Genomic DNA, 138,861 nt, shown 5'->3' on the forward strand with positions numbered 1-138,861 from the left:
CACAAACAGTCCAAATATTTCAAACAAAGCATCTGGTTTGTTTATCTAACTACATGTTTAACATAGATTTAAAACACAATATCCTTTTGACTACACCTACAGTTTGATTAACTGTATCTAAAGGGTCTAAAATGTAGATTAGAAGACTTTTTCCGAAGGTAATTACAAACAAATTACCACCAAATAAGTCGTAGAAATGCTGTGATGGGACTTGCATGATATTGTTCTGACTGATGTGCATCCACTGTATGTTTTTCACCTTAATGATGTGATGATACTACCCTCGATATCTATTGTTTTTAATGTGTGTATAGCTTCAAACATTATGCTGACATTTTCTACCAAACTATAGAAGACATACGCAACAAACAAAACCCAGTTTCCACTAGAGCTTCTCCTACATGTAGCCTATTGCTGATTAATGCTGCATGCACTGCTGAATGTATGTAATGCTGCACAGTTCACTGAGCCATGCATGCTGTGTGTTCAACAGGGTCCTAATAGGACTGGAATAGCAGGACCTGATTATTGTGACATACATTTCATCCTCTGGTATGCAGAATTTTCAAGTCAATTGACTGAATTGATCATCTCCAATAATGTGCTGCAGCAGAACAAGCCTTTCTGGGCTCTCCAGGGCACCAATCAGCAACTATCTGAAGGTCCTCTGAGAAATATTCCCTAAGTTTCTCCTGTGCCCAACCCCAGGGGATCCATGTTGAATTTTACACAACATACGGGGGAAGCATGCTCACACAAAGGGAAGCCTATGAGGCATTCGTCTTCTGCCTGGAGGCTGTATATACTGTAAATTTGTACATATAGTTTGTCTTCGTGTCACGCCGGGTTGGGACTTTTGAGTAAAGTTTTTCTCTGCTTGGAATCCCTAAACCCCTGACAAAAAAGAAGATATCAACAAAACAAGGGTTTTAATCACAGTGCATTCACGGAGCCAGCAACCGCATTGTTCCCTCGCTCTCTGTTGGCTTGGTCTGCCGCAGCGCTGATATTGAAGCAACAATGGGCAGGCAATGTCAAGATGGAACAACAGTTTTTCACTCCTGACCACTTCCAACAATCACTGACCTGTCAAAGTTAGCTCAGAATAAAATGGACATTTGATGACTTGATTATCAGGTTGCGTGTGGTGTGGTCTTTCACAACATTAAGTGTGTAGCACCAGCAATGGCTCTTCAAGCACGATTAAATCCCTGATGAAGAGGAAACGCAGGATTGTGCATGAAGATAAGTGTTATTTTGATGGGTATCTAAAGAACAAAATAAGTTATTCTATTGCATAGGTAGGCCCTACTTTTATAGATTTTTAATCAATTTGCCAAATAGATAGATCTCATCAAAACTGAATGGACTGTATTGTTCATTTTGAAAGTGATCTCAATGTGTTTCTATAAATAAATTATGGTTTTAGTGAAGATTTTGTATGTTTGTCTTATTGCCTTCTTATGAGTCTTTATGTATTGAAGCTATTGTCCTAAATGGTGCCCTTAATTAAGATTCAGAACAAGTGGACCAATAAATCATAGGTTCAATAGAGGCCAGTTAATCATACTGTTTCTACATTAGTGGCTTTCATCTTTTAAATCAGATTTTTTCCTTTTAATTATAACAGATTCTATGTTTTTAAGCAGCGTTAACGTGAGAATACAAAAGGACAACAACAAAGGATGACATACTTAAAGGAGCAATTCGCCCCTGGGAAAAAGCCCCCGTCAGTCAAAGCTGGTGTTCTCTGTAATCAATAGAAGCAATAATATTAGAACTTGCTGTGGAGAAAGTTGTACAAACAGCTTGTGGTTTCACCCATTCTACATTCCTACAACACCCAGCATGCATTGCGCCGCTCCCTCGGAAAGGAACGGCCCAGTGAAATACTACCGTTTCACTGCAGGCAATGGCTCAGAGCGCTACAGAATCCGAAATACGACGTGGCTATACCGGTGGATCGTCTAAAAAATCTTCAGGTCTGCAGTCTACATTTCAAACTTGACAATTCTGAACGAGGCATGACATCGGAGGCGGGCGTCCTAGATTGAGGAAGTGTAGTTTAGCGAGCTCCCTGGCCTCCACCAGATGTTTTACGTAGTCTGGCGGAGGTTTTCCAGGGCCAATTGGAGAAGTGGATAGCGTCCTCCTACGGCACAGAGCCAAATTGCTTTTTTTTCCTACCATAATGGTATTAGCTCCCCATAATAAGCATGATGGGACTGAGGTTGAAAATCAGCGAAGTGGCCCTTTAAAGCATCAGCAACATTAAAACTCCAATCAATTATGAAAAAAGGGCAGTAACTCAGTTGAAGTGTATAAACGTGACACGTCAACATAAATCCCTAAGCAATTGACAGTGATGCTAACAAGCTTTGGGATTGTTTCTTCTTACTTTGGCTGGTTTGACTCAACTTCATTCCATAGTCGAACAATCCAAAGAAAATGTAAGCATCGTTTTACCCAAAGCAACTTTTGTGTAATATGCTGCCAACAGTAAACAAGCTGTCTCTTGTCTGTTTCTTCCTAAACATTGCAAAAGATTCAGGAAGTTTTGTTAAGATTGGATTTCCTGCTCAAAAACATTCAGTGATTTAAAGTTGCACTGTGTATCTTACAGTAGTTATAGAAACAGTTTGCGTACATTTTGGATAAAATAGTGACACACATCTAGTATACATAAGTATGTATCTTCTTGAAAGATCTTTATATTGCATCACAAACTTGCCCTGTTGTGAACGACCACTGAGGAAAATGTAAAATATATTTGTAAAGGAGAGTTTGTGAAATTATTAAAATGTTATCGGATTCAAACTAGAATAGAAACAAGTCATGTCTACACTGGTAGAGTCATCTACCCCATCTGCCCCAAGGACAATGTCCGCTCAAAAGCAATTCTTATATCTGCCACTTACTGATCATTGTGACAGGCTGCTTTGCCAACCCTTTTTGGGCACTTCGGAGGTGCAAGAGCAGCTAACGGACGGTGGCTTACAGACTGAAGAACAGCACGCACAACAGGAATCTGAATCTGCACGTTTATTCTGTAAGAGTAGCGCTGGACACAGTCTATACACAGATCAATGAAAAAATATTAATTTATTCTCTCAGAAACGTCGATTGACGTTGACTTTATAGAGGGGTATATTAAACACAGGTGTATGGAAAGTCCACAGTTATAAAGATATGTACATTACCTTATGTACATCTCCATGTGAAAAATAAGTGTCAACAGTCTAAAAGGGACATAAAGAAATCGCCTAAAGTTCCAATATCGAGGTGCTGAGTAAAGTGCCTGTCACAATGTCACACTGATGATCTATCACCTTTATATTGAGCCTACTCAAAAAATTGCACATCCACAGTGAACTTTGAACTCTTCTAATGACATGATAACCTACATAATTGGAGGTTTGGCAACTCCACTGACCAAATTGCTTCCTTGAGTGTTTCTCTGTGTCATGTTTCCGGATCAATCTGTTAACCGGCTTTACCATCTTGTACTAATGTGACCCACTGAGCTACTTGGTGAAGTCCGTGAGGTTTGGGGGCCACCCTGTTGGTTCTCCTTCGGCTGCTCAACTTTCTGGAAGACTCACTTGGTTCAAGCCATCCTCCACTGTGCTTACACCCCGCTCCACTGCCTTGTCTGGTTCAGTCTGAAGATCTGGCTCATCTCTGGGACTCGTTCCGACACGAACACCTGGTTCAATATAAACACTTATATCGTATCCTAATACTGTCACTTTGCTGTCTGTGGCTTCTGAAAGGCTGATTCAGAATAATCAAAGGGTACTTCAGGGTTCTAAGCTTGATCCAAAAGGCAACTGGACATGGTTGAAGTTCTTGAAGACGTTTCACCTCTCATCCGAAAGGTTTCTTCAGAACTGAAGAACTGAACCGTATCTGCTACTCAGCAGGCAGTGCGTTATGACCAGTCAAACTCAGATTTAGTCAACATGTGTTCATGACTTCGTTCAGAAAAGGATGACTCGACATCATAATCCACCCTCCTGCAAGAAGTTAGCTTGTTGTTGTGTTGTCCGAGGCTCCTGTGTAGGGTAACAACCCAAGGTCAGCTAGTTTTTGGTGGCCACTTCCACCCCTCTTTGCCAAGAGAACTCTCTTGGATGTCCGTGCCCTTAGTCCCTTTGTCGTACAGGTCTGCCTTGTAATTCCTGGCTGTAATCAGCACTGATCTTGGCCATCGGGGGAGCTTCCTTGAGGTTGTCCCTCATTCTCTTGACAAAACTCTGACAAACTCTGTTATATCTTTTTCTCTCTCCACATTGTGTAACATAATATCCACTAGTAGTCTGGGAATCCACCCATTCAGCAGGTAAAACACAGCATACCCAGTCGACTCATAAATCACACAGTTAAACGCAAAATTCAGCTCCTGCGTGATCTGGGGCCAGCTCTGCTTATCTAAGGGGGTAAAGTTCTGATCGTGCTGCCTAAGGGTCTGTTGAAGCTCTTGGTGTGGCCAGTCCCTCTGAGATTATATAGTGCTGTTCTTCAATTATGTGCGATAGTGATCTGCAATAGCTCCTGAATCAACTGACCTGGTCTGAAGTAATCCTTTGCTGGACAGTACATGAAAAAGTATCTGCCTCACAAATGACATGCCACTTGTTTTGCCGACTGGTCAGAGCATGAAAAGAAGTTCAGGCAGCTGTAAGGGGCTTCTGGCCTTGATACTTTCAAGCTAGGCCCTTCCATCAGGTTCCAGCACAAAGTCCAAAGATGGACAGCATCATCTGGATCACCATGAGCAACATGACTGACCAAGGAGGTGAGTGCCAGGTACTGATGGTACTGAAGTGAGTCCTTAACTCTGTACAGGATTGCCATCAAGTATATTCAGGTTCTGCCACTATTCTAGGGTTTAAACTCTTTTAAGGAAAACCCTGGGTTCTCTCTTCTTGAAGGTTGTCTTCCATGCTGGCCGATAGGATTGACGGGTGACAGTGTCGCATGCCTTTTCTGTTCATCGTCTGGCTCTTGGAGTGAGAAGACAGGCAGTGCATCTTGATATGATGGGACTAGCTTTCTCCAGGCTTCAAGTGAGCCAAGAGACCACCCATTTTCTGATAAATATTTTAGCTATTTCATCAGCCGTATTGTCTGTCTTGCTTCCTTGGAGCTTTAAGGGCTGTTTCAGTGGATGTATTAGGCCAAACCCACGAGTCTACAGGAGTTCCTTTAGCTGCTGGGTGGCATAGAAATCGGCTAGTGGTAAACAGGATTCAGGGGTTATGATAAAATAGCGTCTTAGTATATTTTGCATTGTGTCAGCATTAACAACTGTGCCAGATGTTGAGCTGCTTTCAATCCTACTATGGCTATATTTATGCTCTGCCAAGAAGATGGCTCATAATGTCATCTTTCTGTTCATCAGTTTAGACTACTTTTATGCGGACAAGGGCTAGCGTTGGAGCTGAGTGGATCGGACGGACACATATCTTTGCTCAAGTAACAGTCGCTGCTAAGTGTCGCTGCCAATTGCTGGAACCTCAGTTAACCGTGCAGCTACTGGTACTTACTGACTCTTCTCATTATGTAAGCTGTGAGCGTCGGGGGATTGTCTGTGTTAACACCTCTAACTAGTACAGGAGCTTCGAACCATCGGGAGGTTGAAGTTCACAGGGCTGAGTGCAAGGAAGGAAGGACTCAGCCAGGAATGAAGGCAGCAACAAGGATTAACTTTAACATTAAACTAGCCGACACCGGAGATGACGAAGGCACGGTGGGTGATGGGAGAGGAGTGAAAGAGATGTCAGGTATCAGGTAGTTTGTGCCTAAACCCCGTGGTGCCAGGAACCAAGACTGGTAAGGAAACTACCTCACGACTGTAATTCCCCATCATCAAACTGACCTCTGTTTGTCTCTGGTCTCTGGTCTGTGCTCAGTTACAGCTGTGCTGCGTCTCTTCCCGAAGGCCTGAAAATGTCTTCCTCCTGGCGGCTCAAATTTTCTTTGTAAATTATTTTCTCCATAAAATCAGTGAGTCAAAATTCTGTTTCAATTAGCGCCCCCTATATCGCAACATATACTTCTGCATGTGATGTTCTTTAGCATTAGATTTTTGTGCGTTCTTGTTTCACACTCCTGATATTTAAGCAGATGGTATAAAAGTATTTCCCTATTATTAGCTGTTATGTATAGTTTTCAGTTTCTTAGCTTATCAATGAGTTTAGGCCACCAATGTGTGACATTATACAGTAAATATATATTGTCTGCATATATAGGTCTCAATATAGATCTCATAATGAAAACAACTCAGTCCATATTAAAAAGTTAATCACTGTCTCACCGTGTTCTCTCAAAATGCTGGTTGGGAAATTATGATCCTATTTTTTGTGCAAACTATCCAGGTCTAGTCTTATGTACTATTATGTAGTATATTTTATTTATTATCATAACTTTAATTGAATTTAGACTACACTGGACGTTATGATCACGTTAGGATCAACAGGCGCCCAAATAGTTGTTGAAATGTCTTTACACTGACTTTAAATTGAACTGAAGATGAATTAATTAACTGTACATTGACAAAATGATATTATAATATAAAGATTGTTTCACATGTTCATTTAACTTTAATATTAGATTTCTAAATCTCATACAGTTTCTGGAATTATCTTATCATTATATGTTCACTGTGTGGCGATTTTTTCCTGTAAAATATGCACATATGCATTTAATCGTTTCTTGATATTTAACAGCACTGCAACAGATGCATCAGACCTGACCTCAAACAGCATGCACTGCAGTTGTTCTCTCCCTGTCTTTGTACAGTCCCCCAAAATAATTAATTCCCGACATAAACTGTCTGATCGTTCACATGATCATAAACTAAGTGTTCCCTGCTGAACACCGTGTTCTTCTGTGCACCTCATCAGTCCTGAAGCCTCCCCTGACATTTGACTGGCACCGGCTTGGAGGTGCCAGTCTAGCAGAGGCTGCGTCAAGTCAGCCAGGGAGAGCCGGGGGGAGACCGGAAACTGAGCAGGTTGGCTTTCACATTTAAAGCTTTTTGCGTGTAGTTACAACTACATACATTTGAATGTACAGGGGGGCTTTTGTAGAATTATGACCATGTGAAACTCATACGTAGACAAAAAAGGTTATTAGAATCGGTTTGTAAGTTCAGTCCACTGCACTAACAGGAATTAGAAGACACAAGAGGTAATGAACCTATGAGGGTGTTTTTTTGAGAACACAGTTGGAGTTGGTTACTTTTAATGACACCTGTTTATAGTTTTCCACTGTGCACTGGCCAGAGAGGATTAAAAATGATATATATTTACGCTACTCACTGTGACAGAATTAGAAAGTCCTTCAAGAGGGCACCCGCCATGTTGACTTTCTAGAGCCATGAGTTGGACGAGGGGTGGCGCTAGAGTGGAGGGGTAAGCAAAGGCAAAGTTATCAAGCTGTATGTGCCCATGGCTAATTTTTTAGTATGGTTATTATACGCTAGTCAACCAGTGTACGCACCAAAACAGCTGGAGCATCTGGACTTGGGAAGGCCAGGTAATGCACTGCCGCACAGGAAGCCATAATATTTGTCTGACACTTGCACCAACACCAGAAAAACAGTTAAGAGGTTAAGTTCAGTGACTGAAATAGCTGAGGCGACACTTAGCAGACAGCTAGCAGCACCCACCTGTCACTCAATCAACCAGGCCCTTAACTTTAAACCTCAACGTAACTTAAACGGCTGAGTGGGAAGAGGCCACTCTATGAACTGCATTTGTTTTTGCTCTCGCATAGGCTTCATTCCTCAGCTCCGGGGGCTGTCGCCCGATCAGCAGATTAATAGTAGGCTTATTCAATTCGACATGGGTTTTATTTTGAAGATCATTACCGGAAGTTCAGTTTCTAGTTCGCCTAGCTTGACAGTGGTGGTTATTGACTGACTGTGGGCAACCTCAGACAGGTGGAGGAGACGTCCTGAAGCAGCTGAACTGCACCGTGGTTGGACCTGATCGGGCAGGACTGGGCTGGGCTGCGGGGCGAGCAGCGGTGGACGCTGTGCACGCTCGGTGCGCGGATCCTCCTGCAGCTGCTGGATTCACAGAATGAGACCAGATCCAAAACATGGTTTGGCTGATTTTCCCATCCTGAGCCTTCGCGCATATGCTGGACACTTAAATGTGGACACGGGGAGGACGAGGGATGTAGTTGCAATGGATTAATGAGGAGTATTCTTGAACATTTTTTTCCTTATATTATTGGCTTATAATATTTAACACCCTGCCTTGGCCATGGAGAACCAAGCAGCCGAGCCGCAGAACTATGAAGACGTACAGAAAAGCGGCTATCTCCGCAAGCATAAATCAATGCACCGGCGGTTCTTCGTGCTGAGGGCGGCCTCGGAGCATGGTCCTGCTCGACTGGAGTATTATGAGAACGAGAAGAAATTCCGCAGTAAATCACCTGTGCCCAAAAAAGTCCTGAGCCTGGAGACTTGCTTCAACATCAACAAGCGGGCAGATTCCAAGAACAAGCACATGATAGTCCTTTATACCCGCAGCGAGAGCTTTGCCATCGCTGCAGACAGCGAGGAGATCCAAAATGAGTGGTACCAAGCGATGCTGGACCTTCAGTGCAACTGTAAGACATGAGAAGTGTGATGAGATTCCTACTGTCTGTTTCTGCATCAGGCCTATCCTGCCGTAGGCTGTTTGTTCTCTATACACTATTTGGCTCGGCCATTCCTGCTTGTTTATTGCACATCACCTGCTCGAATTGTTAGAATATTTTTGCTGCAGGTTTATTCTACACATCTATTTGAATTAACAAGTCCCAGTAATGCATTTTGGACGGAGTGTTTTTAACCAAGAGGCAGGTGGATCTTAGTGAGCGGGGTAGACCAACACGCTATGGGCGGCATGTGCTGTGTTTGTGCTGCACAATCTCAATATAATACAGTCATAACCTGCGGATAATTTTCAGTCATCAAAATGTAATCTGATGCATTAAATAGCATATATATGTAATATTAATATTAAGACGATCGCCTTTTCTGTCTAAAATGCAGCCCATGTCATACGACGGTGTATTTTTGCATGGCGCAGTGGGCATATAGCAACCATCCAACGGATGCATCATATAGTAGTAGCCTATCGTGGTGCACTCCGCTGAAGCCTGTGTTTTTGTTTTTCTGCACAGCGCTGACTGCCGCTCGCCTAACCTACATTTGTGTTGCACGGTGCTGCTGCTGGTAGGGAGGAGAGGGCATCGTCAGTGCGCTCTCACTGAAAAATGTGTTTCTGTTGGTTATCCTCGTGTTTACGTTGTTATCCTTATGCTGGAGCCGAACACCGCCACCCTCCCTCCCCGTTATCCTCAGCATTCAGTTAGTAGAGACTGATGGGCTTGCCCAGCTTTAATATTGACAGAAGCGGAACCCTAAATAGATTCACATTAGAGAACAGACCCCCATTTTGTTCATATTATGTTTCAAGGACAGCCACAATCAAATACTATTCCTAATTAAATTCAATTTCAGTGTAGACCTGTTCATAATGTGCTTAGGGACGTACAAGTGGAGATTGAAACATATGAATATTTACAGTAGGTTATTGTGATTCCTGAGGGGATAACCGCTAATAAATTAAATATTTTTATTGAGGGGGAAAAACACATTCTGTGTGCGAAGAAAAACTAATAACATTTTTATTTAATCTGTCATGTGATTGACATTGAACTGAACTGCAATACATTATTTCACAATTGAGCATCATGCTTTTAATTAGATGTATTCTATACCTCCTAAGACTAATTAATTATAGAGCTGTAGCTTCATTAATGCTGATGAATAAGCTGCAGCATAGTTGCTTGGCAGACACAGTATATCTGTGCATGTAGCAGTTTATTAATGAAATATTAGCGTCTCCTACAATCTTTAGTCATCTTGGATTTGATCAACATTTCAACAGGTTTTGGTTTTATGTAAATCTGAGTCTTTATATTTTTTCCTAATGTCAATGATGTGATTCAGTTTCTTAATAGTCTGTATTTATTCATTATTTTTATTGTTTTCTCAGGTAAAACTCCTGAAGACTACGGCAGTAGTGGAGAGTGTAGCTCGCCATCTCCTATTCCAACATTCAAGGAAGTATGGCAGGTCAAGGTTTGGCCTAAAGGTCTTGGACATGCCAGGAACTTAGTGGGCATCTACCGGCTGTGCCTAACTGACAAGACAGTCAACTTTGTCAAACTCAACTCTGATGTGGCATCAGTGGTATTGCAGCTGATGAATGTTCGCAGGTGTGGCCATTCAGAAAACTTTTTCTTCATCGAGGTGGGTCGCTCAGCAATTACCGGCCCGGGAGAGTTCTGGATGCAGGTTGACGACTCGGTGGTGGCTCAGAACATGCATGAAACCCTGCTGGAGGCCATGAAGGCCCTGAGTGAGGAGTTCCGTCAGCGCAGTAAATCTCAGTCTGTGGGGACGTCGTGTGGAGGTGGTACTGCTTCAAACCCGATCAGTGTTCCGAGCCGTCGTCATCATCCAAACCTGCCGCCAAGCCAGGTGGGCTTCTCCAGACGCGCCCGCACAGAGACACCGGGAGGGGGCAGCAGCACTAGCACGTCACCCACATCACGCCATGGGTTCCCGCGGGCGCGAACTGCCAGCATTGGCGCCAGGTCGGAGGAGAGCGGAGCGAGTGCTAAAGGGACATGGGCAAGCTCTAGCCCAAGTCTTAACGGTTCCTGCTCCACTACACCAACGCTTAGGCCCAAGCCCACCAGGGCCCCGACTCCAGCTAAGATTACCCTTAGCCTTGCACGTTACACGCCTAACCCTGCCCCCTCTCCTGCACCGAGCCTATCCTCCAGCTCCGGTCATGGCTCAGAGTGTGGCCTAGTGGGGGCAGCAGTGGGAGGCATGACCATCTGCTCCTACCCTCGCGTTTCTCAGAGAGTTTCTGTTTCAGGTTCACCGAGTGACTACGGCTCCTCAGATGAATACGGCTCCAGTCCCGGGGAACACTCCCTTCTCGTTCCCAGCCTCTCTGGGCATCATGTGCACGGAGAAGGCTCCTCCAGCTACATAGTGATGGGACAACGAGAGGGCCTCCTTGGTTCCCACCATCGATCTAAAGGTCGTCGGATTCTGAGGCGCGCATCTAGTAGGGAATCTGAGGCAGAACGCAGACTACTAAGTAAGAGGGCTTCCCTTCCTTTGGCAGCTCATGAACGACTGATCCCGCATAGAAAAGATGAAGATGATGAGGACGATGAAGAATACGCCATCATGTCGCAGAGTGCTAACCGAGGCAGAGCTGATTTGCACCACGGCTCAGGGGCTCTGGCAGGTGGGGGTGGGCAGCTTGAAGTAGGAGAGATTAGGAAGAGGGCTGATAAAAGCAGGGGAGACGTGGACCCAGGAGCTGCTGTGGACACCGGCTACATGTCGATGTTGCCTGGAGTGACATCTCCTCCTGTTTCACTCTCTCTCTCAATAGGTATGCCTGAAGCTAGTGCTAAACCTGGGGCAGACGATGAGTATATGGCCATGACCCCCAACAACAGTGTGTCCCCCCCTCAGCACATCCGCCAGCCTAGCTCAGAGGGCTACATGGTCATGTCTCCTAACAGCAGCAGCTCCACAGACCTGCACGGATTGGGAATGTGGGACGGCAGGGGCAGCATGGAGAGCCGAGCTGCCAGTGACTACATGAACATCTCACCCGTCTGCAGCCGCTCTGCCTGCAGCACTCCTCCGTCCCACCCTGAGCAGCACCAACTGCAACCAAAAATGTTCAATTCCTACTTCTCCCTGCCACGAGCGTATCAGCACACTCTGTATACTCGCTTTGAGGACGACTTAAACAAAGGGGAAGGAAAAAAGGACAGCAGCGGACATGAAACTGCTGGAAGGGGAGGGGGAGTGGGATACAGCAAGAGAAACAAAATTGCAGTGGGCTCTGCAGGAGGCTGTCAACTCTCCATGTCTTCCTCTTCTTTCTCCTCCAGCTCAGCCAGCAGTGAGAGCCTGGAAGACAAGTCCATATCGGCAGGGAGGGGGTTAAGTTTATTAAGAACTGGAGCAGAGTTCAAGAGTGCGGGAACCAGCACAAAAGATGGGCGTCACCATCAAAAACGGGGATCAAGTAGTAAGAGCCCGAAGCAACAAAGGAGGGGTCGCCCCCTCAGTGTCTCTTCAGACATTGCTAAAGCAAACACCCTGCCCAGGGTGAAGGAGAATCTGATGCCATCAGTGTCTCAAAACGTTGGTGAGTATGTCAGTATTGTGTTCAAGGAAGACAACAAGTATGACGGGGGACGACGTTCGGGGTCCAAACATGGACAGCCTGTGATCCACGGGACACTCCGGCCCATAAATCAACCACTACTTTGCCATGATAATCCTTCAAACCTTCCCCGCAGCTTCTCCGCACCGCTGTCCACCTCTGCAGAATACGTCAGCATGGATTTAGGGAAGTCCTCGATGCCCCTGACTCCTGTTAGATCCACCTTCAGCACCCCACAGAGCCCACCAGCTGTTGCCCCAAAGGCCCGACATGAACACGGCACGTCCTCTCCTCTGGCAGCAGAGGCCAACCCCGGTTACAGAACAAAAGTAAAGATGGCAGCAATGCCGACAGACACCCCTGCTCCATTTGTGGACAACAAAGGTTCAGATCCCAGCATTTCTGCAAGACCTTCTATCCACTCTGGTCAGCCCTTATCAATGGAGCAGGAGACAAAGTTGGGCTTTTCTCCAGTCAAGTCCTTCAAGTCTCCTGAGCGGAGCAACAGATTGGTCCGAGGTGACCAGCAGGGACGGCAGGGCCACCGCTCAGAGACATTCAACTCACCGCCCTCCCTTCCACGCCACCCACCCTCCTCTACCTCCCTCTTCCCGGAGGGCATCCAGGCATCGAGCCATCGGCACGGTTTGGATTGCCCACCGTGGGAGAGCAGGCAGGCAGCTAGTTTATCTGCCACACCTCCACCACAAGCCTCCACCTCATCCGCTGAACAAGGCCTTAACTATATTGACCTTGACTTGGCCATTAAGGAGAGCCCTCAAGCTGGAGTGGAGCGAACCTCTGCCGCCTACAACATCGGAGGGAGCGCGATGGGCAGCAGTGCTGGCTCAAGCCTCAACACTTATGCCAGTATTGATTTCTATAAGTCAGAAGAACTGAGAGCACACCAGAGCAGCAGAAAGGATGGTCAAGGTAAGCAGGCACATCTCATCTTAAAACATCTACGTAGAATGGATGTGTAAAGAACATTTTGTACCATGTAAGGTCTTAACCGAGGCACAATTTATTAGCTACAACAAAATGGATTCTGATTTGATTTCTAAAATTAAAAACGTAAAGGTCACATTAAGAGAAAACACCCACTTGTTGACGAGCAAATAAACTCAAGTGTTTTATATTCCTCCCTTTATTTAGTTGAACAAACTTGATTTCACTCTGATTGTTTGACTTTCAGAGCGAGGTAGGTTTGCAAACATTGTTTGGGACTTTATCTGCAAATGGTACATTTTCAGTCGAGCAGTAAACAGGCAGAAAATGATTTGGTAACAACTTTATAATCCATGTATCATGCTATTAATTTAAAACATCTCCCCAGTGTATTGTCTTAAATGTGGTTAAATGTCAGATATGATCGTAGCATGAATATCTCCTGTTTTTTGTCTGACGAATGAATGTAGTTGTTAGTCGTAGCCCTTTTGTCTTTATGTTTTATTTATTCTTTGCCAATCACTTTGATGATGACGAGGTTTTTTTGCCAAGATGCACAGTCATCAGAGCTAAAACGATTGCTAGACTAATCGATTAGTTAATTGTCAGATAACTCATCTGCAACATGATTCATGTTTAATTAATATTTATAACAAAAATTCACCGGTTACAGATTTTTAGAATTCAAAATATTCACTACGTCTCTCAGTCCTCTATGATGTTAAACTGAACTATCGCTCTGCATCATTTTACTGTTATAGACTGTCAAAACATGAAATTTAATTCTCGCACATTTTGCTTTATTTTTCCATTTCTTCTGGCATTTTATAGCCCAAACAATACAAATCGTAATCTGAGAGAATAATCAACTGATTAACCGATAATTGTAAGTTGCAGCACTAATTGTCATCCATTTTCAAAAACAAGTCAAAGTACGACACATTTGAAAATAGGTGAGAGGAAAAGCGATATACTCCCCGGCTGTTAGCTGGATGTAAGCTTTTAACATGATGTGCATAATCCACAGACAAAACTCCTGTCTGGGTCTTAGTCACTCCTTTTCACTCTCCTTTTCATCCTTTTACTGATGTGTACCTTCGCTTCAAGCTGGAGGGCAGCACAGTGTTTCGGCTGTGGGTTGTCTGTAGAGTCTCTTATTATCACAAGTGGGTGTTCAGAGAGCAAAGCCAATTGATTTGTCTGCTGGTAATGAGCCATTTCACATAAATGGAGGTAGAGGGGACAGAACACGGGCCAGGTGTTTATGTCCGTGTGTGGGTGTGCTGTCGGCTGCTGGATTTCACACAGCGGCTCTGAGGGTTCCCTTAATGCACAATTATTTAATGCTCGATATTGAAAGCGTTAGTATATATTTGATTGCTGTACATGGGAAAACCAAAGAGATCCGCCACTTATGCCAAGTAATAAAAGCTGCGAAAAATTAGTGTTCAAATTGAAATATATAAAAGCCAATACCAATATTAACCAGAGGACTAAATGGAGCACACAACTTGTGCACCTTATTTATTCATTCGGAGCAGCTACAACATTTACATGATTGGTATGCTAATGCTATTCCATCTGTACGTGTACATGTATAATCATAATAATTCCCTTATTATTTCAATTGTGGATGTTTTATTTATGCATTAAACATGCATAGCAAGGAAAAGACGCGCTGTAAAAGTCTGTAAATTACCCTTTCATTTAATTTCTCACTCTGCGATTAACGGTTGAATGTGCCTCTCCTCCTATACGCTACAGTATTTATCACGCTGCCATTACGTGGAACTCACGAGGGTTGGTAGTAGGGAGGATGTTGGCTGCATTGCAGTGTTTAAAATTAAAAGGTTCTCAAATGTCCAATCAGACGCTCAAGTTGAATACTTATTAAAATATTTAAATTAAAGGTGCCAGTTTAGCTGAGCGGTTAAATCAGCGACCATATACAGAGGCTATAGTCCTCGATGTAGCAGCCCAGGGTTCAACGCCCCCCCTCGGCCCTTTGCCGCGTGTCATCCCCACTCTCTCTTCCCCAATTCCTCCGCTATCCACTGTCCTCGCTCTAAAATAAAGGCATAAAAAGCCAAAAAATCATCTTAAAAAAAAATCTGAATTAAATTTGCATGCTTATTTTTGTGTTCAAATTGTCACATCTGCATTTTAAGCTAAATGTAAGTGTTAGTTTGAACGTAGCTGAAGACTTAGCGGCTCCACTGACTCGATGAAAAGTCTGAATCAGTGATGTAACTGTAAATCTTTAGGCTGTTGGCTGTTTGTTAATAGTTAATTATTTATATTTGAGCTTCTTATAGCAACACGAATACGTAAATAGCAACAGGGAATTTGCCCACGTAGTCAGCAGTTTATGCTTTAAGACAGTTAATAATTGTCATCCGGGATTTTTGCACTTTAAACCAAAGGATGCAAAAAGAGAACTCATTGTGATCAGCTGGTCGCAGCGTTGCAGACAATCAGTTGACCCCTTAAAGCGGACGGGGCAGGTGGTTAGACCAACTCAGAGCTGCTGAAACCACAGGTTGATTCGTATCAGCTCTCTTGTCTGACAATCCCTTCATGTACAAACAGCGGTTATTCTGTCAAGGAAAAAGTTATAATATAAGACAACTCTTCTCTCTTCTCTGTGACCCTCAAGAGGAGAAGAAGCCTTTGTTGCAGCGATCTCTTTGTGTTGTTTAGGTGGCTCGCTGAAAGGAAGAAACCTTCAAACTGATAAGCTTGACGCAAAGACAACACTTGTAATGTCGACATCTACAACCGTGTGCATCAGAGAATCCTTTTAGATAGATAACGTGCATCATGTGATATTTACGCAAGCAGCCAGCAGGAGCTTTAGATTCAATAAATGTGATCTGCTTTAGAGAGTTCATAATCTAGTCTGCACTGCCTTACCTCCTGAAACGTTTTATCGGGGCAGACTTAAATGTGATTATGTAAACTATAATAATAGATAATACAGTTTAACACTTAAAAACACAAATTACTGGAGAGGAGTAAAAAATGGTGGAATTTAAATTCCTGCTTTTGTTTCTTCCCTTCCAGATTGTTGATCTCTCCACACTCGCTCTGAGGGGACGGCCCGCTCTGTTGCCACAACAGAACTGTTCACTGAAGTCTGACACTGAAAACCCTGGAAAACTCATCCCCATCCCGTCTGCTGTTTTCTGTCAACCAAATGTGTGCCAAACACACACACACACACACACACACACACACACACACACACACACACACACACACGCACAGGGTAAGGAAATGTTTTGTTTTTGCCTTGTTTTGAATATGATCGATTGGACATTTGATCATCATTTAGCGCAGTTTAGACAAAGGATGACATTCTCATATGTGACTGTGAGCCATTATGTTGATCATGGAGTCTACATTTTACGTGATCCACCTGAACACAGCACATTAAGAGGAAAAAGTTTCCTTTTGTGTTTAAATTTAAATCAAAGCTCAGCTGTTTACTTAATAGTTCCCCAGAAAATGTGAATCCTTAAAGTTTAATATTTGAATATAATGTCACATCATCCTTTGTCCACATTGCCTGGGCTAAATGATCCTCTGGTGTCATTCTGACTCATAATAGGACGTAAATGCAGCTCGGCAGAGGTTTCATACACTCATACACGCTGTCACTGTAAACATAATTGATTTAATTTAAACAGTTGCCCAAAAAGCCTTGATGCTCTTTGACTACTTTTCTTGTGCTACATAAAGACTCCAAAATGGAATTAATGTCTGAGAAATTATAAAGTATAATCAAAGTTTATGAAATGACGTCATACAATTTAAAATCTATAAATGATTTAGTTTTCTGTCAGCTTTTCACACAGGGACAAAATGGCCGTGAGAAAATCCCACGCGTTACGTAATCTCTGTGACATCCACAGGAGTATAAACCGTATTAAATTGGATATCTGACGATATGATTACAATTTCATTTTCAGATGCTTTTCTGCTCAGAGTTTATCTTTAGGTTGCATTTGAGCCGTGAGAACAATAGCTTTCCTTTCATCCTCTCAAAATTGTCATATTGTAATTGTTTTTCCTCCCAGAATTACGTTTTATCCCTAAAGCTCCAGATGTGCACTCACACAGGAAATATGTTTGCTCAGCCCCGGCTCTGATTATCTATAAACTAAACATGTCCTGTCATGTCCCGCGGCTGATTCTGAAATGGGGCCTGAATGAAAGTGTAGTCAGTGCATCTCAGGGTTCTTTAAGGATACCTGCTGTATCCACTCACACAGTAGCTTGGTATTGTAGAAGGTTTGAGATGATAGTGAAGTTTTCTCCTCTCACAGTGGATATCCTGTCATTCTTTAGATTATTGCTCCACTGTGTTGCATTATAAAATACACCACAATTCAGATATTTTAATCCCAAAGTCAAAATGACCACATTTCCCATACGATAACACTTCATTACACGCAGCTAAAAAAAGTAATGAATTGGACTACATGTGTATAGTGTCTGTGCTGCAGCTGAAATGCCGCAGGATGAGTCCCATGAAAACCGCAGCTTTCATATGACACGATACCATTTAAGCAAACGATTGATGTCACGTAAGCAGGCGCATACATAAATAACAATGCATTTATTCAGTCATCACAGTATGCAACACTGCATAAAAATGGCCAGATTAACATAACATTCTTGTGCTATGCATGTAAACAGCTTAATCACATTGGCTTCAAACAGGCAGTTAGGACAATAATTAGATTGTATGTATGTTAATGCCCTCAGTGAGATGTGCTGAAGGGACCTGATAACACACTTGTTAGCTTGTTAGCATGGGTGTAGCTGAATATTACTGTTTCAAAAAGAAATGTAGACGGTTTAGGGGCCGTACAAAAATGACTGGGCTGTGGAGTTATTTTCGATTATTTTATTTATATTAGTTTTAAAACTAAATTTAACCTTTCATTCTCAAAATTCAAAAAAAAAAAAAAAAAAAAAAAAGCTAGACCCCTCTCCCCACATTTCTCAAAAAAAAAAGATTTTTTGGCAAATCGCTGAAAGGTCCAGCATTTTTTCTTTTTACATTTTTGAACGAGGAGCTGCTAAATAATTTGTTGTCACCCATGTAAATTTGCACATTCAGCACGTCTCTGGCTCCTGCTGGACCTGAGCAACTTAATTGTTCCTCACAGATGACAAATGATGTCAAATCAGTTACACGATGCCTGAGTCACATGACCATATGTGTTGGAGCGCGCTGTTTCCAACTGTGTTAAATATTAAAATGGAGGCCGTCTTCGTGATGAAACTTTTAAAGAAATACACTGGATAATACATTAATCTTGGGAAATGAATACGGGATGATTTGATGTTAAAAGAATCTCCTCTGTCCTCCCAAAAAATTCCCTAGTGTTGGTAAAATAAAAATACCCATAATGCACAGCTCCTCCCCCAAGACAATTTTTCTACAGTCCCTAACTTTAACCCACATATGAAGTCCATTTAGCGTTTTTACTCGTGAAGACGATATAATTCAAAGGAGAATTGGTTGTAGACATTATAATTGTTTCTCTTGTTAAATTTTAACACTTTACATGTCTTTTATTTTGAATTATTTTACACTTTGAGTTAATAACAAACATAAAATCTCACATTGTTGCATTTTGAATCAACATGTAGCACAAAAGTGAAGTCAAAGCGTCAATGCTTTATGGGTAACTGAGCTTTTCTATTATAACTGTATATTATACTATAGTATATACTACAGTATACAAGTAGAGCAACAGAAACTATAGTGCATACTGTAGTTTGTGTTCAGTTAACACAACTCTAATATAAAGTGACACATTACAATGCTATATAAAATATACAGTATACATATAATGATTAATACTATATAGCCTAGATATCTATATACTCTTTTATAAAGTGCCTCATTTTTGATTGTAGCTGTTTTTACACAGATAATCTGAAAATGGGTTGTGAAAATGGAAAAAAAAAAGGTTGTTTCTCTCCTGAGTCTAAATTGTGAATACTTTACAGACAACAGACCGGAAACTTTTATTGCTATCAGTCAGCCATAATCAAATTGCCTTACTGTGTTTATCAGACAAAAAAAACTCATTTTTTTTATTTTGTTGCAGTGCCTAACACTTCAGCCACAATGTAAGCACTCTGTCGCTCTTTTGTTTGGCTTCGACGAGCTGAGGTTTGGCCAAAAAAATCACACGAAGCAAAAAAAAAAGAAAAGACAAAAAAGACTCTTTATCTGTCAGTAGTTTCACACCCTGGGACGTTTCCACTTCAGGCCCTCCTGTCCATTTTCTAAAGCCTCGTCCACCACCGAGCGGTCACTCGTTGGGGGCGCATCCTCCATCTGAAGCTGAGTATTAGTGGACACTGTGCAGCAGCGAGAAAAAAAAAACTACATTGTATAGATTCTAATGTCAAATCATATTTTTAATACCTTTCTGTGTGATAAAAACCCCTGTTCTTACACCCAGAACAAATGAATACAGTTGCCAATGTCTTGTATATAAAATAAGTCGTCCACTGATAAAATAGGAGCTTACTCCTGTTAGAAAAAAGATTAAAAGACGTGCTTTTATTCAATTGCAGTATCTGTAAACCCAAAAAACAAACATGAAAAAGATGATTTTACCTCATCAGAGCAGTCAGCACTGGTGGCCTGACTACTTTACAGTATTATAACACCTTTGTGTATTATTTGGATTATCTAAATGTGGATTCAGTTCCCAGAAGGTGTGAAAAGTTCTTCTCTCTCGCGCTCTTTTTTTTATTCTACTAAACTATGAGACAGTGCCATTCCTGCTCACACTCATTACTCTCAACGTGAAAACGTTCTGCTGCTGTCAAACTAATCACCAAAAAAAAGACAAAGTCTGACAACAATTCATGGTCTGCTGTAGAGGTACTCTGCAGGGGGTTGACACACAAAGTCAGTCACAGCGCAAAAAATAAGTTGCTCAATTTTAAATTGAACTTTTTCTAAGGTGTTTTTTTTTTCTTAAGGTAGTGTGACTCATAGTTTAAGAAGGTTGCGTACTGTTTCCGGAGCCGCTGACGGAGGGTTTGGCCATGCTGTGACATTAGTGATACTGTACATTGAATCAGGACGTGTTCATGTAAAATAATTGTCCGTGAGATATGGTGTTGCAATGACCAAACTCTCTCAGTGCACGGCTCTGGCTGTGTGTATACAGGGTACAAATGAAGAAGGCTTTCTTGATGTATTTTTGACACTGGTAGCTTTTCCCACATTTAGATTGAGTTTATATTTTGGGGCTCTTGCTCCTTAACCAAATAGTTTGATGCTGTTGCAGATTTTAAACCGCACTTGCACGCTGTTACACATAAAACAAATGTGAGTGTTTTAAACTTGGAGGTACGAAGATGCTCAGTCCAGAGGTTCCTCATGAAAGGACGCTTAAGTGCCTTTCTGAGGTCACTGGTGTCTGGAAGTTATCTCATAGATGGAAATTCAAACCAGCTCCTGGAAGTCTTCCTCACCTTTCTTTAGTGATTCTTTAGTGAAATGTGCGCTAACACCTGACTCATGTTTCCTTTGCTAAGGCCTTGTTTCTGGTGCCAAAGTTTAATGTGTGAGTTGTGACCTCTGAGCTTCACACTTGAGACCTCTGACATCAAACTGAAATCTGATTTTTACAAACGTCGTCAGTCACTGTTTTTAATCCTGTGAAGAAAAAAAAAAAGTACATTGATTGAGCGCAGCAAACTACTGCCAACAGTTTGTGCTCAGTACTGAGAACCTAATTGCCAAACTCTTGTATAACGAATCCATACACCAACATGGACGATCTCCACTTTTATAACTTGTCTTTTGTTGAGGTGATCTTTTATAATCTCTTTGTTGTTCGATCAGTGCAACTCTTCTAATTGGGGATTACCGAGGTTCTCTGACTGCACCCCATAATCTGGATCGGGAGCAGACGTAACAGTTGGTGAAAAAGCCCCTTGGAGAGTCTGAGAAGGGTTCAGGATATTACTGACGTCAAATACGAGGAACGGCTAAATATGTGGATTCGAGTAAATATCATTTGATTTATTGTGTATTCAGTAGTAGTAGTTTAACAGCGTGAGGCTCTCTGCGGTGTTTCCATCCTCATGACACACAGCGGCCACACGGAAATGCTTCTCATCTGCGAATCATCAGAAGTATTTGGGTTCAGCGACATGCAGAGGCTCGTGCTGCCTCTTCAGAATATTTTGTAACAATGAGGCAGATTAATTCTAACTGTGGGAAATGATACTGTATGTACAATCAGGATTGCGACTATAATTACAATGGAAAGAGCATTGTATGTATTTTAAAGCTATCTATACTACTTTGATAATGATGTAAAATGCAAAACGACTGAACAGGAACTATAGGGATGTAAAGTATACTGTGTATAGAGGAGTTTGCTCCGGGGGAGGGACGGGCATGGGGTTCATTCTGTTCATGGCGAAATTGTTTAAAACAGAATATTGATGATTCTTGTCTGTGATGTAGACAACGTCAATGTTTGTTTTTCTTTTTGATAAAAGGCAAAGTGATATGAAAACATGCTCATCGTGTGTCTTTCATTGACTGCGTGCGTGTTGAGTGGAGGTGTGAGTCTAGACTGTCGTAAGCCAGCGCTGGTCTGAGGTTTAAGGATAAGCCTGTGGACAGAGGGCACATGTATTTAATCCCAGGCTACTCTGCTAAACAGATGGTATTTTGGGGGCATTTAAGTTCAGGGATGAATAACAACAGTGTGACTTTTTGTAGAGAGTATAATCCATATAATGCATCTAAATTTAAGGGGATGAAAGCTGTATTTTTTTTGTTTAAAAGCTTAACAGTTCTCCCTGATGCGGGTAGCTCTTCCTGCAAATACAACATAGAGAGGAAAAAATAATCAGATTTAATTTCCTATTAAATACTGGAAATAAGTCAGATAAAGGAAATAACAATTAGTATCCTGTGGGAATGGCTAGACTGAAATAAAGTGTGAATTTAAACCAGACAAAGACAACTTTAATCTTATTTAACGCTCTCATGCTGACTCATATTACATACAACGAATACAATATTTGTTTCTCTCATTTAAATTTCAGGACTTTATGGGCAGTTAAAATGTACAATGATAGTGTTAAACAGCTACAGCAGAGGTGTTAATAAATACATGAAGGAGCAGGACTAATTGATTCGCCGTCTTGACCTTTGTCAGCCACATCATTCACCTTACACAAGTTAGGCTGTTGTTTCTGAAATCCTCCCTTCAACAGGTCGACCTTTTTAGGAGTTTATTGAACTGATGACGTGTTAAAATACAGAGGGATTCAGATCTGCTGGCTGGGTTCAAACATCTTAATCAACACAGCCAAATAAAAATGCTTTTAGCTTTCAATTTAGCCGCTTAGTTTCGATTCCTGTAATTATGCCTGCTGGCTCGCTGGGACACTCGAATAAACAGGCCGACATCAGTTATGTTATTGGTTAAGCCTGTGCTTTTCCTGCAATAAGTCAATGTGTCAACACTGTGAGAAGGCCTATTTTTTTATAAATGTCTTGTTCATTAGTCTGGAGCTTTAATGTAACTGTAAAAACTGCAGGTGATAATGTGTCTAAGTGTAGATTTTTCAATGCATGTTTATAATAAATATAGTCAGTACAATTCACATGACATTTATGACATGTATAAAGACATTTATTTTTTAGCTCAATAATTTAACTATAAAGATTAAGAGGAAAAAGGTGAGTGAAATAGTTGAACTTAAAAATAGTTTAGTCTATCTATATGCTTTCTTTGTTTAGTAAACATAAAACAGGTCAAATACATTAACACCCTCCTGTCACTGTGGTCTTTGCAGCCCTGTTACAGAGCAGGTTTACACACTGTCACTGACTTCCCACATGCAGACTTCACTCTAAAGGAGCTTCTGTGCTGTGAGGAGACTCTGTCCTTTCAGACAGTCCTAATGAAATGTGGGTGATTACGCACAAAGCTGTGTATGAAGTTGAGAGTGCAGAACTCTGCAGAGCGGCTCACATCGAGAACAGCCCATCCCGAGGAGTTCTTCTATTTATACAAATGAGATGTTTGGATTATGTCTCATGTACTTGTTGGCTAAATATTTCATAAGTGTTCTGCTGCCAGGTTTTTGTAAATATCAAACAGGGATTGGTGTAATCTTTTAGCCTAGTGGGAAAATAAAAACTGCATCACATCTGCAGAGTGACCTTTAGTAAGCGCTTATGAGTTGGGACAAAATGATCTGAAAGAAAAAGGACCACAAAGGGAAAGCTTTATATTACATAGGCCCAGTAAAATGGTTTATATAAGGCATTTTCTCTCCTGCTTTGCCCTCATCTAGAAGTTCATTTGAGGCATATGGACACCTAATTATAAAATGCTTTTGGGAGATTAGTTATTAACACATATACGCGCTTGCTGTTCCAGAAGAGAGGATTAACCAAATTTTGGGTTTTGGTTTTAGATCTGGTTGATGATAAACAAATAAAAACAGGAAAACACATGCTCTTAATTTGTGATTTATTATTATAACTTTATATTTTCGCGAACAAAAACTAACCAACAGAGGGTGCTGTATGTCGCTATGTCCTGACGTAAGTTTATTTTGAAAAACAAAAGCACTAAAGGACGTGAACCGGAAGTTTAAACGTGATTGCCGCTGCATGTCATAGATCTTAAATTGCGAAGACCACTCAGTGGAAATATGGAAATTATTGTTCCGTGTCTTTTTAATCAAACGGACACATTGTAGTTGGATTAAATAGGGGCGGTAAGGATCATGAATGCAACGATTGCCCAACTCTTTGTAAAAGTGTTCAAATTTTAGTAAATGTGTAGCTTTGCGTGAAAACGTATTATTAAAGATTCGTCTTTGTGTTAACTTACAATACGGTTATAAGTTATGTTCAGTACACGATTATAGAAATGGAAATTCAGAGCAATTTGGTGTAGAGCCGTAACGCGAAGGTGGTTTTGATACCTGGAATTTCTAGCAGAGTGAGAGCTCTCACTTTCCTCTCATCTTGGGTCATGATACAACCTTTAGATTCTCCTCCTCCTCCCTTCCATTATCACTGATGGCCGATCCATTCATTGAACATACCAGGGGTTCATGTTGCAAATGAGATAACATTCAGATAAAGTTTGATTGTTGGAGCTGGTGGTGTAATGCAGCCACCCGTGGACGATGTTAGCTTTGGTCAGCAGCTCACTTTGTTAACGTTACTGTTTGACATATGTGTGACAAACAGACTCTAACGTTACCTGTCCAGTAGCTCGTTGAAGCTCCCGTGTAAGGTTTGTACTTCTTTTTTTTTTTTTATCGCTAGCTTTTATGTTAAAAAAGTTACAATTTCCTTCTTGAAATAACTGTATTCTCCTCTTTTTCATGCTAACGTTAATTTACTTGTACAGCTAACGGCTGTTGCTAGGGAACATCGTTGCCACGTACGTCACCTGTTAAAGGGACAAGTTTGCTCTTATTTATACTCTAAGCGACGATAAAAAACGTACGTGTCCTTCAGCAAATGTGTTGTTTTAAAGATGTTTCATTTCTGTACAAAGACTACCATTTTTCCACCCTCTAGTGGTAACCTTGCGTTACCTTTATGGAGAGAGGCCTGTTTCGAGACACTGACATTAACGTTATATCAGCAGTGGAAATAGAGCCATTCAAGTCGTCATATTAACATATTCAAATGGGACACAGTTTAGACTAGATGCAGGTTTAAAATGTTCATTCAGACACATTCTGTCAATGCAAAGAATTTGCAAAAAACTATGTAATGCTGTGAGAAAAGTTAATTTTACCCTTACTTGTTATATGTCAGCTATTCTGTTGTCTAGAGCCCCAGTCTCCCTGCAAATATTGACTCTTTCCTTAAATGAGGGTAGGTTTTATTGTAGTGAACTTTATAACTCAGCTGCTGCTGCCTGTACCACGCTCAGATTGATTAAGACAAACACACACTATACTTTAGTCTCACTCAGGGGAATATACAAATTACAGATTATATTCTCTGTATGTCAGTAATTACAGTTCCCATATAAGAGTCAGCAGTGTACATGTTGTGAGTGGAGTTAGGAGGTAAAATGTAGTTTCTTTGTTTTATACAAGGTGGCTGTGAAAGAGAGCAAAAACCTCTTTTGGCAACTTCTTGGACACCATGGCCCCACACCCGGTGGTCCAGGCCATCATTGACCTCTCTGCAGGAGCCGTAGGTAACTAAAGTGCTTGGAAACAGAAACAGAAAGAAACACAAGATTACAGCATTCACCATGTCTTCATGTTATCTTTACCAGGCCGCTCAAAGGCTATGTCTGACGTTGCAGGACATTTTGATGACTCCTGTGTTTTTCCGGCTCATTTCTCTCTGTTATCATTGACTGTTTATACTGCTCAGTGCAGTGAACCCTCTCTGATTCTTATCTCTGTTCACAGCACATGTGTTGCTGCAATCTTTGATTGTTCTGTATTTTGTTTAACAGCCACACTTTCTTTTTGTTGAATCACTTCTTTTGTTGACATTTTGTTTCCCACTGTCCTCCTAGGGGGGGCTGCATGTGTCTTTAGCGGGCAGCCTCTTGACACAGCAAAGGTCAAAATGCAAACCTTTCCCACGATGTACAGAGGTTTCATCCACTGCATCACGTCCACCTACCAACAGGTGGGTCTGCGCGGCCTCTACCAGGGCACCACGCCGGCACTGATGGCCAACATCGCGGAGAATTCTGTCCTCTTCATGAGCTATGGCTTCTGCCAGCAGGTCATCCGCTTCACAGCCGGACTGCACAGTGAAGCTGTGCTGAGGTAGGAGGATGTTCACCACACTGTCCTTAGTTTACCCTGAGAAAACATGGACGATCTCAAACTGTCATCTGTTTATCCCTCCCCTGCTTCAGTGACGTGCAGAAAGCCTGCGCTGGCTCAGTAGCATCCATCTTCTCCTCGCTCGTACTCTGCCCCACCGAGCTCGTCAAGTGTCGGCTGCAAGCCATGTATGAAATGGAGGCATCAGGCAAGATAGCCAAGAGCCAGAAGTAAGTGGTGTTTACATAGTTCTACATTTTAATTTAATCTGACATTGCTCAAATTTTCAAATTGTATATTGGCTTATATCATGCAGATTAAGCGTTGATGAAAAAATAACATGGTTACTTTATAGAATAACACTTAATTGTTGGAGCTAAACTTGAATATATGGTGTACAGGGTTTAAATATAAGGTATACATTCTGTAGCTTGATATTCATTCAATTCAAATCCAATAATTGATTTTCAAAATACTAAAAGTATTTTTTTTAGACAATGTATGCATGTTTTAGGCATTCATTTTCTATTATAGTGTGTATTGACAAGCCAAACGTCCCTCTGCTCTGTCTGCAGCACCGTGTGGTCGGTGGTGAAATCCATCATGAAGAACGAGGGGCCTCAGGGCTTCTTCCAGGGCCTGACCACCACCATAGCCAGAGAGGTCCCAGGTTACTTCTGCTTCTTCGGTGCCTACGAGCTCTGCCGCACAACCTTCGCCGACTACATGAAATGTGACAAAGATGACATAGGTACTGACAGAAAGTCTGCTCCTCAGAATTAAAGGGGGGGAAAAAAGTATTTTACTCTTACATTCTGTTTATTGCTGAAATGCTTTCTGGGAAAACTTACTAATAGTTTGAGGAAAGACAATTATAAAAATTTAGCGTCTTCACAGTTTGATACAATGTTTTTGAATTTTCTTTTAAAATCTATGTTACTAATGTGACAGTTGTTTGAATGTAACTTTGAAATCTGGCTAAGCAGTTATGAATGAGGATTTATTAGCCATCCATATTATTTTTCCTTGTTATTCATATGCATTCATCTTCCCCCATCTAAGTGGTTAATATCCAACGCGTGTTACTTGGTATGTTGAAGGTGTGGCTCCCATCGTGTTCAGCGGTGGTTTCGGGGGGGCCTGCCTGTGGCTGGTGGTCTATCCCATGGACTGCGTTAAGTCTCGGATCCAGGTCATGTCTATGACGGGCAAACAGGCGGGGTTTTTCAAAACCTTCATGACCATCGCTCGTGCTGAAGGTAGGTAGAAGCTGGGGTTTGATGTTTGCTTTGTTTTGTCATCTTAGCGGGAACGTTGTTTGTTCATATTTGCTGTTGAAGTTGAATTCTGATTCCTGCTGTTGACGAGTCAGAACTTGATCTTTGCTGTTGGTTTTGTTTAGGTGTGAGGGCCCTCTACTCCGGTCTTACCCCCACCATGATCCGCACCTTCCCTGCTAACGGGGCTCTTTTCCTGGGTTATGAAGTCAGCCGGAAGCTCATGATGAAGCAGTTTGACAGCTAAACTTTTTACAACACTAACAAAGACGCTGTGAACTGGAAGTATTACAGCCACACAACCTCATCGAAACTCCAGCTGGAGCTATGAACGTATTATGTGCGGGATCTGGTTTCTGACATTTCCTGCTTTTGATAAACTGAAACTGCCACACTCCATTTTAAACCTACAAAAAACATCTCTAGTTTTTACATCATTTAAATCCTAATATTTATTTACTTTCTAGATTTAAATAGTTTGTTTTTAACACTCCAAAAATGCTTAATCCAACATAAAACGTATATATACATAACACTCCAGTTTAACATTTTATGTCTACCTCAACAAAATCATAAGTAGAAATATTTTTCGCTTTCATTCGTTTCAAATCATTCTTTACTTTCTCTGTTTCATTTACAAGAAAGAAACTCCGTTAGGCTGAAGAGCTAAGCTAGCTCATTGCATGAAGTTTTATTTTGAAATGTGAAGTGGTGTTTACTAATTTGATTAAGCTGCCTGAAATGTGTTGCGATGACTTGTGTTTTCAATGATGGGATCATTCTTATGAAACCGCACCTCTGCTTAGCCAGCAGCAAATATGATCATTTTTTTGTCATCCTGTCTTTTTCTTGTGTTGTGATGTTATATTCCACTCCTCTTCTTATTAAGTGTTCACTCCTTTGGGACCCAGCGTTTGCCTTTAAATAACTACAATTTGCCTTTTTTTGGTCTGTGACCTTTTTTGTTATGTACAAAAAAAACCCAGCTGCCTCAGTCAATGTGCCATTTGCACACTGCATTGCAATTGCAGTTTTCCCCCTGTGATTAAGAGTTGGGAGTTCATCCTTTAAAACTGAAGATTGACAGTGTTTTAGACCTCTAACTATTTGAGATGACACTGAAATGTTTGTAGAGATATCAATCCTTATATTCAATGTAGAGATAAATCCTGCATTAAAGGTGTCATAGATGAATACGTTTGTCCTGTATTTTATTCCACTGTTTTATTATTATTTTAACTGCAAAGTCAAATAAACCAGAAGGTTATATATATATATATATATATATACATATATATATATATATATATCAATCAATTTGATTCAAAAATTTACCAAATAATTAACATGGATTATTTCTAATACTGTGACATTTAAACATCCAATTTGCGTGTTATTATAAAGACAATTTAAGCATCATGATATACATATAAAAAGTATAAAAATTTGTACTGAACTACATTCAACAACAATTTCCAAGTGAATATTTTCTCCAGATGTTAAAGGACCACTTTTCCCAGCAGGGGGCGCCAGTCAACTGTCAGGAGCTCACAGCGGCTGTAAGTAAAAAAAAAAATCGGAAAAATAAATGAAGGAAAAATAAGTCAAGATTCACTGAAATAGCTCATTTTTTCTCAGGAGTGTGTGACTCACACTCAGCTCACCCCCTTGTTGCAGGTTCCACACAGGCAGCCAAAGAGGCCGTTGATCATCTGGATGGCACAGAGGACCAGCTCCAGACAGCTGACGGCCAGCAGAGTCGCAAACAGGCCAATGTGGAACTCCACTATGTTCTCAGGCGCGGTGCACAATGGCCACAAGGTTTTGTCAGTCAGGTAATTAAAGTCGCTATAAAACAGAGAAGGTTAATGAATGAAAGAGACTTAATTTTTGTTTAAGATGGAGTCATCAGAAAGTTACTCACCTGTCTTTAAAAGGTGTGCTCCACACCAGTATAACTTTGCAGAGAGGTCCATTCTGCAGGCCGACCACTGCCACAATTAAGCTGTACAAGGCACCGGCCACTCCCACCGCAGCGAATACGATCGATAAGAACATCTGCAGGAGGGAAATGATAAGCAAAGGTCAAAAATATATCTGATGAAGATTTAGATACAGTTTATTCAGACTGAATTCTCCCCGTGCTTACACTCCTCACATGTTTTGTTGATCTTGAGTTATGAATTGAAAAGAAACAGTGGCCTGCTGACATTCTGTCCTTGTTTGGTTTTGCTAACAAAAGAGACTCCTGAACCCAACATGCTGCAACAAGTTTCTAATTCTGAAGAACTGTTATTACTGATTACAACCTGAGGAACCCATTACTAAACTTTGTGTTGATTTAAGAGTTACAGGATCATTTGTATCAGCAGCATTTAAAAAAGCCTTCCCCACTTTGTTTTCAACCAAAACAGATGTACTGTTGTGGTTTTATGAGTGTGTTATCTTATCTATCCAGGAAAGCTGTAAGGACCTAGTTTAGTTATAATACAACATCAAGTACACTTGATTCATAAACTTGCTGTGACTGGCTTCCCTGGCAAGTTTTTATATTACTAATTACGGTATTAGTTACTAATTACCGTCATCTTATTTGTGTTTCTAACAGACTCACCCCACAGCGGTTCCCACAGCAGCCCTGTTTCCCAGTCAGATGGATGTAAAGTGCTGGCAGCAGCACCTGCAGGAGGACAGAGGAAGTAGACAGAAAAGGTTCTGTTTAGTTTAATCAAAACATGTCTTTTTTATTTAATCTTGGATCTTAAAGCGTGTAGAATGTGTTTAAAGGTGTTAGGAACAATGCAGAAGTTATGGGAGTAAAATCTCATTGAATTGGATTAAACTCATAAGAAGTTTGAATTTTTGCTTCAGTAAGAATTTAAGGAGTTTCATAAGAGTATGTGGATTATTTAAATATACAACTGCTGCTCTATTTTCAGACAGGAATTTTTCTTTGATTGTAGAGTCACACCCTTCAGTCACATGCAAGATATTTTAACTCACCATAAGACCCCCTCCGACGAGGCCCCCCATGTATTTCACCTCCTCCGTAATGCGTCCATCTTTGGCATACTGGACGTCGCCGCCCGGAAAGAACAACACTATGTTACAGATGATGGATATGACGGCTAATGGATACAAAGCAACGGCAACGAAACGGGAGCATTTTCCGGTACACATCTTGTCAGAGTGAAAAGTAAATGCTGTAAGAGTCGCTCTGAAAGTTTGAGCTCAAAAAAGAGAAGTCGCACCCAATACCAACCAAGAGAGACAAATGTGCTTTCACTGGGACCTCAAACTAAATAGTGGGAGGGATGTTAGGGTGTGGGAGGCGTATTGGCAGGCCGATAAGGTAGACAAACAGAGGCAGGGATAGGCTGCAGGATTGTATGTGACTCACTTTTGAGTCTTTGACACACAACGTAGTTGAGTTAGATGTGTAGATGCACATTTTCTGGTGAAATATGTGAATGCATTCACGTCCTCTGAGTCAGACGTCTTATTGACGGGCACATCACTGTCACATATTTGTCTGTAAAGTTTTTAGCATTGTAAAATGTCAGTTTCCCTTCATTTTCTGTCACATAATCACACAAGAGCTGCTCAAATGTCTTGTGAGGACCTTTGAGAAAGCAGAGATTGACTGTGTTATCTCCACCTTTTGCATACAGTATTCTTGTGATGTATTGACATGGTTACTCCACAGTCGAACTTCAGACCTGTGGCAGCACGCCTGACAGAGAGGAACAACGTGTCATTGACACCGACTGCAAAACACTGATAATCGTGCACATTGTGAAGGCTGAAAAACCGACAGGAAAGGCTACATATTTTGGTTACTCAAGAGAGCTATTGGCTGCAGTGGTTTCCATTTTTTGGCAGTAAATGACTGGAAAAAAAGGGTCATTTGTAGGGGAAAAGAAAAAGGAGGGAAGGGCAGCCCTCCCAAAACATGTGGTGTCTCCTAGCAACGTATGGGCACGGCCTTGTTCCTCATCATGTTGTAAATGTGACACAGAGGTTAATAAATGGAGTTTCCTTCCGCTCATGAAGAACAGTATTGATCTATTATTTTATTTTCAAGACACAACCATGACTGAAAATGATGCCCTTTTCAAGTCCATTTGTGTCCCAGGTTGTTTCATACTGACAGCAGGCTGTTATAAGGATCGTAAAGTGATATGTAAAGAGAGAAATGATAACTCACTTTTATCCTGACACAGTTAATAATCCTTCTTTATACTGATATATGACCACGCGTGTTTTACAACCTGGCTATCACTTCCACACAAAACACTGTTATGTTGTTATATCTCCGAGTGCTGCATCATAAGTGACAGGCTCATGTTTGCGTGCTGATTTCTATCTGGAGCTATGGGGGAACTAAATGATCAGCTGGTGAATAAATTAAACTGACTAACAGTAAGTTTATGTGTGTAACAAGCTGAGAAAACACTGAAACACTTTTTGAATATGTTTTATTTATTGTAGTTGTATAGTCAACTTTAAAGGTGTCATTGAAGGCAGAAGCGAATAAAGATTTATATGAGCTGTAGCCTGGGCAGTACATCAACAGCTTACTGTGTGAAATAAGTATTTATAATTACCATCTGATTAACCATGGTTATTTCTAACGCTGTGGTCTTTTCACAGCATATTCTGTTACACTGCAGCAGAGTGAAGCATCATAAAGAACGCATAAGAATATTAAAACCTGTTATCAGAGACGCACTGAATGTTTTATGCAGATCAATCTTCCGGCAGGAGTGGCCAGTCAGCTCTTCAGATGTGGACTGCAAACGCCTCCTGACCAGGAGTTTACGGTTTCTGTCAGTAAAAAACAAGCAAACAAACAAAATATATTACAATAAAAATAAAAGAGAGGGGGAAGTAAGGTTAAGATTCTCGCAAATTACAACATTTTAGTGAAAAATATTTGGGTATAAATATCAATACGGCTCTGAAAACTAAAGTGTGCCTTCTGTGTCTTTACTTCTTGGTTGATGCAGGTTCCACACAGGCAGCCGAAGAGGCCGTTGAGGATCTGAATGGCACAGAGCAACACCTGCAGGCAGCTGGTGGCCATCAGAGTGCCGAACAGTCCGATGTTGAACTGCACCACGTTGACAGGCTCTGTGCAGTCTGACCACGACTTGGAGTCAGTCAGGTAGCTCCAATTGCTGCGTTAAAGATGAGACTTATTAAACACCAGAACATCATAATGTTCAAATAATCAGAAAGATACTTGTGTTTGTCACCTGTGTTTGAAAGGTGTTGTCCATGTCTCACCATATTTGCAGAGAGGCCCGTTACTCAGACCGTACAACGCCGCAATTAAACTGTACAGAGCGCCGGCTGCTCCGACTGCAGCGAATACGATTGATACCAACATCTGCAGAGGTAAAACCACAAGTAACTGACAGATGGTTTCAGGTGGTCATATACAAATATGCATACAGAAACATTTCCCTTTTTGAAAAAGAGAAAAGCAGAAATGTGCTGAGCTGTGGTTGTGATGGTCATGCATGATCTTATCTACATCGAAAGGAGTTGTGCAAAGATGAAGCAGCACTTCAGAGAACATTTCTTCCGAATTCTTAAGTATTTCTCAGAGACTCTTGACACAATAATCCTTCTTCAAAGTATTTCTGTCCTTTATTTTTACTGAGCATCCGAAATGTTTGCCTCTGACTCACCCCAAAGCGGCTTCCACAGCATCCCTGTTCTCCAGTCAGGTTGATGTAAATAGCTGAGAATAACACCTGTAGTGGTTACAAATGAGTTGACAAGGAATAAGATGTAGCATCGATGAAGATAATAATTCAGAATTTCAGTTAAAGCAATTCCAGACTTATGAAACATTGCAGAAGTCATGTTTTGAGTAATCCCCTTTATAAGCAGCTTTGAGACTTTGCTTTAGTCAGGATAAAAGGTGCCACATTTGAGTATTATACATGTACATTAAAAGGTTTGGGACCTGATGATGATAGTAATGAATTGTGCAAGTAATTATTAGTGTTGCTGAATACCTCCAGTTTCAGGTTAAAGAAAAGACTACTCACCAATATACCCCCTCCAAAGATTCCTCCCATGTATTTAACCTCATCAGTTATGTGTCCATCCTTGGCATACTTGACGTCCCAGCCTGGAAAGAACAGCACAATGTTACAGATGATGGATATGAATACTAGCGGGTACAGAGTCCCACCAATGCAGCGAGAGCATTTTCCAGTACACATGTTGTCAGAGAGAAAACCAACTAACTGCTGTAAACCTCTTGTTCATCGGGTTATTTGCTCAGATACTTCCTGTTTTCAGAGATGAGACGTCTCCTTCAACCTGGCCAACAAACAGACATGTATTGGACCTGGCAGGTCACTACTGTTACAGAGCTGAGGACCTGCAGACTTGCATGGACTTTGTTAAGTAACTTTTTATGTGATTAGTAATTGTTTGTACTTGAGTGGCAACTCTAGATTGCAGGTGTCCAAATCTATATTTAAACACACTGTTGTGTATTCATGCGTTAAACTAGAAAATAATCAAGGTCTTTAGGCACTTTTTAACTTTTTGTTTAAGTTGTCGCCGCAGTAGTGATATTAAAGCCTGTAACATAAAGTACCAACTGTTTTCCTTTAGTTACACAATGATCAGGGTGCTGCTTGTATTACAAAGTATGCACTGTTCTCCCATTGTTACTCATTTAATACATATTATGGAGAACATAGTGCTGTGATGTTCGCAATGCATCCGATTCTTTTTATAGTTTTGCCCAGATTTCACTGCCTGCCCTAGATCCACTCCCCTTAAAAGTATAATAAGTAGGATTTTCCTATAAAAATAAGATATAGACTATAAGAGCGACGCAGAGTTGACCTTCTTTCTGTTGGACAGGTAGGTGCCTCAAACTGGGTAGGACAAGCTAACCGGTAGTTAGCATGCTAGCGCAAGGGTAACCGTGATGCTGTCGGTGTTAGCTCGGCGGTGGGGAGTGTTCTCGCACGAGAGAGTAAGAGTGAGCTTCTGAGGACGAAGAGTCCAGGAAGAGGGGCCCAGTTTGAATGTGTTGTTGACAAAATGCAGGAAAACTCCTACTTATTATACCTTTAATGCCGAAATACCACAGGCAGCTTTTTTCAACTGCAACTCCGCTATACTAGGTCACGTGCAGTGGAATCATGTCACCATGTCATGGAGTCAAGGCTGACTGCTATAATCCTCTCAAACATTTTCTATCGAATCCACCAGGTGGTAATTTTCCGTGTTCTAACTGTGCCCAATACGGTGCCGTGATTAGAGGTGACGTCTGTCTCCATCCTCATACCAGTAAGAAATTTAATATCAAGAACAGAATCTCATGTAAAACTAAATATGTGGTTTACCTCTTAAAATGCCCCTGTGGGCTAGCCTATGTAGGTAAAACTAAACGTGAGCTAAAAACAAGGATTTCTGAACATAAAAGCAACATAGGAAACAAAGATGAAAAATCTCTGGTGGCCAGACATTTCAATGCAGCAGGCCATGATGTCTGTTCTCTCAAATTTCAGGGCATCGAAAAAGGTTGATTCTCTGAAAAGGGGTGGAGATTTGGACAGGTTTTTATTGCAGAGGGAAGCTTTTTGGATTCATTCTGTACAAACTGAGAGCCCTAAAGGCCTAAATGAAGAACTGCTACTCGGTTGCTTCCTGTAACTAGTATTTATGAGTCAGGGTATGTACCTTTTATATTTCATATTATATATGCCTATTTAGATTGTGCAGCGTTTTTGTATGTGTGCATTGTACACGTGTGTATGCATGAGTATGGGTATATATTTAGGTATGTATGTGTGTATATATCTATATTTCATGAATTTAAAATAGGATTAGCTACTTGTTGAAGAATTTTGCTGCAGGGTAGTTTCCCTATGTAACCATATTTATTCTATGTATTCTATGTCTGCACATGGGGGATGCTTCTGTACCTTGTGCAGGATTTTACATTTTTCGGCAGGGACATGCAGCTCTTAATCTAATCATGTATATCAATTACTTTTTGCTACTTATCCTTGTTAATATCGATTATTATACGCACTGTTTTATATGTATAATGTGTCTAAATTATTCTATGTAAATGGGCTGTTGAAACCCCCTATCTTCTAACTGACTATCTGTAGTGGCAAAGACATTTTTATTTATATTTTCTGCTTTGTATTTGGCTTAGATTTGTCCATGTTATTTGTAGTAAGTGGCATGCTGTCTTGGTATGGACCTCTCACTCATTTAATCTCACCTGGGCATATATCAATTCCTTTGTTTTCCTTTGTATGCTGAAGACCTCATAAGAACCGAAACGCGTTCATCTGTGACCCACATTAAAGTCAGTTCTACTTGATCCTGTGAGTGCCGGAACTTTCTGTTTTTTCTGTTGTGCGCGCTGCCACTGCTGTATCCAATCATGTCACCACAACATAGTGCCGCAACATTATAACCCAATACATTTTAAAAGCGCAAAATTTTAAATATGCGTGTTGAGATGGGAGAAATTCTCGTGCCTGCACTTTTTCTCCCAGAGAGTTTGCGAGTCTGGAAAAAAAAGGACTGCTCTTGAAAAGGAACAGAGCCATAAGATCCGACTCCCTTCAACGAGCTGAAATTCCCAACACTACCGGCTGTATTATTATTTAATTAGCCTAGCAACAATACTTAAATATTCATATATTCTAGATTTTTTTAGTTATAGTAGGCCTAAATGCGTTTTGACAGAGTTTTAACATGATAACAGAACATTTTCTGGGAGGGTAACTGACAGTTACCTTTGAAACCATAAGTAGTTTATGTTATTAAAAGTTGTATGGGATCAAATCACATACTTAACACCAGCTCTGAACTTTTCCCCAGATTTATGAACCTACAGCTGCTCTTATATATCCATAGGCGAAAACCTTTTTCAAACAAAAAATTTAGAGGCTGGGTATGTTTTTCGTTTTAATTTGTGGACTTCCGGTCCACATTTTGGCCGTCACAGGTAGCACGGTACTCAGTCCTCTTTGGCCTCAGTCGCTGTAAATATATCGGGGAACCTTTGAACCACTCCCCTGTTTCTGAGAAGCACTCCTGCCTGCAGCTGACCCACGATGGCCACGTCTTTTCTCAAAGAGTTCCTGGTTACATATTTTATGCCAGAAAAATGTTACGAGAGGATTTTCGTCAACTATTCCTTGGACGGTGAGGCTCGTTGTTGTCAAATTTCGGGCATTTAAGTTCAGCGGGAGTTAAACATTTTTTCCCAGATGTGTGAAAGGAGGAGTCTGGGCTTTTTCGCCTCCCCCACTTTAAGGTCAACGTTGTAAACTTTGTTTTTGTAACCTACGCTGTAATATTTAGTTTAACACTTGGGCTATTTTTTCTGTTGGTCTGTTACAATATGATTTAAGGAACCCTGTTATCTCTCATCGTGTTGTCTCTCCCTCTGTTATCCTGCATTAGTCGTTGACCGCGTTAAACATCTGCTGGTGCTTGACTGTGTTTTCTTGTTATGTCCTAGGGGCATGTCTAAAGTTTGTGCTGAACAGAATAGTGGGATTATGGATCATACTGGACACTTTTTTAGGTAAGACATCTCTCCTCGGCCTCAACACATCTGATTTAATCACGTTACAGCAGCAGCAGGCATCACATAAACACAAACAGAGGTGATCAGATAACAGATTTTCCCCTGACAAACTCACAGATGAGATTATACTGCCAGCTCATACTGTCTCACTAATGTCGCTTTACAACACAGTAATTAATCATCACTGATCGGATTTCTTCACAGCTCAATAATCACATCGGGGTTCAAATTCACGTCCTCTAAGTCAGGCCTATTTAACTGATTTTTAAGAAGGGCTAAATTTGAATAAAGAGCAGGGTCAAGGGCAAGACAATTGTATTTCTTGTGTTTGACTACTAAAGCTATGAAATTAAATGTATTAAAAAAATGCAAATTTTACATGAAAATACTATTTTAAGCTATTAAATGCAATAAGTATTTCTGTGCTAAAGATCAAGATTGAGATTGCAGATTTGCAGATAACCATGACAACAGCAGGCCAAGTGATGATGTCACAAAACTATAATTTACGCAGAAGTAAATACATTTTCAAACATTCATTTTGCTACAGTAAAAAAACAATGCAATTTTATATGGCTATTAAGGATTTTGTATCTCATAACCTCAACGAGTTTACCTCCGGTAGGCGTTACAGAGCACTGTACACCAAGACAACCAGACACAGGAGCAGAATGTTTCCCCAGGCTGTCACTCTGATGAACACTTAACTTTGTCAAAGTGTCAGTTGACATTCTCTGTATACTGAAAAGTCTGCAACCATCTACCTCTTGTTCATTGCACTATTGTCTCCTGTCCATAAATGTTGTTGTGTTTTTTAAATAATATATATTATTGTATCCATAGGCCTGTATGTAGTAGTTTTTAGTGTCAAAATGTCTGTGTTACCTTGTCCTATCTGTCTTTGTTTTAAGTGTAGTATGTCAGTTTGCGTGTCTGTACATTGAGAGTAAAGGTGAAGTGTGTGCCCACATACTTGGACAATAATGATTCTGATTTATCATCATTGTAGCTGTGTTGTATTTAACCCTCCCTGTGTCTCGTCTCCCTACAGCACAGCTGCCTCAGCTGTTGAAGATACTGTGGAGAGGAAGTGCAGACGGCCTGAGTCTGACCTCCAGCCTGCTGCAACTTTATGCCTTCTCATGTCCTGTTGTGTACGCCATGGCCAACAACTTCCCAGTCTTGTACGTACGTCAACATTTATAAATAAATTGCGGTTCTGTGTAATGGCTGATGACGAGCCATTCAGTGACGTCAAGTTTTGTTTCATAATAACGTCACAATAGATTTATTCTTTCCTAATACCAATTCCCATAGTCAGGCTTGAGTATTGGCTGTCACCGAGAACCTGACTGATATCAGTGTAATAAGAAATGTAAACATATATACACATATACTATTTTATACACATGAAACTGCTTTATTAAGTTATTTTACTGGTTTTAATTGTAACTTTAAATCTGTTTAAACACTAATGTTGATATTTTGCTGGCTGTCACTAAGGTTACACTCTCTCCAAGCAGCGCACTGTTGTTGTTTGTTATTGGCATGTGATAATTTAGGCCTATCTGAAACCAGTTGTTCTTCGACACTCAAAAACAGCAGTTGCTTGAAGCTTCCATGATATTTATTATTGATGTGAATGCTGCTGTTTTGGAGAAGAAAAAATATGTGGATTTTTTTTCTGGGCTAATAAGTTATTAAGTAACTAGTTGGGCAATGACTGGAGTACACACCGATACCCAATACAATGATAGATATATAGAAACTGTAGACAGTTAAAGTAAAAGAAGTATTCTCACTTCAAAACGTTGAACTTGGGTTGCTTAAGCTCTCTTTTTGTTGCTCTTCCATCATTTAGTTTGTCCATCTGCTATCTTGAATTTATCTTGCAATCTTTCTCCAACAGCGAGTTGTTGTTGTTGTTGTTGTTGTTGTTGTTGTTGTTGTTGTTGTTTTTGGCAGCAGACGACTGACTTCTGTCTGTATTTATATACTAAACTCTTCTGTTTCTGTGAAGCTGGAAAAAGCATAAAGCACATGTTTTACGAGTGTTCGCCTCAGATTGCTCATTCTTTCTGAATGTGTGACTCACTGGCGGAAGTGAGTCATTTGCTGAAGTCGCTTTGTTTACACTTGTGACAGCCAGTCAATAAATGTATAAAAGATGTAGCCTACAACACTGCGATGTAAGTTCTGTTAAGTTTAAAGAGTTTGCCATGTAATTATTCTGCAGAGGGTTATGTAAGAAGAGAGTATTATCTTATATGTATGCATGTTTACCTGACATGTGTTTTGCTCCACAGTGCCTGGGCTGAGAGGTTCATCACGTTGGTGCAGACAGCAGCCATCATCTTCCTCATCCTGCATTATCGTGGGGAAACCCTGAAAGGTTAGCACACACATTGTCCAAATTCACATTGAATAGATTGGATAATCTTTCAGGACATGTCTGTCATTATTACTCATTTTGTTATCATAAACAATTCCCACAAAAAGACCAAAACAATCCATGCATCCATGTAAGTCATTTTTAAATCCTCTGAATGCACCTCCCCCTGTGTGTGGCTCTGAAGCTCCTTCATTCCCACTGAGACACACAAATATAGATTTTTCTTATTTTAAAAAGACTATAAATCAGACAGTTGACATTTTTTGTTCTCAATTTCCCTCTAAGGAGCTGTACAAATAAACTCTCTTTTGCATAATTGTTATAAAAAATGCAAAAAATCCACTTACAGGCAGAAACTTGATACCATGTTTTCATCAGGCTGCTTAATTTTTTGGGTGCATAACAGAGCATTACATAATAATAATTACATTACATAATTACATTTAGAAAGCTTTACGTTTTTAAATAGCTCGGCATTAAATGTATCTAGACAAAGTTTTACAGCTCTGAATCTGTTTTGTTAAAGTTAAAAGGCGTTACAAAGCACTAATGTGGAAACTCTGTAGTGTAAAAGTAAATCACACTCAGAAGACTTAAACCAGCCATATTAGATAATCACTTACTGTGGTGTATTTCCAACATTTAAATGAGTCCAACATATTAAAAAAAGTATAAAAGATGACATGCCTCTGAAAATAAAGCGGTCTGGAAACATGCCGTTATATAAGCTGACCACAGCTCAGAGTCACACTCGCGCTCTTCCTGCAGTCAGTGCTTCTGCAGCGCCACCGTGTGGTGTTAACATGCAACTCACAAACTCTTTACAAGGACCTTTTGTTTAACGATCAGAAGAAACACCTACCAGTGTCTTTAAACATTGATAGAGAGCTGATTTAGATGATAATATAAAAAGCTCATTTAAGGTCCAATCAAATCACATATGGATTTGGTAAGAGACAATAATGAGCAGTGTGAAGATTCTGGTAACAGTTTTTCCCCCCGTTCTTTGTGTGGCATTTTTTCTTGAGTGTGAAAATTCTTCTTTCTCACATAATTTTATCTTTATTTTATTTTTTTTAATGACAGGAATGCTGTTGCTCTTGGCGTACAGTGGTGTAATGTTCCTCCTGGGCTCCTATACAGCCAGAGCAGTAGCCTCAGTGATGCACGCCTCCAGTATTGCAGCTTTAATTGCAAGCAAGGTAAAAACTCTGTGGTTTATATGGTCTGTGCAGCTCAATATCTGAGCTACTCTATGATTTATTACACCTGTGAACTGTGACGTGATCATGCAAAGTGCTTGTCAATCGGAGGAGCGTGAATTTATTTGCTGTATTTGTTGTTTCCAGGGTTTCCAGGTTGGAACAAACTACAGTAATGGCCGCACAGGCCAACTGTCCACTCTGAGTGTGTTACTATCATGTGCAGGGTCTCTGGGCGTTCTCTATGTGGCTCTTCAGGTATGTAGTCAGGAAATACACGTAAAAACATCAACAAAGTTTACAACTGCGTATTTTCCACATATTTTCCACTCTGTCAGTGTTTTCCTAACTAACTGAGATTGCTTTAAATTGTGTCTTGTAGGACACAGGAAGCTTATTGCACACTCTGTCACATGTGCTGTCAGCCTGTCTCAGCTGTGTCCTCCTGGCCCAGGTCCTCTGCTGCAGGAGCAGCACTGACACCACCAAGAAGAGTGAGTAGAGGTGGAGGATGGTGACAAATGGACTCTAGCATCATATGCAAATCCTTCTGGCATTCAGGAAATATTTGGTGCCGGATATTTAAATGTGTATAACTAATAATGCTGCTCGAAGTAGCAGTTAATGTTTACAGGAGCTTTTTGTAGCTGTGTGTTACACTCTCTTGTTGTCATGCTATTTAATACAACACTGTCCTTGTATTGTAAGGGTGAGGAAATAATACTATTTTCCGTTGCCATCTGGTGACTTTATACGTATATAAAAGGTGCATGTGGCCTCTTGCTTTCCAAAGTCATGTCAATGCTGAACTGCATTTAGCCTGCATTCCTTCACATGACCAGCAGAGGGCGACTCAACTTGTTGCAAAAGAAGTCCAACAGTATTGAAACAGGGAAAAGACTTCTTTCTTGACGTTTTCACCTTAGGAAACATATTCCTAATAAGTTCCTGTTCTCAATCGCTACTTTCAAGTCTTCTTCAGTACAGCATGATGTTTATTTTGTAAATGATGCTCCTATTTACAGTAGAAATAGACAGTAATGCAGGGTGTGCATTAGGGCGTGGCTACCAGTGATTGCATATTCTGCCTCGTCCAAATATAAGGTCACGTCTGTCTTAAAAGATGCCAAACTCAAGGAAGTTTTCAATCCAAGGACAAACTGGTTGATTATGTACATCAAAGAGTAGAAACAGTAGGTCTTCAAACATTTTAGCAAAAACTTCATAAGTGATATTGAAGGTAATATTTTAATCAGACACATGGTGTTAAAGTGGGGAGAAGTGCAGTCACGAGCACACACACACACACACATCAGGCCACATGATGATGCATTCATGTCACGTCAGTTTTACTGTTCAATGTGCTGACTTAGTAAAATGTTCATGTCAACCCCCATAAAGGAAATTCCAGTTGGACTCATTTATGTTGCAGAATAGCCTCAGGTTTTTCTCTTTAGCATCACATTATATAAACCTTTTTAAGTGTTTGTCTGCAAAAAAAAAAGTCATCGTTAACAACTTTATGTGTTTTCCACTGCATTAACTGCATCACCAGGTTGCTGTCTGACATTCACAAGCAAACATTACACTAGTAGAGCTACTGAACAGCTCAGTGGAGCAGCTGGAGGGGTTTAAGTGTTAGACAATCATTTGTCAGATTTCGGCTGCAGGTCTTGAAGCTTGAAGTCACAAAGGAGCAGCTTCATGAAAAAGTGCACATATGATTAGTAAAATACTGGTTAAACTGGATGATTATAGTGTGTGAGCCATTGCTTTTTTTTGTTTGACGCTTTTTTCTGAATGTTGCAAAATGAACAAACCGTCCCGTGTTGCTCAGTAACACTCAGGAGCTCTGCTAAGACACACTGAAGTGACTGTGGCAGTTCATGTGCTCCAATGACACATTAACCTGGTTTGTTTTGGCAGATGGCTGTTTTTTTCCATCCAACTGAGCACATAAATACTTGGAATAGCTCACCAGCTAAAATGAACTGTTTGTTTATGGGTTTTTACAGTGTTTTATATGTATATGTTATTGGTGTTTTTACTTTCATGCATGTTGAACTGTACTGTGAACTGGTTTAAAAGATGCTGTGAAGTTTCTGAACACAAGGTCAGTAATAAAATATAGTGTTGCCAAAGAACACAGGTGTGTGTCAGTGAAAGCAAACAGAGTTGTCACCTTAAGTCACCTTTATGTCAGGACTGTAAATGGCATCAAGTACGGTCCAACATGATCTTTGTGTACATAAAAATGTCGGCCTATTATGTCGTGTTTGCATTTTCACAGAGCTGACTGAATGACTCTTTCAGTTAAACAAATCACAGCACACAGTGTTATAACTGTTACTTCAATAATGTGTTGCACACGCCTCATGCCACGGCACGCCTGACACAAGACGTGTGCTTAACACAAGAAAAAACCTGTAGGTGAAGCAAAGAAGGTAACTAGTCTCAGCAGTTAGAACAAAGTGTTCGGTTAATTTACGTGAGTGGCTTTATGGGGGGCTGAAAGTTTTGTGTGGCACAGATTTGACTGAAAATAGCCCATGTGTTAGAATAAAAGTTAAATATGGATTGTACTTTGAATAATTTCATTTTTAGCCATACTAGTAGCACGGTTAAAAACTGTGTTTAGAGCTAATTAGCAAATGTGAGCACACTGTCACGCTAGCTTAAGCGAAGATGTTAGTATTTGGCTTAAAGCTACACTGGGCTAAAGCTCAATCTACTAGTACTAGCTTTAGCATGGCTATCGTATTGTTCAATGTCCATATGTCAAAATCATGAATTAACTATTTAATTATCTGTAGAAAAAGCTTGGTTTTAGGGGGGAGATAAAAGGTCAATTTATCCCAAGAAAATAACAATTTTCTTTAAAACACCGAAAAACGTTTTTTATTCACAACTGTTTTGATAGTTAAAGCTAAAGTTTGAACTCACAGGTAAAAGTAAAATGATGGTTAAATCAGATGCATTTCAATGTGCTACTTTTATATTTTGAATTCTTCATATTTCAGAACAATATTTTACCGTCTTTCTGCCAACTAAACACAATCTGTAATCGCTGTAATCCACAACTGAAACTGAAAGTTAAATATGGATTATACTTAAATAATTTAATTTTTAGCCATGCTAGTAGCACGGTTAAAAAGTGTGTTTCAAGCTAATTAGCAAATGTGAGCACACTATCACGCTAGCTTAAGCGAAGATGTTAGTATCTGGCTTAACGCTACACTGCGCTAAAGCACAATCTACTGGTACTAGCATCAGCATGGCTATCGTATTGTTCAATGTCCATCTGTCAAAATCATGAATTAACTATTTAATTATCTGTAGAAAACAAAGCTTGGTTTTAGGGGGGAGATAAAAGGTCAATTTATCCCAAGAAAACAACATAATTTTCTTTAAAACACCAACAACTGTTTTGATAGTTAAAGCTAAAGTTTGAACTGGCAGGTAAAAGTAGAATGATGGTTAAATCAGATGCATTTCAATGTGCTACTTTTATATTTTGAATTCTTCATATTTCTGAACAATATTTTACCGTCTGTTTCCAAAAATAATTTGTTCCTTCCAGATCATTCTGCCAACACAATCTGTAATCTCTGTAATCTGCAACTGAAACTGTAAGTTAAAGAGTGAATAAACACAGAGCTGAACTTTCTGTTTAGTCTAGTAACTAAATCCGCTTGTGGGAAAATTCATGAAATGGTCAATGTGTAAATACATGTAGTGGTGAGAAGATTACTAATGAAACTTCTCGTCTGTGCACACTCAACGTTATATTAAAATCTAAATAATGCCGTCCTAAGGTTGTGTATAATGTGGCAGAAAATGAAAAATCTCATACTTAATTCAGCCGATATGAAACAAAGTGATGAACAACACAAGGTCCTTCGGTAAAAAAAATCATGTGGTTTATTTCTCCTTGAAGTCCATTGCAGAAATGTTGGCTTCCCAAACAGGAATTCATTTTGTAACACATTCATGCAACATAACAAATCTGCTGCATTTAACATTCATGGATAACGTTCAACTCTTACAACAACCGTTATAAGGTTTCATAAAGAGCATTTGATCAGACTCAAATGTGTTGAGCAATTTCCAAACCAAAGTATGAAAACCACATTCAGCACTTTTAGCATGTGTTTCACATTATCTTCAGTCCTTGGTTAACCTCTCTTTTTACGAGCACATGTTTTAACTCCTCAAGCTCACAGTTTATATAAAGTCTCCAGTAACATGTCGGCTTGATCACACTGGCATGGCAAAGGTAGTGGACCGCACGCATTGATAATATTGTTTTCCTGAATAAAATCCGAAGGGGAAAATGTTCACGTAGTCGGGTTTCTAATCTGGTAGCTGTTTTAAGAAGTCATCAGCCAATTTGATTTGTTGTTTTTTTTTTACCACAGCAAACAGTTCAGCTGGCTTTAACTACACACATGGCCCATTTGTACTGTTTATAGTACAAATGGGCATCATGACACAAAGGAGTTTAATATTGCTTTGTTAATAAAACAATGATAATGTAAGAAGACCAAAACTATATAACAAAAAAATAAACTCAAGTAACATTAGTCTCCTGTTTATAGTGTGGAAAATGTGTTCTTAATGCTACAGAACGTTACTACTTGTGTCATGATGAATAGACTGTGCTTAAAGGTGGAAAGATTTGAAATCATTAATAACTACATGTGTGTCATGAAGCTCTTGACACTTTGTATCGTGCACTTAAACACATGAAGACAGCACCAAATGTGGCTCACACCTTACAGAGCTGCTCTGTGTAAACTGTACAGGCTGCATGAAGTCAGAAGTGTACACTAGTGTTGCAACTACTACGACACTGAGCTGTTGAAGCATTTCATCTTCATTCATTGATGTGTCCTCATGCTGAGCTGGAGAGTTTAAAATCCGTTCTTTATTTGGCATCATCATGGATGTTATGTTTTTACACGGAGCACATTTAAGTAATTAAAGAATTCTTTGGTTCATGGCAGAGACGTTTTAAATGGCTGCCAGTGAAATGTGATCATAGTGGGTTATACTGTGGGGGTCAACTTTCAACAAAATCTACTCAGTAATTCTCTTCATTACATTTTCTTGAATCGGGTTGTGGTATCCCAGTTCTTTGTAAGGCGCACTGGAACAATGTTCTGGATCTGGATGATACGAAAGGTCACACCTGAGGGATGCTAATAAGCTCACACTGTGCGAATAACATTAGTAACAACTGTACGTTTGTGCATTTGTCTGTATAAAAATAAGAATGCATAAAGAAATACATTCTAAAAATGAAGATGTACTAAACTGCTCATATCAGTACGGTGGTGTCTGGTCTAAAAGTTACACACTGTTGATGTGAAGACGATCGTAAAGAATTTTTACGCAGCATTATATCATCAGTGTATAATGAAATGTAAAAACAGTTACATTCTGTAATTCTATTTCTCTCACTTTTAGTCTTTTTGGAAATTAAAAAAGGAGGATATGAAATGAAGGGAGCGGCTTGTTTGGTCAAATATTACAAAGGGCTGGAATCTTGATTTGCTTTCACATCCTGTTTTAGCAGTTTCGCTGGACTTCCTGCATGCTGAGTCCAGATTTATGTTTCTGCTGTGGACACTGAAGAGGAGCCTTTAGCCCTTTTACAAACACGCTATTTAGTGTTCTGCCATTTAAGGTTGGAAAGGTTTGTGGTGACCCTTGGTTCACCGTGTGAATCAGCAGGTTCTCTTTGACTTTTTTATAAAGTTTATAAAATGTCCCTCAACCACAGATTTCTTTTTCTTTTTGGTATCTTTTTCTCAGCACATCCCCGTGCCAACAAAGACTACTGCAGCTCATTTGCATGACTAGCACAATTTCACCAGAGCTCCCCCTGTATACATTTCTAATGAGCTCTAACAGCAGCATAGATGTATATCAAGCTATCATGTCGTATGTTTAATGTCACTAGTGTACGCTGTGTTACTTTTGTATTGAGGTAAACAGCTTCTACTGCAAAGCACAGAGCAGCTGCCATCTGGCCAATCTGCACACTCTTTATGTGCCACTAATGTGGCTGTTGGCACGATCCATTCATGTTCTCACACAGTGGGCCACATCTGATGCTTTCTCCAGAGGGTACAGAGATGTGTCCAGAGCAGATACTTTATGTCTTTTGGAATGGAGTAACTAAAGAGTTTGAAGTCGATGAAAGAGCCATCACTATTTGAGGACATACAATATGCTGTGTATGAGGTCTATCTTCTAAGTTCCTGTTTAGGTTATCATCATATCTGTGCACATTTGGCACCACGACAAATCCAAGTACATTTATGATATCTGTCAGTTAGAATTGGTCAGCTCTCCTGACTGCAGTAACATTTTCACCTTCTTCCTCACATTTGTGTACTCAAGTGTTTTCCTAATGGAGTGTAAAACCTCAACTTTGCTCTTCCTCTTTCTCATCACGACAGGAGAGCCTCTCCTGGTTTGTCTTTCACCTCATAATGAGGGATCATTTAACCTGTGCACTCAGAGCTTAATGAGTTACCCATTTTCCAACTGTCTCATCCCTGGTGTTATCTGAACTGCTTGTACAGTTTGCGCAGTTCGTCCCAGAAGAACAAAGACAGAATGGTGTGCGGGCCGAGCCGGAAATAAGAAGCTCCCAGGCCTTTGTAGAGTCCCAACAAGCCCTCCTTCCTCAGCGTCTTAGAGAAGCAGTCGGCGAATCCTTTATAAAGTTGCCCCTAGGAGAGGAGAAAATATGGGTCAGTCAACTGGGCCGTCCTGATCTGATGAGTTTTTGAGAGTAAGCTTTATCTCACACTGAATTGTTACAAAGAATTAAAATCAATGCAGCAGAACAAGAGCCTGGAAACCTACATTACCCACAATGCACTCAGACAGTTTGGACAGAATCACGATACACTTTATTGTAGTCATAGGCCTTTTTCACAGCGGACATTTTAACATCCAACAGGAGGAAAGGCACAGGTGTTTATAGTAGCATTAATGACGGCTGTATTCCATTTAGCTGCTTCAATTTCATGGTCCTGGTTGTGTGCACGCTGACTGCAAGCAGTCCTCAGTAACATCACTGGGGATAATTTTATCAGACTTTATACAGCTTTTAAAATGTTTTTAAATTACAAAGTAATATTCCTCAAGATCTGTAAACTTGATGTGTAAAATTGGTGCAATTCCCCTTTAAGATTTGAGTCAATCTGGCCACCTGTGGTTAGGGCTGGGCGACATGGAAAAAATCCTATATCACGATATGGGAGTTTTCACATCTCGATAACAATATATATCACAATATAGATTGTTTTCTGTAATTTAACAAATAATGAATCTATATTAAATAACCACATGGTAAAGTCTATTTTTGGATAATCCTGTGTAAATTAAATACTTTACGAATATAAAGTAATGAGTATTTTCTGATTATTATTGAGAACTTTAGTGCAAACTTTACAATTTCAAGTCAATTTAAGGACAAAAAAATAAATAAAATATAGCCCTAGCCTTCAATATGAAAAAGTAATGTGAGCTCTGACAGCAATATTAACATCTCTTTCTGTAGAGAATGTCGAAGGCATGGAAAGTAACACTTCCGGCATGATTTTTCAAAGTAAAAGCCTGATCTAGCATTCTGACTCCCCTTGTTGTTCACAGTGCTTTTATTTTGAAGTGTTTCCGGGGCAGCTGCTTAGATGTTTTTTTAACTTTATTATTTACATTTCTAGGAAGTTGTTTGGCAGATAAAGTCACTCACAAGGCTCCTTATTGCGGTTCCTGCTTAGTTTTCTTTTAAATAAAACGTAGTCATAAGTCTCACGTTGGCCTCAACCTACATTATGTTAGTAAAAGATGAATTAATAACAACAGGTTACGGACGTAACTCCGGAGTGATCTCTGTCTCTCCCACCCTAGCTCTCCCTCTCTCTCCGTCTCGGCTCATACGGTTGTTTTCACTGTGTGTTAATTAAGGTCCCATTTCTAATGTAAATAAGATCCTTTTCTGTCCAGCCCCCGAAACCTTTAAAACAAAGACCCGAAGCTACCCCTGGATATGGCAAACAGCCAGGTAAAGTGAAGAGTGATGAATATTAAGGTAAAAATGTAGAAAGACAGGGCTGGCAGGATCAGCCCAGCTGAATTCGAAGCAGACACGCAGTTGACATGCACACAGCCGTCACGCTCAATTGCCCTAAAGCAGTTCCGCCACTGGTTTTGTGACATCACGATAAAGACGAAATAGAAAAACACATACAATAGACATATCGCCCAGACCGACCTGCGGTTACAGGTGGCAACAGCAAGCACAATAAAAAGTTTGTACCAACCATAGTGCATCAAATTCATTGTGCATGTGTATCTTTATGTGGACCATTTGTGGTCATTTATCTTGTGCAGGAACAGATGATCCTGTCAATTGTGATGAAAACTACCACTGAGTAGCTGAGAAAATGTCAGCCATACATGGTATCAAAAACGTGGTTTGTTATGATAAAAACCTACAGCTCTCTCTCCTCACCTTGCCCAAATGATCCACAGGCTGGTTGTAGAGCCGAGTGCTCACCACATCGAAAGGAGTCATCGCCAGCACCACCACCACGCTGCTGATCATGCCGGCACTCAGGGCCACCAACCAGCTGCCTTTTGGAAACAGCTAAGCAAGAAGAAAATAACAATGTGGTGAGGCGACTACCTGAAACATATAAAAACTCACTCACAGTATGATACAAGTGAGAAACTAAAGGATGTAGCACACTCCAGTGCAATGATACTAGAGCAGCATATCATCCTCATCATCGGGGTACCGCTATGTCAGCAGCTACTTCTAATTTTAACTGTTAATGATCTCCTGCATGCAGTGAAACAGAAGAATGGTCTATTATTAGTGCCACACACACACACACGCTCTCCAGGAGCTACAGTCAAACATGTTCCCTTGCAAACCTGCTGCTTTACAACATAAATATAAACGTGATCATGTCCAGTAGAAGACATTTGTGTCAAGCTTTATAAGGATGGTGATACAACAAAAAAAAACAACTAAAAAGACAACACAGCTCCTCACACACCTCTTTTAAGGTTTTAACTTGTGAGCGATGTAGACCACCTGTGTTTTACTGTTTAACTGGGACAACACGGCTTTGTATTTTGCCAATTTGAGCATAAAGCTAATTTATACCATGTGTCCACTCTGCGCTTCAACAGAGTTATTGCAGATTATATAAGAAGCAGTGAAAGTGTTGCCTTACACATAAGGAGGAGGGGATATACCCTCCTCCAACCTCACCCATCAATTGCAACAGTTCATAGGAAGTTTGGGAAATTAAGGGAGTGGTAAAAGAAAACTCCACTCAAGAATGCCTTTCCTGAATATAACCTTTATTCAACCAGAGCTGGGTCAGCAGCTAGTACTGGTTCACTAGTTGAGTAAGTTTCATGTTTTCCAGCCAGAGGGGCCACTGAGAGGTGTCGAATTTCTATTCCAGAAGAGTCCAATGCTCCGAGCTTTGTCAGTGCTACAATGACTGCTTTTGTAATCTGTACGCAGCTACTGACTACAAATGATCTCTTCCCAAGCCTGCGTTGCGTCTCTGGGTTTAGGGCCGCAGCTAATGATTATTTTCCTGCTGACTCTGTTTTCTCAATAATCACTTGGTGTAGACTAAAGACAAATCTGGGCTGTAGACAATGTCTGCAAATGGTACAAAAAAGGCCAATCTATTGTTGAAAAAGCCCCAATAAGTCAAAGATATTCAGTTGACTTTAACACAAGACAAAGCAAAGCAACCACTAATCATAGCAGCTCTGTGTGAGTTATTCCAGGCCCTCGAAAGCAGTCATGTTTATTCTTGAACAGCACGTTCATGTGGTAGACGTGCACACATGGTGGACGGCTGATGAAACAGAATTCCTTCAGTCAGCCTGATCCGTCTCATCACCCCTGAATTAAGAGGATCAAGCCTACGTATGGAGCAGTAAAAATATTCTAACCTGCAGGTCAATCACAAGCTCCTTGGAGGAGGAGAAGGTGGAGAGTTGCGCAGCCGACCCCACGCTGACCCTGGGTACTGCAGCACTGGAGCCCCTCCACAGTCCCATAATGCCATGCTCCCTGTAGATGGCTGCCAGAGCATGGATCATCCCCTGAGAGGAAGAGGAGGAACATGTGAGGGAGCATTTGATGCCTGTCACTCAAATGTAACAGCTTGTGTAACTATGTTACCTGGTGTTTATACTGATGTCCAACCGCAATAGAGGAGGTAGCTTGACTCTGCAGATGAGTCTTTACCTGTCAGTGGAGACAATTGGTGTTTACTTTTCTCCACTGTTACAGCTCACCTTGAAATGTTATGGCTGATAAAGGAGCAGAAAAATGTTCACACAGGCTGAATTAAAACCAGCTACTGACCAGGTATACAGGGCTGCCCATCACGGCTCCTACCACTCCAGCCACAGCCCCTGCTATCGTGGTTTTCACCGCGTTGACCCTCCCATTCGTGTGGATGTAGCCGGAAGACTCAATGATGGCGTACGAGCCCAGTCTGACTCCATTCATACAAAACTGATAAACCAGTCCGGGCGCCAGTCCTTTCTGTAACCCGGCCAGTCCGTCTACCTTACCGATGGTGTAAAAAGCGTGAAACACGTTGCGGTAGTAAACTTGGTACGACCCCCGGCTCTTGAGCTCTCCCTGCAGCTGCATCCGCGTTTTGACGACCTCCAGCGGGTTGGTGAACAGACACGCGCCGCACGCCGCCGCTCCGCTCAGCACGAAATCCATCGCGACAGTCCGGCAGGACAGATGTGGAGTTCAGGCCTGCAGCCAGTCCGACCTGTCCTTCATGTCCTCCCCCAACATTACTGTACACTCACACAATAACACAGTGTACCACAGCGAGCTGCATCTGTGCGCAGACATATGAGCACTTCAGGAGCCCCTCGGAGGCTCGTAATTCTGACAAATGATTTGGCAGCGTACATGTCACGTGTCTGTTAATCGCCACAAATTGTTTTCTATTCAATAAATTCAAGGCAACAATATTCTCAAGCACATGCTTTCAGTCAGTGTACTATCCTTTGTGAAAAAAATAGTTTCTTCCAAACTCTATTAAAAACACTTTTATGGACATATATCACCACTCGGTTCTTCTACAGGTTTGGTCAAGACAATATCAATAGAAGAAAATTCTCATATGGATTACAACCTTTTAAATGTAGCTGAAACCATCAATGCTAGAAACCTGTTATTAAATAAAGCTATATAAAAAAGAGAAAACATACTTTTGTGAATAAACACACCTACAATGCATGTCAAATTAAAACTTAGGCAAAAAAATATAAACAAGTAATGCTCTATTGAAAAATACTGGAGAATAACAGTAATTGACATATTTAGTCTTATTATAATTCTGAAGTACCATATTTGGCGTACACTCTCTCCGTCCCCTAAACGTCTCATCTTGGAGACCGGTACCACTGCGTGTGGACGTACGTTTGACGTTCGTCCCCTCAGCCAATAAAAACAGCTCTTGATCCCCTGCAGAGCGCCGGACAACTGGGTAAGCAAGGTGGGTTCAAATGAATTGGCGGCCATATTGACTCCACATATCCAGTTCTCCTAATATATCCTTGGTTTGGAAGAGTTCATCCGAAGAAACTGGATTCCGTCTTCCTCCACTTCACTTTCGGTTGACGCTGTAACCAGTCAGCATCTTTGACAGTCACACTTGAAAATTGAAGCGTAATAGAAGTATAATACTAGGTTTCCTTGTAACACTACTGAATAATAATATTGGAAAAATAAAACAAAACAAAAAGGTTTTAAATATCTCCATTGTTTGCTGTAGAAGAATGAGTGGGAAAAGGAAATTCTCTCAGATGTCTTAGCTGTCAGCAAAGTTGAATCATTATGTTCCTGTTTAAGGGCACCACCCTGGTTTCCTCCTTCTCCTCTACAGATAAAGTTATGTAATAAATCCATTTTCAGTCAGCTGCCTGGTTGACTGTTACACTTGCCTAATCAAATTCAAAAAAGAGGATATTTATGAAAAATAACCATCACGTGGCATGGTAATCTCTGCTAGACAAGTAGAGCATCACTTGATGAGTATACGACGCATAAATGATACGACACTTATGCTTACATAATCTAATGTATACAACCAACCACAGACTTGATGCCTAACAAAGAAATCTACAACAAAAAAAAAAATCATGTTTTGTACATGTTTGTATAATTCACGTTCAGCCACCCCTTTGAAGGCAACAATTAAGGTTACCAATGAGCAGATGTCAAATGTATTCTAAAAAGCGCGTAAACATCGACTTAAACCCAATCATAGTATTTTGGGTGCCCCATTTGAGTGATTAAGTTTCACTAAAATATTTAAGAGTTTTGGAAAACATTTTCATGGAACATTATTTTATGTCTTGACATCTTACAGTGACCTCTGACCTTATCAGCCGACAACCACTGTTACTACCGCAGCACCCTACTAGTGCGCCTAAATCTTTCAAGTGTTATCATGTGTATGTGTTTGTGTATGTGTGTGCCTCAGTAGGATTCCCCCTCCCACCATGTGCTGCCATTTTGATTCTGATTGGTCCAACACACCAATCATGTGAACACAGAGAATGGGCCAAGCCTATAGGAGCTTGGCCAGCTCAAAAGATCAGTCCAGCTTGTTACCTTGTAGCATAGTCTTGGCAGTTGTTTAAGAGTATTAGTTTGTTATTCTTGCACTTAGAATAATAAGATGAGGCGCTGCTGCTGATGCCAGGGGTTTTAATTAGGCACAGAACATTCATGCCAGTATTTCTGTTAGGATACACTAGTTGCAGGGGTGCTATTTGTTGGTTTAGGTTAGACAGGTAAGATATTGAGGTTTTATTTCCCTTTAGAAATTGAGATTATTAATAGCTCGCTGTCCTCTTTTGGTTAGATTTATTTATTGCCTTGGGCAGCACCCACAGGCCCCATTTGGCCACCTGGTTTAATTGTGCCTCCCTTCCCTAATGAGGCCGATGGCGACACACACGCTTCAGTATATCTATTATTATTCCCTGTGAGCTCAGGTAGATACTGGGTCACCAGGGCATCACCATGGCTCTCAATTAGAGATAATTGTCTGAGGGAGAACAGTGACATCCAGTGCTGTTTTTAACCACATCTCTGTTTAATCAGCTGAAGTGCACTTACAGCCCAGCTGCCCGAGGATCACTGACATTTTCACAACTCCAATGGGATTTTAAGTTGAAGCTGCAGTAATCAAACAGGAAAAGATCATCCACCTGGCTTGATAGTTAAAGGGTAAAACAACACCATGTTATTATTTAATCAAGCCACAAGAGAATGATCCTGTTGTCGCTGTGCAATGGTGGGAAAACGTGTGTGAACTCAGACGATGTTTGACGTCCAGGTGATTTATGCAGTAGTGACAGTATTTCTGATCTGCAGACTAAACTCCCCTTCTGGGTTGGTGGGTTTGCTCTTCGTCACTTAGCTGGATTAGACCTGAACGTAAAATCTATTTCACCTCTACCCCCCTTTAAATAGGATTTGTGCACAGGGAATTGGGTTAACAGGCTTTAATGGGACTACATTTCATGTTTTGTGTCACTTGCTTCTTCTATTGAGACAGGCGTTTGTTTTGTCTTACTTAATCCGTTGAAACTGGTTTTCAGTGTCGTCCGTCTTTTTGACCAAACTCCAAACTTTCCTCACAGTTCCTGGTGGTGGCACTGTCACTGAATCCGTGCAACCATCTTTAGAAGTATTGCAACACACTTGGTAATTACTTCACCACCCCTGCCATACATTTAATATTTATGTGGGGAAAGATGGATTTTCGAATCAAAACTTAAAGAGCATACAACTTTGTGCAAGTTTGCAGTCCAAGCGATTGGAAAATGCTGCAAGTGGCTTCCTACAGTTGTGAACACCCTCCTCTCTAATCCGAACGATATTGCCTTCAATGCATCAACATTAATGCAGCAGCTGTGTCTGTGATTCAACCTCAAACAGGTGTTTTTGTTCTAGTTTCTCTGCTGTTTGATGTTGCGTCCTTCCTCTTTAGCTCCATGTCAATCCCTTCTTCCTTTCCTCAGCCACCCTCTAAACCCGCTCAGCTGGAATGTACCCTTAAAAATTGTCTTGTCCCCTACTTTTAAATTCACTTGCAGCATCTATGATTAAAATGTATTTTTCATACAGTAGTTCAACAATTATGTAAAGAAAGTGTCATGCTCTTAGACGCCCACTGAGACAATTCACTTTCGCTTTTCAGCCTGAGCCGGACTTTCACTCAGCAGATTATGTCTTGTAAGAAATGTGCTGTCCTTGAATCTAAACAAGAAATTGTGTTGAAAAGTTAAGTAATGCCTCCTGAGTTAGCAGAGGAGTTAGCAGTAGAGAGTTTTCCTCATCCGTAATCACTCCTGCTGTTACACTAATAGCCTTTGCCCAGTTTGCTCCCTCCAATAACGTTAGGGGGTAATCCTCACCAGCTAATGAACAACCAAGTCGGATTTCAGGTGCAGGGTAAACCTCGACCTGATGCCCCAACCTTTTTAGCTCACCAAGCTGCAGGGACGAGTGCAACGACGGAAGAGTCAGTGACTTGAAATGAAGTAAATGTTTTCAAGACAGAGGACAGAGATGACTTATTTTTGTTCTGGTTGATGGAAGAAGAAGAAGCAAAGAAGAGAAGAAAACATTTATTGGACGCTACCCAATTGGATTTAATCTATTGTCTTCAAGTCCTCATTTAAGTCCACGCAACAGCCGGAAAGTAAAGTGAGTGCTGCTTTATTGATATACCTACTGAATATTGTAAATACCTGAATGTAATACTTTCTTGAAATAGTGTCTTTCATAAATAAGACAACTTTATATGGGGTGCTGTTTAGCTCAGTTGGTAGAGCAGGCGCCCCATGAACAGAGGCTACAGCCTTTGTTGCACTGATTGCAAGTTCAACTCCCAGTCTGCCGATCATTTGGTGTATGTCATCCCCCACTCTCTACTCCCAACATTTCCTGTCTATCTTCAGCTGTCCTATAAATAAGGCCAAAAAAATTATCTTTAAAAAAAACAACTTTATTTTGATTTGTATTTGTTTCATAAAAAGTTTATGTCAAAAATTTAATGAAAAAATATTTAATTCAAAATTAAAAGATCAATCCTGAAATCATCTTAGTTTGGGCAAATTCCCTATTTTCAATTAACTTACTTTCATTTGGTAAGAACTTCACTGAAATTCACAGTGATAAATTAATCCCTTTATTTATGATGAAATTACCACCTGTGTTGAGGTATTCCTCCAGTTAAAACACATGTATAAATAAGTATAAAAATCGAGGTTAATTAACAAGAAGGGCCATCATCTCCATCAAATCTCTGGTATCAACAGTCAGTGTTAATTGGCTTAAGCAGAGTGCCAACAGTATCACTACATGTACCAGGTCAAGACACAGCAGCTTATTCACATGAAATAGACACCCTGAGAGACTTAACACTGGTAACCAGTGATCTACTTTATGTTTCCTGTCCCATTTTGTTGCACGGAGATGCATTTTTCTAAGTGTTGCATGCACCTGAAGCGCCTTGCATGCAGTGTGGTATCATGTGGAGATTTTCCTCTTGGTATAAAAAGTAATGTGTGCAGAAGTTTTTCTTTTAAACAATCTAATAAAGATGCTTTTATTTCTGCCTGTCAGGGTTAACAAATACGAGCTTCTTTCTTGAAATGTCATTGCGTCAATGCCAGACATGCAGAACATTTCTCACAATGGAGGGAATAGAATTTTTTTTTTTAAAAGCATGCAAATGAATAAAGATTACTTTTTTTAATTATATATTTTAAGCATGGAAATTTCACATTTGTTGTCCAAATTAACGCAGAATGCAGAAATGAAAAGAGAAAAAGGAACCACTCTGAGGAAGTGAAAAGAGTTTGGCCTGCTCCAGTGTGAGCTTCTTCTTTCCGGGCTTACAGCGCCCCAAATCCCTTGCATTGCGTGAGTGTGAGAACACTGAAGTGCACGCATGCTTTATTTCATGCCCTCTCTGTAGCATCTGTATTTAAAAGCCCTCTTGAGGAAGTGTTTAACTTTTGAACAGCAGGGTGCAGCATATCACAACATTATGCCTTATCCACTTTCCATGTTTGGTTACCTATCAGCTGTTCCTTTGGTTAAAAATGTTTGATTGTTAAGGACCAGAGTATGCAGTAAGTAACAAATAACAAATCATGGCAACAAGTGCAGATTAGACATTTTAAGGGTCTCAATAACGTCCTTGCTGGTTTTGTGTGTGCCAAACAAAGGTGCAGCCATGGACATCGGTGGTTTGGAGACGGTGGTGGCAAACTCTGCCTACGTTTCAGCCCGTGGCAGTGTGGATGGAGCTGCAGCAGCTTCAATGCGTGACAAGAAGATGCGTGCCAGGCTGAAACTCCCACACATCAGAGACTGTGAACACATGAAGACAACTGTAGACGCAACCTTTGACAGCATGTGTGTAAAACAGCCCATCGGCAAGCGCCTCTTCCAACAGTTTCTGGAAAGTGATGCAACCTGTAAAAATGCTGGAGAGCTGTGGAGAGACATTGAAGACTACACTGTGTGCCAAGAGAAGGACAGAGTGCAGAAGGCCCAAAAAATTGTCAATAAATACTATGAGTCTGCCTCAAAGAATTTTTGCAGCTTCTTGGAGGAGAAGGCCGTCAGTCGAGTTAAGGAAGACTACAAGAACATCCGTGGCGACCTCTTTAAAGAGAGCGAGCAGCAGCTGCTCAAACATCTTGAGCAGAAGGCCTTGGATGGCTTCAAGAACAGCATGTACTTCCTGCGTTATGTTCAGTTCAAATGGCTGGAGAGCCAGCCTGTTGACGAGGAGTGGTTCATGGACTTCAGAGTCTTGGGTAAAGGAGGTTTTGGGGAGGTGTTCGCTTGTCAGGCTAAAGCAACAGGCAAAATGTACGCCAACAAAAAGCTGGAGAAAAAGAGGCTGAAGAAACGCAAAGGTTATGAGGTAAAGTCCTGATGTGGCATCAATTGCCCCACCCATATCCATTCATAATATCGTATAACAACAGAAACAACAGCTTGATCAACTGGCAATGATGAAATAATAAAGAACAGGCTGTGACGGACTGTGGCCCAGTGAGAGCACAGGTTTAGTTTTTACCACAACCGCTCAATGCAAAGAAGCTTGTGTCTCTCTTAAAGACCTCACAAAGCAGCTCAGAGCCAGACACAGACACAGTGCGCTACAAGCCCACTTAAACCCACTGCCTCTAAAAGCATTAGAGGATTATGAACTTTGAAACGTGTTGGCTAGTATTAGCCCAGCACTTCACTGTTGCTGAGCTAAAGGCTGGAACACGTCAGTGGGCTGTACCGAAGAAGAGTAAATACTTAACCCTACCTACCACAGCCAGAGGATCCATGTTTGTTGTGCAGAACTACTTTTGCAGAACTAGATTTGTTCTACATTTTGTTATCAGACCACAAGTGTGTTCCTAAAAACATCAAAGGCAGTTCATATATCACAGTATCAGCCTCATCATGTTGAGCCTGCTATCAGTCTGTGGGGTTTCAAACTAACCAAATGACATTCTTGCTGCTGTGTGACTAACTATGTTCTGATGTGTTTAGGGAGCGATTGTGGAGAAGCGCATCCTTGCAAAAGTTCACAGTCGCTTCATTGTGTCGCTGGCTTACGCCTTCCAGACCAAGACTGACCTCTGCCTAGTAATGACCATCATGAACGGTGGAGACCTCAGGTACAGCTTTACACACGCACACACACTGATACACTGACCTAAACGCCTATAAAACAAGATACATACTGGTTTGAGTACCAAACGAATGGTGTTCCAATTCGCTCATCACGACTAACAAGCCTTAGGTAGATAAAGCTCCCAGCAGGCTTTGGGTATTGGCTTAATAGCCTGTCCTCATGTTTCACAGGTATCATATGTATAATGTGGACGAGAAAAATCCTGGTTTTGATGAGAAGAGAGCATGTTTCTATACAGCTCAGGTCATCTGTGGGCTGGAGCACCTGCACCAGCACAGGATCATCTACAGAGATCTGAAGCCAGAGAACGTACTGCTGGATGATGCAGGTGAGCCATTTCCTTTGCAGCAATTCATTTGTTTTACAAAACACTACAGGTTAAAACTTTTTAAATCTCTCTGGGGCAGGTGGGTGGGTTAAACTGCTAACTAGTTTGAACATCAGCAGGGAAACCTGTGCTTTGCCACTAACATGCGCCAGTATGGGTTTAGTTAAGTGGATTGGATCAAAACAGAGAACTTGCCTACTAACTCATCAAATAAGACAGTAGTAATTACCCCAGATTGACCGACTTTTAAGTGGATGTCTACTGAACATTACATTTCTATGTCTATTTGAAAGGCAAGAGCTGATTTTCTAATCAAAGCCTTTTTGATCAGGACACGTCCGCCTGTCAGATTTGGGTTTAGCTGTTGAACTTCCACCGGGAAAAGATAAAACAACTGGATATGCCGGGACTCCAGGTAAGCCAACACATTTGTTAAACAAAGCTGTCCAAAAGGAGAAAACATACTGTCATTCAGGCAACAACTAAATCTCACAACCAAGTAGGATATGCGTTTCTAACAATTCTATCATCATGCTGCCTTTAAATTTAGGTTTCATGGCTCCAGAGCTGCTCCAGAAGAAGGAATACGACTACACCGTCGACTACTTTACGCTGGGAGTCACTCTGTTCGAGATGATTGCTGCCAAAGGGCCCTTCAGAGTACGAGGAGAAAAGGTAATAAAATATATAAAGCAGCACATCAGATGACTTCTATAGGATGTTTAGAACTTGTCCAGTGCCAACTCTTTGTTGCTGACTCATTCACACATAATGATCTCTCTGTCTCACTAGGTTGAGAATGATGAAGTGGCTCGCAGAATCTTGAATGATCCAGTTTCATATACACCAGCCTTTAGCGCAGGCTGCAAGGCTATCTGTGAAGGCCTGATGCACAAGGACCCGGCAAAGCGCCTCGGGTTCAAAAACAATGGGTGCGATGAGCTCAAGGATCAGACGTTCTTCAAAGACATTAACTGGGGTCGTCTGGAAGCAGGTGGGCAACACATACAAAATTGTCTAACTGCAAAAATTCATCGATTAAGGAGCTTCTAGAGAAATCACAAATTATATAAGAAGCAGTAGCTATAAAGTTATGAGAACATCTTTGATTTCATCTATCAAATCCAGGAGAGGGGTTAATGAGGTAATTCCAAGCCTAACTTTAATTTGTGTATATCCTCCCCGTTCTATTTAAAGGTATGCTACCTCCACCGTTTGTCCCTGATCCTAAGATGGTCTACGCCAAAAATATTGACGATGTCGGCGCCTTCAGCACAATCAAAGGTCTGGTTCTGGATAACAAGGACACTGAATTCTACAATGACTTTGCTTCCGGCAACGTCCCGATCCCCTGGCAGGAGGAGATGATCGAGACGGGTGTGTTCGGAGAAATGAATATCTGGGGAGAGAACGGCAAGCTGCCCAATGACCTTGACCCAAACTTTGTGGAGTCCAAAGGCGGAGGATGTGTGCTCCTCTGAGTTTAAGCAGATGAAAAGAAGAAGGAAAGAAAATACCTTTAGATTAGGCGTGTGCTCATGTTCCGCCACTTACTCCTAATTCATATTATCTTCAATAATCTGCTATTGTTGTAATGAATTAATAAGTTATGTGTACTTACATATTGTTAACCCCAAATGATATATCTATATTGTTATTATTTATAATATATAATATTTATAGTGTCACTGTTAAAGGGCAGCTTGTTAAAAGTTTACGTAGCTGAAATATAATGTGTGTAACAAAACTGTAAATATGGTTGACTTTCGAACTCATCATACGCCAATTACTTTGTTTAGTAATGACTTACAAGTTAAGTTAATATTACTTTGTAGCGATCATGTGCACTGTATATGTTATATAACTGATGTGGAGCTACTGCATGTACATTGTATGGTAATGTAATTATTCCTATTTTCTTTATTTATTTATGATACAACAGAAAGTATTAAATTTACAACTATGAAAGATGTTGTAGACAGAGAAGTAACAAGCAATCAATAAAATGTTGCAAAGCACAAATATGTGTTGAGTTTCCTCTTTTAGTATATCTATGGTGTCCTCTGCATCTAAAGCTTAGTTAAAAAGCTTCATTGAATTAGATTTTCCTGAATACTACAATAAACACACTATATCAAATATATTAAATAATATTGATATTTAAATTTAAATTTTAGCCCATATTAAAAGTTTCACAAAAATATGAAAGGACATTATTTTAGGCTCCATGTTTCTAATATTACCCGTAAGAACATGAACAACAGTATGAAATGTCATGACAATCCGTACAAAAGTGATATTTTGGTTCCTTTAACACGGCCAACAGACGGACAGACTTCATGGCTTAAACACGACTCTTAGTACTTTAAATGACGCATCACACTGGCCAAGCAACTCTGTAATGGTCAATGTGGAAACAGAATTATGGCTCTAATCCTTTTTTTGTCAGATGAATAAATATGGTCCAAGTCTCTATTCATTAGAGAGAGACTATGAGTCCATGTCATCATTCCAGACGCTGCCCCCTCCATGTGAATAACACAGAATGCTCTTCTTCCTGTAACCCTGAATAAATGAGACTTGATATCTACAGCTTACTGTGAACAATCCGTTCTCACTGCACAGTGAAATAAAACTCATTTGAACCGGCCACTGACTCATTGAAATCACTGATTTTTCAGTTTCCCTATCTATGTATGCGTGTTTGAGACATAAAGAGCTGTAATACTATCAATCACACTGATTGATATGACTATATTCAAGGAGTGACTTCACCGAAACTCTATTACAAAGAGTACACAAATACTGACTGTTCAAATTTATACACCTGGCACATTAGTTAAACAGCTTTTCCTGAAAGCGCGTTACCGTACCACCTCATGAATCATAATCTAAATTTAGTTCAGGGGAGAACGGCACAGAGAGTTGTTCAACGTGTGGTGCTTTACATTATAAAATTGTTAACAACCAAATGTATCACTTCATTTACTGATCAATATCATTTTGTAGCTGGTTGCAGTTGTTTTAGCTGATGTTGTACAGCATTGACTATCATCCACTATGAAAATATGAAAGATTTAAAATGATTAGATGCAGCCTGGTGCTTTTTTGCTTTCTGTAAAATAGTCATATCAATGTAACCTACCACGATGAACAGTCCACTTCAAATACCTCTGTGAGAACACAGCTGATATTTATAACCAGGACATTTACAGCAGTTGTAGTTAAAGCATATTTTTATCATACCTTCGAAGCAGTTGAGCATTGAGAAAAACATTGTTTGCTTAAGTATAATGTCAAGCATTAACTTCATGTTTAAAATTGAATCACTGAAAATCATTGTAGTTAGGATACAATATATACACTTGGTTACATGGTTGATCTTTACGCCAGTGCTGACTTCTTGTCACAGCTGGTGTCAAAGGCCGTAAACTAAAAAGGACTTCTGGTTCATTTTAGGTGAACTTCCCCTTTAAGTAAGGAGGTCAACGCGGACACAACTGAATAAATATTACAGAGGGAAGGGCAAGGAAATAAAATATTAACAGACAAATGATTAAGACTTAAAGACTTAATGTTGGTTCGATACTGTTAATATACGACAGTACTTTGAACTCCTGATTACTGGTCGGGCAAAAAAGAATCCCTGTTTGATAAGTTCGATAAGATATAGACTGTAAACGGGTGAGTGTGAAGGGGTGAACAGGGTTCCTGTTTACTTTTAAAAGTCATCTTCACAGGGTTATTAGTATTTTTAATGTGGCTCAAAAATTCAAAAATGGCAGACAAAAGAATTGAGTTATCGGTGAAAATGTTCAGTGACCTGCCATAGGGACAGGTGAGAAAAAGAAACGTGATGTCTTGCACACTTCCATATGTTCCTTACTGTATACACACGACCAATCACAAGGGCGTGTTTGCACAGCCTTTGGTACACTTGGTTAGGTGACAGCACTGTACTATGTCAACACAACGTTTCAAAGGGGGAAAAAAATCAGTGTTAAATCTATACGCTCAAGTACGAAAGACAACAAAGGGCAAGAATTTCAACGCCGTCTTTTTTTCCTGCTGCTTGTTAATGCTTAACCACTTCTAAAATAGACACTTTCTGCCTTCCATAAATCACCCACCTTACCCGGCTTTCTGCGTGTGCTGTGCCCTCTATTCACTATTTCCACATTAGTATTTACTTAGGGAACTTGAAATGACCTCTCTAAAATCACAAGCTACCAATTCCAATTTACAGGAGGACAAGATGATAGGCACAGAGTAAACCTACAGAATAAATAACTCATAAAATGTAACCAAATTATTCACATATCATTAAACTCCCTCTGATTTGCTTCAGCCTTTATGCAGTTATTTTACATTTTGCAATTATGATAACCCACACTTAGAAAACAAAAGGCTTCTTAAAGCACTACTACTGAATAAAACAATGAATTGTTATGTTAAAGGTCTCCTAAATAATCTTCAAAGCAATCAATGGCAAATTATTCCAGTCATTTAAACTCTTGGGTAATGGATTTACAGCTGTGATAACTGTTTATAATCCCTACCTTCAGTAACAATCAAAAGAGAGAGAGAAAAAAAGCTCATTGTATACTTACATTTCTATGGTAACATGCAAGGCACGTGAAATGTCATCAATTTTGGGCGGGAATAGCAGACTTATAATGAAGCTACAGCCAACAAATCAATGTTCAAATTAGTCCAGGTTTAAGTGCACGAGAGAAAAAAACCTGAGTCAGCTCTCACACTCCCAAAATGTATATCAGATATAGGAGTTGGGAATAGAGCTCCTCACAGAGGCTGTTTTGTTTTTTATTTTGTAGAAAACTACTTTCAAGATGAAAGAGATCATTGAGGTTGTGGCACTTTTTCTAGGTTTTGTGAGCTGGATATTGATTTTTGTGTCACTGCAGGATCAGTATTGGAAAGAATCCACCACAGAAGGCAGCGTGATTACGACCTCCACAATCTATGAAAACCTCTGGACCTCTTGCGCTGATGATTCCACAGGGATATTTAACTGTCGGGACTTTCCATCCCTTTTTGCTCTCCCAGGTAAGAAAATATATTATTTTATAAAAGCCTTTTCATGACCACAAATACACATACCAGCAGATCCTAGTGCAGTCCCTACATTTGTAATTGCTGTTTCAAAAATAGTTCAAAATGTGACAGAAATGGGTAGTAGAACAATTTGCTTAGGTGATTACTTATATTTTCATATATATTATATATATTATAATATTTGCTCTATGTAATGGCTGACTTTGCATTTTATAATCTAAAACATCAAACACAGAAAATTAAAGCTCAATATTCTTTGGCTTTAACTAACAGCACGTTCCTACTACTGGTTCTTTAAATTCTATCAGCTATATTTATTGTTATGCCCTAGTTTTCAAAGGCACATACAGTATCTTGAAACCTACTTGGCAATAAAACTGCTTCTGATTCTGTGTTGTAAACTACAAAAAGCAGCAGCTGTGTCATCCAATACTGCAGCTCAGTAAAGTTTGGAAAGTAAAGTTTAAGGTTCTTAATGGACATATCTAAAGATATAGACTGAACTGGTTACATTACATCATCAGTAGTACACAGCCTGAAAAGAATTAACTCATAAATCATCGAAACCTTATAAGGCTATAAGATTATCAATTCTTTTTTCCACTGTATTTTAATTTCTTCTTTTGCAATACAGTGAATGTTTGACAACCATGTAGCCCTGCTTTTTTTACATGTGGTAACTGCATTCTGTATTTAATAAGCAGTTAAGTTGAGCTGTTCCTGTGAGAACCTAATTTTCATTGGGACTGTGTACTCGTAGAAATATGAAGTAATATAGTACGAAACCTATTTAACAACAAATAGACATAACACATTCACATTAGAGATAGACCAGTATGGTTTTTTCAGGGCCGATACCGACTATTAGTAGTCAAGGAGGCCGATAACCGATATTTGGAGCCGATATTCATTGGCAGAAAAGTTAAAATATTGGCGTCAAAATTTTGAATAATACAAACTCCAACACTTAACTTTGTTTAAATGCCTTTAAGCATATGTTTATTAAACAAACAAACAAAAAGCGCAGGGAGTTCCGAAGGCTCAGCAGCATCTCTTATAAAGTTAACTGAAAAGTTTTATTAAGTAAATAAAACAAAGTTAAATAAAATTTGCAAAGAAATGAACTTTTTCTCCTCTCCACTGTGTGTGTGAGCACTCTGCACTCTTATCGGCCGTCGAAAAAAAAGGAAAAAAAAAAAGGCCGATGCCAATATGCGTCAAAATGCCGAATATCGGCGCCAATAATCGCCCCGGGCGATAATCGGTCTATCCCTAATTCACATTGACTCAAAGCAGTTCAACAGTTCTGGTGTTTCAGTGTCTCGTGTGGAATACAACTAAACGTTTTTGTTGTGTTTGCATCCAAGGCTGAAATACTACTTCATCATCTATAATGATAAAGCATTGATAGTGAACAAAACTACATTTGTTAAACTAATGACGACCTGTCTTTTGGGCTCATTTGTCAAGCAATCAAACAATGGTTATCCAAGGTGCATTTGTGCATCCTCACCCCCAAATGCCATGAACTTCCCATCATCCTTTGGACTCGGGGTTAAGTGAGGAGCCAAAACCTGACTTAAATCCCATCAATAACGGTTTCATATTGTTGACACAGCGTTCAAAGCAAACGTCAAAAGGTGACAAATGGCTTTAAGTCTATAGACGTTAGTGAGCAGGTTGGACTTCGCTGCTCTGTTGTCCCTTAAGTTGGGTAAACATTTGGAGTCTTTGAAAAGGTTCAATAGAGCTGAGAATAATAGGGGAAATCATAAGTGGCCTATTTTGAATTAATCATTGATTTTTAGTTTTCTCTCGCGTCTGAGCTCAGGGGTTGGTGGGAATTGGTCTGGCACACTGCGACTTTGGGGCGACCAAATCCACACATTTGTGAAAGTAGATAGCTTGGAGCGTGTGTCTCTCTCTCTGGATAACTCTAACACGGGCTGGGTGGAAGAAACAAGAAAATATGAATGCGATAGTGGAAGTTTTGGCCTTCTTCTTGGGGTTTCTGGCCTGGCTGATGGTTGGTGTTGCTATTCCAAATCGATACTGGAAGGTCTCTACAGTGGATGGTAACGTTATCACCACATCAACCATCTATGAAAACCTGTGGATGTCCTGTGCGACTGACGCTACAGGGGTTCACAACTGCAGGGATTTCCCATCTTTGCTCGCACTTAATGGTATGTGGTCAATACAGAAGTTGTTGTATTTGTATTGATGCCAACTTATTAGTCTTAATCGCTAACAAGACTTTACTCTTTAAGCGACTAATTATAATACCTAAAAAATCTTTTGTAATAGAGGACGGTCTAAGCCTAAAAGATTCAAATTGAATATAGTTGAATACCATACTACTGGCTGGACCAATAAGGTTGGAGAAACGGTTATCCTTGTTTGCCACTGTTTTTTCTGATCTAGATGGGACCTTGGTGTACCTATAAAAGCTATCAGGAGCCTTCTACTGTAGTGGCTATAATCAGTAGTAAAGAGGGGTAATAAAAGATACGATAGGGTGAAAGAGGATAAGCAAGAACAACCATAGTGAACCCAGACTAATAGATATTCAGACATTCTAGGATCAATAGAACAATATCAATTGTTATTTATTGCCTGATAACTTCTTTGGCATGAACTGCCTACTTAGTTGTATCAATTGTAATATACACACGCAATCATTTACCAAAATAATAAGACAAGCGCAGTATAGCACGTGAAACACACCGAGCTGGACGCCCAGCCCTCGCCTTGAGCCGTGAGGTAAACTTTTTTATGAGCCCTCAAGTCATCGCAGGCAAATACTGCGATACTACTAATAATACTTTCTGGTCAACGTATAGATACATACTGCTTATTTTCTTAACAGAAATAAAACCTGAGGGCAAATCCTCTCTTCCTGAAACTAGGCAGCTTAATACGAATGACTGTACTTAATCTGTTGGAGAATGTTGGATGGATGTTTTTTGTATTGTGGCTGAAGCACTATTTTGTACAGGCTTTCATTTGATGACATATATGTGAAGTATGTCTTGCCGCCAGATGAAACATACACAGGCTTAATAAAAACACATACAACATGAAAACACCAAGTGAAAAAAGTATGTTGCTTTTATGGGGAACGAACCATCAGCTGAGCCATCATGAGTATTTAACTCTTTTGGCGGTATACAAGAACATACCACCCTATTGGGCCTGGCCTTTGTTAGTGTCAATAGGGTTCAACTAGCGCTCATAGAACTAAGGTTACTAACAGTGAGCCTCCCAGCTGCGTCAACAACAGTCTTATATTGTTTGAACAGTAAATGGCATCTGTGCAGCTATAGCATTCAATACGCAAGGAATGAATTTATACATGATATTAAAGTATGTACATGGAACACATGAATGAGTCTTTTTTATGTTTCACACAGGGTACATTCAAGCCTCCCGGGCACTCATGATCGCCGCCATTGTGTTTGGGACGTTTGGGCTTGTGGCTACTCTCATAGGAATGCAGTGCTCCAAAATAGGAGGGGAAAACTACATCCTGAAGGGGAGGATCGCCGCAATTGGAGGAGTCTTCTTTTTACTACAGGGTAAAGACTTGGGGATGGATGCAATAACCTTCAACACACGAGAGAATGATAAGTCAGAAGTCTGACGTCTCTACAATTGTTTCACCAGACGCACAAGATTTTGGTTTAAGGTGAAGAGTCAAACCTCGTCTTAAAAACTAAACACACAGGAAGGTAAATCATGTTTGGTATCCCAATCTTTGTGTACAGAAGACAAGCTATCAGAAAATGGCTCACCGGTTCAAAAGATTAACCTTACTCTAACAAACCTGTGATGCACAGAAGATTTTTGGATTGGGTCACACTACGAGAAGTAGAAGAAGCAGTCAAAGGACAACTAATACTCTATTCTTTCCAGTGCAGCTTGAAAGGTTTTCAAGTATTACTACTAAATATTTTTTATTATTACATAGTAATTATTTATATAGTAATCATATCCTATTAAGATATAACTTGTAGAACTTGTAAAGTGGTTAAAAAGGAGAAGAAACTTTGAGCAACAAGCTGATTCAACCTTTGCTTCATGACTGACTTCATGAATGATTCTATACTTTTGCTTGAAATGTGCTGATATTCTTAACATCATCAGTTATCACTTTAGTATCTCCAAACTATTCAATCTTTGTGAACCTGAAAAGATTCTGACCCTGTCCATTTTATCTCAGCTCAACTATGTGAAACATGTGCATTGAAAAACGTCTGAAGTAAACAGTGTCTTGTAGGGCTCTGCACCATGATTGCTGTGTCCTGGTATGCAGCCAACATCACACAGCAGTTCTTTGACCAGTTTTATCCTGGGACAAAGTAAGTCAATATAATTTGTGTTCAATGAAAGAAGCTTAACAATAGATGAAAGTCACAGTGTTATTAGACAATAACAATAAATTGAAACCTATATATTATTGTATCGCAGGTATGAGATTGGAGAAGGGCTGTATATCGGCTGGTCTTCAGCCACACTCGCCATCATTGGAGGTTCATGCCTGATGTGTGCTTGCAAACTCAACACCCCCAGTGAAAAAATGTAAGTATCTGAAAAGTTGATTATAATTCACTGGCTACTGTAGAGATGTTGCATTTCTCAAAAGTTAACGCTTCCTTTTGTTTTAGGCCGTATCCGTACCAACCATCAAGAGGACACGTGCTCTCAACTGTGGGAACGTCTCAATCAGTCCCGAGCCAATATGGAAGAAACGCTTATGTCTGAGAGGTGACTGTATAGGAGGAGGAGCTTATTATTCTGAATGCATTACAAGAGAGCAGATTTACAATGGAAACCACTTCTGATCACTGTATAGTAGTTTGACAGTAGTTAACTTGATTTGTTCATTCTGAACCTTTCAGTGATCATTGCTGAATCTAAATTTATAATGTTTGTGTAACTTATTTTATAGTTGTGGGCCGACCGAGAGAATTACATACTGGCATTTAACACTTCAAAAATGTGGTGGGAGTCCTATTAAGGGCTATTTTAATAACCAAACCTTTAAAGCTGATTACTTTTCCTGTGAAGGTTTTTTTCTTCCTTTTCTTGTCATGTTTATGAAGCTTGTTTGAGTCCATAAAATGTTAAAGGAGGTCCATGTATCCTCAAACCTTCCTCAGGTTTTCTGGTTAAGAAGATGGCAGTTGCATCGCTCCTGTAAAGCGCTCTGTCTTGAGGCTATGCTACATACACAGAATTAGGCTAGCACCTGTGGTGAATGACAATGCTGTTTGTTTGTCTGCAAAAAGGCTAAAAGCTCGCAAAGCTGTGCTGCCTTGGACATGAAATTTGGGATATTAGTAAAAAGAACTTGAAACATAAGGTTGCCTGCTTACAGGACCTAAAGCACAAGGAGGTGTCTAATGTTGATATTAATGCATCTGTATTCTGTGCCTTTAAGTGTTTTTCATTCTCAGCGCTATATCAGAAGCCTCGACTAACAGGGTTTAAAGAAATGTTAACACAGCTTTTGTAAGTTTGTGCATGTATATATTGTAAATGTTTTGGCATAACTTTTTCTTCTGGGTGATTTTACATGCGTTCCTGTAGATTTGTTATGATATGTTTTTTACTCAATAAATATTTCAAGTGAGTCATTGCACTAAACATGAGACTGTTAGTGAGATATAAGAAGTTCAATCATGGAGTGACAAACAGAAACGTTAAGCAATGAGGTTAATATGAATAAACAAAGCTGCCAGTTGGAATAAAGTTTTGTGATCCTTTAACAAATTAGCCAGAGCAGCTAAAGGCTACGTTTTCAGTCACGACACAGAGCTGGATGTGCGACACATTTAGTGTAAAATAATGTTCACTTTACATTAAATTGAACTCATGAAAGACAGATAAATTACAATAAAGTGGGATCTTCAAAGGTCAAACAGCAAGTTTAGAAGCATTTTACTATAGTAGTCACAGTACTATAGTAAAAATTGTCTTCAGTATGAGAGCAGAGATCAGGGTAAATGATTAAGTGTTAAATAGTCTGTTGGTTAAATATGCCACCTACTGGAATGACAGGGTGTCGCATCTGGGATTAGATTCACTTACTCAAACTAAAACACATTGAGCTGCTAGTCGACACCAAGCATCGCAAAATCCGATAATAATAAAAAATCAGTCTCGTGCTGGAATGTGTCTAACTAAATATTTTTTTTTCCTCTGAGAACTTTTAATCTTCAGGTGCTTCATTTGCTAAATTGTCGAGGTTTTGTCCATCAAAGCGAATGAAGTGCCAGCCTTCACTCTCGGTGAGGTCCTGAGCTCCTTTAGCAGCGTAGAAGTCTCGAGCCGGAGTATTCCAGTTCAACACAGACAGCTGCAGCCGCACACACTGCTTCTTTTTCCCCACCTGAGCAAACCAAACATGTCTTTGGGTAATCATGCGGCTTCATCACACAGGAAAGCTGATCTCACACAGAGATCAAAAATACTTTCAAACGATTTAAAGTTGCAATCAATGTTTGAAATAAATATTTCCATCTAAAAAGGGCTAAAAAAAAACGCATTTAGATGGTATGAACAGTTTTTTCTAAAAACAAAAAAACAAAATTGTGCTTAATGGCCCGAAAAAAATTCTTACCTCTGCTACTTTGCTCAGTAGGCCCTTGCCAATGCCATTTCCTGTCAGGAGAATATTTTTTAAAAAAAAGAAGACAATTAATATTGAAAAAATTTGATCAAAGCTACAAATTTTTAACAATTTTACACAATCCTTTCTTGAAAGGCTTTGTCAACATAAATTAAACTCATATTTTACCTCTACATTCTGGCATCACATATAAGTCCTCCAAATATACTGACGGTCCCTTCCATGTACTGTACGTGTAAAAGTAAAGGGCGTATCCGACCACTGTGAATCCTATGTGAGCAAATGTAAAAATCAATCAAAGACGGCAGGAAGAACAACGGAAAAATACAGATTACAGTAAATACAGAGGAATAAGAGCTTTTGTATCTGGCAGTAGAAACAGTGAATAGATGTCAAGTCATACCCATCACTAAACTGTCACTGAAGTTATTCGGTGCAGTTCAGTTCAGTTAATTTGAAGACAAAGAATTTATATTTGTCAGACAATTAAATCAATGTAACAGTAAATATGTTTTGCACAGAGCTGTCTTGAACAGTATTAGCTTAGTCACTGTGCGATGTCCCGTAGCTATCTTTAGTTCAAGCTCTGAAAAAGAAAAGAATTGTCCTTTCTTCACAGGGTGGGCACGAGTTCAAAGCCAGCTGACGAATAAGACTTCAAGAGAAAAAGCTTGATCAACACTTTACCTTCTTTAGATTTATGCTCCTCGGGCACTTCTGCAACGAGACATTCAAAGAAGGGATTCTGGCAGAAACCATCACGCTTCAGTTCTTAAGTCAAACAAAACAGATCATTTACCCAAAAAGAAACATGTCATCATCTTTCGATTAAAAGTCATTTTAGTATTCAAACATACTTTACAGACCAACTAAGATCCAAGCACAGAGTGAAATTGTTACAAAATAGTCCATTAGGCAAACAAATCTTTCTACTCTACATCTGATAACAGAAAGCAACACATTGTCGTACACATATTGAATGTATTTCCTACCTTGGAGAAGTCATGTCCTGAAGGTTTCAAATCTGTATCTGCTTGAAATCTCCTTCTTTCCCTCTTTAATCGTTGCATTGCTTTCCATATAGCACAATATGCTACCACCACTTGTTGACAAGTGTCATCTTCCATCAGCAGAAATGTCTCATCATCAATGGGTGCGTTGTGTGGCAGAACACTGGACACAAACATTTTGGGGACCTGCTCTCCAAAACACTGCTCTATAGCACCACAGGTGGTGAAACAACTCAAGAACTTACCTTTAAAAGTGCCGTTGTAGCACTGAACACATCACAGTCATACTTTGTAACGTCTGGCTGATGTATTTGCGTTCACCACTGCTTCATAAAAGGACTCTGTAGCACTGTATTGTAGCAACGTACAACTCATGATACACTCATAGAGTTTGCATTAAGGCTAAATCGGGATCTGCCATTGATCCTGCTCAAATGCACAACATTTTTGAGGATGTCCTCACAGGCATCTGATCCTCTCCTATTGAAGACTCAACACAACTGAACTTGCCCCTCATAATAACAGTAACTGACTTGGACGTGTATGTTTTACCAATGTCGGGTTGCAAAGTCCTGTACTGTTTACTCTATAACTGATCTCGGATTGCACTTTGCACGCCTCAGACACAAAGATGCAAATCCAGTGCCACTTCCATTGACAAATATACGGTCATTCATTAATCACTCATATGCATGAATTACCTTCATGAGATATCTTCACTTGGTCGGGCATTTTTTCAAAAACCGCCAACTCCTGAGAAAAAAAGGGGGATTTTACAACGTTATTTGAGGGTATATGTAAAACCTGTCGTTAAAACATGCAATATTTAACAGTTAAATGCGACAAAAGTTGGGGGCAGGTGTATGTCATTGAGCTTTATGAACCGCAGCAGACGTTGTAGCGAGCAGTTTGCTTTAATAGCTTCGTTACAACACGCTGCTGTTACTCACCATTATCATTCTCGATATGTCTTTGCAGTCTTCTTTTGTTGCAGTGCGTATTTTAAAATTCATGTCTGCGGCAATAATAGGACCAAGTTTTAATCTACTACAGTCCACATTCACTTAAAGCTGCCTCAATATCACGTGCAAGTCAGTGGGACGTCAAATGACTACAATTGTTAACCGCGCTGAACGCGCTGAACACACCGGATATACAGGAAATGGTTCCGAAGCTGCAATTTGGTCTTCAAAATAAAAGCTCACAATTAAAATATTTAGTAGTTGATTACAATAAGTAATTTAAATAATGTTAAGGCATGGACTTTTAAACCTATAACAAGTAATGTTACCTCAGGGAATAGGGCTAAATTAAAATTAATGTTATGGGTTTTTTTTACTGCAATGCTCGGTGGGAGTCGTAGTTGAAATTTTATTTTTTGAAACTCCATTTCCTCACTCATGTTACTCCATATCACAGATAGCAACCTTGGTGAAATGTCAACATTTGCTCAAATACTTGGACAACTATGAAGTACTTGGACTGTATTTCAAGTTTATACTACTTTGTACTGGAGTAACCCTCTAAATTTTAGATGAAAATATTTTTCTGTTTACTCCAATACATATATTTAAGAGCCATGCCTACTGGTTATGCCATAACTTTTTCTTCTGGGTGATTTTACATGCATTCCTGTAGATTTGTGTGTTTTTTACTCAATAAGTATAATTTCAAGTGAGTCATTGCACTAAACATGAGAATGTTAGTGAGATATAAGAAGTTCAATCATGGAGTGACAAACAGAAATGTTGAGCAATGAGGTTAATATGAATAAACAAAACTGCCAGTTGGAATAAAGTTTTGTGACACACGGCTCCTTTAACAAATTAGCCCGAGCAGCTAAAGGCTACGTTTTCAGTCATGACACAGAGCTGGATGTACGACACATTTAGTGTTAACTGATTATCTGCACATTTTCAGTCAAGTTCAGTTGTATTTAACCATAGTGTACCTTATATAAAAATTGTCTCCAGTAGGCCTATCAGAGAACAGATCAGGGTAAATGATTAAGTGTTAGAGTCTGATGGTTAAATATGCCACCTACTGGAATGACAGGCTGTCACATCTGGGATTAGATGGGTCTTTCGTTTCATTTTAAAATCCACAAATGTCGATATAGATGCTTTTTTTGTTTTTAGGAAATGATGTCTGCAAACTAATATCTATCAAATTGCAAAAACAAAGCCAAAAAAGAGGTACTTCAATGAAATTAGAGTATAGTATGAGTATTTAATATAATATTCAAATGAAGAGGTCTTATGACATAATTTTCTCAAATCATCAGATAGACAAGTTAGTGAAGCCTATTTTTGAATAGTCTTCAAATCATCAATTAATTTTGTTTCCTCAGGAAACTTAATCTTCAGGTGCTTCATTTGCTAAATTGTCGAGGTTTTGTCCATCAAAGCGAATGAAGTGCCAGCCTTCACTCTCGGTGAGGTCCTGAGCTCCTTTAGCAGCGTAGAAGTCTCGAGCCGGAGTATTCCAGTTCAACACACACAGCTGCAGCCGCACACACTGCTTCTTTTTCCCCACCTGAGCAAACCAAACATGTCTTTGGGTAATCTAGCCTTTTCTAAAAAACTGTAGTTAATAGCCCAAAAAAACATTCTTACCTCAGCCACTTTGCTCAGTAAACCCTTGCCAATGCCATTTCCTGTTAGATAATAACAAAAAAGAAGACAAACTGACCAAAGCTACTAAACAAGAAAACATAACATATTTATGAACATAAATTAAACTCATATTTTACCTCTAAATTCTGGCATCACATATAAGTCCTCCAAATATACTGACGGTCCCTTCCATGTACTGTACGTGTAAAAGTAAAGGGCGTATCCGACCACTGTGAATCCTACGTGAGCAAATGTAAAAATCAATCAAAGACGGCAGGAAGAACAACGGAAAAATACAGATTACAGTAAATACAGAGGAATAAGAGCTTTTCAAAAACAGTGAATGGATTTCACTGAAAATTCAAATGTCACTGAATATATTAATTTTAAGGCAGAAGAATTTAAATTTGTCAGATAAAACAATAAATATGTTTGTGTAAAGAAAATATTCACTTCTTCACAGGGTGGGCACTTTTTATGGCCCCACAGGACATTTATTATCTGGGTATGATGCAGACAAGTTCAAAGCGAGCTGACGAATAAGACTTCAAGAGAAAAAGCTTGATTAACATTTTACCTTCTTTAGATTTGTGCTCCTCGGGCACTTCTGCAACGAGACATTCAAAGAAGGGATTCTGGCAGAAACCATCACGCTTCAGTTCTTAAGTCAAACAAAACAGATCATTTACTTAAAAAGAAACATGTCATCTTTCCATTAAAAGTAATTTTGGTATTTATACATACTTTACAGACCAGCTAAGAACAAAGCACATATTGATATTGCTAATAGTCCATCAGGCAACCAGCAATTTGTAAATAAATCATATTGCTCCAGCTTTTTCTCTACATCTCACAACAGAACTGGAATATCTAAATCTGCAGGTTGTATCCTTATTACGTTGTCGTACATTTATTAAATGCATTTCCTACCTTTTCTATCTTTGAGAAGTCACGTCCTGAAGGTTTCAAACCTGTATCAGTCTGAAATCTTCTTTCTCTCTTTAATTGGCAAATAGCTTTCCATTTGGCACAATATGCCACCACCACTTGTTGACAAGTGTCATCTTTCATCAGCAGATATGTCACATCATTAAGCTCGTTATGTGACAGAATACATACAAACAAATTGGGGACTAATCAAAACATTTGTGGTCCAAAAACATACCTTTGAAAGTGCTGTAAGTATAGGCTATTAAAGACTTTATACTGTCAGGCTAATGTATTTGTGTTCACTGCAGCTTTTTATAGGACCCTGTAACACATACTGTAGCAACTTACAACTTATAACACACTAAAGAAAAGTCTGTGTGAAAATTAAATCAGGAATTTACTGAAGACTGAAGGATGGAAATTACGTAGGTATGTCTTGCACTGCTTATGGCTCTGTAACTAATCTCAAGCTGCACTTTGTAGGCTTTAATCACACATATGCAAACTATGATAGCAACAGAAGTGTAAATGTTAGCTGTATAAAGGCGTCAACCCATGTAGTTGAACCGGATTTGCCACGTTTGCGAAGTGGCCAAACATCCTGGAAAATTAAAATCTAAACAAACACTGTTAATAATACAGTTGAATTTCAGCTGGGTTTTAATTAAAAAGGTTAAAGCTCATTTAAGCCTGTTGTCCAGTCATACAATAAATACATATATATGGCTAAAACACCGAATAAATAATTTAAATAGCCAAACTTTTCTGTTGTTGTTGTTGTTGTTTTGTTTTCTAAAAATTACATTTAGTTTGGTATAAGCTTCAAATATTGCGTTTTCTTTATACACCTTCATACATAAATACATGAATTACCTTCAGGAGATATCTTCACTTGGTCGGGCATTTTTAGAAAAACCGCCAAGTCCTAAGAAAAAATAGGAAATTAAAAAGGTTACATTGGAGTAGATACTGAACGAGCGAGCTTCGTTACAACACCCTACTGTTACTCACCATTATCATTCTCGATATGTCTTTGCAGTCTTCTTTGGTTGCAGTCCGTATTTTGAAATCCATGTCTGCGGCAACAATAGTAGCAAATTTTCGTTTAGCACTGTCCAATCAACATTTACATGTAACAGCCTCGCTGTCTTGTTCAATTATTTAATAGCGCTGAACGCATACACAGGAAATGGTTTCGTTGCCGCAAATTGGTATTCAAAGTAAAAGATTAATTAATTTAATAGTTCGCAAATAAAATATTTAGCAATTAATTTAAATAATAATCAGTTTAGCTTTAACCGGAACGCCGTGCCAAATCAATCTTTCACTGGAAATTTTCACTTTAAAATCTTCACTTTGTTACTCCTGATAGTCCGACAGACAGGAAGTTTGGTGTAATATAAACAATTTAATTTGCTAAAGTACTTCGAGAACTTTGAAGTACTTTTACTGTACTTAAGTATTTCAATTGTATGCTACTTTAAACGATTAAAATTCAATAAATATTGTGCTGTTTACTCCACTACATTTATCTTAAAGCAGTTACTGGGTGCTTTTAAGTCAATGATCATTTCTAAACAAAACATAGTAACATGCAAATATGGTTATATTTATGTACTTTTACTTAAATCCAAGTTCTGTGAATTTTTTCCACCACTGACAGGAAGTCAGCTTTAGATTTTAGCTTTCTTGCAAAGCAAATGGCAGAGAATGAATGCAGCTTAAAATATTTCATTTTGACAAGACGTAATTAAATTTGCTGATGGCATAGTGTACGTCATAAGAATAAAAAAATGTCCAGATACAGGATTTCATACAAAATCTGATTTATTTTAGAGTAAAAAAAGAACATGAAATCAATTAGAATATAAGCTGAAACATTACAGATCTCACAGTTGGACCTCAGTTTTCATTGGGCATTAACATATTTACAATGTCTGGTCACATTTACTCTTTATCAGTCAAGAGTTCAGATATTCCCCTTCATACCACTCCAGAGTTTACCCCTATAAGTTCAGCCCAAACAGACCTCCTCCTCGTGTGTTCAGCTGCACCAACATGGTAAAAAAACTTCCACTACCTATATAGGTCTCAGTGTGGCGACTGTGTGCTCGCTCCAGGAGACTCGGACCGGTCGAGCTTCATCCCTGCTTCTAGTGGGGTTGAGGAAATTGAGGTTGGTAGCACGGAGCTCTTAGTCTCCAAAGAGGAGGAGGCAGACGACGGCAGAGACACCACTATGTACTTCTGCACCGGTCTTGGACCCGTCAGTCCAGGGCCACTTCCAGACTCCAGTTTTACCAGCGGCTGCAAAGCCGATGTGGCGCTGGGGACAGTGCTGGTGACCGGTGAGGCGGACTGGGAGGAGCTGAGGGTGATTACCTAGAGAGAAAACAGATGATAAATTTATATATTGAGGGGTAGTGATGATGGAGAATGTCTCAATAAATTCAAGTTAAGTTAGAGAACTGTGAAGATTCATACCAGTCACACCATAAAGTAATAAGAAATCTCTCTTTAAGGATGATGATGATGTTGTAAACATCCTCTCTGGAGCTTTTCTGCACTGGCAGTGCCGTAGAGCAACATTGTGATCCGTGCATTAACCAAAAATCAAAGTACCTGCTGAGTAGAGGCAGCTCCCGCACTGGTCGCCATTACGATGTACTTTGTTGCCGGCGGAGATGGCTGTGATGGGGTCCCTGGTCGAGGGGACATCAGGGTGAGGGAGCTCGGGACCTTGATGATGCTCGGAGTGCGAGCCCCAGTCGACCCAGTTAACCCGCTTTGTGAGACTGTGAGTGTGGGACGAGGCTGCAGGGGGAAAAAAAAGAGTCATTAATAATAACTGAACATCTGTGTGCTGGTTTACTCACGCACAGTGATTTTTACATTGATTTATAGTGTAAAATGTACCTGGGTGATTGTTAATGTGGTTCTGTTGACTTGTTGAGCTTGCAGTGCTGCTTGAGTTCTCGCCTTCATTACATGGGAGCAGAGCATGGGTCCGAGGTAACCGTAGTCCGTCCGATACTGCTCCACCGTGTCAGGCTGAGGTCGGATCTTTGCAATCACACTTGCACAGTGTTTCTTTGAAAACAAAACACAAACGCATTTTAAATACATGAAACATACGTTTGGTCTGATACAAATGCAGAGTGAACACATGATACGTCGAAACGTCCTCCTTAACCACATAGTATGTTTATATTTTATTATATCTAGTGTATAGTGTCTCCTGGTACATTTTTTTATACATATAAGACATGTAAATATTTATCTAATATCTATATAGGATGCAATGATTTTTTCTTACATTCTTATGAGTGTATTATAATTTGTTCTGTTTCTGTTATATTTATTTGATCCACATATATATATGTATACATCTCTTTTCAAGAGCTCATGTTAAATGTATTTATGTGTAATTGTTTCTGAGCAGCTCCTGGATAACCTGCATTTATAACACAAAATAAAGTTGATCTATTCATATCTCTTTCTATAAAACAAATATTTCAATCAGTGTGAAGTTTTCTACTTTTAAAGCATACTAATCACAGAACTTCATTATTACCAGTAAGAGGCTTTGAACATGGTCAGCTCCGATCTTGTCAATATTGGAGACCACTGGTCCTTCCATCACTGCTTTGATGCGAGCACCCTCTACAGTAAGCCGAGGAAGGATCAACGTCTTGATCACCTGCGGAGGACACAATCAGGAGGTTGGCGCGGATTGAAAAGAGCAAAATTATAAAACGCACGTGGAAGACAGAATCGTGCTCACATCAGGTCCAAGTTCAGCAAGTCCAGCGATGCAGCCGTAACGAGTCGTCCACTGGGTTTTATCATCCAACCAGCTCTGAGGAAACAAATCAGCCTGGTTCAGTATTTGAAATGTTTACAGTTTTATGGTTCAACTTGGAAAAATGTTTTACTGTATTGATTAAAGAAAAAAAATCCCACCTTTGTAAAAGTCTTGGTAATACGGGACTGGATGTTGTTGGTTGTAGTACTGAAGGTTTTACAACTCTGGGCCATGAGGCGGGCAGCAAAGTCTCGTAAAGCCCAGTGGTTGTCAACATCCGGTCGCAAACACAGCTGCTTACTCACGATACACGTCACCACAGCAGGGATGAGCTCGTGCAGCTACAAATACAGAATGAAAAATCATTACATTAGAATGAATTTAATGTTGAGATTTTAAGCGTGAAATACTATAAACTTTGTGTTTTGTCTTTACTCACATATTTCTCCAAATACAGGGTGGGGTTGTCCATTAGAGCTTTGACCATCCGCATCAGATAGATCAGCAGAGCCAAGTTGTTTTGCACCACATTTACACGAACCTTTGAGGAGAGTATAAAGTCAGTAATTCAGGTAGAGATGTGCTTGGGTTTTTTACATGATGTAGGCGATGTTTTTGAGAATTAGAACAAGTTAGAAAAGAAGCTTACTCCTTCTGATATAAATGTGCTGAATCTTGGAAGCATCTGATACAGGCCAGGATCTGTAGCGATACTCTGCAGAGCCTCCTGATTGAAACAAGAGAGAATATTAATCAAAAAACAAGGTTAAAATGTTTGTTTCATAATATGGTGGATGTTGCCATTGCTTTACTTTGTAACTGATTATAGGAACCAACTATGTAAGAGTATTCTATGTTATGACTCAGTATGTGTAAAATAAAGTACATGTAGACAGAAAGACAGGACTTACAGCTCTCTTGGCTTCACAGGAGCCGACACACGCTTCTGTGATTTCTTTGTAGTAGAGCTGCTGTTCCACAGAGAGCTCATGAGTGCTGCGGGGCTTCAACCTTATGAGACCCTTCTCCTTTCCTGAAAGTAAGAAAAATAAACATAGGATGAAGGAGACAAACACACTCATGAAGGGTTTGGGAGGGAACAGGAAGCTCAGGTACGGGGACACGAGCAGAAAATAGAGAAACGTTTATTTGCAGCGTAACAACAAATACTGACCTTTGCCATCAGCAGCCGTTGCTCCCTGACCCTTGCCTTGAATCGTACCTTCTTCCTCCTGACCGGGTTTGACCACTTTGAGGGGCTCTGTAGATTCAACCTTTTGTTGCTCTTTTGGTGCTAAAATGCAGCAAATAAAAACTAAATGTGAGTTTTTCCTTTTGATATTTTTTGTGATTTATGAAGAATACACTTTAAACAGGACTCACCTGGTGGCGGGTTTTCAGGGATAGAAGGCTGAACTCCCTCAATACTTAACCAGTGGGCTGTGGATAAACAGAAGAAGACAATGCATAAGCTTAAACCCATAAAGTAAAAAAAATACATATATAACGGAGTATTAACTGCTGGATACCTTTGAGAGAAACATCTAGAGGCACTCTGGGGAGCGGTGTGTTGATAATGTCACTGAGGTCGACTTCCTTTTCCTCATAGAAATGAAGCTCTCTTCCACCACCACTTGCAAAGCGAAAAGGTATAAACTCTTGCGATTGGAACCCGTACAGCGGCTGTAACGGGAGGAAAGAAACCAGAGCAGAACTTCATGCTGTCCTTAAAATGTTATCCGTTGTGTGGTTAAATTAAGCAATAACAAAACACTCTTATTTGGTCGAAGCTCTTACCTCCACATTTTTTAGTTTGAGAGCATTATCAATATCACTGGTGGTTAATTTACGTCTCTTCCCGTGATGCATGAACTTGAGAGCATCCTATGTAAGAAAAAAAAAGAAAAGTAAAATAAAAAGACAAACAGAATTTGAATATAATATGCATTAAATATGGCATACATTAAGACATTCAAGAATGTGAGTATTTTACTGATCCACCACAAAAACAAGGGGTAATAATGTATTAATAATTTGTGATTTACCTGTGCAATTTCTTTTATTCTGTAGCTGACTTCTTCACTAAGGGCCGCGCAGCTTTCCTCCTGTAACTGCCCCACTCCCATAGACTCTGCCATGGCCTTCATGGACTCTGTTGGCAGGACAACCGAGCACTGCTTCTGTCGACGTTCCTCCGCCATGGCTAACAAAGCACACAGATCTATTAATATCCCCTCATACAAGTAAAAGGATCAATTCTTAAAGATGCATTCAACTTATTTAAGAGAAGTCCATTGAATTTGGATGGCTCACTGATAATAAAAGACACTTAATACACCTGAGGTCACAATCATAAAGTCTTGAAATATTAGTGATAGCATTATAGCGTAGAGTACATTATCTCTGCAGAAATTAACTTTTCCCTTGAGTTAATATGAGAAAGCCCTTGTGTTATTACAGCTCATCATGTTGATGATACTCAAAGACACAAAGTCAGACTTAAGGACCTTCTTGCAGTCCTGAAGTCTGATAAGGCCAAAACACATTTTTTGGCAGTCAGTAAGAAATGTTAGATTTGGAGTAAAGCAAAGCCCACACACAAGCAACATACAAAACTTGAACCTATGAAGCCTGGCGGTGAGATGTGTTGTGACATTATGTTCTCCAACACACCCTGGAAGGCGTGCAGGTATATGACATGAATGACAGGGGAAAACCACCGCACACTGCTACAGCTTTACAGGAATTATGTTTATGTCTTGCAGAGTCAATCGCAGACTGACATATAACGTTTTTACGATACAACTATTTGCGACAATGCTTTGAAAGCGCAGTTAATCATCCTTATGCAACTTGACATGTGTTGAAGGAGTTTTGTGACAAGATTAGGGGTGTCAAGAACTGCAAATTTAACACGATCCTATTCGCATAAGGGGAAATGGTCATTTCTCCGGAAGAAGTCTCAAATAGGTACCACCTTTTAGGGGCTCTTGCAAGTTTTGTAGCTGTACTTCAAATGGAGAACGTATAACTTTGAGGTTAACGATAGGAAGTCTTTTTCTAAAATCAATGACACAAATCCTGATTACATCCAGTCTGAATTATTTCTGCAAAACAATGTAACATGAAAAATACCAAGGGGTGGATATTTAAAATATATATATGTACATTTTATACATCATGTGTGTAAACAAACACTGAGCTCTACAGAGAGCGGGTTAACCACTTTGACGGAATAACAACCCCCAGCTACATACAACACACAAGCCACATCAGATGTATATTCACTCAGATGCATCAGTTTCATTGCAAAGAAAAATAAGAGCTATTTCAAGCCACTTTGCATGTGCGTATTTCTTTAATATTAACTTACAGTGAGCTAAATCTGCTGTATGTTAGCTTGTATGCTAATAACTTAGCTTCCGTTGACGTTTTACCTGTTTGAAGTTGCCCTCTCCTTTCTGAGTTTAAGCACGATCTTATGCGAATAAAAACAGTCAATGCTGAGATTTGCGACAATAATTGTTTCGCAAAGCTGATTCTTCTCTATGAATATCCATCTCTACATAAAAATAACTAACTAATTCACGGATTGCAGCTGGGACCTCCGTTGGTGAATTAGCGCTAATGTTCCGTCGCCATTTTGATTCACGTTCCGGTTGCGATATCGCGAGACTACAGTTGAGGACCTTAAAGGGTAACCGTTAATCAAAAGGTAACGCAACAAATCAAAGACATTTTAAATTGGATAAATAAAAAAAGAATAAAACTTAATAGTTTCAAATTACACCAGATTTAAATACCAGTTTCCCTAGGTAGCCTACCGTCGCCTTCCACAAATATCCTACCCAGTGACCGGAACCATAGTTATCCTCTAGTTTACTGGGGCGACCTTACGTTGTAACAACTAAGACAAATGTCAGGAGCGTGGAAGGACATTGCAAGAAGAAATCATGCATAAACTTTTATTACGGACTGTATATGCGGCTCGAAATTCTTCAGCCAGTGTCTATGAGTGTTGTGTGTTGTCAGCGAAATGTGACAAGGCTGCAGCTCCTGCTTTCAGGTGAGTTTGGCTGTGACTGAACGTGACATATGATGAGTGACTTATTAATGACAGCTAACGTTTCTTACTGAGTTGATTAGAGATTAATTTTATTGAAGAAAAGCTAACATGGTAACATTGCTTGAAAGTATTCCCATTAAAACTGCGGAGGTTGCAGCTAGCTGAACCTGCATTGATGGGGCGGTACATTTTGATTGACATTTCTTTGAATGGTTCAGGTCCATAAATAGTATGTTGTTTTCATGGTAACGTCTTTATAAAGTGGCAACTATAGAAAATATATCAGTCTAGAGATAGAAGAGCTGAACATCCCAGGTTTATTCTTTTAAAAGCTACCATTGCTTACACTTACCCCCATGTACAGGCTCACAGTGTTGTAATAATATTATTATTAACCTCCTGTGATGTCTAACTCTGTTTTGCTCTTATCATAGGGCTGCAAATGGAGTTGGAGTCCAATCCCTCAGCACAAGTTCAGTCCGGCTCTGTGAGAAGAAAAACGAGGTTGCCCCCTCTCAACAGGATGACAAAACGAATGCAGATAAAGCAGATGACCCAACAGAAACTCCAACTTTGCTTACACAGAAAGCTGAAGATGACAGCACAGTCATTAAGATGGCTCAGCAAAGCGAGGAGCCAGTGGTGGTAAAGACAGATGATGGAAGTTCCACGCAGCAGCAGACAGATGTGAAAATTGAAGAGGTTGTGGCAACACCAAAGCCAGTGCAGACTCCTGCACCTAAGAGTGGGAAAGAGAATCTCCTTGACCTTCTCGGAGCAATGAAGGTGGATGTAACTACAAAGAGGAGGTTAAAAAACATGAAAATGACGAAGCAAGTCACCGAGTCTACCCCCAAGTCAAAGCCAGCAGCTATGGAGAGCACCATCAGTATGTTTCAGAAGGCTACAGTGGAGGCTGCATCACAGAGGTGAGAGGCTGTTTTTCATTGAGTTTCACTTACCTTTTAAATTCAGGTTTCTTAGCAGTGACGTGTCTTTTTTTTCTCTGCACTGCAGGCCGATTGTAAAATTGTTACTTGCTTTACACATCAATCTTGGGAGGATATCTCAAGCCTCGACTTTCTTCATCCACTGATCCTGCCTCTCTGCTCTGTGTTTTTTAGTGAGACACTGGATCCTGAACTGGTTGCAGCTGCGTCTGCTGCTGCCTCCACTCTGCCTAACGGGAGCCAGGCCGAGTCAGAGCTGCTAAGACAGTTGAGGAAGAACGAGGCCGTCACTGAGGCTCAGAAGAAAGGGGACATGAACAACCTTGGGTATGTACATGAATATCAGTAAAGTTGGTATTTTACTGGATAGTAAGCTTTTTTATGCCATTTCATACTGTTAAATGGTTAATGAAAGGCTATTATTTTCTCAGGGAAATTATTGCTGACATGAAAGTAGGAAAGAGAATCACCAGACAGAGTGGTGGGCCAGCTAATCAGATTCGGTTTGATGACGATGGAAAAGGATACACACAAGAGAGAGGGATCACTGCTGAACTGGACGGTGTCCGGAGAAGGTAGATAGATCATCACGTCTCTACTCAGGTAGTTTTTGAGATGGACTGTGTGTTTAATGTGCATTCTGTGTTTTTCAAGGAGGAACTTATTCTTTGGGAAAAGACTTAACATCTTCTCTCCCACTACGGATGAAGATGGGGTTGAATCTACAGTTGGTAAGAAAGTATTTATGATTTCATTTGTGGTTTGCTCACAGTGGATGATTTATGGTGTTATTTGTCTCGATCATTGTTCATCTTTAGAAATATTTTAAGCTATTTTTCCATTCTCTATGTTACTTGGCAGAGAATATGTGTCTTGTGAACTGTCTGTGTCCTACCAGGGCTCAAGTGATGAATGAAATGTATGCTTCGTTTCTCATCCAGAATTTGGCCACTCCTTAAATTGATCAAATATGGTGTTTAAACACAACATACACAACCTGTTGTAAAAGAATGCAGCTTCATTAATCCTTACTCTCATGCTGTCTGTCTCAAGTATTTGGTTTTAACTTCATAATTCTGCTGTCATATTCTCAGTAAGGCCAACACTATGGGACATGGACTTTGCTAATCAGCTGTCTCTGTCGACCAATCAATTGCCCAGCAACGGGCTTGATGAAATGATCCAGTGGACCAAAGAAGGAAAAATGTGGCAGTATCCTATCAACAATGAAGCAGGTGAGTTATTCTAGTTAAATGTACAGAGAAGGAATAAAAAACATTAGCCTGAAGGACCAAACTGATTCTGTCTTCTTGCTTTACGTTAGGCCTCGAGGAGGAAACCAGCGTCTCTTTCCATGAACATATCTTCTTAGATCAACACTTGGAGGAGGGTTTCCCCAGTCAGGGGCCGGTGCGTCACTTCATGGAGCTCGTGGTGGCCGGTCTGTCCAAAAACCCCTACCTGACAGTCCAACAGAAGAAGGAGCACATTTCCTGGTTCAGAGACTACTTCCAACAGAAAGAGGAAGTCCTCAAGGAAGCTGATGTTTACCTCAAGCAAGCTTAAGACAATAAAATGTGTTTTCAACTTAAACATAAGCACCATTTAGTGAGTGAGGCTATGCGACCATGACTATCTTGACACATACGATTTCTTGCAGGTGGCCAGTTAGAAAGGACTGTCATCAAGTCTTTGTCCCTGTGCTGAAGATTGTACAGCCTCTGCAAACAATTGATCACTGTTTAAGCACTTCAGCGTCGGCCTGTACGGCCGAGGGAGGAAAACTGTACTGAAAGAAAGTGAAACATTTCGTCTTGTAAGTGTTGTAAAAAGTATACAAGCAATCTAAAGCAGCAAAAGTAGATTTGTGGCTTTTTGCTTATTTCATCGTCTGTCAATTACCTAAATATAACACTGAATGTTGATACAGGCACTCAAATAGTTTGTCTGTTAAATAATTTTCAGCTTGGAAAAATTGGGTTAACTTGATAAAAATAATGAAATACAATGTTTAGTATTGTATGAAGGGATTAGGGTGCATTAAAAAAAACACGAGGGACGGAAATATTTTTGTATTAAAGGTCACAAAAACACTTGTGATCATGATTAATGTGTTTTCACAGGCAGCTCGAGAAGCAAATCAAACTGTACAGCATGCAGGGCCTCAGATCAGGTTTAATTTAAGAGCCCGGTGAGGCCTTGAACCTGCTGCCCCTCTCAAGGGAAGTGCTTTTAAAGTTAAAAACATGGTCACAATGTACCCCGCGGATTCCTTCTGCTCTAAACACACCGTCTGTAATCTATTGTCTGACAAAGTGTGGAAAAAACGAGAGCATGACATTTGAAAGTGCCTCATTTCCACATTTTGTTCACTTTTCCTTAAACACAGTTGTGATTGGCATGATAAGATGTTGGCAACGCTTCCCCACTTGTGAGTGTAGGGTCCATGTAGAGTACAAAAGAAATGTGTTTGTGTGGAAATGACACCTGGTTTCTTGTAAGCAAATGACCCACTAGATGGCACTACTGACACCTGTGGTCCCTTATAAAGTAATGGTTTTTAACGATTTCCAGAAAGGCTGGGGACATAGATATTTTTTACAAAAAAGCTTTATTTGCAATGCAGTTACATGTTGGAGTAAAACAGGATATGATGACAACCTTTAATTAAAGCGAAGTGAAGTAAATTGAGTGTTTAGGATGTCAAAATTAAGTAGTTGTGGTGGAAAAAACACAAACCAAAGTTGGAATGTTCATGAAAATAGGGGCATTTGTACTTTAAATAACAACATGTTACTCAGTTTTTTACAGATCCTAATAACTTCAAGACACTAGGGAGGTCAAACTCTGCATGTATGAGTCTATGAATATTAATTATTGCCTTATTAATTTTCTAAGCTCGTCTGCAATGTTGAAAGGAAATGGTTGCATATATATTTCACAAAATATTTCAGTCAATTTAGGCAAGATTTGTCATTGTAGAGCACTTGAATGCACCGTCAACTTGTAAAACCCGGAGGACGGAGTCTGTGTGTGGGCCGTGAAGGCAGCATCAGAGTCTGCAGGATACTACTGTTATGACAGAGCGGGTGGACTCGAGTCGGGTTGTGACGAGTTGGTGCAGGATGGTGTGAACTTCAGTCAGACATTCAACAACCAGTTACCTCACTTTTAAATTACAAACACCTCTGAGAAAGTACTAGCATCTGGTGCGTGGACGCGACTTTTTTTTGTTGTGTGACTTTTTTTAATTATTAATTTTAATTTAATTGTATGTGAGTGTCTGTGTGACAGCGATAGCAGTTTGACTCTGACATGGCTGAGGGACCACCACCACCACAGACACAGCCGGTCGAAATAGACCCGGATTTTGAGCCTCTCTCCCGCCCGCGGTCCTGCACCTGGCCGCTGCCCCGGCCGGAGCTCATTGACCCGGCCAGCTCCAACACATCCTCCCCGGCCCCGTCGGTGCAGCAGGAGCCGGGAGGAAACGGCGAGTTCATCAGTAACCTCGGCTTGTTAGAGGAAGACTACGAAGAGTACACGGAGCAGAAACCTTCCGTGCCTTGCAATGACTTTCTGTGTCGAGAGGGAAACTGTTTGCATCTTCATCACCACCACCTCCAGCAGCAGCAGCTCCCGGGTCCGCAGCTGCCGCCTCAGCAACAGGTGCCCGCTCCTGGTGTCGCACCTTTGGGCGGCCCCGGTCAGAGGAAGAGCAGCTCGTCCCGTCGTAACGCCTGGGGAAACCTGTCGTACGCTGACCTGATTACCAAGGCGATAGACAACTCACCTGAGAAGAGGCTGACGCTGTCTCAGATTTACGACTGGATGGTGAAGAGTGTGCCTTACTTCAAGGATAAAGGAGACAGCAACAGCTCCGCGGGCTGGAAGGTGAGTATTTGCTTGCACGTGAGGACTTATTGTCTGTGTGAGCGCGCGCGCATGTAAGCATACAGTTGTTAAGGAAGAAACTTAGACGCCTTCATGAAACTTTTAACACTAGAGCACCCAGCAAAACTAAAAGCAATTAACACAAACGTTAGAATGATAATGCTTAAAGAATATCTGAAAATAAAACAATAAATAACCGCACTATACTGCATCTTTTACACTTTTTGGACACAATAATGAGCAGAGAAAGCAACATTTTATAGATACAGGAGACTTTTTCTGCCTTATCTGGACTCTTTGTCCTGCAGATTCATTGCCTGTTTGTAGTTTTATTTAGAACGAAGCAGTATGTCTCTAAAATCACTCCCAATCCTTAGATCTCAGCTAGACAACAGTGATTTTACTTGGTTTATAAAGTGATTACGCAGTAGGCATCACAGACTTGGTGTTTCTGTCCACTCAGTATGTCCAGTCTGAAAGGCAGCAGGGTAAAGTGCTAAACTTACATCTCATACACTGCCCCTGGAATAGCACCAATTACAATTTTCTTCAATCAGGTATTTTCATTACCATTTTATATGCTATTATATGCTAAGGATTTTACTTCTGTTTCATGCCACATTAAATACACATGGCAGTGATGGTCATTCATCTTATATGAAATGATATATAATGAAAAACAACACATTTTGTCCCCCCTTAGTGGAAGAGAGTAACATATTTCCCTTGTGTAAAAAGGTCCTTGAGTTTGGCCTTTAACATGGCTTGAAAATGTTCAACGGTTACTTTTGAATTTGGCTGCTGAACTTTGTCATCTCAGTAACCTTTGAAGTTTTGGAGTGGCTTCCTCTGTGAGCGGCAGCACACACCTCTCTGCTGCTGTGTCAGTGAGGAAGGAGCAGCAAGTCAGGCTGTAAACATCCCATACATGTGCCTGAGAGTATCTCACGCTGTGCTTGCTGTGCAACGCTGAAGTAGAATGTTTCTAAAATAACAGACATGTTAAGCATGGAGAATACTACAGAGGAAATCAGACAATTTAAACTAATCTTAAGCTTTAATGTACACGTGAACTCAACAGAGTTTTTGAAGTAAATTATCTATGAACAAACATTTGAAGTAAAATCCTGTCTAGTATTACCTAAAACATACTGACTCATGTTCTAAGCAGCATTTCCACAGTCACGGAAAACCTGCTACATTCCTGAAATTTGAAAGCTTTCCTGCTTTCCTGTCTGGAAATGTGCAAAGTACAAGGGACAAGCTGGAAAAGCATTAGCCTAACGCCTGCACAAACATGTTAATCCAAGTCTTAATATTGTCTCACCGGGTAAGGAAGTTAGTCAGCTATGACAGATAGAAAATAACAGAGGACAAAAGCAGACAGAGTCAGTCACAGTATAGACGCGGATTAAAATGTGCAAACTCTAACAAAACTTGAGTTCATATTTCAGCTTTGCAGCCCTCCTTGTAACCCTGCATTCTCCTGAGATGAGATGTAATTTTGAAGTTATGTCAGGAAATGCCTTTGTGAACCTCAATCAAATATAGTTTCCATTGTTTAACACCCCCTCTGTGAAAAGCTTGATCACAGCTGGCATTATGACTTATGGCTCTGCTCAACCTCCCTTTCCTCCTTTTCTTAGTCTTTCTGCAGCTCTTTAACATCACATACATTAAAGCTGCACCGGCCGGTGGGAATAAAGTCAGAAAGACAGCGTGGAGTAAACTGTTCCCCCGACAATAACAGGAGGCGACACAAACAGCTCAATCAGTGCTGAGGAGTGTGTCGGAGGGGAAGGGGCTGGGAGAAGGGAATGCTGGGAACAACGTCAAACATCCTCCATTCCTGAGCTGTGTGCTCATATCTCTGTGTCCCTGTCTTCTAGAGTTTCCTCAGCGGATGCTGCAGCTCGGAGAAAGGGATCTCTGCTCTTTATCCTATCACTTCCTTCTCTCAGGCCTCTTGCTGGAGGTGTTTGTTCAAATGGACCTCAGAGAGTTCAACTTTGAATTTTCTACGTATTACTCTGCAGTTTTTTAGATAAGTCTAAACTAGTAAGAGCTCCAACATTCAACAACATTAATCTAATCAGATAGGAGCAAACAGTGTTTAACTCTTCATACTGTGTTTAAACATGGTCATGCTGTCCACTAATATTTATGGGATTCATGTGATTCTGCATCTCGTCCTTAAGAGCTGCAGGGCACGAAACAGGCCGAAACATTTCCAACTACATTCTGCTTCACTTTTTAGCCGGCGTAGGTGGTATGCAACTTTGGTCCAGAAACCTTTAAGAGCTACATCATAAAAGCTATGATGCCCTGAGGATAAATCATGCTGACTTTGGTGATCCCTTTACTCTTTCTCTAGCCCCACCATGAGGTTGACTTTGATATTTAAGATGTTTAGATTGCCACAAAATAAGCTTCACACGTTGATGTTGCCAACAGGATACATTTCATATTTTGCTACTTGCACCCCCGTCAGTTAAGCTTAATGATAGTCCCAACATCCTTGGCACAGATAGTGAACATGGTAAAATTTATACATACATCAGCATGTTTAAAAGCTCTGATATGGGGCTTAGCTCAGCAGTTATACAGAGGCTACAGTCCTCGATATGTCAGCCCCGGGTTTGACTCTCATACTCAACCTTTCGCTACATGTCACCCCCACTCTATCATGATATCAGCCCCTGTGACAGCTTGCTCAAGGGCACCAAAGAAGGGTAGATACTTTCTAATCAAGTGTTAGACCTGCACCCCCTGCTTCAGTACGCTGCCCCTACATTTTTCTTCAGTAATATCTTAAACAAAAATCATTTTTATTAATACCTCGAGAAATTCTGCTGCAGCAGCTCTTTTCTTTGTCTGCCGTTCAATGAAGCAGTAAAGTCCTCATGCACTTCACACAAGAACAATAGCTGAGGCCTGTTTATCTTTGATATTTAATCAACACATCTCTACCTCAACCTCCACATTCCTAAATGTTGGCTCGCTCACTGGGCCTTGGAACCACCGGCTAATAGTTATTTTTACACCTTCCTGTTAAAAAGACACGACGGTCCCCCCACAATGAACTGTGATGCATTTCCTGCCTAGTGGATGGAAAACAGTGCCATGTGTTCACTTCCCCGCCTTGCAAAACACGAGGGTCAGGGCTGGAAAAAGTGGAGGAACCAACAGGAGAGACTAAACACACATCATGTTTGTTCATTTAATTCTATTTGAAGTCATTTTATTCCACTTCAGCAGTCCGCCACAAAGAAATCATCAGTCTGGCCTTCTGTATTGACTTTAGCATCCACATGCAGGAGCGTCCCTGATTGTAATGACAGATAGAGGTATGCCAGAGACCTCATGGTGGGTGGAGGGCGTCGAGTTTGAACCTCAGTGATTATGCAGCTCCACCTAGAAAACTGAAGGTGGGTGGAGGGCAGGACAAGGGCGATGCTGCTGCCGCTTCAGCTTCCTGTCTCCCCCGTGTCATGGACATGTTTTGTTTTCCCTCCAAAAAACCGTGTGGCAACTCAGTGATTGTGGGGCCTCTGCTACAAGAGAGGGCCCCTGCCAACTGGGAGGACTGGTTCCCCTGAGATGTTGGTGGGTCTATAAGTGGCAGCGTACAGCATGCAAGGTTCTTTACCATCTTACTGGTGCTGCCACTGTTTTTCTCAGTGAGCTGTGACATTAAATACTGGAACAGGAAGAAGAACTACTAATTTTAACTTTCATAAACGTTCTGATTCATTTGTTTTAAAAACATGTAAATGTAAAAGTTATGAGGTGCGTAAAAGCTGTTGGTTTGTAGTGCTACACGGGCATCAGGCAGTTTGGCTATATTCTGCATTGATTCTTTATGTGTAAATATACTTTTTTTGTGGCAGCTTTCAGTTGTGTGTGCAATAGATGCTTGTTGTGAAGTGGTCTGTCTAACGATATCATTTGACATAGGTGTCAAAAGGGCCCCTTCACTTCACAGTAGTGACTGCTCTGTCTGGCGCCTGATGTTTGCATATAACCACTGTGGAAACTAGTGACGGACAACACTGATGGTATTTATTCAGGTGAGGTGAGTAGCTAAGTGGAAAGGCTCGATTTGAACAACACCATACCCCAGGTCGAGTGATAACTGATGAAATCGCCCTAGTTAAAGTGAAAAGTGCAGACTGTAGCTCAGGTTATTGCTCGCTTCAGGCATGATTGAAGATGATAGGCTCCAGTATTAGTAAAGTAATTAATCATCAACTTTAATGATCCACTGATGTTTCCCTTAGCATCACCATGAGACCATCATTTTGGGCTTTATATGACAACTTAACAGGTATTCACCATATTTACATGTTAACCGTTTTCCTCTGACATCATGCTCAGGATAGAAAGCTCAAATGCTGTCCTAATGTTGTACTGCTGTGCATTAGGTTGTTAGTCCTATAAAAATGAGGAATCTGACAAATTTATATTATTTCAACACATCCTGATTGATCTGGAAATTAAAAGACAATAGATAGTTAAATTTGGAGGATAATCAGGCACAATTATAAGCTAAAACACAAAATTTGCTAATCCGTTAGCTATTGTAGCTAACATCTTATATTAGCTTTCAACTACTTCCTAGCTAACGGTAATGTTAGCTAGGAATTAACGTCTTTTCTATTGTAACGTGTAGCACTGTCAAATAGTAACGTTAGCATTCAGACACTTCCTAGCTAATAGCAATATACCTAGCTAATAGCAACGTTAGCTAGGAATTGTAAAGTGCTAATATTAGCTGTTGTCTGATGCTAGCTAATTGGTTGTTAAATAGGTTGTCTTGTATCAGCATTTGAGCTTCCCACCCTAAATGTGACATTAGAGGAAAAATGGCCGCCATGTGATATTAGTCTATATTAGAATGGATTTTCATGCAATTTGGTGAGCATCAACAAGTTAGCATTGCCGTTATAAACACATTAGCATGATGTTAGCTCAAAGCACCATTGTGTGAAAAAGTACATCCTACACCAGCAAGCATGGCTGAAGACACTTAGAAAATGTCCAGAAAAACAGAGTAGTCATTCACAAGTTTTAGTTTCCGTTTTGTGGCGAGTACTGGGTCAATGATAAAATGAATCACCGTCAGAGAGGTGTTATATTTTTAGCATGCGAACTCAGTTTGGGGACACCAGCCTGAAAAAGAGGCTAAAGGGAAAAAAAGAATAACTGCCAGCTATTTGTCTTGGGATCACAAGGTTAAAAAGGGAGGCCTGAACTTAAGAGGCCCACTGAAAGCTTCAAGTAACCCCATGAAGAAAGGGAGGCTTGGGGCAGGGGCTTTCAAAGAGAAACAACCGCTGGCTTAAGGGAAGGAGGGGAGCAGTCAGCTGACTGGCTGGCTGTGAGCGGAGGCCTGTGTACAGTCTGCCATCTACACATGTGTGAGTCTGTGGAATCTGTGGCATGTGGGTTTTTGCATTGTCCTCAAGCCTGCACACACAGGACAATGGTCCCCCTCTATATTATGTTCACAACAAAAACCTGGCCTCAAGTCCAGTTTGCAAAACATAAAGGACATGGGTGCCGGAGGGGGAAAGAAATATGGCGTGAAAACAGAGGAGCCGCATCCGGAGTAATTGAGATTAATGTCCAACCCTGCAAACGAGTTGGCCTTTTTACCCTAAAGTGTGCAAAGAATGTGAACCAGGCTCAGACTGAGAAAGATTACAATTAAGTTTAATCGCCTTTGTATTTCTGAATATTTAGCATGATGAACCATGAAGTATGGTAGTGTGTTTTTAAATCAAAATCAGGTGAGGATGTTTAATTGCCTAATACTCCCTTATTGTTTATCTAAAGCTAAACTCCCCAACACAAAGCTCCCCATGCCTTTTCATGGTCCCACTTTGAAGCATTTGGAGAAGTAGGTCACTCAGTTTGATGCTCAGTGTTAATGAAGCAGCCTGCATTGTGCCTGCAGCCATGAAGAGGCGGACTCCTCACTGAGCTGAAGTGCTTTTCTTTTTCTGCAGTCGAGCTCGCCTTTTTTTTACCGCCCTGCTGTAACAGAAAACTCAGGTCCCACTCGCACCCGCTCTGCTTGCACTTCCTGGGTCAGAGGAGAAGGGGGGGAGGGGTGCACAGGAAGACACTGTCAGGAAGTGGCTCATCTTTTTACTGTAATCTCTGCAAGTGCAGTGCTCTGTCATTCTGTTATTCACAAAAGATATGCGACTGCTTTGTAGTGGTAGCAATATGACAGTAGTTATCACAGTTCTGGCGTATTGTCATCTACAATGGTGACAGGTTTTTTGGGTCCAGCATAAGCCAACATGCAGTTAAAGATGAAGAAGACAAAAACTTAACATAAATTTAAAGATAAATATGTGTCTAAATGATGTAAGAATATTGTGTCATCATCATAAACAGTAAATGCAAACCAGTGAAACACAACAGGTTCATTATCCTTTACGTGGTCTCATGTATTTTTGTACTAACTAATAAGTCCTTTATACTGTGGTGTCAATTTCACACATATAACCCACATGTAGTAGTAAGCCACTCTGTGCATTCACATTGTGTGCTACTTAACAAGCGCTACACAATGAACTAGTGAGCAGAAGTCCATTTAGGTTTGAAGTTTGCCCACAGCTGAACTCTTTGCGGTCATGGCAGCCAGAGAGATTAGCATACTTCCTTGTTTCTCTGTTAATATGATTTTGATTTATGGGCAATTGTTCCAGCTCTATTCTATATACAGTGACTTCTGTTTAAAAACCTCTGGGCAGAAGTTAAACAAAAACAAGGCTTTGAGGGCAGCCGAACCCGTCGCTGAGGTCAATGTATTCTGATCCGAGTAGAAGGAGGGAAAGAGGTTTACAACATTAAATAAATGCTAAATAAATAAATCGTGAGAATATTAAACTTAAAGGGGACACTATTTAACTTTTTAAAGAAAAAAGACTAAACATATTTTTACTAAAATAAAAAGTTAAACTCATTCTGGGGTTTTGCCGCTACAGCCTTACAAAGTCAGGCACCAGTGGCTAACGGTAGCTAATATTAGCAATGTTAGGCTAATGTTAGCTAACTTTAAGAAGGCATTTCTGTGTAGTTTGCCTAATTTAAATAAGTTTGCTGACTCAATTAGTTTGCTGACTCTTGTGACTGCAATACTTTAGCATGTTACATGTAACAGTTCAATAAAGTCTGCGTTTTAACTTGTTTTTCTTTTACTTTTTCTTTCGCGTTAATCTCTGAAATGCTAACTCATAGCGTAGTTGTAGCACAAGTTCAGAAAGGTTATAATGTCTGCAAACTGATACAGTAATGGCAGTAGGCCTACACACAGTACATCCATATTTAAAAGGTGAAAATATAAGCTAATATTAGCCAACATAAGCTAACGGCCTTACCACACCAGGGAGGATTGTAGCAACAAAACCTTGAAATTAGCAAAGGTGTGTATTTGTATCACAAATAAAACATGACGTTATTGCAAAGTTACAAAATACAATTTTTGGAACAACTTTTTTTCCCCTCTGGTATTTCATCACTAGCTAAGTATCGGGCCTCATCATTGATATAAACTCAGTTACTGATGTAAGCAGCTGCTCTACAGCGGCTCGTCCCCTGGGAGATCCTCTGTCCTGTCTGTGGTTGTGTCTGGCAATGTATGTAAAACGTTTGGACTGGTTGCAAGCGAGGCAACTTTCACTGTGGCTGCACCTGTCCCTGCAACACGGCGCTGTTTGTTTACTTGCCCTGTGACCGTTACTGCAGGCCTCATGCTTCACTACACAAGAAACAGCAGCTGTGTCAATTCGATTGTTTTGAAGTCCAGTAGGAGGAGTCATGTCATGCTGCAGCAGTGTGGCTTCAGGATATCGATCACGTATGATGTAGAGATCATTGGGTTCGTTTGAAGAGTAGTAAGATGGTCGATGATTTCCATAGCATCTGAGCTGGTAAGTAAACTGGTTTCTGCTGCGCTGCATTTACAGCTTGCTGCATTTCTGAGGGCAAACCGGAAATAGATTTTGTCAGAGGCAAAAAGACCTTTCCCCATGTCAGGCGTCCTTGCACAGCGTGGCCCAGCTTGACATTAAAGTACATATTTGTCATTGTAGCACAATATGTACAATATATGTACTTCCTTTATTCATTATAAGCTGGAAACTTTAGAGATTTAAACAGCAAAGTTACATTAAAACCCCCTCTCAAAACACAAACCCAATGCCTTTGAATCAGAGCTATATTAACTCAATGGACTTTCTCTTTTGAACAGTTATGTCACTTACAGGCCTCCGTAATCCGTGCCTGGGAACTTCCCTGGTCGCCAAGAAAGGTCAATGAAGATCATCTATTTCTTTAAATGCCCCACATTCACAGAAGCTATATGCAGCTACAGGTGCACGTACTTTACCATTTCGAAGTCAATGAAAAGTGAGGGCCATAACAATCAGCTTATAAAGAAGTTTAGCAACAATGATACATTTAGGCCACCTTGGGTCTGGCTTTCAGAGAAATAATGTGTGTGAGGGGCACCTCCTGATTTAGTGAGGCGGGGGACATCTTTTGTTCTCTTCAGTCTGAGGTGAGGTCTGTCTGAGACAAGGATTATCCCAGGCCGTGCAGAGAATAGTCCTTCCCAGGGCCCAGTCATGCAGTCCATGATCTATTGTGGGCTCTAATCAGAGGCGGGAGGCATTTGCATATCACAAGTGATCTGAGCCATGTTTAAACAAGACACGTCGGGTGGTTAGTGAAACAGACGTTAGTTCATAGACAGTAGAGACTGTGCAGCACGCTGCTCAGATGTCAGGTCCTCCACTAATGACTCATTTCCTGTCTTCGGTTATAGATTGAGAGATTATTTAAAAAGATGTAAAAAAGATCTTAAAGGTCACGAGATCACACGTGACACTGAGCGTTGCATTTTGTAGCAATGCAATGAGTGTTAACTGCACCTTAAGCTTCTCCAGTATGCATGAGCAGGATGTCCTCTGACACAGGAAGCCTTGTTTTAAAGCTCAGTGGAAGAGGAGGGAGGAGTCCGCTTCTGTTGTGGTGAGGCAGTCCGAGCCAGAGCGTCACGTCTGATGCTTCTCCTCCTCTCCCTGTTCCCGCTCCATCCAACCTGTTTGCATGTCTCTGTCAGCGCCGGCTGAGGAGCTCATGTTCAGCACACAGAGTGAACTCATTGACCCCACCTCTGCCGGCAATAACATCTCACTGTGTCACCCTCCCCATGCTCGCCTCGAACCCTGTAACCTCCCTTAGCTTTCTTTTTCAGTAGAAACTTCTCATTCGTGCACAGCTCACTGCCTCCGCTCTGAGAACGAGGCTTCACAACGCTGCTGTTGATGTATAGTTTGAGGTTGAACCTGCTGCGGTTCAGTGCCTTCATATGGGGACACTCATCCAAAATAATACTCGTCCTATTTCTACAATTATTCAGCTTCATTCTGCTGTTTGTCTTCATTGTGTAGCCACATAAAAAGTACTTTTTAGAGCCATGTATGAAATAATCCTGAAACTTGGCGCTTCTCTTTTACAAAGTAGCAATATTCTTTAATTGAATGACAAGTAAATACATCAGAATACGATATAGTCTTATATTAATATGACTGTGAGTCTACACTGCATGCATTTGCCGAAAGCACACTCTCAGACAATCCATCCATTGTCTCGAATGTGAGTGTCTTTATCTACACACTGTGTGTATCCCTGCTGAGTCCTGTGGTTTGGGGACATCTGGCTTTACTAACTGCAGGGAGCTGCTTTTGCAGTCACATGGGTATTCTGGGGAATTCCCTGCTAGTACATCTTGAGTTGTGCTCTGGTCTTTTATTGTGCCCACCATCCAGCACAGAAAAAGTTGCATATTAAGAAGATTTTGTTCTTCAGAGAGACCAGGCTGTACATTACGTCTGTGTCCTGCGTGACCTGCTCCTCAACCATTGATGTTTGTCTTCCTGAGAGAATTACCGCAGGAGACACAGCCGCGTACTTTTTAGAGTTCATAACATAGCATTAGGGAAAATGGACTTAGGTGTATACATGTTAGCACAAGGACAAAAGTGACCACATGGACATACATTGGTTAAACCCAAAGTACATTCTGTCTTATTCAGGAGATTTTATCTGATTCTTTTGGCAGCGTAGCTTCCAAACAAGGACCCAGAGTTTGAGGTAATCAGATAAAACTTGTGGAAACCACAGGAAACGTATGATTGTTTCCCACAATGAGGAGGGAGTATAATAACCAGCCTAATACCGTCTAATAAAGGCACGCGATCAATTCATAGCTTCACTACAAAATAAAAGTTATTTAATTTACTTTATATTGTAAAAGATATTTTACGGAGTTAAAAAGCTTTTAAGGTCATAGAGCAGAGGCTTAGTCTGTCAGTCATGCTTTGGCTGCTTTCCAATGGTACTGAAAAATATATGGCACAACATATCCCAAACATCCCTCACTCCCTCATGCCAAAGCAACTAAGGGCTTTAGCTGGAGAGATTCAGGAAGAAGTGAAAAACACTTGCTAGACACAATATTATGACAGAGCATATGGACATATACATGTTTCCTGTTTATCTGCTGGCTTTGACATAACACTCAAATACCTTCACTGCTCTGTAGAGGAAAACATTTCTACTGTAGCAATACACCCTCTCATTTAATTCGCTCTGAAAAGCAACCAGATGTAACGTCACAGTTGTTGTTGTTATTTGCACCAGAAGGTTAATATTTACTTGCATAAAATGACTTTAATGCAGATAAACAACACTTAGTAGAGTATTTCAGGCTCATTCATTGGGCAAAACATGGCCAACTTGTTATTTTGATGCATGTACTAAACTGTGATGTCCACAGACAACTTACAGTTGATTCGCTCTTCTCCCGTCCAGAACTCCATCAGACACAACCTGTCCCTGCACAGCCGCTTTGTGCGCATACAGAACGAGGGAACGGGAAAAAGCTCCTGGTGGATGCTGAACCCAGAGGGTGGAAAGAACGGAAAGTCCCCCCGGCGCAGAGCTGCCTCCATGGACAACAACAGCAAGCTGGCCAAGAGCAGAGGAAGGGCCACAAAGAAAAAGGTACAGTCCCCATTTCAGTAACAACATACTATACCCAACATCGACTGTATAATGTTTGGCGACATATTTTTCTCACAACTCTGTCGACAGTTATTTGCTTTCTGCCAAGGGTTAGAAGACTATTGATGCCACCCACATATCTCTGTATTAAAATGAAGCTACGACAAGCAACTAGTTACCCTAGCTTAGCATAAGGGCCAGAAACAACTAGCCTAGCTTTGTCCAAAGGTAACAAAATCTGCATGTACCAAGTAACTTCGCATCGCTTATTAACAAGAGGCTGTTCTTGTCAAAAGCAGTCATTGCAGATTGTGTTACATTTTGAGACAGCTAGGCTAGCTGTTTCTCCCTGTTTCCAGTGGCAAGCTAAGCTAACCAGTTGCTGGCTGTAGCTTCAGTTAAGAGAGTGGTAACAATATCTGCAAGAAAGTTAAAGTCAAAGTATTCCTTTAGATTTGATGCAGGTTAATAACACTCTGGTCATTTATGTGGCAGCCTGTTTGAGCTTTTAATGTTTTCTATCTTTAGATGGCTCTACAGGAAGGGGTTGAGGGAGGAGCAGGCAGCCCTGGTTCCCAGTACTCTAACTGGATGGGAAGCCCAAACTCCCACAGCAACGAGGACATTGAAGCCTGGAGCTCCTTTAGGACGCGCACCAGCTCTGACGCCAGCACCCTGAGTGGTCGCCATTCACCGTTCCCGTCTGAACAGGATGACCTGGGGGAGTCTGATGGCCACATGATGTATCCTGGTGCAGCGGGGACCAAGATAACCTCCCCCCTGCCGAGCCTGTCCGAGGTGGCAGGATCCGTGGGCCAACATGGCTCAGAGATAGTTATGGAGACTATGCTGGATAACCTCAACCTGCTGTTTCCTAAAGCCCCCCAGCTGGGTCCTGACTCCTCACATCCCTCAAATGCTGCCATGCTTCAGAGTAGCCCCTACAGCTCCACCAGCTTGACCCCACACCCACAGCAGGACTACCGCAAGTGTATGTACAGCCAGATGAGGATGAACTCTTTGTCCCCTGCTCCCTTGCAGACCCTCCCAGAGAACAAACCGGGCTTTGGGGTTTACGAGAACCAGTATATCTGCCCTGCTGGTCTCCTCAAAGAGCTGCTGACCTCAGATGCAGACACCAGTAGGGACATAATGCCCTCTCGCGATACACAGGTGGCTCAGGTTGGGAGGGCAGGCGGCCTATTACCCGCTTACAGCAGCCAGAGCCACATGGGGGGTCATAACGGGGTTAAAATGATAAGTCCTCCACAGAGTCACTCAGTTCCTCATGTGAATCCTCAAGTTATACTTAGCCAGGGTCCTTCAACCTCACGAGACTTGAATAGCTGTAACATGATCCCACTGACAAGCCGGACTAGTCTTTCAGGGGCCCCTCCTCGAATGACCAGTCTGCGGACATGTATGCAGCTGCCCCACGGTCACCCAGCACACACTAATAATGTTTTGCCAAGCTCCGGCGGCCACATTAGCTACAGGGGCCTTAACTCAGTTCACCAACACAGTCACCAGGAGCGGCTGCCCAGTGACCTGGACAACATGTCCATTGAGAGGTTTGAGTGTGACATGGAGACAGTCCTACATGACACCCTCATGGATGGCGGAGCGCTTGACTTTAACTTTGACCCCGCAGCTGGGGCTCATGGGTTCCCGCAGAGGGTGAAGACCACCACACATAGCTGGGTGTCAGGCTAGGAGGCGTGGTGATAACAGGTGAGACTGACAATTGGTCTGGCTGCAAATTAAAACTATATTTCAATAACATGTAATCAAAATGTGTCTTATAACTGAGTTTTCTTGTCTCCATACAGGTTTTTTTCAGTATCAACTTTATTCAGAGACTGGAAAATGAATATCCAAAGAAGCGCCAACCATTCAGAAACAGATACTGCAGTCAGACACAACAGCCCAAACTGTTATCACGGAATGACAGTTAAGCACGGAAAATAATTTAATCAGTTTAAGACCAATCTAAAGAGAGAAAATCAATCAGCTAAACCCTTCGTTAGCAAACTGGCCTTGTTTAAAACTGCCTGTCAAAAGCTAAAAACATTTATATGTTGTATATATTTGTTTATTTTTACTGATGGCTCATGCCTTATAAATATACGTACAGTATAAAACATAGGACAGAACATCACATCAGAGTGCTAAAAGATCTTACATTGGGTAAACACTGCTCAACTAGCCTTACCTCAACTGACTTAACAGTCAAAAGGTCAGGCTGAGATGACTTCTGACGTCAAGGGACAGACTTTAACCTCAAACTCCTCTGCAGGTGATCTGAAAGATCTAATCTATATTCTTCACTCATTTGGGGCTTTTATGTTGTAGTCATTACCAAGAATTTCATTTTTAAGACAAGGGTTAAATTTGAGACAACTAAAAAGGTGTTAACCACGCGATATCAGCAGGTTTACATACTTCATAAAGGGGTGTATCGTCTGCATAGAGACCAATTTTAACTTGTATAAAGCAGTGAATTAAAAGCACTTAGAGGAAATAGGCAGTGTCAGCAGGAGATATGTCGAAGAATAGACAACGACACATAGCAGATTATGAAAAGAAGAACACCAATAAATCCTTAAAAAGGGTTAAATTCAGCTCTCATTTCAAATTCTAGCTGCATCATTAGATCTGTCTTAAGAGTATTTGACACAAACTTCATCTCTGACTGAAATGAATAAATCATTCATATACTGTATGAAGTATATTTATTTTTTTTATCCTAGTTGAAGCTGTAAGATTTGTGCATTTATACTCTGTTTATAAAAACGTGTGCCTATGCTGTGTACTATGTATATACTGTAATGTAAATAATTACAAATACATTTGAGATGTGCCGTCTAAAACTGTACACCAGAAGTCCATATCAACTCAGTTAAAAGTAATTGTGAAAGATGTCTGCTTTGTGAATGTTTGAGTCACATGGTGTTTTTATGCGTTAGAAAAAACAGGTGTTTTAGAGCACATATTAAAAATGATGCTCCTCAGCATCTTTTTTGGACTCAATGTTGCTGTCAGACAACTTTGTAACATTAGGCAATTTTAAAACATGAGGGTATGAAAACGGTTTCGAACATTGAATAAACTGAAAGAAAACTTCATAAGCAAATTAAAATTAAAGGGAAACTGCATAATTTGGATATGTTCACCGGACTCAAACTGTGTGAAACAGTGGCAGTAGCAACAGGTAGAGAGGCTGATGATTAAATCGAAAACTGACTGGAAAAAAGTTAAAACTGAATCGCTATTAACCTCCTGGGTATATAAACTGTTATTATGCACCAAAGAAAGTGTGCCAACTCCATGTGCCTACATCGTCTCACAGACTTATAATGTTGTATATATCATTTTCTTTAGTACATTTTTGTTTATGAAGGGTTTAACTGACGTATTATACTGTTTGTATGATTGTGTTAAAAAAGGTTGTTTACATATCTCAGTCCAAACTATAGCCATAAATATATGAACACGTATACCTCAAAATATATTACCTCTCAAGTTTTGAAGGGATCTTTCCCGCCATTTTCCTCTGAGACTGTTTATTAAATTTGTCTTCATTTTTGACATATTTAGTTTTGTACATATTGTTGTTTTCCTTTTTGTATTTGAGATGTGCTGTTTGGACCTGTTCAGTGTTTGTATTTCTAATGTTTCCTTGTGCTTGAGGATTATAGCCATTAGTTCCTATAGTTTGGGAGAGTATAGGAAATTATTTTAAATTGAATATCGATATGTGCGAAATTTTTACATTTTGGATGATTTTTAAACAACGTGTATTCATCTGTTCAGACAAAACTCAATGGAACGAATCCAATCATATGTAATTGTATTACAAAATAAAACGTATGTAATTATTGAATCTTATTGAAAACATTTCATAAAGAGTCAAATAGCTACCTTGCATAAATGAGATTTCATTAAGTTTTAATGTTACATTTCATTATAAAAAGAGAGTATTGAGCATTTTTATATGTCATTTTTTAACATCACACAAATGATAAAATCCACAATGTTTTTCAGGAAAAATGCAATGCAGTCATATTTTTGATATGATATTGATATGGAGGTTTTTTTTTTTAAATAATGCTTTTTTTTTCTATGTAACATTCAACGCTTAAAACCGCATGTGAACTTGCAATTAAAGGAATAAGAAAAAAATATTTGTCAGAGCAGTATTTATAAAAAAAAAGTAATGACACTAAGTTAAGAGCACAGACAGTAAGTGGCATCTGGTAAATTCACATATTTCTAACTTTCATGAGTTTCTAAGACTTGCAATTTTTTACAATGTTGTTTTCCATCTTCACTCTTTTTTAGGAGTGAACACAGCAAAAACTCCTGTGTATCTTAAACAGTTAAGCTGGCTGTGAGGAATGAGGTGTGTGTAGGATGGATGCCCATCATAAGCACACATACAGCCCACATGCTCTCATCCAGATCCCCAGGGGTCATGCCAGGTCGCAGAGGTCAGTACAAGTTTGAATTCACGTCCACTCATTTAACAACAGTAATTATAGTCATTTCAAATAAGTATCTTAAACATATCTACAGTTTGATGTCCTTTAACAGTCTGTACAAAACATTTCCTCCAATGTGTGAGACGAATATGAGTCATCAATCTCGCTGCAGGCTAATATAAGTGTATCATTCAGGAAGATAATTTTAACACCATGAACTCGCCAATGACAAACCTACTTTTTAAAATACATTTCAGATCAGGCCAAAAGTAGCTCTCAAAGGCTGCTTCACACTGTAGGTCTAACACACTGCCTACAATTGGTGTCTACGATGTCGGCCCAGGACAGGCCCTCGATTAGAAATGATGTGGTTCATCAGCAATTATTTGATCACTCTCAAGTCACATTTTTATTCTGTCCTACTGAGACTCAGTCTCTTTTGACAAAACAGCCTTGAATGGGTTGTTACCTGACGTGCTGCAGTTATGGTCTTCGAAAGGTATGGAGACCGTCAGCTTGAGGCTCTTTCAAAACTGAGGCCAAAAACAGCTGAATTATTATTTTTTGTTTTATCTTTAATGCCATAATCTTTAGATAACAACTTTATAATTTTACAAGAAAGCAGCTCTTATTGAGTCAGGATTATGGGATAGTTATGAAAACTGGAAAAATAGTGTCTGTTTTATTTGATTACACCTAATTCCAGGTTTCAAGACCCCTGTCTTGTGGCTAAACTGGCTGTAACCAATGACCACCAGCACTGTCGCAGCATTACCTCCAGGAAACTGATTTTTATGGTCATAAATTTGAATAAAAGATAAATTAGTCATCCATGTAGTCTACTGCCACCTGAAGCCATTTATATGCTGCCATTAAAGGTTTTAAAAAGAAAAGGACATATTTAAATAACTTACAAAATGAATAAGACAGGAAGCAGTACATCAAAGACAAAGTCACATTTAATCACACTTTGGTTTTTTGTCAAACGTGACCATCTTGACGTCAGTGATAAAAGGTGAACACCCTGTTTAAAATAAGGCCACGATACAGCTATAGCACAAGTCTTTATACGTAGATCAATGTTTAGTGTCTCCAAATAAATCAAAAATATCATCGTTTAAAACACTGAAACCTTCATTATTCATAGTTTCAATACACAGCATCACATCTCAAAGGCCTTGCTCTCATAAGGAATTATGCATAATGTAATTTAATGTAATCTTATCACTCTGTTTCTTTAACCCATTCACCTAATAGCCAGTTTAACACACACAGCCTGCTTCACACACAATTAATCACACAATGAGGGGCATTTAACAGCAGGAGGCAGATCACAAAGGTGCTTGTAAGTGGTTGTTTCCAGCGCAGCGGGGTCACTCATGTCTCTTGCCTAAATAGTCAATAAAGTGCATTAGCAGCAGCTAGGTGGGTGGCTGAGTGGGGTTAAAGGGAGGTAGCTTGATGTCACGTTTTTGTTTGACTTGGACACGTCTTGTCAGCCTCACTGGTTACAAGACATGTTCTACAATATACATGACCTACTTTCCTAACTACAGCGACATTGAAGAATCAAGTGTTGGAGGCTGTTAGCGCTAATATTGTTTGACAGTACGGGAAATTCCCTTTACATTTTCTTGCAAAATTCCTGTAGGCTAAGTTCAGAATTAATATTTCGCAAAATGTTTTAAGAAAAAAATGTAATTGATCTTTATTGTTTTTAAAAGTCTGCCTCATATATGTACAGAAAATGGGAAAAAAGACAACACAACATGAGGAAGATTAATTTAGTCAGTTTATATCAGTCAAAGGCACCTTTTACACTGCCAGTCCAAGGCCGGATTATGTTACGTTTTGTCTTCTATGTAAAATGCATGGAGCATCAGAGGTAGTATCAGAGGTGAAACGGCATCAGTGCCGTGTGTGTGTACGCAAAGCATGCGCTGTTTGTTTCCAGCTCGCGCACATTGTGCTATGTTAAAAACACACCCTGGGGCGGCTTTACGCCGGCGTTGCTTGGTGCAATGTTAAATGGCAAAAGCTGCATGACGGCGCTGTTTAGTTACAGCGCTGTGGCAGAACCGCAGTGTAAAAAGGCTAAAGTTTCAAAGAAACAATAAAATGCTTCATACAGTCTAAATTCATCAGGATGAGAAGATTGATACCACTATCAGTCCAATAAACATAAAAGGAAGGCTAGACGTTGATTTTCTGAGCCTAGCATGCTTTGCAAGCTTAGCAAGACTGAAAGCAGAGGGAAACTGAAACAGTTAGCTTGGCTCTAGCTAGAGGTCCCTTCGCTAACTAGCAACAACACAACCACAACTGAAAAACCACAATTTAGTTTTATTTTTGTTAGTGTGTTTATTAAACCAGATACAAAGAAGTCATTAGTGACCTTAAAAAGTGTGGTTAGGTAGAGAGTCAGGCAAGCTGTCTCCCTCTTTAAGCTTGGCTAAGTGCATCCTGTCTGTAGCTTGATGTTAGCATCGCAACATGAGAGTGGTTTCATTCGTTTCAATAAACTCTCAGCACCAACAGCATGTTACTCCAGACTGCCCTCCTTTTTTTCAATGTTTTCCTTTAGTATTTATTCTCTAGTAAACTTAATTATTCATATCATAGCATTAAAAATGTTGCATCGGCTGTTTGTGTGCCATCATGCATTTTATAAAATGACAGCTTTGGAGTTTTCTGCAAGTAACTTATGACTTTATCTCTCATGATTCTTTCCCAATTTGCAAACAGTTTTTTTTTTTTTTTTAATCAATGTAGAGATTATTCAGCAGCAGGATAAAAGATTTGTTTGTTCTGCAGTCATTACTTTATGACACAGACGGGGTTTAAAGTTGTCCTTCTGTGCTCCCGCTGCTTGTTGATGCTCCTAATTGGCTCATAGAAAAATCAACAGAACCTCGATTAACGTCTACACAAAGTGGAAGATGAATGATTATTTAATGCACCTTAAAACTGATTGAGATTACCCTGATTATTCCTACCAGGCTTGTATGAATAAGATAGACACCTTAGGCAATAGCTTTTCCCAAACAGGGGGGGGGTTGGAAATGGCCTTGAGGGGCTTCAAAGCTAGATGGGGCCGTGCTAATTTATCTGCGTGACTCTGGCACAAAGCCAGGAAATTAGGTAGCTTAGGCTGCTGGAGCTTTGCTAATATAAAACACAATATGCACATGCACACCCAGGCTGAGACCTGTAATGTATCTCTCAGAGGGAGGTCAGGATAAAGATTAATTCATGATGAGATTAGCCTAGCAGCAGCTTATCGTCTCCTCACATGATTCTCTGACACGAAACACAGTAAATCAGGTTTGTGGTGTGGGTGCACTCGTGTTACCTGTGACACAGGCAGCATTTTGGCTCAGGGTGACAAGCCCATAGTTGCCAGCAATATTAAAAACCGCTTAGTGTTATTAGCTTTTGACTTCAGATGCAGTTTAAAGAATTTCTCCAATATAAGTTATGCTGTCTGAAAGAGCTAGATTTGATACATTGGTGCCCTTTTACTGAACTTACGTCATTTCACACTCTTTAAGCTGCACACTGATGTGACAAATCAAAATGACTGAATAACCACAATGTGTCTGATGTTACACACAGTATTTACAGCACAGCCAACCACCAATGTAAGTCACACTGTCAGTTGATACACATGTGCTATCATAGCAAAATTCTCTCACTGCTACATCAGCATGGATGCATTTAGTCAGTACAGCTGCTAATCCAGAGTCCTTCTAGTGTTCAACTTTCCATGCACGCTGTGTCATTTATAAACCCACTCTCAGGAGTACCAATTTTATCACCATGAATATACAGTATTTCTGGGACATTATGTGCCATTCTGCCTCTTTTTCTTTAGATTTGCATGCTACACCTTTAATAGAGGTCTTAATATGCAAGAAAATAAATTGCTCTTTATCAGCTTACTGATCTAACTGATAATATGAGTGATGGCTCTGTTCTGGTTAAATCAGTTATTTCCTGCTACATCCAAAATACTGGCAGATCCTAATACATATGCAGGCTCAATTAAACAACCTCAATATCATTCATTTATTTTGTCTTCAAATAATGGTGTAAAACAAGGGTTCCCTCTGCAGGACAAATGGAGGCAACACCACAGAAGTGACATGTAAACAACCTAAATCCTTTGATGCCATCTAGTGCAAAAGAGAGGTGTGTGTAAGGCCTGCATTAGGTTTCAAAGACAATCTTTAAGTGCATTTTCTAATCTAATAAACATGTTTTTTGGGCCTTGGGAGGATGTTTATCCCAGCATGCATTGGGCAGGAGATTGCCATTTTGTTATATGAGGAGCATTTGGAACAAAAAGATAATTGTGGTTTGTAAATGTAGGTGATTCTCTCCTGTAGCAACCACTCTTTTTTGTTGCTGCACATACAGTTTATAACTAAACTATACTTTTTAGACTATATTCTTCTAACACAATATATGCTTTCTGTATATATTATTATGGTCTTACGCAATAACACAGCAGCTTTTGCAGAGAAGAGACAAGAAACTTTAATTGTGCATAAGCTTTATTTGTTACTATAGTTTGGCTATAGCATTCAGTACACCTTTGGTGATAGAATTAAAGAACCAAAACAAACCAACTTGTCTATTTAAAAAATATAAAGATATCTTTTTTACAAGTACTTATTTGCAAATAATACTGTAGCAGCAGTGTAGCATCACAAAATGATGGCAACATAAAAGAGAAATGCACTGTGGACACGATTAGTGACAAAATGTGACATCAAAGTAAAAAACATAGCATCAATGAAATACTGATTACAAGGTGCAAAGTAGCTTTGAAAAAACACATAAAGCTGTAATATTCTTTCAATTCATACATTATTGTGTATATTTACACATGCGTACACGGTACAATCCCAAGAGAGCAATGCCAATTTTAAACGCACCAGCATTTTTACTGTGAATATTTACTGTGCGAAACATTAAAATTCTCATCATATATAATATGCTATGTCTGTCAATCAGTTCTTACCTGAACTGCATCATGAACATGTTACTCATTTAGCTGCAGTATTCCTCTCACTTCACAGCTGCAGAGGTACAACCTCCGACGTCCAAACTTTGCAAACTAGCAAACATAAATCTATGTTTCTTTTGAGGCTGTGGGGCCGTTAGCAACCAAGCACTGAGTGAGACACGGTGAGAGTGTTTTTCTAAAGGTCTTCAAGTACGGAAAAATCATCCCAATCATGATAAGTGTTTGTCTTATTGCTGTCCAAGGGAAGAAAACTCGGATATTGACTAGAAAATAGACTGTATTTGCTATAACCAGATACTCCTCAGATGAAGTTACAAGGTATTAAGGTAACGGAGATTAGCATTGCTAGCAGCAAAGGCAGTGTTTGAGCAGTGTTTAATAAATAACCATGTCAGCCACCTGAATATATCTGTCTGCGTAATATATTATGTCTATAGTTGAGCAAATGGAAAGATTAATATAATCCAAATTAAATTAAGGGGATGACTTGCATGCAAAAAGCTGCAACATTTTCATTGTTATAATAAATCCGATGTAGGGGCTCTTAATTATTTTATTAGTAAAGGACGATATCATTCTTTAATGCCAGTGTACTTAAACCTATTTGTGTTCTGAACAACAATAAGATGCAATATAAATCTATAGTAAGCATTTTTTTTTCTTTTTAAAAAATACAAAACAACAAAATGAATCTTCAATTGGCCATAAACAAACTCATTGTTTATACAGACAGGTCCCAGTGAATTTTATTTACATGGGAGACCTGATCAAGACAATAGATTTTTTATAAACTGCTCCTTTTTATAGCCATTATAATACTGATATCTGTATTTAATTTTAATATCTTTCATTTAATAACATCATGATTTCTTTCTTTTGATGGCATTAAACAGTTGTGTTGAAGGTACAGTGGTGACAATGAGGTCTATTACATTAAATAGTTCATACCTGCTTTTCAAACAACAGTCCGATGATCAATGAGGTTGATCTATGTCTTATATATCTAGAGGGGGTTTTCATTGCTTCTACTCTCTGCCTAAAAAAATAAATGAAATGAAATGAAATCATCAGACTCAACAACCAACCATCAAACTAGAGTGAGTCACAAATCCTGTAGAGAAAGGTCCATTAAGTTGTTACCCTGTGCAAGTGACGGTTCACGGACTCAGAAGACCCACTGCCACAGGAAGTGACATCACCAGTGATAAAAACCAAGGCGCTGATTTGAACATTACACTGATTGCAGAGCAGATTGGAAGGATCCCTGTAACAGAGCATAGTGTGAGTTTAGATATTGTTTCAGCCTGTTTTGGGAGGACATAAGACCCAAATGACCCATGTGAACTCTACTCACTGTGATGGACGGCCATGCTGTTCTCCTTCCAGGTGTTGCCCTGATAAACCCTGCAGGTGTAGGTGAAAGGCCTCTCATCAGCGAGTGGGGCCCAGGTGAGGCGGCACAGGTTGGGACTGACGAGGCTGACGTTGCTCCTCCGTCGATCTTCAGTGGACACATAGATGACTGCGTTGGGGTAGGTGCTGCCCACCAGCCGGCTGTCCTGTCGATACTCGCAATAGGGGCCTGGGACCTGGTAGGTCTCTGGAAACTCACAGTCCACCCTAACGTTTCTCTCCAGGTACGTTAGACACGGGAACATCTGAGGCCCGCGAGGAGCGAACAGAAACGTGGACACTGAGTTCACTGAAAGAGATGCAAACAGGATGTGAGACATTAACTCTGATTACATTTTATTTCAATATTGTTATCATTTTAGTATGGACATATCCTGGTTCAAAGGTTTCTTTGTGCATCTTTCACAATAGCATATTTTATAATGTCACTTCGGTGTTTCATAGCATAGTGGGGTTAACCAAACTTGCTACTGTGCTATTGGTTGAGGCTGTCATGAAATGATGAATATTAGTTTTGTCTCTAGAAGTAAATGTTTAATTTGCCCCTTAGCTCACAGAGAATAAAAGGGAAAAGCAGATGACTATCTAACAATGTTGATTATACATGTGTTATAGTGCCCTTAAGCTAGCGAACACAACAAATGCTACCATATGTAGCCTGTTAGCTCATTTTAAGAAAGACAACATCATCAGCTAGTTCTTTTAAAAGGCTACAGTTAAAAAAAAAACACAGTAACTAAACCTCTATATATTTTGAACCTTAGCTTATCAATGCTTATTCTACCTGGTCAGCTAACTAATAAGGCCAGCTTGCAAGCTTAGATCATTAGTCAGATTCAAACTGAAAGCCTATTGTTAGCAATTTCTGCTAGCACCTGTTAGCTAGCTGATGGACAACAGAGAAATACTATTTGCTCTTCAGAGAGTTGTGTCTTTATCTGACAAACCAACCAAAATAACTAACCCTGAATTAACCAGCTATAGCTAGCTGATAAGCAATAAACTACCCAAACTAATAATGTTTATTTAATGTTGAACACTTCAGGGGCCCCCAGATTTAGTGTGTAAAGAAAAGGTGCTGATGGCTCTGTAATACAGAGCTTATGATCTACAGCTCCCTTCCCTCCCTTCAGTTCAGTGTTAAAGTATAACTTGGTTGAGAGTAACTACATCTTTTTCGGCGCTGTTGATAAAGTCAGTATCTTCATGTAACCATCACATTTGGATGACATCTAAATGTAACTTTACTGATCCTTGTGGTGAAATTTGGCAATGACACCTTTGATGCAGTATGTTTTTTCTGCCAGTGACAATCCTAAATTGCCAACACCTTTTATAGTAGTACTAGTAGATTTCACCCACAGTTAGGTTGTTTAAATTCAGCTTTAAAACGATGCCCAACAGTATACTGTGTAGGCCTACTGTTATAACCAGAATGTGCTACAACTTTCAATTACAGCTATGGCTCTTCAGTAGTTACATGCCAGTCTGAGTATATATAAATACATAAAAATGAAACATACTGTGAGTTGTTTGATGCGTCATCATTATCCTCCCAAACAGGAGACAGGCCGTGGCGAACAGCTGCAGCTCCATGTTTCCGATTAGGTCAATAACCTTCACACACGTTAAGACCTGACAGAGTTCAACATGGGACATCGTGAGAAAGTTATGCATGCAGCTCAACCAGAATACAATCACTGTTTAATGCAGAAAACAGTATGCTTCTAGTCTATGGAGAAGTAAACATGCAACCAACAACTGCACCATATTTTAGGCTACATTACCCACTAGCGCAGTTTTAGCAGGCCTGGATGTGCTGCCCAAATGCAGACGGACTACGCCCATGCAGTGTGTTAGCGCTGCAGTGATCTGCAGAGCTCTCTTCTTATCCTTACTGCGGGTTAAAGAGGCAGGCAGCCACCCAGACATGCTTCTGACACATGCAAAAACGAACTGATGATGTTAGATTTGTCCACATTTTCATGCATGAGCCTTATTTTTATACTCTGCAGATGAGTCAGACGGTCTTACCTGATAATATGTCGCTGTCCCGAGGTGGAGCTGCGCCGGTGTACTGCTATGCGGAGCAGCATCAGCATCAGCAGCACCAGCAGCGCAGAGCTGACTTCACTGAAGATGCTGTTATTGCTATGTACGTCTTCACTCAAACACACGCGCACACATGGACCGTAAAAGAAACCCAATCCTCAGTGCACGGTTCCCAAGAAGGGATCCAGGAGCAGCTTAAGTTTAGGGGGGAAATAATTCACCTTTTTTCCCCCAGTTATTAGGTAAAAAAGTTACTGCTCTGACTAGAGATTACATGCTCATTGTATCCTCAGTAGTGACTCAAGTGAAGTTTTTGTATCGGAGTTCCAATATTAAAAAGTTTGGGAACTGGAGCTCAATTTGCTTCATATCACTTCTTCCACTGCGCTCACCCAGAGAGTTGTTTTTTGGGGAGCTGTCATATCTGGGTGCAAAGGAAGAGTTCCCTCTGCAGGACAAAACCTGAAAGCACCACCACAGATATTAAAAATACACCAATCATTGTTTTAGTGACATCTAGTGTGTAAAGAAAGGTGTGAGTGAAAGAGTGCTGGACATATGATCAGACATGAAAAGCTCCAGGTCTGAGAGGACTCTTAAATCCTAATTATGCTCCACAGCACTCATTCACTTCAGGCCTTGTGAATGGTTTAAGCTTATTGAAAGTTAACAGTACTGACCTACGTGTACCTCTGCTGCAGCAGCTTCTCCTCTGCAGTTCTGGTGGCTTTAACACTGATGTGCTCATTGTGTTTCTTATCAAACATTTTCTCTGTTGCTCTTTAGAGATTGAATATTTATGAATGAACTGTAGTAGGTCCAGTTGGATCAGCAGGCCTTTTTCTATTGTGCATGAATTTCTGAGAACAGTGGTTTGTGCACAGAAAACACAAAAAAGTATAACTTATATTTAACTATAGTGCATCTATATTGCATGAAGTAGACATTTATTAATCGAAAAACTCACTTGTTGAAAGAAATGCATCATGAAATAAACGCAGAGGAACACAAGAAGCTTCAAATCTGCATGCAGACACAAATAAAACATGCTAACAACGTACAGACTACGCCATACAGTTTACAGTTACTGCATCAAACTATTACAATAAGAGCGAGCGTGTCAGGGTGTGCTGGTCTGCCTGAGACCGGATGCAGGCTGCAGATAATACTACACCACTGCAGTGTTTATACTCCTTATTTTGGGGTCAGTGGGACATGCTGTAAAAAATCTTCATCTCACACAAAAAGTTTCATATGAAGTAGATGAACTGTTCCAAACATTGCAGTTAATAGTGAGTAATCAAGATGAGTTAGGATCCTCGATCAAAGGTACCAGTTACTGCTTACCTCTCTGGATCATGGAGTCTGCAACACTTTGTAGACAAACTCAAACTTCCAGCTCTGCAAGCAGTCAACAAGAGCAAAATGCTTTAAGATCATCTATTTCAAAATAAAAGCTTTTTTTTCTACACTAAGAAAAGAATAGTGCAGAAAATGTGTTGCATTGTCAGTAAACCTTTGTGAATGCATAAATTCCAGGTATGTCAGATACTAATGCTTTAATTTTTCTAAACATGTAGATCTAAATATGAAATGTGCTGTTTGTGCATCAAAATGCATGCAGCCTACAGTATCTAAGGCTGCCCACTCACAGGTGACAGTTTTATGCCACTCTTTGTCTGACAGGCTGAAATCAAGTACACATCTGACAGGGCCTGTCAGCTCTAAAAGCCTTTCATGCCCCACATGGTCAGTGAATTAAGAGCACATTTCCCTTCTGCACTTGAACAGGCATCCCAGTTATTCCACGGAGAATCAAGTCACCTCAACACACACCGCGTCAGACTCAGTGACCACAGATTTATAAAGGGGAAAACAGATACCAGAAAACATATACACCGTGAGGAAACCATAAGGGATAAGTACTGGAAAGTGTACAATCTACTGCTTTAAAAGGAAGTGACTTAATCAATACTCGGTGCAATATGGTGGTGTAACTCTAGAATAGTAATGTAGTACTCATTGTGTAGTGTATGTCATTGAGGCAGCGTAAGGGATGTCTCTGTGTTTCATCTGCAGTGTTTCAACAGCAGCATCCAGCAGAGGAGCAGCAGGATCACAGCCACAGAATCTCTAATGAATACTTTTGGCAGGGATCACCACGCTACACCTGCTGTCTCTGCTTTGGATAGCCAAAGGCAGGAGGTAAAAACGTAAAAACAGGCACTGTTAATATGATCAATAAAAAGGCAGATGTCCTCTGCTTGCATTGTGTGTGGTGGTTCATGTGCTTAGAGAGCCCTGCTAAGGCTTCTGTCAGAGTCCTGGGAGACTGCTTCAGCAACTGTCCAGGAAAGACCTTGACAAAATGGATGAGCAGTGAAGAGAGGATACAGAGGATGCAGAGATAGGATACAGAGAGAGGATACAGAGGAGAGGATGCAGAGAGAGGATGCAGAGAGAGGATTCAGAGAGAGGATTCAGAGAGAGGATACAGAGGATACAGAGGATACAGAGAGAGGATACAGAGGATACAGAGAGAGGATACAAAGGATACAGAGGATACAGAGGAGAGGATGCAGATAGAGGATTCAGAGAGAGGATACAAAGGATACAGAGGATACAGAGAGAGTATACAGAAGAGAGGATGCAGAGAGAGGATTCAGAGAGAGGATACATAAAGAGAGAGGATACAGAGGATACAGAGAGAGGATTCAGATGATGCAGAGAGAGGATTCAGGGGAGAGGATACATAGAGAGGATGCAGAGAGAGGATACAGAGGAGAGGATACATAGAGAGGATGCAGAGAGAGGATACAGAGGAGAGGATAGATAGAGAGGATACAGAGGAGAGGATACAGAGGATGCAGAGAGAGGATACAGAGGAGAGGATACATTGAGAGGATGCGGAGAGAGGATACAGAGGAGAGGATACATTGAGAGGATGCAGAGAGAGGATACAGAGGAGAGGATACATAGAGAGGATACAGAGGAGAGGATACAGAGGATGCAGAGAGAGGATTCAGGATTCAGAGGATACAGATAGATGATTCAGATGATGCAGAGAGAGGATACAGAGAGAGGATACAGAGGATCCAGAGTGAGGATACAGAGAGAGGATGCAGAGGTGACAGAGAGAGGATACAGAGAGAGGATGCAGAGGTGACAGAGAGAGGATACAGAGAGAGGATGCAGAGGTGACAGAGAGAGGATACAGGGAGAGGATGCAGAGGTGACAGAGAGAGGATACAGAGAGAGGATGCAGAGGTGACAGAGAGAGGATACAGGGAGAGGATGCAGAGGTGACAGAGAGAGGATACAGAGAGAGGATGCAGAGGTGACAGAGAGAGGATACAGAGAGAGGATGCAGAGGTGACAGAGAGAGGATACAGGGAGAGGATGCAGAGGTGACAGAGACAGGATACAGAGAGAGGATGCAGAGGTGACAGAGAGAGGATACAGGGAGAGGATGCAGAGGTGACAGAGAGAGGATACAGAGAGAGGATGCAGAGGTGACAGAGACAGGATACAGAGAGAGGATGCAGAGGTGACAGAGACAGGATATAGAGGATACAGAGGGAGGATACAGAGGTGACCGAGAGAGGATACAGAAAGATGATGCAGAGGTGACAGAGAGAGGATACAGTGAGAGGATACAGCGAGAGGTTGCAGAAGATACAATGAGATGATAAAGAGAGAGGATTCAAAGGATACAGATAGATAATTCAGAGGATATAGAGAGAGGATACAAAGGATACAGAGAGGATATAGAGGTGACAGAGAGAGGATTCAGATGATGCAGAGAGAGGATACAGTGAGAGGATACAAAGAGAGGATATAGAGGACAGAGGATACAAAGAGAGGATGCAGAGGACAGAGGATACAAAGAGAGGATACAGTGAGAGGATACAAAGAGAGGATACAGAGGACAGAGGATACAAAGAGAGGATGCAGAGAGAGGATACAGAGGATACAGTTACAGTTACTTTAATCATCACTGGTACAGCTACGCTTATTACTTACTCTCCTTAGTTTATAATCACTATTTTAAGGATCCTAATGGAGTGCAGTATGATTTTGATAATGAGAAATAGACCTGGGCCTCGGTGGTATAACACTGCTGATGCTACTGGCATGATTTTAGGGATTGCAACATGGCTATTTGCCCACCACTGTGGTCTGGACAGAACATTCCAGCTATTAGCAGGATTATGATGAAACTCAGTACTGACTCTCATCGTCCCCGGAGAATTTCCCTCTTGTGCGGCCATAACGTTGACATTGTGTTCTCAGCTCAACGTCTGGGCTATTAAATATGGTACAAATGTTCATGTTTGCCTCAGGATTAATTAAAAAAGCAGTGTGAATTGTAATCCCACTCTTCGTCTGGTGCCGTCATCAGGTCAAAATTTTAATTTGTCCAATAATTTGGTTTTTAAAAATACCTCTACAAACAGACATTTCAGTCAGCTGCAGCTATACCTTCTTCTTTCAATACAATTTATGCAGCTGTTGATGTTCTATAGATTTTTAATTTAGAAGTTGGATTTAATTATCTGCGTGTTTGTGTTTATTATGTATGTATTTAAATTGATGTGGATAATAGTAGGTGAGAAACTGCTGACACATGGACCGGCACACTGCATCAGGAAATGTAGAACAGCTTGTGAGGTGTCCCAGCTAATCAAACCCTCATCACAATATTTCCTGTTTATTCCTCATTCAGCAGTTTGAATTCAAGCTGTCGATGCGTGGCCAGGTTTGTGTACCGTCATGTGATCCTCTGGTAAAACAGAGGGTCAAAATCAATAAAAACGCCTTATACAATACTGAGAAATGTCCCCAAAGTCCAGTGGAGCAGCATCCCCCCCCCCCTTCTCTCTCCACCTCCCCTCCCTCTCTGTCCCCCTCCCTCTCTCCTCTGTTTCTTCTATAAGCCGACCTCTACTGTATCTACCCCTGGCATCACACTGCAGAGCTGTGAGGGAAGCTCAAACTGCATCAGACAAGGTGAGAATGATTTATATGCTGTTGTTTGCTTGATTTGAGCCGTGCTAAAATATTGAACTATGCTGTTGTACATGGTGGTTTTTCTTTTAGCCTGGGTGAAATGTTTGTCTTCACACTGGAGTCAGCACTAGAGCAAATATTTGAATGAAGGCGAGAGAAGGTTTGCATCAAACAGAGCTGCAAGGCTTTATGTATTTTCTTTACATATTGAACACAAGCAGGCAAACAGTCAGCCCGGGCTCTCCGGGGAGGCGAAGCTCAGAAATGTGTCAGTGTTGGCAAGTGACCAGAGAAGTTTGCAGTTCACGTCTTTGCAGCGTGAACAGCGAAGCTGCATAGTTTAGTACTATGGTACAGCGACTTTTCTACAGTAACCTCTGAGGGATCGAACTCAGCTGCAGAAGTGTGGTATTCATGTCTCTGACATCTGATCCTGTCCTTACCGCACAGTCAGCTGTATTTGATTCAAACTTCAATATTGTAAAGGCATGAATGACAGAATGAATGGGCTTGCTGTTTGGGACTGCTGTATTGTAATTTCCTGGAGTTTGTTTAATCTAAATTAATCTTTTTTCCTTCTTTTTGCAGGAAATTATAGAGAATGTTCCTCCTTACCACAGTTTTACTTTTTGGTAAGATCATGTGCCTAAGAAAATAATAAAAGATGACATTTTATCTATCATATACCATGTTTGCATGTTTTTTTCCTTTCACCATGAGTGAGTTTCTAACATTGCTGACCACTCATTAAGTTTATAAATCATTTTTTTAATAATTGGTGTTGTGATTATGTGATCATTATTTGTGTTATATTTCACATAGGCTTTGTGTCAGCCCAGAAAATAATTCAGTTAAGCTACTGCTCGCTAGATGAGCACAACCTCAGGATGGATTGCAAATATGCGCTTCCCGCTGAGTCACCAGAACCGTTCTGCAAGTATACCCATGGTGAGAGACTCTTTGACACCACCGACCCAGAGGAGGAGCAGCATGCCCCCTTCAAGAAGCGCGCCAAGGCTCGCATCTTTCCCGGCAACAACTGTCGCCTGCTGTTTAAAAGCCTGCCCAACGGCAAGTCCAACTTCACCTGCAACATCAAATATTCCGACTCAGTGACGGCAACCAAAACCTCAGTGGTTGACAAAAGTAAGCTGCTTCTGGTTAACCACAGCTGTGCACATCCTCTCATTTATAAAGCCAGGATTTGATTGACTCCTCCTTCTGACCCCGCATTATTGTTCTTATTGCAGAGCTCCTCCTCCCCTGCTCAGCGTGGAGTGTCCTGTTACAGAGCTGCAGTGGCCTACTGCTGACCTTGATGACACTTCCAATGCTGCTGGAAATTCACTGGCTGTGAACAAGGCGCCAAACTGCTGCATACGTTAACACTGCACCCATAATTACCTGGTGACTGCTGTCGGACGCTCCTGGAGTTGTGTGTATGCACAAAGTGCAAATGAGTTGAACAGAATGTACGTACAGTATTTATCTGGTTTCAGGCCTGCTTACTCTGCATATGTCTGCACACGTAATGCTGCATACACTTTATACTCTACAGTACTCTCACTTATAAACAGCTGTTGAAATGTACAGTAGAACTCTGTTGGATCCATGTTGGTTTCTAGCAGATCTGCCTAACAGGGTGATGAATTAGACGCATGAATGTGACTTACTGGTAGTCCTCAAAGTATATATTCTGTAATATTCAATATCTACATTCAATATTTCTCATGATTGTAGCTTTAACCTCCGGTCTTAATAACAAAATAGGAACGAGGCAAATGAGAAGGACATTAAAGAGGGATAAAAACTGCTTTTGCTAAACCATCTGGCGATTTAAAATTCCCCAGCTCGAAAGTGATGCAACGCTGCACACCGCAAAGTGACATTAATGCTGAGTTTCATCACTCTTCAAAGCAGCCAATCTATTTTGCCTGACTGAAATCTGTCCCCTGTGTCTCCTCTTGGCTGCCAAATGAGGAGGGCAGACAGAGGAGACCTTGTGCCACACAGGTCCACCAGTGGAAGATTGTGTTGTATCTGTCGATAAGGACTGGGAAGGGCGTCAAAGAAAGCGTTGGCAGGGTTTCAATTGATGCAAAGCAGAGACACAGAACTTTAAAACTGTTTCCGACTGACCAATAATGGATGCATGAGCAATAAAGTCTGTATTCTATCTTATTCTATTGTGAGGAGACGATGTATGAAGTCCCTCGACTAAACCAAAAGATTTTATTTTGCCTTTCACTCGTGCCTGAGACACATGATCCATGTTCAGCTGAGGCTTGTTGTCATAAACACACAGTTTGAATGTTATAAGTTCACTCAGATCCACAGTGATGGTTCTGTTTATAGATTTACACTGAATATGCTTTATATGGTGCACTGATTTCTCTGGTAATAATGTAAAGGATTTTTACTTCTGTATATAGTTCAGTAGGTGGTGTGTAGCCAAAGCACAATCATTTAATTGCACTGAAAAGCACTGCTGTACTATGTACTGTATAATGACAATAAACTGAACTGAAACTTAACAACATCAACGATAAAGAGTCACACTACTTTCATGTGTTCATGCATGAACTCTAACATAGTTACTGTATGTGCATCATCCTGAAGGTGCTGCTGATGTCCTGCAGAGGGCAGCAATGCATCAAACTGGATTGTGCAAGAAGGTGTGACAAGGAAGAAGGAAATGATTGCAGGGTTCACTCCCATGCAGAGACACTACATTTGAAAATATGCATGTTGAACAAAAACCTTACCGCCTGTAGATACACCATATTCCTAAAGGTATGATCAACTGTACTTTGGTTCTCTAATAAATCCTCACCTTCAATATGCTGCTTGAACATCATCCACACATCTGGGAAGGTTTTTACAACAATGAGGAACCAGATTTCTGAGATATACTCCAGCCACTAGAACAATTATAACCTTAGGCACTGATGTTCGCTTATAGGCCTCAAAAATGACCCATTAATCCCAAATGTGGCGAGCGGGTTTCCCTAAACAGTATTTTATTTTGGTTGAGCGTAACAACTGTAAACGTCTACAAACCATATTTTATGTTTTTCTATTGGGATTTTCTAAGTATGAAAAGTGCTAATAGCTAATAACGTGCTATTAAAAGAGAAAGTAAACATATTAACTACTGTCTGCATGTGGACTACTTTGTGGTGAAGTTAAGCGATAAACCACATGCGGCTAACTCGTGCAGCAGTTACATTTCATGCTGAGAAATATCTTGTTAATGTACAAACTGAGAACTGAGAGGAAACAGACAAACAGTTTGCTAAAACGAGGACCTCACAGATATTGAAAAGGGATGAGAGAGCAGCACCAGTGTGCAGCAGTGTTTGTCCGGTCGAGATGTACCAGACTGTAAACCTACTGTAACCAAGTTTAGGGTTCATTAATATAAAATGTTTCACTCCGCACGCATCCACAGTACCTGTTGTGTATATAATGACTGATTTAAATACATATAATGTGACTATAAAGCACTTTAACCCCACCTAGCTGCCCCATATTTCCAATTGGATACAAATATGATTACATAACCCAATGACGTCTATATTATTACATTCATACAACAATAATAACAGTCTGATAAAAGTTTCCAAGGTTTATATTGTAATTAATGTTAAATAGATTAATCATTAGGGGTGTAATGATAAATCCATATGGATTGAGATGTCGATTCAATATTGATACAAGTGAAACTATTCATCCATAAAAATCTTTAGGAGACACCGGCTGATATATAATTTCCCCCCTTTATTTTAAAAAGAAAGGATTGTTTTGAAGAGTAATAAAGGTGTCAAATGATATTTTTAATTTTCTTGGTAAGTTTTTGGCCCAAATGTGAAAGATTGTATTAAATTGGCCTAAAAATGGTCTTATATCGATGACAGGCAACTGAACTAAATTAAATTCACATCACATTGTGGCAGACTTTGTGTAATATTTAAACCATTGTCCAAATAATTATTATAAATATATATATAATTATAAAACCTGTGAATTAAGGCTTCCACAGTTTCACTTCTTACACGTGGTACAAACCAAATAATTCGTCACACCATTCCTCTGACTCATCATGGTTACATCTTTCAATGAAAACGGAACTGAAAGACAAAAAACACGAACATAAATATGTGAAATTATACATTTTCAGCTGAGAGTGGTCATTGACCCGCACCCAGCAGCTGTTCTCTGTCTGTTTAGCCCAGTTATTGTCTGGTTAATCAACTACTAGCCAACTCCACCTCCTGCTGTTTTCTCTGCATGTAAATGTGCTCTCTCGTTGTCAAACCAGTTTTTCCACTCTGTCGTCACTCCGGCACCTGTTAGGATCCTATTACCGGAAGTTAGCGAGCTTGTTGTCACCTGGGCGGACTCCTCAGGTGAGTTTATTGCAGCGAGAAACGACGATACAGCGAATTAAGAGTTGGAAAATATCAACGCCTGGTTGTTTTATTCGACGTAAACACATTTTGTCTCTTTTTAGTTTATTTTTTTGTCAAGTGAAGAAGAGAAGAAGTCGTGCAACAGGAGAAGGACCAAACTGGTCGACATGCTTGTCAGCGGGTTGGTTTCGGTGGCTTTGTTCCTTTTGGCAGCGACAGGTGAGTGATTTTTGTACTACGTTTTTTAGTTTGAGAACGATTAACGCTTAAAAGTCTTTTTTGTTGCATAATTTAACTCAACAAAACAAAACAAAAGCACATTTTTCTCTTTTAATACTAAATGAACAGCTGTGTTTATGCTAATTGTCCCCAAATAAACCTCAGGCCTGGTCCAGTAGCCTACATTTGATGGCCTATCCTGTTTATGTTGTGCTAATGTGAGTTCAAGAGGTTGGAGACAAGAAGATGATACTATTTTCTTTAAGTTGCAGGATATTTCTAATCTTTAAGTTTATGTCTTTTGAAAATTAAATAACATCAATTAAGCAGCAGGTTTAGGCTCTACTAGGCCCCAAGCAGCTCTAAAACCAGGAACCATAAAATGTGATGAGCCATTGTATTTTAATCACAAATGTAGAAGTAATACAACTTGTGAGGTCATTGCTGTAGCATTTTAGTTCCTGTCGTGACCTTTACTCATAAAAAACAACATTTGGCATCAACACAGTCATATTCAAGTAATGTTAAAACAGAAGGTTCAGTGAGACCACAGTTAGATCAATAATGAGTACAATAAAGGTCCTAAAAGATGTGCTGCAAAGTTTTCTTGTTTACACTTTATCCTTTTAAGAAAGCATCATTCAATGTGAGTGAACACACCCCTGGCTTTTGGCCTAAGTTCACTTGTCATTGTTGTAACTGTATCAATTTTTGTCTTAATTAAAAATAAATTATCCTATCCAAATTTGTCAAATACAAATGTTCACAAATCCAGCTGCCACTCTTCACCTGCTTGAGGTAGTGCAGCATATATTTTACAGATTTGACTTACTCTAATTTGTGTCCAGGAATTTCATGAACCTTAAATCACCTGTGTAATTGAAAACTTCTGTTTTATCAAAATGTTACTCACACACATTTTGCAATAGGTGATTAGCATAATGGGACTTTGTTTGTCGGCCCCAAGGCAGAGAAGTTCAACTAGTTCTTGTTTTGATAAAGCAATATTTCCTCCAGCTGTTTCCCAGGCTGGTTACTGCTTGTCTTCACTGTAAATATCCTCAGTGCACCTGCAGCTCAGTCTGCTGTATGGAGGAGACCTTGTAAAATGCAGAATTGTCTTCAAACCTGTTGCACTAACCAAAGACATTTACAAAGAGTTGAGTTTCCTGTGGCACTCTGATCTGTAGACATTCCCAGTTCTTTACATTGAAGGACACGTGTTATTACCCAAACCCTAAAACTCGCAAAGTATGCAAACAAAGGAGTCATGCAGAGCTCTGGTTTCATTTTACACCAGAGGCTTATCTCACCAAACCAAAACTGTGACGGTGCTGCCTTATCTCAGCTGAGACGGACCGTGAGAACGGCTGCAGGGTGCTAAGAAATGCCATTGACGATCTACAATGAAAATGTGTAAACTTGAATTAAGGCTGAAAGTATTATTTAGGCACACACATCATTTTAAATCCTGCTTTTGGTATGTTTTCATCGTTTTGAAACTGTAGCACATGGTTAATGATTAACTTGCCCCTGCTGCTTATCTCTGTAGTTGAGGTTTCTCTAAATTACACATGCCTACCAGACAACAAGTTAGTGGTTAAATCAGAACACACCCAACACTTACAGTAATGGCAGTGGTGTAATGTTACATGCAAAAGTTGCATACCTGTGTGACAGACAGGTATCTGTCTTTGTGCATGAATGGTATAGCCACATGTGTTTGTTGTAGGAGGACTTATCTGACTGAAGAGTCTCAGTTTCAGCTTCACTGTTGACGGTTTCACCGGAAGTTTTCTGGCTCAGCAGTCAGGAATGAGACAATATTTTGTTTACGATCACACCCTGAAGGCTTGTGAGCATGCTCAGAGGGTTTGACAAGCTGTGTGCCCTTCAGTATAAAGGCCTTTAAACAGGATCTTTAACATCATGTCATCATTGAGCTTTAAAGTGACCTTTGGTGATACAGTTATAGGTTTTGTGCGATTAGAATGTGTCATTAAATCTTGTCTGTAGAGCTACAGTTTAAAGTAGTTTTTATATTATCACTCATCTGCCACTTATTTTTAAAATTATTAAAAGATCGCTAGAGTCTATAAAATGTTAGAAAAGGATTTAAAAAGCTGTGTAATTTCTCATTGACAAGATTTACTGATTCAAATTACTAGTATTAGTCCAAAGTAGAATTTAAAAGCGAAATTTTCAATAATTTCTTATTTAAATCTTCATTTAACCACCATAGAAGAAGAAGAAATGTAGTTGATTTCAAATTCAGGAGATGGAACAAGAACATACCTACATTTTTAGCTAAAAGCTCCTACGAGGTTAGTGTTGATTATGGCGACCCCTGTGGACAAAGTGGTACATCTTATCTCTTTGCTGATTTTGTCATGAATTTGGAATATTTGAATTGTCATTAATATATAAAAATCCAAAAGTTCAAGTGACTATCAGACCTTAAAAATAAATGTTTCCATTATTTTTAGTGGCACCTGGTTCTAATGCGGTACTACCGCCAGACGGTGTCTGTGGCGTATCGGAAAGCTGTTTGCTAGCCGCCATTAAATAACAAAAGAAGAAGAAGAAAGCTTTCGTGGCAGGTGCCGGTAAAATGTGTGTGGCGCTGTGAGATTCGGAACCAGACAAAAATGCAGAGATTTCTGCAGCTGTCAAAGTGTTCTGTGTGGAACTCGTCAAAATAAGGTCAAGTACAAACTTTGAAAGGTGAAACTGGCATATCATAAGTCTACAACAACTGTGCACAGTATGAGTGATTCTCACCGAAGTGTTTTAAAGGAGTTTTTGTGGTAAACACTTTGACAAGAACAAAATAATCAGTCTCTCTTTCTCCTTATGTCAGCATGTGTTTTCGCACAGTGGGGTGGGGGGTGCTCGTTCTTCCAAAAATAGTCGAATAGTTGTCAGTGAATATCCAATAGTATTTTTGCTTAAATATGCCCATCCCAAATATAGAGCCGTCAGTGTTCAATTCAGTCCGTTTCATAACCAGCTAAAAACTCCTCACAGGAGCTTTAAAAATGATTGAATGATTATTGAAACTGTTGCTGATGAATCCTGTCCAATGACATTTCGTTTCAGCCTTGTTTGTTAAGCAAACTCCTGAAAATATTCAGGTATGAAGTTGCTGCTGTGGATTTTGACCTAAATCTGTCTTTCATGCAGTTGGAGAATGTACAGGCCAGAACAAGCAGGACCCTGCAGTCTCAAAAGTTTAGGGGTTGATGCTAAACTCCATCCAAGCTGAATCAGCCTCGATTAAACCATCCTTCACGTCTCCTGCAGCTCCTTATATTCATCCTTATAAATGTTACAACATCAAGTGCTTTTATCTCTCCTCTTACCCAGCCGTAACCTCACATGAGGGAGATCAAAAATATATTCATATTTCAAGCCTTTCAGATGCACTTGAAGCTAATTTCCTGATGTCTGACAGCAGCTCTCCCAGTTGAGGAATACTTATACATCTTTAATCTTATAACATGTCTTAAATTATGAAATGCCAGTAACTACAGCATGAGTCTACTTGATCTGCGGTGGATGTGTACTGCTGCTGCTGCAGATGAGACGACTGCAGCCCTTGACTTAATAATCAGTCCATTCAGACTGAAAAGCAGAAGCTGCACTGAAGGTGCTACGTCTTCATGTTTCACTTCCTTTTATGGTCTAACATAAATGTTGAGAGGTATATTGCATTTAAAGCAAACTCATACAATGACTGAATGTGTCATACAACCAATCTTTTAAATATGTGGAACACGTGATCCTGCGCTTATTATCCCTGTTTAAACTCTACATTGTGTATGTAAGTTTTCCCCTCTCTTGTCTCTCTCTTTTATTTATGTAGTTTAATATAATATCCGGCCACTAATGGAAAGCACAGGGGATGTTTAAATGTTACAGCATGTTCTGTTAAACTTCGAAGTCTAATTGCTTGTTTTATTTTATCTCTGTGTTTAGGTGTGAGTGGCTTTTCAGTCACAAGCAACAACAAAGATGTGAAGGTGAAAGAGAATATGGGTGAGTCTCAACAATATTAAATGATTTAAATAGAGAAGCTTTGAAAAAAATCAGTGAGGAGTTTGCTTTATAGTTGAACAAGCTATTAAGTATAGCATAGTATAAGGTCAGTGTGTTCACCATATTCACACAGCAGCCATTTTCTGATGTAACTGTGGGAAGCTCAAATGCTGTTATAATGTTGCATTACAGGATTAAATTCCATCACCAGATTTTTTTCCCTAAGAATTTTCCTGAATTCTTAGCAACTGAAAAGTGAATGGATAAAGAAAATATGGGCCGTATGTCCAGTTAAACAATATATAAGCTAACCAATTAGCTAAAGTTAAGCTAACATAAGCATTCAGCCATATCCTAGCTAGGTTTACCAATTGATAGTGTTGCACAATATGATTTGAAAGTTGAAATATCTAGCTAACGCTAATTTTAGCAAGCTAATTATAGTGTGAGCTAGGGCTGGGCGATATGGCCAAAACTTTATATCCCACCTTAGGATGTTTCGTATACCCATAATGATATATATCATGATCAGGTTGTCCCGGTGCACGTTAACGCTGTGGCTACATAAACAGACGGAGCGGACTGTTTAAAGGCTACAGTAAGTAGGAGACGGAACGATTTCATTTCAAAAAGTTACTCTCACGGCCTGATCAGGCTAATTAAACATACAATATTGAACAGTGTCAGAAATGGTAGGTACAGCTTATAAGTAACGCAACTGCAGCGATTACTACTTATTCATGCAGGTGTCAGAGTTGCTGAACCAAGCGTGTAAAGGAAGCCTCTTTATACCCATATGCTTATTTTGGTCTATTTTTATAAGTTTATAATAGATCCACAATTGACTTAACACATATTCAGTAATAAGAACCCTTACATAACTAAATTGTACGTTGACAAATACCGAAATAAGAAATTATCTAAGGGCCAGTGAATTTGGAAAGTTACTGGCCCGGAGTGCCAGTGGAAAATTGTGCTCATTGTCAACCCCTGATGATATACCATGTTGTCTGGCAAATAATTAGTCTATATGAAATAACTACATGGTAAAGCCCATTTTTGGATAATCCTGTGTGAGTTAAATACTCAACAAATAAAATGTACTTAGTGTCCGTTTTCGCTTGGGCTGAGCCTTAGTCCTTTCCTGCATGTTAATGTCCATGTTAATAAACAGCGCCTCCCTCTATGGTTCGAATCCAGGTTCGCTCCCACGTGCAAGGATTAAAACGTCACGTTAGAGACGATATAGAAAAACACATACACCTAGTGTGAGCAGTAATATTAGCATAAATAGTTTGAATGCTAATTCTAGCTGTTGTGGTACATAATGAGTTATCAGATATGTTATTTTACCTGGACACAGGCCCAATGTCCTACTGGATTTTCACATCAGTTGTCTTTTCAGTAGCTGATCAATCAGAAGCGGTGAAATAACGACAATCTGTTGGATTCCTTACGTTTATACGAATTTCAAACCGGGTGTGCAGCTGTACAAAATTCTAACAGCATTTGAGCTGTTCAGTGTGACATTAGATGAATATGTAAATGTGGCAAACACCTTTTTAATTATATTTATTTGTGTTTCTATTCCTTCACTCACTCTTAAACATAAAGTTGAGATCGTTGACTTTGTCCTGTTCACCAATAGGACACTTTTTGTGCAGTAATCCTGCCCATATTCTGTTATTCACTGCGTTATAGGGAGTGATGCTCACAGGGGGAATGGACTTGCTAGATATGTGCTACAAAAAACAAATATAAATAAGGCTGTATGTTTTATTCAAAATCAATAAAATCTCCCCTTCACCTTGCTGCTGCTTCTTCGTACAGTTGCATAATTTAGGAGGAGCACAACAAGCTACATCCTTCTGTGGCATACGCATAGGCTCCATTGATTCTTCATAACTTCCTATCATACATTTTAATCCAGTTTATTTAAATATAGAAAGCACAAGGCAACATATTTACAACTTTTGTTAACCTGTTAAACAAAAATAGACAATGCACCTGCACTAAGCATATATTATATTAGAAGTCCTGCATCCTGTCTCCTGGTTATTATGTTTGAATGAAAAAACAGAATAAACTCTCTATTTTCCCGTTGTACATGTTCTGTTATTAGTATCAGAATCAGTTTTTATTGGCCAAGAATGTGGGCACATACAGGTAGAATACTTTCTGCTATGCTGAAGCTAATTGGGATCTAAATAAACAAACTTGAGTAAAGAATGCCTGTAATTTTGAAATATAGAAGAGAGTTTGTAGAGGCTAGATTTAACTTAAAGATCATGTAGTAATGTGTAAGTGGATAATTATTTAAATATCTGCATAGTTAACATAAAAACATTTATTGTGAATTCTGTTATTTCAGGGACCGACCTCACATGCTCGTTTTCCGGCGACTTTGGTTCAGACGCCAGAGTAGAGTGGAAGTTTAAGGACTTAAAGGGCTCACAGGTGTATGTGATTTTCGATGGGAAACCAACAGGTAAGATTAACAATCTTTTATGTGTCTTTTTGTAGAATGTTGAGTGATGTTTTTTTCTGATTGTTTGTTGGTTGATCTATCAGTCACACATATATAACTACTTAATGAAATTAGGTGGAAAGTAATTAAGAACTTATCAGTGTGTGTAATATAGCAGAAACAGCAGCGTCACCTTTTATAAGCAGTTTACATATATATTTTTTAAAGCTAGATAGCTTTAAGATAGAAAGATGTACTCTATTGATCCCAAAATATTCTATATCTTCAAGATATAAAAGAAAAAGGTTTTCCTCCTTCATTTGCCTACACATCACTATCTATCCATGTAAACATTCCCCATAAATACATAGAGTGAAACGGGTATTTAGTGTAACATGAAATCACAAAAAGTGATTCTTTATTAAATCATGTGCATTGTGTAATTGCAGATTAGGATGGCATTCATGCATCAAAACATTTAATGCCAGGGAGAAGTTTTGTCTTTTGTATGTTTAATGATCCAGATTGAAAGTCTGTAAACTTTCTGTGTTATACAAGAACACATTCAGAAGATGGAAGAATGTGCTTCCATTGATTTTGTGTAATGTTGCAACTCTTCCACAGGACCATACGCCAGCCGTGTGACGATGTTCGGCAGTACTCTGAGATTTGCCAGTGCGAACCGGCGTGATAATGGATTGTACGACTGTGAGGTGTCTGGAAACAGCCAGTTTGGGGAAGTCAGAGTGAAGCTGACTGTTCTTGGTGAGGATCCTTTTGTAAATCTGTATCTAATTCTCTGATGTAGCTTTGTTTATGTGCTGTAATGGTGTTTGTGCATACGTATATCCATGCAGCTGAAAACTGAATGTTATGTCTTGCAGTGCCCCCCTCTGCACCCCTGTGTAGGGTCCCCTCCTCAGTGACGACGGGCAAGGCAGCCCGCTTGTCCTGCCATGACAGTGACGGCTCGCCTCCGCCCAAATACAATTGGTACAAAGATGGCGTCCTGCTGCCCCCTGAGCCTCACAGGAACTCTGGCTTCAAAAACGCCACCTACAAGCTCAATACAGACAACGGCAACCTGGTTAGCTAGGAGCTATTACTTCTTCTACATCTTTACTTTGACACTTCTTGTTTTTGAAATTTTTAGTGAACCCTGTCTGTCTCTTCAGGAGTTCAGCAAAACCCTCAAGACAGACTCCGGTCAGTACATCTGCGAGGCTGTCAACGATGCTGGTCCTCCTCAGCGCTGCAAAGGAGGCAAGATGGAAGTCCGTAAGTGCTCTCCTCTTTAATTTCAAAAACATGCTGCAGTCTGAGCTGATGGTTCTACAGTGACAGAAAATGAAACAAAATAAATGAGAGTGAGGTTGTGTATTGAAGAAACAGTGAACGTTAAACCAGTTTCAGCCGTTGGAGTGTGCTGCACGCCAACTTTTCAAGGACTGTAAACTGGTTTGGCTGCATCAGAGGCAATTATCTTCTCACCGTTAGATACAAACTTCCTGGTAATTTTGGTAATACATAACCTTTATTGTTTCAATGAATCGTGTAAATTAACTGGTTAACCACACATGCGTTTTGACAGTACTTGAGCTAATGAACCTAATGAACTTTAAATTGTGATGTTTTCTTCAAGGTGACCTGAACACTGGGGGAATTGTCGCTGGGGTAATAGTGGCTCTGCTGTTAGTGGCTCTTCTGGCATTTGGCATTTGGTATGCCAACAAGAAAGGATACCTGCCAAGTGAGTTTTCAACATTATATAAAAGTCTGAGAATTGACATTCATGTAATTTTTTTTTTGTCTTTGGACATGAAATTAATTCTAGTTAGAATGAAAAAGCATCATTTAAAAGCTCATTCAAAAAAACAACATATGGTTAAAATGACATTTAAGGGCCTGTGTCCACTAAGCGCTGGCAGCGCCTATTTTCTATACAAAATGCAGTTCAAAGTTTTCAGCGCAAAAAACGTGCTCTGCGTCAGCTGTTTCTTGTCGCTGCGCTCTCAGTAGAAAATAGTTCCATCTTTTGGGACACCGACCAATCAAAATAAAAAAAAGGTCTAGAGCTGCTGTTAATACCAGGACACGATTCCTTTCCATTGTTTTTATGTTTCTACGTACAATTTCCTTGAATAAAAGCAAATCATAAGCATACAGAGCAATTTAAAAACTTATCAGTCACTACCGAGGGAAGCAGAAGTGCTGCCAGACAACTTTCTTAACCTTGCAACAGTAAGTGCCGGTGAAAAAACACCATTAGTGGACACAGGCCCTAACTCGCTGTCACTACTTTGGCCTACAAGCTGCAACTGTCAAAATATGAGCCCAATCACAAGCCTTAAAATTACACCATCAACAACTGATTAAAAAAACGCTACATAACAGCGTCAAAGCCGTGCATCTCAAGATCCTAAAACTGAAACTGAAAATAAACAAATACTGGATGGTCAATTAAAAATGAGTTATATTTAAGTTCAAACAGGGGACGTTAACAAAAACCATTCCAGTATCACAGCCATAAATAATTTCAACAATCTGCATCTTAAATTCAAACAATTCAAAATTAATGAGCAGAAATATAAAAACACTTGAATCAGTTCATAAAGAAATGTTATATTTTATTATCTGTGGGAGTTTTTGTGTTTCTTATTTGTCCAACATTCAAGATTTAAAGGCTTTTCAGGCAACATGTTTAGTAATTTGCAGCTCTTACCAAAGTCCCTTTAAACTCTATGGGCCTTTTTAATGCTAACATAATCACACAGCCTTAAGCTCAGCATTCAGGTGCAAATCTTGACCTTAATAAGTGAATGAATGAGAGAGACTGTCCCAAATACAGAATAATCTGACACAGTAGCGTTCAGCTGCAACAAAAAAGCCGACTGTTGCGTATCATTTGCATTTCTGTAAGTATTATCCCTCTGATGATGTTTCCTTTCTTCTTCCCTTCACAGAGAAGACCGAAAGGTAAGAGGATTTTCTTTTTATGCTCTGTAATGGATTTGAGCAGATAATCCAAAGATTTTACAATACTTCGTCAGTGAAATTTCTCCTTTAGATTACATTCCTAAACTCCTCTGATCTCTCTGTGACGAGCTCAACATGTTTTCTTTAATTCTCCCTGCAGCAAACCAAAGCCCAGCGTGGTCTACCAGCCCACATCCCTGTACGGTGGAGATGATGAAGATGTGAGTATGAGCCTACATGTAATTTCAAGCGTTGGTGTTTGCATGTAATACAGCATTTTATCACACTCGGGTATGTTTATATAGCTGAGGACAGTTTATATGTTTAACAGACAGAAAAATGTTCCAGTTGTGATGATTGATGTGTTCGTTTTCAGGGGGAATTCAAACAGAAGTCGTCATTCGTGGTATAGTTTGCAACAAACAGCCTCGACACCTCGGTTTAAGACGACTCAGCGTGGGATTTCCCTCAAGTTTTTAGTGAAGTGTTTTTTTTTTATTTGCTCCTAAGTTGCAGTTTTTTATAGATCAGTGTGATTGTTTGAGATGACATGAACTGTATACTTTAGTGTCTATTTCCTAAGGTTAAAGGAAACAATGTAATACAATCAGGAACTGAGGAAATGAGACCTCTTTTACATATTGACGAAGGATCAGCTGTGGCTTCTAGTGACCTATTATTAGCCTCTCACATTTTTGCATCAATGTTGATTGTGTGTGTTTCTGTGTGCTTCCCTTTTTCTGTTCCCTCTAACATTAAACTAGTTTTTATAATTGTTCTAAAATAAGGCATCTCAGTGTAAACATGTCAAATCAAATGGTATACAGACCCCAGTATCCCTAACAGGAAGAATCCAGGATTATACATACATAACGCGGTGCCTTGATGAAACTTATTTTTTATAACTTGAACTGATCCATCACCTTAGTGTCTCTAGTAAAGCTCTCTTTAGTGTGTGTGTTTCTAAGCTGAAAGGTTGATGGAGCTATAATACCACAGCAGGATCATAGCTGACTGTGTTTTAAAGATGTTCTAACTTTTTACATTTTTTTTAACTAACAGCATAAGTGTAGAAATGTACAATACTCTTTCTAAAAAGGTGTTGAAATGTTCTCTTCCTTGTAAATAAAACTGTTTTTGATTTTAAAATAAGAGCAATCTAAATATCAGTTAACATCTTTGAGCCTCCTGGTGATAACTATAAATTCTTCTAACACATTTTTAAAGTATTACCAGCATGTGTTTTAGGCTTCATCTGTAGCTTCATCTTGATCATTTATTACCAATACTTTTCTGACATGTGAAGCGGAGTCCTGCAGTTTACCTCTCAACACAAAAATGACATTTTGTTTTATTGGTTATGACATCCACAGATTCTCAGGTCCTGTGTTTGAAATGGTTTAATAAGGCCGGAGTTTATATTATGTATCAGGTACAATATTTAAATTGGTGAAAATTCAAAGTTTCTTTATTGTTTGACCTTTCTTTGTAGAAATCTTGAATCCGCGGATGCTTGTAACTTTGCTTAATATACTGGTTAATAAAATGTTGTTGTTAAATTGAGTCTACTGTCATGTCTCAACAAGATAACGCACAGCCCTATTTAAATACTGTCGCTACTTCTGTTTTTCTGTTTATCAGGGTGTGTAAGTTGATTTTGATGACAAGGCCCGTGGTTCAGAATTAGGCCTATAGGTGACGACCGACAGCTTAGTGCTAAGTGACAAATAATGAGAAGAAAAGGAAATACTAACACAAAGTATATTCTTCACCACTGCACCTTGACTCCTCCAATTAATAGCCTTTGCTCTGAACACAATCATCTTCTATTAATGCATTATAAATGCTTACAAGTGCATGGACATGCAGTAAATGCATGAACCACTCCTACAGAAATAATTCAATAAAGTTCATAATGCCTACAGATTCATACGTGCGACATTCGAATACCTCATCTTGACGTAATGAATAAAGCCAGAGCAGTGGCTGTCCATGATGTCACCACATAGAAGTGTAAAAATAAAATGATTGACCTTATATGTAGAAGTAAATAAGCACAAAGCATTCAGATGTCTGCCCAGCCCTGTACAGTCTACATGAAACCTGACTACACTATACTGACTATACCCTTTATCAATCATTTTCAGTTCCCTGTGTACATGAAGCAGAACATGAGTAGGCCTACCTGTTTTAAATGGTTAACATACATGCAGAGCAGACACATTTCAAAATAAAATGCACACACTCAAATCTAGGAGTAAATATTGAACCCAACTATGTAAAAACTATCAAATTAGAAAGTTTTGATGTTTTTGTTTTGATTTAGGGAGATGTTTACAAAGTTTGCCACACTTTAGTTGCTATGGCAACTGATGATGGCGTGCTGCTGTCCTTGCTGTGCACTGCGCATGCGGAGAGTGTCGACACCCACTTGCGCAGACAGGAAGTGTGACCAACTTTTTCCACCAACCAGCTCTACCGCGACACTTTTTTCATTCGGCCTCAATTATGTGTTTTTTCTTTTGTAGTACACAGGTAACTTAACAGCTCGGCTAACCGAGAAAAGGGTGTCACTTTGAGTTTAACCCGTGTTCCGCATAGATTTCCTGTGCTCTCACAAACAGTGCACTGTCCCTTTAAAAGTAAATGGGCCGCGCGCAGTTGGAGCTGCAACCTTTTACAGGCTGAGCCTCAGCTCACTCGGGATCCATTCATAAATAAGACATCGTTTGGAGAGGATGCTCAGTAATCGCGTCTGATTTTTTTCACTCAGCGGACCGGATGCGAGGAGCACACAGGAACCAGACATGTTCACCTCGGTCGGGGACTGTGAATCAGGGGCACGGCTGAGAGAGCAGGAGTGACTTCCCATGGCTGACCCCCCTGCTGATGGTTTTGACTTCATGTGCGAGCCGTCAGGAGGCAGCTTGATCCAGCTCAGAGCATTTGTCCAACCCCAAAAAATGCTCGTTCCCTCGCAGGGTTTGGTGTTTTCTACGTGCTTCCGCTTCTCAAAAGTAGCTGTGGTTTAAATAGTCAAGCGCGTACATCCTTATTTTTAGTTTTTATAATAAATGAAAATACCCCAGAGGAGTCGAAAAGGTGACATACCGATGGAGCAGTGAGTTATGGCAGCTAAAGAGGAACTGTATGCCAAAGTGACCCCGCGGAGGCAGCGCCAGACCCGGCCGAGCACAGTCAAACATGGGTCCGCTCTGGACGTGCTGCTGTCCATGGGCTTCCCCAAGACCAGGGCGTGAGTACACAGCTGCACTGTCCCAACACTATTACACGCATACTCACACAAACACACACACACACACCGTTAACCAGGTTAAATGAGGGCTTCCTAGCAGCATCACTGCTGTTCTCTCTGTAGCCAAAGTTTCATGCCTCCTCATCTGTCTCTCTGCGTGTCTCAGTATCTGATCTGAAACATCTTTGCAGCTGTAAGCAGACTGCACATTGTCTACTCGCATTAATGTTGTATTAAACTGTAGTTTTTGCTCTTTATTCTCTGAAATACTGCATGTGGCGCACAACTATTACGCTAAAGGATTTAATGTCCCTCTTTCAGCCTTTTTTGTCATAGTCTTCAGCTTTTTTTCCTTGTTCATGTTGTCTAAACAACCCGGAGACAAAAAGCATGCTATTCACATTAGTTTGTATTCTTTTGAGACTGAGTAGTGGATGAAGTATTCAGACTCTGTGACAGTAACAATATTTATACACTTCATTACAAGTACAAGAACTGCTTTCAGAAATTTACCCAAGTAAAATACTTCACATTTTACCAATAAAATGCCATTAACATGTGCTATTAGGCAGGCAGCTTTATATTTTAAATAAACATTAACATGTGACTAGTATTTTAATGTTGAAGACTGAGAAGGTGGAGCTTTTTTATTGGAAAACATTCAAATTTTTAGAATACACATCTATTATATAGTTAAATATACTGTATAACAACACGTTGTGTTTTATATCCTTATCAGACACTTGTCTGAAGAGTTTCTTTCTGCATATAAATGCAGCGTATAAGTAAAGTACTCAAATGTAATGAAAAAGTACTTCATCATAAGAACTTAATGCATATGCTCTGGTAGTCTTACTTTACTTTAGCACAGCAGCATCAGTCTTACAGATGCAGTACGTGCCTGTGTCTGCGTACCTGTCCATATGTTGCTCGGATGTGTTACCCGCTACAAAAGACAAAATCCAGAGATGCTCAGTGTTTTCTGAGTCATACAATTCACTCTCAGACTCTTCTTTGTTTTTCAATGAAATCCTGATCCTGGGGGCATTCTTCCTGCATCTCCTCCACACTTCTCCTCATTCATCCCTGAGACGAGAAGTTGCCAGGAAACAAACAGAGTCGGCTTGTGAATGATGTCTATGGATTATGTAATTATATAAAGAAAAAATGACGTGTAATAGTCTGGTTTGTTGGCTGAAACATAAAATCTCATTTTAACAGTTCATAATTATTGAACATATGTTTAAATATCAGGTACTATTAGGACCGTAACAGATTGTCTCATCAGGAAATTTCAGAAATGAAAGCAGTATTTGGCATTAAGTGTAAATATTTAACACCAATCAACAGAGGCCTTCTCCATTAAAACCAGAGGAATTAAATTTTAATTAAAAACTTGCTATGTTGTCAGTAAATACCAGGGAAACTTTCTAAACATGGAGAATGTAACATTCATGTTTTGAAATATACTTTATAAAAGCTCTGTTAACCGTTTTTATGAGCTAAACTTGCGACCAAAGTTTAACTTTCAAGTCAGTTACTTTGTAACACCAGCTTGACTTCTGTTGAACATCTTTATAGAGCCTTTGATATGAGCCGTAAGACCTCAGACTGAAGTGGAATCAGATTTTAATTGAAGTTCTGCACAGCTCCGTTTTTACGTCTCAGCTTCCTCTCGCTGTCTGATCTCCACATAATCATATCATCTATAATCATAAAGTCCCGTCTCATTGTCTGTGCTGTCAGTGACTCCCACATTATATCGCAAACCGATGATTTGAGCAGCCTGATCTCAGACAAAAGCCTTTCTGTAAGTGCAGCGTGCTTCAACGTCGTGTCCAAAGAAACAAAAGACAACGAAATGGTTCACTTTGAGTCTTTGTGAGTGGCGGCAGTAATCTCAGAGCGCTGCGAATCACTCCCAGATCCGTTACTTATTCCAGTGTCTGATCGTAGGATATAAAACTGTCTCCCCATGTAAAACAAGAGAGCAGTATTTGGAAAATGCTCTTATCTAAGTTTTACTAAGTAGGCCGAAAGTGTTATTCTTCTTCTCGCCCGACAGATACAGTATCTCCAAAATGAAGGCCTTTTATCTTCTGCGAAACAGACAAAGGTCGTCCAGGCTTTCATCGTCCCAGACTGCAGCTCTCGCTCCTTCTGCCTAATGAACCTCTGCAGACAAAACGAGTGACTGGGTTTGGTTATATTAGCAGACTCACATCCATTATTGATGACAGACTAATACACTCTGATTTGATCGAGGCTATAAATTTATAATGAAGCAGAATAATTTACCATCATTACCTTCTGTGCTGTCTGGACTGGAGAGCGGAGATACAACAGGAATGATATTAGAAAGTGCAGACGCTTATGTAACACAGAAAATACAGCTTTGACTTTTTACCTCCAGAAATATAAAAACGTTTTATGCTTAAAGATTTTTTCATATTAACAGACGATGAAACGATATGTGTGTTGTGAAAGGTGTTGCTCAGGGTGACAAACCCTCAGAGAATCCATGCATAACAGGAATGACTGGGAGTGTGTTGACGTAGTCACTATAGGGCTGGTCGGTGAACCGCTGCAGCCGGCAGGCTAATCTCTATGAACAGATATGTGCAAATGAATGCAGAGTTTATAGCAATGTAAAGAGATTTTGGGCGTCGGAGGCATTCTGGTTTCTGTCTGAACTCTAAGTAGTAACGACCAATCATGTTTGAGCTGGATTTGGTTGCATGCCAGATGACAGTGCATGTGGATGGCAAAGGAGGCAGAGCACAGTGGGCAAAATGCAACTCGAGTCCCATCCACTATCGCTTCATTTATCTGCCTTCATATTGTAGAGATTAACTGCAATCGTCGTCTCTGGACTCCAACTTCATTACTGCATTGAAACAATGACCCATGCGGGGAAAAGGAAGTCTTGGCCAAGATATCCATCATCAGTTGTTCTGAGGTCGGGTGTCTACGTCAAAAGCCCAGAAACATCCCCTACGTACAGCGGTGCACTCTACGGTAGATAATAAGGTAAAGTAAAAATGGGTGTTCTGTTCACCATTGCACATCGTTTTGATCAATAAAAATAAAGTGATTAGCTGAAAACAAATACTGTGGTAAACAGAGAGAGAAAGAGTGTAAAGAAACAACCCTAAATGACTGCTGATGCTTCCTCATATCTGATCCATATGCAAACAGGCAACTGTTTGATGACACGCTCAACATTAACAACTTTATAAGGCAACAGTGTGTGCCAGTGTTGCGTTTACAGCTCGTGGTAAAGCCCCAAACTTTGTCTAGAGAGTTGTTCAAGAACTCGGCCAAAATTAACTACATAAAGTGACTGATCAGTAAATCAGTAAAGAAGTGATGTTCTTGCTGGAAACAGACTCAACACTCTGTACCATAGATTTAGTCTGATATGCTTATCATCTTTTCCTGTACAGATCGTCAGCTTCTACTCTTCTGTCCATCCACCAGCTCAGACACATCGCAGTAAAACATCAAAATAAACATCTAATTTGAACATTTCGCTGTCAGGCCCTTCCCCAAGCTTTGGTGGGAGAAGAGGAAGGAATAATAGGAAAATCTGTTATCAGTCATAGCTTCAGGGAACAAGGCCTTCATTGTGTTTGAGGGTTTTTTTTTCCACCAGTAGAGACCATGAATCATGTACACACACAAACACACACGCACACACACAAACAGCCCCTCTCTTTTTAATTGGGGATATTTTCTGCTGAGTCATTCAGGATTTGACGAGTGTAATCCGAGAGGAGCTGGATGGACAGTGGTCCCTGTCAGTGCACTGATGGTGTCTGATGGTCGGAGCAGGTTTGATCGCTGAAAGTTTTTTTCTTCTCTGTAGCAGTTTGATTTTGGTGGCTGACAAATGCTGGGACTGGACAACATTGGGTCTATATTTTCTGGCTGGACTATGAGTTGCTTTAGGAGATTTACTGGCCTCTCTCCTACATTATCTGGAGGACTGTAACCATACCTTTAAGGTCACTGAAGGTCAGGAGGTGTAACCGTATTCAAATATATCATCTACAATGTTTCACTTTGTAATTGTAGAAAGGGAACTCTGCTAAAGTTTGCTAACCTGGTCCTGTTTAATGATTGATAATCTATTTTTACTTAAATTGTATTTGTGAGAAGGGGACTTCCATGTAACATTGTGACCATGGTTAAATATTAATTCTACCTTTCACTTCATTGTGCTTGTGCAGACTGACCAGTGTATCCAAAGACCCCAAATGGCCCTGGATTAGTCATTTATCTTGATTATACACTAATGACCTTCTCCCCGACCTCCAAACAATTAAGGTTTGTCTTTCAGCTGCACAGAGAGCCTACTGAAGTATGAAGTGTACGAGCTTTGGTGCGTGTATAGAGGAACTGTCTTTATTATCAGTGGTAAAACAGAAAGCCTGTGTGTCAGGTCAAAGTAGTTAGAGTGTTGGTTCATTCTACAGAAACTGAAAGTTTTAAAGGTCGTGTTTGTGACCGAAATAACTAACCTGGCTGACACACCTGAAAACTGGAAACGATACAAAATACTCAAAGAGTCGCAGTGCTCGTTGGCTGAACACGGATGCTGAATTACTGGCAGTGTTTTCTTCAGATGAATTTAACCACTTAGCTTTAAGCAAATGATGTGCTTAATGGTGATGAAAGTGGTGATAAAGTTTCTAAAAGTAAACAGAGTGCAGGTCTGTGGCCACAGTGTATCAGCCATGTGTGAAGCACAAACCTGCCTCAAAGCTG

General features: G+C 40.1%; 17 protein-coding genes across 18 annotated transcripts in view; 10 read left to right on the forward strand and 7 right to left on the reverse strand.

Annotated features, from left to right (window-relative positions):
* The first annotated feature begins 8,276 nt into the window (after nt 1-8,276).
* LOC138605590 (insulin receptor substrate 1-B) lies at nt 8,277-18,219 on the forward strand. Its single transcript, XM_069677955.1, has 3 exons — nt 8,277-8,625; nt 10,062-13,208; nt 16,287-18,219. Exons 1-3 carry the CDS (start codon nt 8,277-8,279, stop codon nt 16,292-16,294), a joined length of 3,504 nt encoding a protein of 1,167 aa, XP_069534056.1. The 3' UTR covers nt 16,295-18,219.
* A 6,515-nt stretch (nt 18,220-24,734) lies between these two features.
* On the forward strand, nt 24,735-28,531 carry slc25a15b (solute carrier family 25 member 15b). Its single transcript, XM_069671493.1, has 7 exons — nt 24,735-24,759; nt 25,368-25,471; nt 25,802-26,060; nt 26,153-26,290; nt 26,636-26,811; nt 27,161-27,319; nt 27,463-28,531. Exons 2-7 carry the CDS (start codon nt 25,417-25,419, stop codon nt 27,582-27,584), a joined length of 909 nt encoding a protein of 302 aa, XP_069527594.1. The 5' UTR covers nt 24,735-24,759; nt 25,368-25,416; the 3' UTR covers nt 27,585-28,531.
* Nucleotides 28,308-30,614, reverse strand: tm4sf21a (transmembrane 4 L six family member 21a). Its single transcript, XM_069671513.1, has 5 exons — nt 30,341-30,614; nt 29,952-30,017; nt 29,262-29,395; nt 29,002-29,185; nt 28,308-28,894 (listed from the first exon to the last, which is right to left on the reverse strand). The coding sequence occupies exons 1-5, from the start codon at nt 30,515-30,517 to the stop codon at nt 28,886-28,888; spliced, it is 570 nt and encodes a 189-aa protein (XP_069527614.1). The 5' UTR covers nt 30,518-30,614; the 3' UTR covers nt 28,308-28,885.
* A 1,187-nt stretch (nt 30,615-31,801) lies between these two features.
* LOC138599743 (transmembrane 4 L6 family member 4-like) lies at nt 31,802-33,597 on the reverse strand. The gene is made up of 5 exons (XM_069671503.1): nt 33,400-33,597; nt 33,034-33,099; nt 32,596-32,729; nt 32,331-32,517; nt 31,802-32,164 (listed from the first exon to the last, which is right to left on the reverse strand). The coding sequence occupies exons 1-5, from the start codon at nt 33,574-33,576 to the stop codon at nt 32,156-32,158; spliced, it is 573 nt and encodes a 190-aa protein (XP_069527604.1). The 5' UTR covers nt 33,577-33,597; the 3' UTR covers nt 31,802-32,155.
* A 2,856-nt stretch (nt 33,598-36,453) lies between these two features.
* Nucleotides 36,454-41,028, forward strand: LOC138594190 (mannose-P-dolichol utilization defect 1 protein-like). Its single transcript, XM_069665199.1, has 7 exons — nt 36,454-36,544; nt 36,864-36,929; nt 37,984-38,116; nt 39,239-39,324; nt 40,411-40,526; nt 40,674-40,784; nt 40,909-41,028. The coding sequence occupies exons 1-7, from the start codon at nt 36,454-36,456 to the stop codon at nt 41,026-41,028; spliced, it is 723 nt and encodes a 240-aa protein (XP_069521300.1).
* Nucleotides 41,029-44,431: 3,403 nt separating this feature from the next.
* Nucleotides 44,432-51,377, reverse strand: slc25a35 (solute carrier family 25 member 35). 2 transcript variants are annotated; one of them, XM_069670853.1, is made up of 5 exons: nt 50,950-51,377; nt 50,764-50,829; nt 50,532-50,684; nt 49,060-49,194; nt 44,432-47,269 (listed from the first exon to the last, which is right to left on the reverse strand). In XM_069670853.1, the coding sequence occupies exons 1-5, from the start codon at nt 51,319-51,321 to the stop codon at nt 47,099-47,101; spliced, it is 897 nt and encodes a 298-aa protein (XP_069526954.1). In that variant the 5' UTR covers nt 51,322-51,377; the 3' UTR covers nt 44,432-47,098. The 2 variants fall into 2 exon arrangements, with proteins under 2 accessions (XP_069526954.1, XP_069526964.1); XM_069670863.1 differs by having other exon boundaries at nt 47,154-47,253.
* Nucleotides 51,378-56,872: 5,495 nt separating this feature from the next.
* On the forward strand, nt 56,873-60,151 carry grk1b (G protein-coupled receptor kinase 1 b). Its single transcript, XM_069669264.1, has 7 exons — nt 56,873-57,571; nt 58,198-58,325; nt 58,513-58,670; nt 59,002-59,085; nt 59,221-59,345; nt 59,463-59,664; nt 59,868-60,151. The coding sequence occupies exons 1-7, from the start codon at nt 56,873-56,875 to the stop codon at nt 60,149-60,151; spliced, it is 1,680 nt and encodes a 559-aa protein (XP_069525365.1).
* Nucleotides 60,152-65,715: 5,564 nt separating this feature from the next.
* Nucleotides 65,716-68,510, forward strand: LOC138602612 (claudin-15-like). Its single transcript, XM_069674099.1, has 5 exons — nt 65,716-65,932; nt 67,160-67,324; nt 68,026-68,107; nt 68,217-68,327; nt 68,414-68,510. Exons 1-5 carry the CDS (start codon nt 65,716-65,718, stop codon nt 68,508-68,510), a joined length of 672 nt encoding a protein of 223 aa, XP_069530200.1.
* A 981-nt stretch (nt 68,511-69,491) lies between these two features.
* On the reverse strand, nt 69,492-72,458 carry LOC138599248 (thialysine N-epsilon-acetyltransferase-like). Its single transcript, XM_069670791.1, has 6 exons — nt 72,341-72,458; nt 72,092-72,143; nt 71,068-71,151; nt 70,549-70,650; nt 70,372-70,412; nt 69,492-70,140 (listed from the first exon to the last, which is right to left on the reverse strand). The coding sequence occupies exons 1-6, from the start codon at nt 72,401-72,403 to the stop codon at nt 69,961-69,963; spliced, it is 522 nt and encodes a 173-aa protein (XP_069526892.1). The 5' UTR covers nt 72,404-72,458; the 3' UTR covers nt 69,492-69,960.
* Nucleotides 72,459-73,745: 1,287 nt separating this feature from the next.
* On the reverse strand, nt 73,746-76,009 carry LOC138599257 (thialysine N-epsilon-acetyltransferase-like). The gene is made up of 6 exons (XM_069670803.1): nt 75,947-76,009; nt 75,809-75,860; nt 74,583-74,666; nt 74,143-74,244; nt 74,006-74,046; nt 73,746-73,925 (listed from the first exon to the last, which is right to left on the reverse strand). The coding sequence occupies exons 1-6, from the start codon at nt 76,007-76,009 to the stop codon at nt 73,746-73,748; spliced, it is 522 nt and encodes a 173-aa protein (XP_069526904.1).
* Nucleotides 76,010-76,744: 735 nt separating this feature from the next.
* taf6 (TAF6 RNA polymerase II, TATA box binding protein (TBP)-associated factor) lies at nt 76,745-82,368 on the reverse strand. The gene is made up of 15 exons (XM_069673185.1): nt 82,178-82,368; nt 80,786-80,943; nt 80,538-80,624; nt 80,270-80,423; nt 80,124-80,180; nt 79,915-80,034; nt 79,652-79,773; nt 79,390-79,467; nt 79,180-79,281; nt 78,899-79,081; nt 78,720-78,794; nt 78,510-78,635; nt 77,852-78,025; nt 77,558-77,749; nt 76,745-77,317 (listed from the first exon to the last, which is right to left on the reverse strand). Exons 2-15 carry the CDS (start codon nt 80,939-80,941, stop codon nt 77,027-77,029), a joined length of 1,917 nt encoding a protein of 638 aa, XP_069529286.1. The 5' UTR covers nt 80,942-80,943; nt 82,178-82,368; the 3' UTR covers nt 76,745-77,026.
* Nucleotides 82,369-82,679: 311 nt separating this feature from the next.
* On the forward strand, nt 82,680-86,018 carry mrps31 (mitochondrial ribosomal protein S31). The gene is made up of 7 exons (XM_069674731.1): nt 82,680-82,806; nt 83,241-83,735; nt 83,931-84,083; nt 84,188-84,331; nt 84,411-84,487; nt 84,851-84,991; nt 85,081-86,018. Exons 1-7 carry the CDS (start codon nt 82,694-82,696, stop codon nt 85,320-85,322), a joined length of 1,365 nt encoding a protein of 454 aa, XP_069530832.1. The 5' UTR covers nt 82,680-82,693; the 3' UTR covers nt 85,323-86,018.
* Nucleotides 86,019-87,038: 1,020 nt separating this feature from the next.
* LOC138598088 (forkhead box protein O1-A-like) lies at nt 87,039-102,878 on the forward strand. The gene is made up of 4 exons (XM_069669781.1): nt 87,039-87,650; nt 98,544-98,735; nt 99,264-100,466; nt 100,565-102,878. Exons 1-3 carry the CDS (start codon nt 87,072-87,074, stop codon nt 100,446-100,448), a joined length of 1,956 nt encoding a protein of 651 aa, XP_069525882.1. The 5' UTR covers nt 87,039-87,071; the 3' UTR covers nt 100,449-100,466; nt 100,565-102,878.
* A 4,876-nt stretch (nt 102,879-107,754) lies between these two features.
* On the reverse strand, nt 107,755-111,755 carry LOC138603740 (uncharacterized). The gene is made up of 4 exons (XM_069675641.1): nt 111,696-111,755; nt 111,185-111,296; nt 109,603-109,950; nt 107,755-109,512 (listed from the first exon to the last, which is right to left on the reverse strand). The coding sequence occupies exons 2-4, from the start codon at nt 111,255-111,257 to the stop codon at nt 109,406-109,408; spliced, it is 528 nt and encodes a 175-aa protein (XP_069531742.1). The 5' UTR covers nt 111,258-111,296; nt 111,696-111,755; the 3' UTR covers nt 107,755-109,405.
* Nucleotides 111,756-117,324: 5,569 nt separating this feature from the next.
* Nucleotides 117,325-118,080, forward strand: thy1 (Thy-1 cell surface antigen). The gene is made up of 3 exons (XM_069666162.1): nt 117,325-117,355; nt 117,546-117,869; nt 117,974-118,080. The coding sequence occupies exons 1-3, from the start codon at nt 117,325-117,327 to the stop codon at nt 118,078-118,080; spliced, it is 462 nt and encodes a 153-aa protein (XP_069522263.1).
* Nucleotides 118,081-121,055: 2,975 nt separating this feature from the next.
* f11r.1 (F11 receptor, tandem duplicate 1) lies at nt 121,056-132,383 on the forward strand. The gene is made up of 11 exons (XM_069671135.1): nt 121,056-121,132; nt 121,237-121,354; nt 125,333-125,392; nt 127,764-127,880; nt 128,484-128,624; nt 128,744-128,946; nt 129,035-129,137; nt 129,502-129,609; nt 130,823-130,835; nt 130,996-131,056; nt 131,212-132,383. Exons 2-11 carry the CDS (start codon nt 121,303-121,305, stop codon nt 131,245-131,247), a joined length of 894 nt encoding a protein of 297 aa, XP_069527236.1. The 5' UTR covers nt 121,056-121,132; nt 121,237-121,302; the 3' UTR covers nt 131,248-132,383.
* Nucleotides 132,384-133,311: 928 nt separating this feature from the next.
* Nucleotides 133,312-138,861, forward strand: part of ubash3ba (ubiquitin associated and SH3 domain containing Ba) — a 21,281-nt gene continuing 15,731 nt past the window's right edge. The window contains exon 1 of the mRNA XM_069676781.1: nt 133,312-134,091. Coding sequence (XP_069532882.1) covers nt 133,964-134,091 — 128 coding nt within the window. The 5' untranslated portion in view covers nt 133,312-133,963. The remainder of the gene's footprint in view (nt 134,092-138,861) is intronic.

This window comes from Semicossyphus pulcher, unplaced genomic scaffold, assembly GCF_022749685.1.
Source record: "Semicossyphus pulcher isolate SPU_LCO1_2020_fin unplaced genomic scaffold, fSemPul1.0.p SCAF_10, whole genome shotgun sequence".
NCBI lineage: Eukaryota > Metazoa > Chordata > Actinopteri > Labriformes > Labridae > Semicossyphus > Semicossyphus pulcher.

Excerpts from the sequence above, each read along its gene's own strand:
- LOC138605590 (XM_069677955.1), top strand. The coding sequence starts at position 8,277 with ATGGAGAACCAAGCAGCCGAGCCGCAGAACTATGAAGACGTACAGAAA. Across the intron at positions 8,626-10,061 it reads GCTGGACCTTCAGTGCAACT|GTAAAACTCCTGAAGACTAC; the intron begins GTAAGACATGAG and ends TTGTTTTCTCAG.
- slc25a15b (XM_069671493.1), top strand. The coding sequence starts at position 25,417 with ATGGCCCCACACCCGGTGGTCCAGGCCATCATTGACCTCTCTGCAGGA. Across the intron at positions 26,061-26,152 it reads CACAGTGAAGCTGTGCTGAG|TGACGTGCAGAAAGCCTGCG; the intron begins GTAGGAGGATGT and ends CCCCTGCTTCAG. Across the intron at positions 26,812-27,160 it reads ATGTGACAAAGATGACATAG|GTGTGGCTCCCATCGTGTTC; the intron begins GTACTGACAGAA and ends GGTATGTTGAAG.
- tm4sf21a (XM_069671513.1), bottom strand. The coding sequence starts at position 30,517 with ATGTGTACCGGAAAATGCTCCCGTTTCGTTGCCGTTGCTTTGTATCCA. Across the intron at positions 30,018-30,340 it reads TCGTCGGAGGGGGTCTTATG|GTGCTGCTGCCAGCACTTTA; the intron begins GTGAGTTAAAAT and ends GTCCTCCTGCAG. Across the intron at positions 29,396-29,951 it reads GCTGTGGGAACCGCTGTGGG|ATGTTCTTATCGATCGTATT; the intron begins GTGAGTCTGTTA and ends TCCCTCCTGCAG.
- LOC138599743 (XM_069671503.1), bottom strand. The coding sequence starts at position 33,576 with ATGTGTACTGGAAAATGCTCTCGCTGCATTGGTGGGACTCTGTACCCG. Across the intron at positions 33,100-33,399 it reads TCTTTGGAGGGGGTATATTG|GTGTTATTCTCAGCTATTTA; the intron begins GTGAGTAGTCTT and ends TAACCACTACAG. Across the intron at positions 32,518-32,595 it reads ACAACACCTTTCAAACACAG|CAATTGGAGCTACCTGACTG; the intron begins GTGACAAACACA and ends TCTTTAACGCAG.
- LOC138594190 (XM_069665199.1), top strand. The coding sequence starts at position 36,454 with ATGGCCACGTCTTTTCTCAAAGAGTTCCTGGTTACATATTTTATGCCA. Across the intron at positions 36,930-37,983 it reads CATACTGGACACTTTTTTAG|CACAGCTGCCTCAGCTGTTG; the intron begins GTAAGACATCTC and ends GTCTCCCTACAG. Across the intron at positions 39,325-40,410 it reads TCGTGGGGAAACCCTGAAAG|GAATGCTGTTGCTCTTGGCG; the intron begins GTTAGCACACAC and ends TTTTAATGACAG.
- slc25a35 (XM_069670853.1), bottom strand. The coding sequence starts at position 51,321 with ATGGATTTCGTGCTGAGCGGAGCGGCGGCGTGCGGCGCGTGTCTGTTC. Across the intron at positions 50,830-50,949 it reads TGGGCAGCCCTGTATACCTG|GTAAAGACTCATCTGCAGAG; the intron begins GTCAGTAGCTGG and ends CTCCACTGACAG. Across the intron at positions 47,270-49,059 it reads CTGTGGATCATTTGGGCAAG|GGGCAACTTTATAAAGGATT; the intron begins GTGAGGAGAGAG and ends CTCCTCTCCTAG.
- grk1b (XM_069669264.1), top strand. The coding sequence starts at position 56,873 with ATGGACATCGGTGGTTTGGAGACGGTGGTGGCAAACTCTGCCTACGTT. Across the intron at positions 57,572-58,197 it reads AGAAACGCAAAGGTTATGAG|GGAGCGATTGTGGAGAAGCG; the intron begins GTAAAGTCCTGA and ends TGATGTGTTTAG. Across the intron at positions 58,326-58,512 it reads ATGAACGGTGGAGACCTCAG|GTATCATATGTATAATGTGG; the intron begins GTACAGCTTTAC and ends CATGTTTCACAG.
- LOC138602612 (XM_069674099.1), top strand. The coding sequence starts at position 65,716 with ATGAATGCGATAGTGGAAGTTTTGGCCTTCTTCTTGGGGTTTCTGGCC. Across the intron at positions 65,933-67,159 it reads ATCTTTGCTCGCACTTAATG|GGTACATTCAAGCCTCCCGG; the intron begins GTATGTGGTCAA and ends TGTTTCACACAG. Across the intron at positions 68,108-68,216 it reads CAGTTTTATCCTGGGACAAA|GTATGAGATTGGAGAAGGGC; the intron begins GTAAGTCAATAT and ends ATTGTATCGCAG.
- LOC138599248 (XM_069670791.1), bottom strand. The coding sequence starts at position 72,403 with ATGAATTTTAAAATACGCACTGCAACAAAAGAAGACTGCAAAGACATA. Across the intron at positions 71,152-72,091 it reads AGTGAAGATATCTCATGAAG|AACTGAAGCGTGATGGTTTC; the intron begins GTAATTCATGCA and ends GTTTGACTTAAG. Across the intron at positions 70,413-70,548 it reads TGTGATGCCAGAATGTAGAG|GAAATGGCATTGGCAAGGGC; the intron begins GTAAAATATGAG and ends TTCTCCTGACAG.
- LOC138599257 (XM_069670803.1), bottom strand. The coding sequence starts at position 76,009 with ATGGATTTCAAAATACGGACTGCAACCAAAGAAGACTGCAAAGACATA. Across the intron at positions 74,245-74,582 it reads GGAGCACAAATCTAAAGAAG|GATTCACAGTGGTCGGATAC; the intron begins GTAAAATGTTAA and ends TTGCTCACGTAG. Across the intron at positions 73,926-74,005 it reads TACTGAGCAAAGTGGCTGAG|GTGGGGAAAAAGAAGCAGTG; the intron begins GTAAGAATGTTT and ends TGGTTTGCTCAG.
- taf6 (XM_069673185.1), bottom strand. The coding sequence starts at position 80,941 with ATGGCGGAGGAACGTCGACAGAAGCAGTGCTCGGTTGTCCTGCCAACA. Across the intron at positions 79,774-79,914 it reads AACGGCTGCTGATGGCAAAG|GAAAGGAGAAGGGTCTCATA; the intron begins GTCAGTATTTGT and ends TCTTACTTTCAG. Across the intron at positions 79,468-79,651 it reads CCTGTGAAGCCAAGAGAGCT|GAGGCTCTGCAGAGTATCGC; the intron begins GTAAGTCCTGTC and ends TGTTTCAATCAG.
- mrps31 (XM_069674731.1), top strand. The coding sequence starts at position 82,694 with ATGCATAAACTTTTATTACGGACTGTATATGCGGCTCGAAATTCTTCA. Across the intron at positions 82,807-83,240 it reads GCTGCAGCTCCTGCTTTCAG|GGCTGCAAATGGAGTTGGAG; the intron begins GTGAGTTTGGCT and ends CTCTTATCATAG. Across the intron at positions 84,332-84,410 it reads CTGGACGGTGTCCGGAGAAG|GAGGAACTTATTCTTTGGGA; the intron begins GTAGATAGATCA and ends GTGTTTTTCAAG.
- LOC138598088 (XM_069669781.1), top strand. The coding sequence starts at position 87,072 with ATGGCTGAGGGACCACCACCACCACAGACACAGCCGGTCGAAATAGAC. Across the intron at positions 87,651-98,543 it reads ACAGCTCCGCGGGCTGGAAG|AACTCCATCAGACACAACCT; the intron begins GTGAGTATTTGC and ends TCTCCCGTCCAG. Across the intron at positions 98,736-99,263 it reads GAAGGGCCACAAAGAAAAAG|ATGGCTCTACAGGAAGGGGT; the intron begins GTACAGTCCCCA and ends TTCTATCTTTAG.
- LOC138603740 (XM_069675641.1), bottom strand. The coding sequence starts at position 111,257 with ATGGAGCTGCAGCTGTTCGCCACGGCCTGTCTCCTGTTTGGGAGGATA. Across the intron at positions 109,951-111,184 it reads GACGCATCAAACAACTCACA|TGAACTCAGTGTCCACGTTT; the intron begins GTATGTTTCATT and ends CATCTCTTTCAG. Across the intron at positions 109,513-109,602 it reads CAGCATGGCCGTCCATCACA|GGATCCTTCCAATCTGCTCT; the intron begins GTGAGTAGAGTT and ends GCTCTGTTACAG.
- thy1 (XM_069666162.1), top strand. The coding sequence starts at position 117,325 with ATGTTCCTCCTTACCACAGTTTTACTTTTTG. Across the intron at positions 117,356-117,545 it reads TACCACAGTTTTACTTTTTG|GCTTTGTGTCAGCCCAGAAA; the intron begins GTAAGATCATGT and ends TATTTCACATAG. Across the intron at positions 117,870-117,973 it reads AACCTCAGTGGTTGACAAAA|AGCTCCTCCTCCCCTGCTCA; the intron begins GTAAGCTGCTTC and ends TTCTTATTGCAG.
- f11r.1 (XM_069671135.1), top strand. The coding sequence starts at position 121,303 with ATGCTTGTCAGCGGGTTGGTTTCGGTGGCTTTGTTCCTTTTGGCAGCG. Across the intron at positions 129,138-129,501 it reads AGGAGGCAAGATGGAAGTCC|GTGACCTGAACACTGGGGGA; the intron begins GTAAGTGCTCTC and ends GTTTTCTTCAAG. Across the intron at positions 131,057-131,211 it reads ACGGTGGAGATGATGAAGAT|GGGGAATTCAAACAGAAGTC; the intron begins GTGAGTATGAGC and ends GTTCGTTTTCAG.